The sequence below is a fragment of the Rhamphochromis sp. 'chilingali' genome (genome assembly GCF_963969265.1).
Source record: "Rhamphochromis sp. 'chilingali' genome assembly, chromosome: 13".
Taxonomy (NCBI): Eukaryota; Metazoa; Chordata; class Actinopteri; order Cichliformes; family Cichlidae; genus Rhamphochromis; species Rhamphochromis sp. 'chilingali'.
Genome location: NC_137940.1, coordinates 23,555,588 through 23,699,766, shown reverse-complemented (window position 1 = coordinate 23,699,766; position 144,179 = coordinate 23,555,588). Strand labels below are relative to the sequence as shown.

The 144,179-nt window shown below is 42.0% G+C and overlaps 2 protein-coding genes across 8 annotated transcripts; both read right to left on the bottom strand.

The window, feature by feature from the left end:
* Window positions 1-33,933: 33,933 nt before the first annotated feature.
* LOC308408878 (transcription factor COE1) lies at window positions 33,934-89,654 on the bottom strand. Of its 5 annotated transcripts, none has more exons than XM_080901312.1 (17): window positions 89,523-89,654; window positions 87,654-87,810; window positions 86,375-86,438; window positions 85,613-85,668; window positions 84,202-84,275; window positions 82,679-82,747; window positions 59,915-59,996; window positions 57,883-58,024; window positions 55,384-55,514; window positions 53,291-53,417; window positions 46,139-46,227; window positions 42,717-42,782; window positions 41,983-42,145; window positions 40,247-40,426; window positions 38,459-38,656; window positions 38,148-38,216; window positions 33,934-36,957 (listed from the first exon to the last, which is right to left on the bottom strand). In XM_080901312.1, the coding sequence occupies exons 3-16, from the start codon at window positions 86,433-86,435 to the stop codon at window positions 38,149-38,151; spliced, it is 1,506 nt and encodes a 501-aa protein (XP_080757438.1). In that variant the 5' UTR covers window positions 86,436-86,438; window positions 87,654-87,810; window positions 89,523-89,654; the 3' UTR covers window positions 33,934-36,957; window position 38,148. The 5 variants fall into 5 exon arrangements, with proteins under 5 accessions (XP_080757438.1, XP_080757435.1, XP_080757434.1 ...); XM_080901309.1 differs by having other exon boundaries at window positions 33,934-36,960; window positions 88,733-89,645; XM_080901308.1 differs by having other exon boundaries at window positions 88,733-89,645.
* A 6,702-nt stretch (window positions 89,655-96,356) lies between these two features.
* il12ba (interleukin 12Ba) lies at window positions 96,357-99,674 on the bottom strand. 3 transcript variants are annotated; one of them, XM_080901461.1, is made up of 9 exons: window positions 99,652-99,674; window positions 98,913-98,996; window positions 98,333-98,417; window positions 97,956-98,243; window positions 97,763-97,865; window positions 97,261-97,490; window positions 97,011-97,174; window positions 96,741-96,862; window positions 96,357-96,497 (listed from the first exon to the last, which is right to left on the bottom strand). In XM_080901461.1, the coding sequence occupies exons 3-9, from the start codon at window positions 98,415-98,417 to the stop codon at window positions 96,446-96,448; spliced, it is 1,044 nt and encodes a 347-aa protein (XP_080757587.1). In that variant the 5' UTR covers window positions 98,913-98,996; window positions 99,652-99,674; the 3' UTR covers window positions 96,357-96,445. The 3 variants fall into 3 exon arrangements, 2 of the variants coding, with proteins under 2 accessions (XP_080757587.1, XP_080757586.1); XR_013973886.1 differs by lacking the exon at window positions 99,652-99,674 and having other exon boundaries at window positions 96,741-96,840; window positions 98,913-99,195; XM_080901460.1 differs by lacking the exon at window positions 99,652-99,674 and having other exon boundaries at window positions 98,913-99,195.
* Window positions 99,675-144,179: the final 44,505 nt, after the last annotated feature.

Here is a 144,179-nt window from a genome sequence, read left to right as displayed (position 1 = left end):
TGTGGTGAGATGTAAATAAAGATGACTCTGAACGTGGTCCCGCCGTGTCTTATTCACGCCACAATATTATTTATATTTTATTTTGTATCCATCAAGGGCTTCAGATGACCTGCAGAATCATCCTTTTCCCAGGGTGGAGACAGTTACCTTTTCACACACTGTCCTTGGCTGAACAATGACACAGCCTTAATATACCTTATTTATTTTATTAAAATATTTTCGTGTGAATTATTTGCTTTATATTCATTTTATACATGCTGGGCATGGTCATCATGCCAACTGTGTTTCATTGTTAATATCACTTTACAGGTTGTTATCCTTGCTAGTATTAATTTCAAATACTCTAAAGATAATTTCTACTGTAACTTTCCCTTTGTTCATCTTTATTTCGTACTTTTTATATTTATATCTACTCAGTGGGGTCTGTTTTCAACCCTTTTAAACTACTACAAAACTACTGTGATCTCTAGTTTTCACTTAATAAGGGATTATTATGTTCTTCCTGATATGGGTGTTGCTGCAGATGCGGCTGCAGGAGTGAGTGATGGTTTACTAAAAGGATTGTGGGAACTGCACAGTGTCTCGTCTTCTGGTTTTACTAAACTGGCAGTTGAGTTCTGTTCTTCTGACTGTTTATATTTTGTTTTCTTAAATCTCTCAGTTTACAGACACTGTTTTTGTCCGGCGTCTGGACTTTTCTTTTCTCACCACTGCTCGTCAGCAGGAGTGAGTTTTAATTTCACTTGCTTGATTACCCATCTTATTTATGTATTTACTTATTTTTGTTTAAGTAATATATACACAATACAGCTGCTATCACCTTCGCTGGTATTAGAGACGAGAGTGGTTGCTCACACGCCCTTCTACTTTCGGACTATTTCCAAAAGCGGTGTGAACTTTACGAGACGGAACTCGACCGTTCTCTCAACTCACCAGCACGTCAGTGAATAGCAGTAAAAGAAAAACACAGTAGGAGCAGCTCAGTCTCTTATTGGACCGTGAAAATTCAGCTTGCTCCATTAATTAAAACAATACACACACACACACATTCACAGCTTCGACGCGCGCGCGACCAGAACCCTTATGATAAGGGGAGCTCCCAGAGCTACTTACTCCCTAGACCCAGTCTAGACCCAGTCTAGACCCAGCTGGGGGAGCTACCCAGAGCTCCAAAGCTACCAGTCGACGAGCTCCCAGAGCTACCAGTCGACGAGCTACGCTACCAGTCGACGAGCTCCCAGAGCTACCAGTCGACGAGCTACTTCCGCTATTTTAAATTCCCTGAATTCAAAATGCGCTTTTACGCAAGATTGTGTCAGTGTGTCTGTATCTACCTGGTCAGTGTCGCCGGGTCTGGTCCACCTCGATCGGGTCCCACCACCGTGGGTCGCTTTCTAAGACGTTGGCCAAGACCCGAATTTAAACGCTCTTGGACTTTTATCACACACCTGGTGTGTGAGCTGTCGACAGACGAACAACGTGGACTGGTCACGGAGATGGGACACGATGGAGGCGATCCGGCTCGAAGGACCAAGAAATGTTGGGGGAAAACTCTGTAAAAGACCCAGGAGAAATAAAGACACAATGAGACAAGATCACTTTTTATGCTTTAACGTGCACACGGGTAAGCTGTTCAGAACAACTCACAACGTGTACAGAGGCTGGGCACTTTTTATAGGAAAGACAGTGAGAACAGGATAAGAAAATACAAAACAGATAAAATAAACAACTCCATATGTGGCGCTAGTCTCGTCAGCAGAGAGCTGGGAGAAAGCTGTGAGAGATAAAACAATCTAAAACAATATGTCCCAAAACAGTATGTCTTTGCTGAGAAAGTCTAAAAAGATAATTCTAAACTAATCTAACCATAGACAAAAGGGCATGCTTGCACATTTAAAAGAAGGTAAAGAAACATAGAATCATTTTTCCTGTAACAAAGATAAAACTGGATGTAAGAGATCTTTGAATATATTGTTCAGCATTAGATATTTTATGCTATCACACATCTCCAAAATACAATGTTATACTGTCTAGAGTTACCATTTCTACAACACGTTTTCCTCAGTTTGTTATTTCATAGCAAAATTCTTTGGCTTTGACTTCACACAGCTTCCTGCACTATTGGAATGGGTGCTCTTCTTTGTCCAGATGAACTCCAGCTTCCCCCAAACTATGGGCTGCATCACAGACAGCGGGTCACCACCCCATGTGTTCACCATCCCTCCTCATCTGGCATTCAGGCATGCTACAGTGACCCAGTGATGCTGTGTGACAGGCCAGGCAGGGCACTGGCTGTTTGTGTCAATCCAGATCAATCACTCCCTCTTCTGGACGGACAACGTCATCAACGTGCAGAAAGGTCACGGAGTGTACTCAAACCAGGCCTTATGTGGAGTGCAGGGAGGTCAGCATAGCAAGTGAACACCCTTGAAAGACTGTGTATTATATTTAATAGACACGGTTGGCTCATGAGTTACCCATATATGTATTCCAGAGGGTCATTTTTATTTGGGATGAATTAAATGATTGGCAGTAGTCATTTTATCTGAAACATCTTTTTTTTTCTTGATTCTCCAGTGACTGGGCGTGTGCAAAAAGTGTTAAGCCTCTTTGTCGTATTGATTGATATTCCACGGGGCAAGATAAACCCACTCATGCCCCGCAATCGACAGGGCTTCTATTCTCTAATGATACATGTAAATATGGCCCACTGCTTACACTTCTATAGGAAAGCAGAAAGAAACAACACAATAGCCAAAATACAACCCATTTGAGAAAAAAAAACAAGAAACAGCACTTAACGGCCCAGAATGCACTGCACCCAAGGGAAAAACCTCAATTACTGTTACACGTCCGAAAAAGGAGAACTCTAGGAGAAGTGATTGCTGAGATGGAAATGGCTGTGTGTATGTTTGTGCATGTGTTGAGTGTGTTTTTGTTTGTGTGTGTGTGACTGCGTGTAGGGTGTGGTGGGAAAGGGATGGCTAGAAAGGCACTCAGTAAAAAGATCTTTCAGAAACACTTTGCCTTGGTGACGTTGACACGAGCTGTTGATTGACGTGCACTTCTCGACAGAAACCAGGGCTATCAAACTATCTGGCTCGCATTAGGAATGGCACGGTCCTCGGGGAGGGGCCTAAGTGGTAAATGATGTTGCTCGAGACATTCTCTGTCAACAACTGGTGTGTATTTGCGTTTGTGCGAGTGCTGAGGATGGCAAAGTATTCAATCAAAGCTTTGATTGAAAAAGCCCTGTGTCCTTAAAGATCAGAATCCCGTATGAAGGGGTGAATGTGAGTGTTTGAGAATTTTGTTGTGAAAACAGTGCAATGCTGTGCGGCACAGGGAGGGGAAAAGGTGCTGGCAGAAGACTTAATTGTAAAAGTATAATCTTGAGCATTATTCATGGCTGAGAGGTGATGCCAAAGAAAGCTTTGCACAGTCTCAAAGTTCAAAAAAGAAAGGAAAAAAAAACATATTTTGCAAGAATCTGTGTAGACATTCTTTCTTTGGATATGTTAAAAAAAAAAAGAAAAAAAGAAAAAAGAAAGGAAACCCTTTCTTGATATTTCATATTTTGTAACCATGTCTTCTATTCATCATCTTGCTCCTCAGTTGATCATCAATTTGGTCTACTGAGACCAAGTTGTCACTAACGACTTGTGAGTTTTAGGAGATGAAATACTGGGGAAGACAAACACATGGTAATGGTAAAGCAAGCAGCACTAGGGGGCACTCTGACTTTTCTGGTACTGGAGAATGCTTGTGTGTTGCACACGGGTGAGTGTGCTCAGCGCTGTTCAAGTGTGTGCGTGCATATGTGTGTGTGTCAGTCGGTGCAACCACTGGGAGTCAAGGCTATGTGTTTACATGGCTGAAGTTCCCATGACAAATGTGGTCAGAGCATCATCTTGAACTGGGAATGCGCGCAGAAAAACTTGCACAGCTCTGCCATTATTCTTCCTTCTCAAACATGTGCTTCCAATCTGCCGAAACACTTGGCGCTCTTTTTCTTTTGCTGTTTTACAGTGTCATTATAAAACAATGTTCTTTGTTTTGCACATTAGCAATGAATTAGTGATCCTGCCCATCTCTGTGCCCCGTGGAAGAGTTTCTGATCTGTGGAGTCGCTTGGCTTGGGGCCCGGCTTTCCTCCTGTCACTGCGAGGGTTCTTTTGCTGCTGTTATATTTCAGGCTGTTATTGTTGGCCCTCTTGCAGCCCCGGTAAGATCTTTAGTCCTTTTTCCCAAGCGATATAACCCCCACACACATCACACAGTATCTGACCCCTGTCTGCATGACACATGACAGGTCCACAGTGGTGTTCATGTGTGTGTGTGTGTGTGTGTGTGGGTATGTGAGCAAGGAATGATGGGTATGCGCTTTTATGTGGGTCTTTGCTTTCATGTAAATGTGTTGTAAATATGTGTGCCCTTCATAGATATGTTATGCAAGTGCACAGAGCGTATCTGGCACAGTGTGTAGGTATTGAATATGCTTAAACAATGAGGCCGCTTGTCACATGTTCAAAGTCGTACAGACAACCCGCTGTGATCTCAAGCCACACTCGCAGATGTTCCTAATGGGACGAGAGTAGCATTCGCATTCCTGCGGATAACCAGTCTGTTTATTTTTCTCTCTAAACCGGAGTGGATTGCCACTTTCTCTGGTGAGAAAAAGGATAGAAGATGATAAAAAATAAATAAATACAAGGAGGCTGATGAGAAGGCTCCCACCGCAGTTTAGACCTCCAAAGCCAACTTGTCAGTCCTGCTAAACCAGCATAACCTCAGCAGTGGTGATTTAAGGGTGACAGTAATGCAGGGTGTAATGGAAGTTGATGCCAGTGTGCAATTGTGTGCGAGTTAAAACCGCTGTTGTCTTATTCTCTCTGCAAGAATAAGTGAGCTAGGCGTAATTGTGAGGGGGTTATGTTTATGAGTCAGGGGTGTTAGAGTCGATCGTGTTGCTTTAAACACGGGCAGGAAAGCATTCGCGCACACATACGCACGCAGACACACACAGAGTGAAACCCACACAGGTATGCTCGAGTCCTGAGAGCATCTGCTCCTTTACAGCCAGATTGAATTAGCAATTACAGAGAGTAAAAAACAGAACAAAACATCTGGAGCAGTAAGCAGCAGAGGTTATAAATCTGAGAGGGGAGGTGGGGTGGTGAGGTGTATGAAAATGAGCCAAAGTGAGAGTCTCAAGGACAGTGGCTCTGATTGGGCCATTAACATGCCAGTGGTGTCAAAAAGGACCCGAGGCAATGGGAGAAATGGGACAGAGCAGAGGGCTTTAGAGGGCATAAAGAACACCAGTGAAAGGAGAGGTAGAGCGTGCAGAGGAGAGCAAGAGGCAAGGCCTACTGTAGAGGATTGAGATACAGTAAAGACAGCATATCTGAGGTTGTTTTGCCTCTTGAACCTTTAACCAGGAATCGACTCGGACAAGGAGAGAGGAATCTGTGGAACTGATGGGGGAAGTTGTGGAAAAAACAGACCTAGGGGGAGTTTTGAAAGCTGTGTAAAAGTATAAAAGAATTAAGAAACGGGGGCTGGAGATCACCCCCTTTTTGCCAAACCATAATTAGACATGTTTGGGCAATGAAAATGTTGGGTGGGTGTTCATAAATGTATTTTAACAATTATATGCAGTTTGGTTTAAGTCCATATAAATGTGGGGTTGGAAAACTGCAGTGCCATTACCACATCTGTTTTTGCTATTATTGGCACAATAAATTACGTAGGCAATTTGTTTGCGCTGTTGTTAGAGTAATAGAATCAAATTATCCCATGTTAGGGAAATGATTATGTACGAAGCGGAACCCATCAGGGATTCACAAGGCAATCAGTGAGGTAAGACAGAGCTGAAATGTTGGCGCTCTGCACATCAACTCTTCCAGGTCCAATACGTCATTTGAAAGCCACAGTACCTGTAGTGCTCGCAGTAAATCTCCTGCACAGCATCAGTCCAGCGGAGCTACGCGAATCAGCGAGATAGAAGGCCAAGTCATAATTGAAGGAGCTTGACACACGTGAAACGAGGAGTGTTTGGGATGAAGGACAATATCAAACGAGCCTTATCAATTCATATGCCGCGGGAGCAGTGTTTACATTCCCTCTCGGTTGGTGAAGCACTGGGTGGATGTTTCAAATAGGTCAAGGTTACAGCGAAAACAAAAGTTAGTCGATTAGCAGTCGAGGTGCAACATTCCTAATTTGTATGCTAATCTGGCGGATCATCATATCATGTAGGTACTGCCTGCGATTCTACATCTGCACGGACTCATTTAATTATCCAAACACAATTCACAAAAGTCATTGGAAACAAACCAAACCAAAATAAAATAATTTGCATATATTTAAAAGAGCAGATAAACTCCCTTGGGGTTGGTTAATATTTCAGAGGCATAATAATAATATGCAAAATCATTCACATTTCATCCAGCACCAAAACAAAGTGGCTTTGTCGATGTAATTAGGGTGTTTTAGAGTTGAATCACCCTGGCAAATGACCATGTTTTTCTCTCTGGGAGACCAGTGTGTGAATGTATCTAAGCCCCCCCCCCCCCCCTTCCCAAATATATGTGTTTGTGTGCGAGTGTGCGTTTGCACGTTGTATTGTCAACGCTCCTCTGTGCGCACGCAGTCTTAGAAAAGGATTGATTAAAGAGAGAGTGTCTGTCTCAGAGCAGTTAATGAGGTTTAGTCCCATGAGCTGCGAGGTTTGGGTGTGTTTGAGTGCACGCACATGTGTGTTTGCGTGTGCACATGTAGACCTAGTGGAAGACGTTGTTAATTGGCTAAGACTTACTTTCAGCAGGGGGATAGTCAAGGGCACAGTGCCTCCACCTTTGTGGAGTGCCATTTGTAGAACACAATGATACATTCTCTTTCTATATTCGCTTTTTTTTTTTTTTTTGAGGGAGTGATTAGTCAGGAGCATGAAAAATATGATTACAACGAAACCTGGAATTTTTTATGCTTGTATTTCGTTTAAATTTCCAGATTAAAAAAAATCTCTTTAAAAAAAGTAAAGAAAAGAAACTGACAGAAGAAATGATATTTGCTGTTTGATCTGAAGAAGGAAGAAGGAAATTCATTTACTTTACTCTCTGGGGACATGCAGAAGAAGAAGAAAAAGAAGAGGAGAGGAAGAAGGAGAAGAATAAAAGGAAGAAAAAAGAAGCAGAAGAGGACGAAAAAGAAGAAGGAAGAGGCAAATAAAAAATAAATAAAAAATATATAAAAAAGAAAAAAAAACAGACATGGAGAGAGGTAAAGGAAGAGAGATATTCCACAAAGCACAAGATGGATACAATCTCACCTGCTCTGGTCTCCACGCAGACCTGTCCGTCTACATGTATATACAGGACCTGTATGTTCTTTTGCAGTGCTACACACAGCTCGTCTCAAACAGCAGGAAGCATCTATGCTTTCATGTGGAGCACAGCCCAAAGTAGAGCAAGATCACAATGTGTGTGCATTTCTGTGTATATGTGTGTGCGCATGCATGCATGCACGCATGTGTGTGTGTGTGTGTGAAATCCAGGCTTTTCCCCCCTTGGGACCTGCACAAACACACTTCCCATCTTCCCTTTGAGTTCCACATTCAAAGGTTCCACTCGTTCAACTGTCAATCATTCTCTCAGCCAATCAAGGCCCTCGTTCTCAGTCTGTTTATAGATCAAGGGTGGTTTAAGCGTATGTATGTGATGTGACTGGAATTTTTACCATGACTAATACTAATACTGTAAATATTCATTTTTTTTCTGCACATCACCCGTGGTGTCAATCAAAATCAACGCTATTGTGCCTATACTGTGAGGGCACTGAAAGTCTACAACATTGTTTATGACTGCAAGGTCCTGGACCAGGTGTTGGTGCTAGAGTTAGTTTCGAAAATGCATAATGGGATCTGGACCAAAGAAGGAAAAGGTCCTAAAGTTGGATAAATGTAAGAAAATAAGTTCACTGATAGGTTTAGAAAGAAACAGACATTTCTTTTAAAAGTGTGTGTGCATATGCGTGTATTTGTGTTATCAAAAGAGATTCAGCATCGTATAGATGTGTTATAGGGTTATCGCAACCCAGATATGTCACGCCTAATTAAGTGGCTAAGAGTACAGGAAAAAAAGGGGTGAAAAAAACCTACAAATTGCTGTGAAATGTACATTTAGAATAGATCTGTAAGTGTGAGTAGACTGCATCACACAGCATCTGGTCCTCATGCTATAAGAAACTGAGAAGAAAAGAGGATGAGACAAGCAAACAGACGGAGCATCAGGTGACAGCAGGCGTTATCAGACCTCACCTCTGATTACTGTCTATTATGAGGCAACAATAGTTTCCTGTGGGGCATGCTAACGACCTGAGTGTATCAGCAACGTGGGAAATTAACCCAGAGTCTGCTTTATGTCAGGAGGGAAACGGACAAAAGCGGAGTGTGAGAACAAAGAGTCATTCCCATACCTGTTATTTATTGACAGGCAGCTGCCATATGTCCATCTTCACCTACACTGTGTGTGAATGAATGGTGGTTAGGATTGAGATTAAGCCGCCAACAGAGGGCAGCAGAGGGCTTCAGAGCCAACATATCCCTCAGAGGCCAGGCCAAAGAAGCTCTGCTTCATGGTGAATCAGACTGTTTAGATCTGCATGCCATCTCCAAAATGTCCACTAAACAGTCATTTTACATGAAATGCAAATGATTTAGTTAGTATTTGCATGTAAAGCAACGATAAAACCACCTCAGAGCTGCCACGGTGAGATACTTGTTTGTTTTTGTCAACTTTTTTATTTTTTTCCCCAGCTGAAATAAGGTGGGAGTGAGGTTTGAACTGCGGGGCACTGGTAATGGCGGAGCGAGTGTTCTACAGCACGTCTCAGCGAGAAACTAGCTCGATCTATTCACACTACATGCAGAGCCGTGGCCTCCAGGCTTGAGTTCCTGCTTCGGTAATGACTCTGTTCCCCTGTGGAATGTAGAACATTGTCTTTCCTCAAATGAGGGAAGCACACAGTCTCTTTGCACACATGCGCACACACAAACACGCACACAAGCATGCGCTTCAATATGCATGAAACACAAGCTTGTAAACATATACAGGCAAAACAGTGCACACTTGCATGTAAGTATACATAAAAATGCATACTTGCACCCACACATGGCCCCCACCCGCCTGTCTCCCTGTTTCCAGAAACATTGATTGGACCTCTTCTCTCAGGTTTGCTTGTCTCTTCCATGGTCAATCAGCGGGTTTATACACCACATTGTGTGGCAGCCTGTATTGCTCTTTCTCCCTCTTCGTTACCGATCAGAGAAAATCCCACTCTAAGCAGGCGCAATGCACATTCATACAATTTTAATGACTCTTAAATTAACCATCATATTTTTTTTGCTCCACTCCTTCACTGACTAAATCGCTTAATATGCATCAACGCTGGCCTCACTTGTGGGCTTGGCGTGACATTTTTATAATTCCTTAGCACAGGCATTGTGTTTATTTATGAGTGTGTAGGCTTTTTTGGCTGATAAATGGCACAATTAAACAGTGCTCAGACACTCGAGCAGGCGTTTCAGGCTGCTGACAGATTTTTAGTGTCCTCTTCTTTGGCTAACGATGAAAGTAAATAATGTCTTAACGAGGTTGCTGGAGCAGTTGTTTGAGGATTCATTTTATCTTTTACATTCGCTTTGAGCAGGAGTGGTTGAACACAACACAAAAGCAAGGTTCACAGCCTAGATTTTACGCTTTGAACATGATTTAGTAGCTTGTTAACAAATTCATTTACAATTATTACCAAGGTTACAAATGGGAATTGAAATCATTTTTGGATTTTTTAGGACTGTTTTTGGAGTAAGCAGACTGATGACATTATTCATGCCGTCTTCCAGTGACTACAGACCCAACTACTATTTTTGCTGTATTTTTCAGCTTTAAATATCACTTTTCATTTGCATAAATGATAGGACAGCAGGGTCAAATAAGACATACAACAGCAATGTTAAGCTGCAGTACGCCAGGCGCCATGGAACTTGAATCTTCCGACTTCCTGTATGCATTATTCAAGGGCTTCTATTGGCTGCTGTGGGTTTAGTGATGAAAGCAGCCTGACGCAATAGTCGGCAACAGTGTTTTACAGTATTGTTTTACAAACTATTGTAAGGCAGGGTTAGAACAAGGGAGAATATTAGCCAGGCCCTGGGAGGAGGGAAGCTTTATGAGCCCTCTGAGGCTGGTTGGGGAGCGCCTGGGCTCCTGTGCAGTTAAGCAGTAGGCTACAGCTCTACAAGCTGCCCCTACATTTACAGAATGCCCTTGGACGGAGGATGTGTGCGAAAGGAAAAAAGTGTGGGGCATGCATGCTCATGGGCTAATGAGTGCATGTGTTAATGCCTGTGTGTGTTTGTGTGCACATGTGAATGTGCACGGACGAGATGTTGTTGGGTTGAGTCAGTCTCCAGAGGGAAAGAGAAGGACAAATGCTCCTTAAAAATAGCCCCTGGGCAGCTGGTGTACACAGTCTATCAGCAGTCCGTCCCTGGGGCCAAGGAGGGAGGGAGGGGGAGATGGAGAGAGAGAGAGTGAGAAAAAGAGAGAGAGATGGGATAGATGTAAGAGAGAGAGAAGAAATGTGGAAAATAGGGTTGAATATGAGTGGAATGCAAAAAGAGAAAGAAATATTTTTTTATTATATATATATATAATGGTAAAAAAAATAAACTCTCCACTCAAAAAGGGAAGAAGATAGTAACCCCCCCCCCCCCCCCCCCCCAAAAAAAAAAAACAAAAAACAAAAACAAGAAGTAAAAGTCAAGAAGAAAGAGGAAACACACTGATAGTCAGCAGAAAAGAGAAGGTAAAAGATGAAGAGTGGCTCCCAGTCCTAGTTGTGAATGCTCTAGAGGTCACAGTGGAGGGATAGGGTTTTAGAGAGAGCAGATTTGTCCCCAGACGTCTTTAGTTACTAATATACCAGAGAGTGGTGCGCTAAATCGCTCCCAGTCGGCAGGAATAGAGATCTTTGAGACCCACTGAGACCCTTTATGGAAATAACTCTACCCCATTTGCTCTCAATAACTCGCCGTAGCAGTGTACGTGTGCACGCCGGTAGGTGTGGGTGGTGTGTATTTGAATCGAAGGTGCTCATTGAGCATTTGCGTGCATAATTTTAATGGACATGCACATAATGGATAGATGGTTTTTACAACTGTTCAATCTACTGGGAGCAACAAAGTCATCAAGCCATTAGATATTTATGGCATTGGAATGGATTCTTTTGGCTGCACTGTGTGTGTTTTTTTGTGATCGCAGATATGGCATTAGTGCATACCAGAAAAATTAGATTTAAACCCAGCAATAAGAAAAAGATTCTCAGAAGGAATTTTTGGGAGAATATAGTTTGCAGCATGTAACTGGAAGGGTTCGTGGGTGTATTTTTAACTTTAAATGAGAAATAAAGAGCTGGAAGTCATTCTATAGATGCCTGAAGGATCTCACACTCTCACAGTATCATCAACACACCAATTAGAGCCACAGACTGGGAAAGGATCAATGCGATTCCGAGTGTGTGTGTGTGTGGGTGGGTGGATGGTGTGTGTGTGTGTGCACAGATAGATGTGTTTCGTTAGTTCCTTCACTGAGCTAATTGAGCTGTTTCTCCTCAACAGTTGGGAGCTCTTAGGCTGCGGACAGATGCCCTTGGGCACAAGGTGTGTGTGTGTGTTTGTATGGGTTTGTGTGGATCTGTGTATTTGCCACAGTGAGCATGTGTTCCATCCTGCCATAGTGATTGCAAAAGTTTGTTGCTGCATGCCAAAATGAAAACTTGTGTGTGATATGTGTGTGTGTGGCATGCAGGCTGTTGGTCTGTCAGTGGCGTATTTAGCGGTCTCCAGGCGTCATTAGTACTCTGACTGTCACATCAGCCAGTCTTAGTTGAGCTCTTTATAAACCTTTGTTTGGAATACTCCGGCCACATGTGCGCCACTGCGACTGATGAGCCCTGAGCGGGTGCTGATGGAGGGTGCATGTGTGTGTGCGTGGAAGCGGGGTGGTGATGGAGCAAAGCCGTCCTGACAGAGATGTTACCCAGCAGTGGGATCCTGTGGCCCCCGCCCCCTCTCTTTGTACACATATACACACAGGAATTCTCACACACACTACCATCACCTACTCAAAAAACCTGGCTTCCAATGCCACCATTAGGGTCATGTTTAACTTGAAAGATAAGGATATACTTTGTTTATTCCAGGAAAAGGACAGTTGACCATTCCTCACATACAGGAAATACGGCTAATATGCAATCCGCACGGGGCAGCAATATTCAGGTTATGCCACAGCAGTGCTGGAAAAGTAATTTTATTTATATGTAATGGGCAAATTAATTTGGTATTTTTTCTATGTTTTTCTGAATATAGACATTTCAAGTTGCAGCACACTTTTAAATGCACTTTTAGATATAATCATAAAAGCATTACATTGAGGCTAACAATCTATTTGAAAATGTTAAAATTCACAAGTCAAAAGCCATCAGCTTCTGCAGGTGGTGCCAGATCCAGCAATTTGAACAACTTTCTGAAACAGACGAGCCCACATCCGTTCTCATGTTACGGAGCAATTGACAGGGTATGAGGAGGCATGAAAGTAAAAGCAAGCATAGTATTTCTCTCTCATTCTTATTTTTCACAACTTACTTTTTGTGTGTGTGTGTGTGTGTGTGTGTGTCTGCAACTTCGTAAATTGCAGACACAGAGAGAGAGAGACTTCTTCACATCACCCATAACGAGCCACACAAAGTCCCATCTTTGAATGTGGCTGCACGAAATAGGTACATTTTTGGCTCTGAGTGTTGTTGGAAAATACATTATAGTACATCTGAATTAGTTTCAAGAAAACCACATCGTTATTGTTGGCATTATTTTATATATTTTTTTTCTTTTCCATGAAAAGACTTTAATCTGTCTCTCAATACTTTCCATCACAACTTCTCTGCTTTGCCTATAGTTTTCAAAGCAAATTTCTTTCTTTCTAAGAGTTAAGATATTAATTTTTACTGTCATACAGCTGACTAATATATTTTCTTATAAAGCAAACATGGCCACTGTAGCGTTTGCACGAGTTGTCTAAAATGGAGTTAAACAGTGCATTTGTTGAAGACTATTTTCATCTTTGGATAAGGCATCTTTGATCTTTTGTGTTGAGGTGGCTTCTTCTTTGACATATATGGATATGGATAGAGGTTCTTATCCAGAAATATCACCTTTTATTTGTGCCAAGCAGATCCTCTGTTAGTGTGACCAAAAATCTTTGACCTTTATTCATAAATGTCTGTTCTTAGCCTGGATTCTTCATCTCATGTTCTTTTTCAGACAGTAAAAGTTTTCTCCTGGCTTTTGTGCTATGTAAAATAGATTAGTGTAATCTCTGTCTGACTGTAGCCACCTTCACAGTTGCAAAAGTTATCTCCTGTGGCTCCTGTGATGACATGCAGGCTCATTGGGCTTGAAATCTGTGTAGCTTTTTTCCCCATCATTTGATTGTGTATGCCAACTGCATACACATATGTAATAGAATAAATTTTAAAAATCAGCAGAATTGATTGATTGATTGAATCTTTATTTTGAACATGTTGAAAAAGTATAAAAAAAATAGAATTAAAAGAGACAAATGAACAAAGCAAACAAAAGGAAAACGAGCAACCACAACTCCAAATAACGTCCATGTTCAAAAAGGAGCAGGAAGAAGCATAAGCTTATTTAATCCCACCCCTTTTCCACTATCTAGTATCAATAGACTACAGAAATACCTCCTTGCAATTACATTATATGTTATGTGTAATTTTTTTTTTTTTTTTTAATATATACACATATATGTTTCTATCTATCCATACATACGTATATACACACATACGCACATATACACATTTTCAATAACCCCATTAACACCTCAAGGATACACAGCCTACAATTATATATATATATATATATATATATATATATATATATATATATATATATATATATATATATATATATATATATATATATATATATACTGGAAGAGCATATGGGAGAAGGATGCAACCCATAACGGCAATGCTCAGTGGCTAGAGGATCTGAGGGCAGACCACAGCGACCTCCCTGAACAGGGTCCAGTAACCATCACAGTGGCAGATATCCAAGAAAGGGTCTCCAGTATGAAGAGTTGGACAGCACCAGGGCCCGACATGGTTCACGCCTACTGGCTGAAGAAGCTGACTGCACTCCACGAGCGTCTGGCAGCACAAATGAACCAGCTGCTAGTTAACGAGAGACACCCGGAATGGCTAACCGAAGGTCGGACGGTCCTGATCCCCAAGGACCCCAAGAAGGGACCGGTCCCCTCCAACTACCGACCAATAACCTGCCTCAGTACTACATGGAAGCTCCTGTCAGGCATCATATCGGCTAAGATGAACAGGCACATGGGTCAATACATGAGCGGGACACAGAAAGGAATTGGCAAGAATACCAGAGGCGCAAAACACCAGCTACTGGTAGACAGAACAATCAGCCGAGACTGCAAGACCAGACTGACCAACCTGTGCACTGCCTGGATTGATTACAAGAAGGCCTATGACTCAATGCCCCACAGCTGGATACTGGAATGCCTAGAATTGTACAAGATCAATGGGACCCTAAGAGCCTTCATCAGGAACTCAATGGGGATGTGGCGTACAACACTAGAGGCCAACTCCAAGCCCATAGCACAAGTCACCATCAAGTGCGGGATCTACCAAGGAGATGCTCTGTCCCCACTGCTGTTCTGCATAGGCCTGAACCCCCTCAGTGAGATCATTAACAAGACTGGCTACGGATACCGACTACGGAACGGAGCAGTTGTCAGCCACCTCCTGTACATGGATGACATCAAGCTGTATGCCAAGAGTGAACGAGACATCGATTCACTGATCCACACTACCAGGCTATACAGCAATGACATTGGAATGTCGTTCGGACTGGAGAAGTGTAGCCGGATGGTAACAAAGAGAGGGAAGGTAGTCAGAACTGAGGGGATTGAACTACCAGAAGGCAACATTGCAGACATAGAGGACAGTTACAAGTACATGGGGATCCCGCAGGCGAATGGGAACCATGAAGAGGCCGCTAGAAAAGCTGCAACCACCAAGTACCTGCAGAGGGTCAGGCAAGTCCTGAGGAGTCAGCTGAATGGTAAGAACAAGATCCGGGCCATCAACACGTACGCCCTACCCGTGATCAGGTACCCTGCTGGGGTAATAGGCTGGCCAAAGGAGGAGATAGAAGCCTCTGACATAAAGACAAGAAAGCTCCTTACCATGCATGGAGGGTTTCACCCCAAGTCCAGCACCCTGAGGCTGTACGCTAAGCGGAAGGAAGGGGGCCGGGGACTGGTGAGTGTCAGCACCACAGTCCAGGATGAGACAACGAACATCCAAGAATACATTGGGAAGATGGCCCCAACTGACCGAGTGCTCAGTGAATACCTCAGGCAGCAGAAACCCAAGAAAGAGGAGGGAGACGAGGAACCATCATGGAAGGACAGGCCCCTGCACGGTATGTACCACCGGCAGATAGAGGAGGTGGCTGATATCCAGAAATCCTACCAGTGGCTGGACAAAGCTGGACTGAAAGACAGCACAGAGGCACTAATCATGGCAGCACAAGAACAAGCTCTGAGCACAAGATCCATAGAGGCTGGGGTCTATCACACCAGGCAAGACCCCAGGTGCAGGCTGTGTAAAGATGCCCCAGAGACAATCCAGCACATAACAGCAGGGTGCAAGATGCTAGCAGGCAAGGCATACATGGAACGCCATAACCAAGTGGCCGGCATAGTGTACAGGAACATCTGTGCCGAGTATAACCTGGAAGTCCCGAGGTCAAAATGGGAGATGCCCCCAAGGGTGGTGGAGAATGACCGAGCTAAGATCCTGTGGGACTTCCAGATACAGACGGACAAAATGGTGGTGGCTAACCAACCGGACATAGTGGTGGTAGACAAACAGAAGAAGACGGCTGTAGTGATCGATGTAGCGGTTCCGAATGACAGCAATATCAGGAAGAAGGAACACGAGAAGCTGGAGAAATACCAAGGGCTCAGAGAAGAGCTCGAGAGGATGTGGAGGGTGAAGGTAACGGTGGTCCCCGTGGTAATCGGAGCACTAGGTGCGGTGACTCCCAAGCTAGGCGAGTGGCTCCAGCAGATCCCGGGAATAACATCGGAGATCTCTGTCCAGAAGAGCGCAGTCCTGGGAACAGCTAAGATACTGCGCAGGACCCTCAAGCTCCCAGGCCTCTGGTAGAGGACCCGAGCTTGAAGGATAAACCGCCCGCAGGGGCGTGCTAGGTGTTTATATATACCCATACCAACAAACCCGTGCATGCGCACACACATGAAAATATTAGACAAGAACACCCTATCAAATCTCTACCATTTCCCTGTACCCTGTAAAAACCATATCCTTAAACCGCCTTTTAAACTGCGCCATGCTTGGACATTGCTTCATATCTTTACTTAGTCTGTTCCACAGCTTCACTCCACACACAGAGATGCAAAAACTTTTTAATGTTGTACGGATACGAGGATGTTTTAAATTTAATTCCCCCCTCAAATTGTATACCCGTTCCCTTTTAGAAAACATTTTTAAAATATTGTCAGGAAGCAGGTTATTTATTGCTTTATATATAATTTGTGCTGTGAGAAAATGAACCAGATCTGTGAATTTTAGAATTTTTGATTTTAAGAATAGTGGATTTGTATGATCTCTGTAACCAGTTTTATGGATTATCCTTATGGCCCTTTTTTGTAATATAAAGATTGATGATAGCGAACATTTGTAAGTATTGCCCCAAACCTCTGCACAGTAATTCAAATACGGTGCAATCAGGGAACAATAGAGAATGTGGAGTGATTTGTGGTCCAGAATGTGTTTTACTTTACTCAAGATTGAGACACTTCTTGAAATTTTGTTATGTATATGATTTATATGAGACTTCCAGTTTAATTTATCATCTATAATCACACCAAGAAACTTATGTTCAAGTACTCTTTCAATTTCCACACCATCTACATGAATCTGCACTTGTGCATTTCTAAGGGAATTCCCAAATAAGATAATTTTAGTTTTACTTAGATTTAGCGATAGTTTGTTCCTGTTAAACCATTTTTTAATTTTGCACATTTCTGAAGTAATTGTATCCAGCAGCTCCTTTAGATTCCCCCCAGAACAAAAAATATTTGTGTCATCTGCAAATAATACTAATTTTAATATATCAGATGCCTTACAAATATCATTTATATAAATAATAAATAATTTTGGACCCAGTACAGAGCCTTGTGGAACACCACAAGCAATGTCCAAGCATGATGAGGAATGGACACCCAGCTTCACAAATTGTTTCCGGTCACTTAAATAATTTTTCACCCATTGCAGTACAACCCCCCTAATCCCATACCGTTCCAGTTTATTAATTAATATGTCATGATTGATTGTGTCGAATGCTTTCTTGAGATCCAGAAATACTCCAGCTGCATACTGTTTCTGATCTATAGCATTCGTAATCTCCTCAATTGATTCGATTAATGCCAGAGATGTTGATCTTTTTGATCTGAATCCATATTGACTGTCAGAGAGTAATTTATATTTATCTAAGAATTTGTCTAATCGTTTATTAAACAGGTTTTCTAGGATTTTGGAGAATTGTGGTAGTAAAGAAACAGGCCTGTAATTTGTGAAGTGGCGTCTATCCCCGGTTTTATACAGCGGCACAACTTTAGCTATTTTCATTTTGTTTGGCACTTTTCCCGTCTGAAATGATAAGTTGCAAATATATGTTAGAGGTCCTACAATTCCTTCAATGACCTTCTTGACGATTTTCATGTCAATATCATTACAATCAGTAGATGTTTTATATTTACACATGTGTACAATGTCAATTATTTCTTTTTCCTCCACTGATGTGAGGAACATTGAGTTAGGGTTCCTATCAATCAGGTTTTCACTACATTCTACTGATGGCAGTGACTCAGGAATTTGTTCTGCCAGTTTTGGTCCAATATTTACAAAATAATGATTAAAGCTGTTGACCTTATCAGCAGTGTTTTCCATAATATTGCCATTATCGATAAAGTATTGTGGATAACTTTGTTGTCCAGAATTATTTTTAATGATACCGTTTAAAACATCCCATATTCCTTTCATATTATGTTTATTGTTGTTCAATATTTTACTATAATACTCCTTTCTACATACACGTATAATATTGGTCAACTTATTTTTGTATTTTTTATATTTATTTTCAGCATCTTTTGTTCTTTGTTTTAGGTATTCCCTATAGAGTGTATTTTTCTTTTTACATGCATTTTGTAAACCCTTAGTGAGCCATGGTCTATCTGAATATTTGTGCTTTCTGTTGTATTTTATTGTTGGACAGTTTTTATCGCACAACTCCATGAATATTCTTAAAAATATGCCATATGCAATATCAATATCAGCTTCTTTGTACACATTGTCCCAGTCCTGATTTAATAGATCGTTCTTAAATGCAGTCATAGTTTCTTCCGTCCTTACACGTCTGTATCTCAGTTGTTCTTCATGCTGATTTTTCTTATAATTAGTGTCATAAACTGCAAAAACTGGTAGGTGATCACTGATGTCATTAATTAATAATCCGCTCACAATGTTGTTTTCCATATTGTTAGTGAAAATATTGTCAAGTAAGGTGGCACAATGTGGTGTAATTCTGCTAGGCCTGGTTATTTTAGGATGTAAACTCAAACTGTACATAGTGTTTAGGAATTCGTCGGTCATTTTATGCTTTTTTGGATTCAACAGGTCAATATTAAAATCACCACAGATAAACATAACTTTTTGATTTGTTTTAGAGAATATTTCCTCTATGAAGTCATTAAATACTTGAATACTAGAGCCAGGTGTTCTATATATACAGCTAATTATTACATTTTTTTCTTTTTCCTTATAAATTTCAATTGTTATACATTCTAGTAAATTGTCAATTACAGTTGTCATACTTTCTACCACCTTGTAGTTTAGGTTTTTATCCACATACACAGCTACTCCCCCTCCACTCTTGTTCCTTCTATTTACAAAATTCACTTCATATCCCTCCAGTCCAAAGTCCATTCCTTTCTCCGCATTGATCCATGTTTCAGAAATGGCAATAATTCCACATGGATTTGTCAACTCATTTAGATATTCCTTTATATTGTTGAAGTTGGCATACAGACTTCTGCTATTAAAATGGATTATTGATAATTTATTTTCCGTGTTGATGGTGTGCTTAAACTGTTCATCAGTGAAGTAGCAGCAGTTACAGCTGATGTTGTAGAAGAAATTATTTTCCGGGTCTATATCCTTTTCTAAGTCTAGAACATTATGGTCTGTGTATCGAAATGTTCTCAGTTCCAGATTATCATAAAGAGAATTCCAATGAGTTATGTTGATATTGTTGCCGGATGCAGATGAAGTTCTTTTGGACTGTGCCATGTGTTGTGTTGTGTGTCACGTCACATGTGTATTCATACCTCCAGAGTAAGTTGACCTCAGTATTTGTCCAGCTCTTCCATATTTCTGATGACCAACACTTTGGCTTGTTCCGGTGTTCCATTGAGTTTAATGAATACTTTGCAGTTGGTGGTCCATGTATTTTGAATTTTTCCCTGTTTCTTCAAGTAACGTGCTTTCCTGGCAATGTCCGCATTTCTTTTTATCAGATGTTCGTTCATGAAGACATCGGATCCTTTCAGTTTCTTTCCTTGTTTTAACAGTGCTGTTTTGTGTTTTGTGTTTGCAAATCTCACAATGATGGCTGGTTTGTCACTGTCATTTTTTCGGGGTAGAGGGTGGCAAGCCTCAATGTTGTTATAATCCACTTCCACACCTTTGGACCGTAGAAAGGTAACTACTTGATGCTCCGTGGAGTTGACATCTTCCTCTCCTGGCCCTCCTACATTGTCAGTGGCGACCGCCCGGGCGTATGACCGGGGTTTGATGCGAAGCCCCGTGATGATAACATCGTTCATCCGGGTGTACTGCTCCAAATCCGCCACTCTGTTCTCCAGGTACGCCAGCCGCCGATCCTTCTCGGCGTTCTGGATGCGGAGAGCCTTAACTTCCTCGACCAGGTCCAGGATGGCTTTCTGCTGCAGTTTGACAGTAGAAATCTCCTCTGTCATAAACTCCAGCGACTTCTTAATATCGTCTCCTTCCTCGGCTGACAGAACTTTTTTCGGGCCCATGCTGAGAGACGCTCTTGTAGCTTTGCCGTGACGACCGGCTAGCTAGTTGATGCTAGCGTCCTTCCTCTCACTCACCGCTACGGTTCAAAAACATCAACTTATGAGTTTTCGAGAGGTCGCAAATGACGAGCCACCACAGGTTTAGTGCGCTGATCTTCAAAAAAGTCTCGAAAGTTAGAAAGACGTCCTTTAACCCATTCACCCAGTGAAGCAGTGGGTGAATTTTCGACTTAAATGACACTTTGTACACTTCTTTTGTTCTGACACGAAAACATAGTTCCTTATTTTACCAGTGAAACTGACTAGTCAGAATTAAATCAAAGAAATGTCTGTATTCGTCACAATAAAGAAAAAATGCCACCCAGTCCAACAGTGTGGCCCATTATTGTCTTATTGATCATTTCTGTTTGCGTGGGACAGCGGAATAAACAGTGTTGATTACACAGACCAATACTGTTACTACAGTTCATTGCAATGTGGAATTCAGTAGTGCATCACTTCAGTGTGAAAAGGACTTTAATGAGTGCTTTATTTTTAATACTCAATTGCATTTTGCTGCAACCACTTCTGCACTTTTATCAGCATGCTTTGAAAATGCAGGACTTTAAATTGTGTAGAGCAGAGCATTAAACTGTAGTGCTGCGAGCAATTAAAGGATCTGCCTTCTTGCGATAAAAATGTACGAGACATGTAAGCAGCCGTGGAATCAACAAGTAGCCGATGTTATTTCCACGGAAACTTCTCTGCCGCATAGCTGGTGCTAGTCGTCTCTCCTCACTGCGGCAGCTGCCTGTGATGGTTATCTCTCATTCATTTTTAAACAAACACAAACGCGCACACACGCGCACACACGCGCACACGCCCACACCCAACGCACGTTTGCACGGTTGCACACGTTCGCGCACACGAACGCGATTGTTCTTCTTCTCCCTCTTTCTTTTTTCGAGAACACAACTTCCAGCTTAACTTCCAGCAGAAGTGTGCCACTCCCTAGTCCTTCAGCACAAGTCATCACTTTGAGCTGCTCGGGAATACAGTCTAACTTTCTAGTACAAGACTAGTCGTTGAGTTTTTCTCCAGGGAGCACTGCTATATACCTTATACTCACTTTACAGGACTTCCATATCAGTGGAAGGCATCTCTCTGTGAAAGAACTGAGGTAGGAGTTGGGATAAAGCTATTTGATGTTTTGTAGCAAACGTATCTGAGGTAATGGATACTGTGTGAAAGGGTACGGCTGCGTGAGTGAAGTGACAAAGTTAGTTTGGGCCTTACAGATTTTTTTAAAATCCCCCCGGATCGCTCAAACTGCCCTCTTGTACACTCACCGCTCTACTGATTGTGTGTGTTTATGTGTCAGATGATCGGTACCTGGGCTAACAGAGAGGAGTCCCTCCGGTCCTTCTGTGGAGCTTCTCGGGTCTGGTCAGTTAACCTCCATCTCTCTCTTTGATCACTACGGCTCAGACGACCCTCAGGGAAAACACAGCACACTCAAACCTGGATCAGACTTGTGTTAGCAGAGACGCACACACACACACACACACACACACACATATCCACAGCAGACAAGCAGATTGACAGAAGAAAAACTTGTGCATATGCCAATGCATACACCCCCCCTCAACCAAACACACACACATACACTTTGCCGCACAGTCAGACCAAGGGGTAATGCTATACAGCCAGTGTCAGTGAGAGCAGGGTACTTAAGGTGCTATTACACTCCCATTACCTCTACTCTCATGTGCAATCAGAGAGAGGTGATGGCCTGTATTCTGGCAACACACACCCTGTTTCTCCTTCTGACAGCTGTGTGGACAGAAGCCGGAGGCGCTGGGCTGCAGGATCCTAAGTAAGGTAAAGTGAGAAGATTTAATCTGATGGGTGGGTGTCGAATCTAGTAGGTAGGAGAGAAGGAACGCACCGGGTAGCAGCGGGGCTAAAGTGGATAAAGCTGATACTCCGGTTTGCAGATGATCATGACGGATATGCAGAGTTTCATGTGTTTGTGAGTCTCTTGTAATGAAAGGCATGAAAAGAAAACATCTTCAACCCCACCACCCCCACCCGCCCCCATTTTATACCTGTTTTTTGTGCCCTCTCTCTCTATCTTTCTCACACACACACACACACACACACACACACACACACACACACACACACACACACACACACACACACACACACACACACACACACTCTCTCTCTCTCTCTCTCAGCTGGCCCCAGATAGTTTTGCTCTTCCCCCAACTCCTCTGGGACCTCTTCTCTGTGTCGTTAATCAGAGCTCCTCAGCTCAGCTTCTCTCTCTCTTTCCCTCTCCTTTTTTCTTTCTTTCCAACCAACACACACACTTGTTCGTGCACAGAGACACACACACATACACGCAGCCTTACAGTCTATCCCCCCACCCCTTCCCCCGTGCATCCTCAGCCCCATCCATCATAAAGCAGCAGTGGGAAGGTGGGGTTGTGTGTAAGTGCAAGTGTGTGAAAGTATGCGCTTCAGGTTGTGCGTGCGTGTGTGTTGGCTCATACGTGTGCACACTATAGGCACACATCTCAGCAAAAATGAATTGAGACTTTACAAGAAGAAAAGCAATTAGGCCAGGGCTTTGCCCTATCATTCACTGGCTAATGTATCAGAAGCTGAGTGAATATTATTAACGGACGGGGAGGGTTAGGCTGTGTGGGTTTTACAGCCAGAAGGTAGGACAAGAAAAGACTAATGATTGTGATGAAGTAACCCTGAGTTGAAGGGTTTTAATCACTCGCAGGCTTTGTGGCTTCACAGTTGACATGCTCTTTATGATAACTGCACAGCTCCCAGCTCCCAGTCTCTGCCATCCACCAAACGCTAGTGGGAAAGAATCAAATGAGCCATTATCGAACACGGGCAAGGCATGGCTGAGTACAATGAAACAAGATTACTCATTCATCAGGACGTGTGACTGAGAGCCGTTGAGATGAGGGAGCATAGAGAAAACAATTCATGAGTTGGAAAAATGGCAAAAAGAAAAAAGTACCATGAACAGAGGACAAAGAGACAAGAGGAGGAAGAGGGCACGGGAGACAAAAAGTGCATATGAAGAGAGAGGGGTGAGTGAGGTGGAGCACTGATGGACAGAGTCAAGAAGGAGCAGGCAGAGGAGTGAGAGTAGGTGAAGGAGCAGCGTTGGGTCAATGATGCATAGAGGCAAACCATTTGCACCTCAGCAGCAACTGAGCAGAGTGCTCTTGACTTCTCTCTCTGTGTGTGTGTGTGTGTGTGTGTGTGTGTGTGTGTGTGTGTGTGTGTGACATGGGTCGGGGGAAACTGGGTTCAGATCTAGGATAGGTCATGCTGTAATGGTGCCTTTTTTAACAGCATTTCTGTTTCACATCTCCACCAACGCTCTTAAATGTCATGCATTTTAAAAAGTCGGGTCTCCGCGGGTCACGCTGACATTGATGTGTGTGCTTTCTTCAAACAGGAACCTTCCTCTCTGTGATTTAAAGCAACATCTTGCGCTCTCTAGTTACGTTTGTTGACATCACTCAGCTCTTAACAGCAAATGTGATATGATAACTCAATCAGGCAAGTCGCTAAATATTGAGATAAGCCCATAGTGACCCTGAAGAAAAAATATGAGGCCAATCTGTTCCAGCTTGTTTCTGTGTTACAGTCACAATTACTGGAGATTACAGCCAAATCACTTCCACATGGACTCGATGAAAACTTTACAATCTCTCCCACAATACACGATGAGGTGACTTTGTTTGGACTTAAACCAATAGAGGAAAGCAGAGAAGGGCTGCAGGAAGTAAAGTGGAGAGAGCCTTAGAGCGCTGATGAGAGGGGGGTGGGGGTGGAGATTTGAGGAATAGGTGGAGGACTTTTGCAAAGAGCTTATTTTTGAACCATCATGCAACCATCAGTTTCTCTCCCAAGAATTTCTGTTCCAAAATCTGTCAAATTGGAAACAAATGTTGCGGGTGAGACCACACGAAGATAAAAAACATTCTTGTTGTTTCACAATCCACCACCAGAAAAAGAGCTGGCTCAGAGGATGAATAAAAGAATGAGCAAGCAAAGTAAAAAAAAAAAAAAAAAAAAAATCAAAATCAGCTTCAACATCACAGCAAGCAGAAGAGTGCTCCAAGACATACCCTTTAAAAATATATTTGTATTTAAAAAGAAAACAGAGAGGCACAATGAGGGACTGCACAGAAATTACAGGGGGTCGGATAAGTATCTTTTTGTACTTTGATGGAGACCAAGAGTCATAACTCTAAGGGATGTATGGGATCGTTTTTTTTCTCATTCTACTTACATTTACTGTTTATTTTATCCTTGTCTTGGGAGAGTCTTCAAGAAGATACACATTAAATGGCCCTTGAGTGTATTTAGCCATATGCCATGACTAATCATAATTGTAACAGACATTTTTCATTGCACTCCTAGAACAATATGAGATCCATGATGGTTCAGTATGGAGTGCTAATTGTTTCCAAATATGCAGTGCTCCATATGCTGCATGATCACCATTTTGATTATGTAGCACAAGGGAAGTAGCTGTCAACTAATTTTCAGCCAGTGATGACAAGCAGGGTGCACCCAAATGCACAATTCTACAGACTAGGTTAGAATTTGCAATTTGTATGAAGTAAAAGCACATGGAAAGGGACATGGCTGATCAGTTTCATTTGGCAAGCAAAACCAAAAAGAGCAAGCAGAGGCAAAAACCAGGAGACAAAACAGGGGCAAGTACATGGAAAGATTAGATGATCTCACAGAGGACATGGGGGGAAAAACTTATATACACGGAGAAGACAATTAGATGAAGGTAAAGAACATCAGATGGATGCAAGTACTCCTGGTACTAGAATAAGAGACAAGAATGAGTAACCAAATAAATATAAACAAAATATGCAAGGACAATACACAAAGCAAGCCTTAACTTAAGAATTCTGATGGGTTCTCTCTTATGCCCTTTCCAATAGATACTTACCAGTTTTCAATTTTTTTTGCAGCACTGAGATCAACAAGTTTTTCTACTGCCTGCTTGAGTTTTTCTTTAAAAAAGTTGTAGTTTTGTCTCATCTGACCAGAGGACACAATTCCAGCATCCATAATGATTCTCCGGGTTGTCCTTAGCATACTTCAATCGGCCTGAAAGTGTCTTTTCTGCAAAAGTTAAAATATTTATTAGGGTGCAACCTCTCAGTGCATTGGTGTGCACGCTTCTAGTAATTGCCTTCTTTGAGACAGTTCCCAGCTTGGCTAAGTCATTCACTAGTGCCTTGGCACTTGTTATGGAGTCTTTAGATATATCCTTCACTAGCTTTTGTTCCACAGTCTTTGAAATCTTTCACTTCCTACCTCAGGTTTGAGTGAGGAGTGAGAAGTGAGAAGCCACACAGTACAGAATACTGTGTGGCTTCTAACTCCAGTTCTTGACACTCGCTGCGATAACTTTGTACATCCATCTCCTGCCCTGGAGAGCATCAACAATTCTTTTTCTGAAGTCTAATCTGATTTCTTGCTTTCTCATGTTACAGCTCAAACTCTTGCTGGAATTTTTACACTGTGTGTAAATTGGAAGATAAACCTCTGTTTTAACATGATTTTACAAGGTATGAGCATTACAAAGTTAAAGCACATCACTGCTCATAGTATGTTTAGGAGTGTTATGTTGAAATTCCCTTGTGCTGTTAAAAAAGCATTTGGAAAGATTTTTGACAGAAACTTTAAATTACATAAGGGGTCTAATAATTCTGTCCCTCTCTATACCTACGAAGAATTCAACCACCAACGGTTTAGTGTTTGATTTAGCTGTGTTAAGGCTAGGAACACCTAATTTAAGACATACGTGAAACGATTTTGGTGAAATATTGTGATAGTGACTTTTCCGGTGTGAAAAAGCCCCCCCCCCCCCCCCCCAAAAAAATAAAAATCTACAAGGTGTAATCAAGGGGATCAGTGATGTGTGAAGAGATTTAACTGATAAAGGTACACTACCCAGACAGCAGAGTGATGTAATGCTGAAATATAACTGCTGTGTGGGTAGTGGTAGCCGCTATGAGCAGAAATATGTGCTTACCAATTGAGAAGAGGTCGTTTCTTGTTTGCTTAGCAGTGCTCTATGTTCCAACTGTCTCTGGGTGACCCACACACACAGCGACTCTAGCATTAATGTAGCGTTCTCAGCAGTAAGACATCAGGGTAACGTCACTAATCACTGGTTGTTCTCTGTCTTAATGATCTGACATTAAGTAGCATGAACTTTGTTTTCTCGCTGAAAAGATGTAGCATCGATGTAGCTTACCGCTGCTTTAGCCACGTCCTACTGCACTCCAAGCAATGTTCGTAAGACGCACTTGTATCTCGCCCAAACCGTGGTCTATTGTATGTTTTAAAATGTATCAAGCATTTCTATTTCCTACTAAATAGAATAAAGTGACCCACCAGTGACCACCCGGTCAGCTGGTGGGTAACAGGCATCTCTGAAAACGTTAGAGCACTTATGTGATGTCTTGATGAATCAAGCAGATATTAGAAGTTTACACAGCACCACTCTCGCATGAAAATATCTGAAAAGTTTATTTTATGACCCAGAAAGAGTAATATTTCAAACTCTGCCACTCTGTGTTCCTCCGCCACTGCCTTGTTTGAGTTTTGGACGAAATGGATTCTGGGATATTGCATTTCGTCATTTCGAGCTGATTGGAGACCAAAACAGCCAATCAGATTTTTCAGTCAGTCTGTGATTGGCTGGTTTTGTGGCACAAATATAACGGTATACATAAAGAGTTGAGCGCGCATGGGCAGAAATGTTGAGAGCGCGAGCAACACATTGCGGGCGAGCGCAAATATAAAAACTGAGCGAGAGGGGCTGCTATTGTGTGTGTGTATGGATAATAGCAAACACTGAAAAACATTTTCTGCATGCAGGAATGAATTTTGTTCACTCATATTCAGCTTTTCTTTGCTCAAAATAAATTTCTCCTCAAAATGCAACACTTACACCTGCAAACTTTTTTTTACGCGCGCTCAGAATAGTGGCACAAAAATAACGCCATAGTTTTTGGCATTACGTTATCCACCTACACTACTCATGCCCCAAACAATCTCCAAGCTACCCCATTGCATCCTGGGTGGGGTCAGAAAAGCGGAGGCAAGCAACGCAGCCTTGACTTCTTGCCAACAAGCAAGCTACATTAGCACTACCGAATCTCTCGCTATGTGGGTCACACAAAGAGGTAGAACATAGGCAAAGCTAAATGACCTCTTCCCAGTGAACAAACACACGTCTCCGCTACATAGTGGCTACCTCAACCCACACAGTATATATATACAGCAAGTTGCTGCGCTGTGCTTTATTCTGTAACGCTGACATTATGGTGATGGAGGGTGCAGTCTGGGTAAGTAAAATAAATTTTCTATCTTAAAAAAACAAGTTTTAAAGTTGGTCGTAGTACCTGATACCAGTGCTGTTTGTCCATGTCTCAGGATAACTGTTTGTTTTAATATTTTAGTGGTAGCTGCATTTTTTTCTTTCTTTAAAAAAAGTTTTTATTTTAGAAAACTCTTTCCAACTTTACCAAAGACTGCAACTCCCTGTTTCAAACATTAGACAACTCCATTATTTATTTTGGTGTTTTAAAATCTTGCTCTTTAATCTTTGCTGTCTTTGCTGCAAGGAGAGAAAGTGGTGAAAATAAAAGCTAAGATTGCAAGCTATTTTGTTTTGAATCTAAACGGTCTGTTCATAATAGAGTTTGAGGGGTCATGCAAACTGAGCGAGTTTTCCAGAAGAAAGAGCAAAATGAAAGGGCACTGGGAGATGTTCCCAAAACACGGAAGAAACCAGAGACGACGAGTGAGTGTTAACCGATCTGAATGTAGCCTCAAGGTGCTAGCTAAATCTGGTAAGCAGCCTTCTTTCTACACATCCCCTGATTTTTGATGTTGTCATTTTCACATTTGAGAAGCTTGGGAATTTATCAAAGTTTAAGCAGCTCTGTCAAAAAATACCAAATTATATATATATATATATATATATATATATATATATATATATATATATGTATATATATATATATATATATATATATATATATATATATATTTTTTTTTTTTTTTTTTTTTTTTCCCAACCAATATGTAGAAGTATTCCACAAGACCTCTGAACACACATTAAAAATGGAAAAGCACCATTTTAACTTTTACATATACCTGTTGTAATCATTGCAAATAATGTTGCTATACAATTTCGAGATATTAGAAATAGTTAAGCATTTTTCTCTTACTTGAGAGGAGGATCCAAAAGAAAATTAAAAGTAGCAGCAACAGTGGTGGGCCTGGGCTTTTCACAAAGTGAAACATAAAGATCACCCCTCTCCTGACTCGAGTCGTTTTTGAATTGTCTCAAAGTCAGTGAAAGGAAGGGGGCAATTGTTTAAGTCATTTCTCGTATTCCTCTTTTCCTCCATAACGTGATCTTGTTGAAATGTCCTCTTTGTCCACAGCAGCTCCTTGGTAAAACAATCCACGGTAAAGTCAGAGCGTGTGGTCGTTAACTTCCCCTGGCATAGCAGCCTTGCTTTTATAGGTGGCAAAAGCTACTAATCCTTCAGTCCAGTATTTACTTAGTCCAAGTTATGCTTTCCTGGACCCTAGCTATGCATCTCTCCTGCTCCCTGCTTATATATTCTTGGCCCTTGATGTATTCCTGGCTCAGGAAACAACTTTTAGTGCCCCGCAAGGGCTGAGTGAGAATTGACAGTGTGTGCCAGAGTGAGAGCGAGAGGTAGGGGGCCTGTTTTAGTTCCACTGTGTTTGTAAGGTCACTCAGAGTACATCTGTATGGAGTGGGAACTCACTCGCTTTCACTGTCACAACCACTCACAACAGCCATCTGTAATGCTGTTATGTGGAGCACTGTGTCCCTTTGTCCCTTAAACACGCGCACGCACACACATGCGGCACGCAATCGCGCAAGAGGGCACGCGCGTGTAAGCAGGCACACATTCGAACCCGAGCTCGCACTCTGGCGACGTAGCCTTTCACACGACAACAAATGAACCAGTGCAAACACACATTAACATAATGCTAAGCTGTAATTGCGAGAGCATGTGTTTCTAATGAATAAGTTGTTTTAGGGGTTTTATTCCGCTCAGGCTGTCAAACAATTCGCCCGTGTTTTGAAATATAATTGTGGGGACTGTAAGAGTTTCGAAACCAAACCAAAACATTGCCGCGATCCCGGTTTCTAATGTTTCTAATTTGTTAAAATATGCTGAGTGAATGACAAAAGTAGAAGTCGGACCTGCCAAGAAAAACATATCAGAGGCTGGGCCATGTGGAAATACAGAGACTCTTTTAGAAACATGATCAATGTAACCTTTGTTACAGGAAGGGGAGGGAGAGAGAGAGAGAAGACGTGGAGAGGAGTGTGGGAGGCGAGGAGACAACATACAGAAACAGTAGGTTCACGCTTGTGTACATGTTTATTTATCACCATTGCCACAGTACTGTGCATATAGTTGGGACAAGCTCAGAAATTAAAGTGGACAGTCTCGTTGTGCGTATGTGCCACATACTGATGCGAGCGCTTTCCTGTGGTGAACAGATGATTTTCCGTGTGGACAGGATATGTTAGAAGGTCGTTTTCACAATGCAGAGAGGAAGAAGAGAGAGGAATTTGAGTGTTTACAGATGGAAAGTATATCTTCTACTTCTCATTTATGCTTCTTCAGTTCCAGTCCGAGGAGGAGGAGGGGGAAAGGATGTGTATCCCTCCCTCCTCATCCCACACTTCTTACCCAAAACTAACATACAGCCTGGAAGTGGGCTGAAGAGTGGATGTATAAGTGTGTGTGTTGGTAAAGTGGGGAGAGCAAATTTCATATGGCTGCAGAGCATCTTTTTTTTTCTCTTTTTCCCCCCCTGCTGCTCCCTGCTTCTCTTTCGCTCTCCTCTCCTCCTCACGTATCTGTTCCTCCGAAGAATAACATACAAACCCTCTGTGAAAGGATTCATGGTTTATTAAACCAGAGGTCCTTTTCCTGTTTCAACACTGAGAAGAAAAAATAAATACCACAGTTTGTTTTCTCTCCCTCTAGCTTAGTCCTCTATCTATCTCTCTATCTATTTTCATGCATTTTTCCCCTTCTACCTTCCTGGTTGTGTCCATCAATCTTTAAACTTTGCTTTGAGAATATTTTACCCTGAACTTTCCGTGCTCTGGTGACGTGTCTACTTCTTGTTTCGAGTCTTTTTCATCTCCTGGGCACCAATCAGCCACACGGACCATTAAAGTGGAGTGTGTGACCGCTGAATGGGTCCCACTAGTTTACACCCCGTGTCTGCTCAGTCACTGTGGGTGTGTTACAATGAGGACAGACTAGGATAACTCAGGGTAATGTATTGTCCTGGCCGTGCACCCTGACAGTTCCCCCTGCCAGTGCCTGGTCATTCATTACTGCTAATTTGACATGTTTACGGACCCCCCTCCTAACATTACATACTTAAGGCAATCGACTGACCTTAAATGGAAACACCTACAGCCGCGCGGCGTATCAATACCAGATGAGGATGTTTGTATCTGTGTGCTGGGTGTGTGTGTGTGTGTACCTGTGATGCAGCCAGTGCATCAATACTGAGTTAGCGGTTAATCTCAAGGAGCAGGTAAGTTATGTTTGCAGAGACAGGCTCCAGCATTACCTGAGTAAGTGTCCTTAATGCAGCTAAGAGGTGAACAATTCAGAATAATGCAGGAAGTTTGTGTGTGTTTAAGGTAGGAGGGAAGGGAGGGAGGTGTGTGTTTGAGTGTGTGTGAAGGGAAAGGTGAGAGATTAGACCTCTAAGAGGCCATATCTGTTTTGATTTCAATCACACTCTCTCTAATTTCCCCTCTCTGTTTGTGTTTTTTTACACATTCAGCACTTAAATACAGTGTTTTGTCATTAAACGGCCAATCTTGCGTTCGTCTCTCACTGATACACAACATTAATCACCAATTAGCTTGTCCTGTGACTGGCCACCTCTCTCATTACAATATGATAGAATATAATGGTACTTAATGATGCTTAGGAAACATAATTAAATGAGTGAGCTGTAGAACATGTGGAAGAACCGCGGTGCATCAATCAAAGACGACCCTGTCAATCCAGCGCTCGCCGAATGTGTGCGCCTGGAAAAACAGAGGGGTGTGTGCGGCGTGCCGAAACCGCTGGCCTCTATCATGACCTCATTAGGGAGAAATGAAGGGTGGACGTGTCCCCATCACAAGATACCATTGGTGCTTCAAAGTGTGAATGACATTAACGTGTGACTGTCTATGCGTGTGGGTGAATGTCAGCTGGTCTATCTATCTGACTGCACCGGAACAGATGAGGGGGGTGTACAAAAAAAAAAGGGCCATCTCTCTGAGGTATCTGTTTCTAGCTCTAATTAGCATGTGAATAAATGGAATAAATAATCTATATTATTTATGGATTTGCTTTTATCATTAATCAACATAACAAAAAGCTCGTCTAATGCGCTCGCTGTAGTCGCCACTGTACTGTCAGCTGGAGGGGGGAGAAAGAGGGAGAGGGAAAGCAGGAGGAGGAGGGTGGTGGTGGTGTTGGAGGGGCAAATAGCTTATCTTTTGTTTTGGTTTTTTTTTTTTTTTTTTTTTTTCATTTTAGTAGAACAATAAAGATAAGTGTTCTACATGCTTGCTTAACACACACAGTTCCCCTCTTCCCTCTCTGTGTGCCGCCAGTGGTGAAATCCATCTCTCTATCTCTATCTCTCTAACATCCATTACATACCCCAGCCCCTCATCTCCCTACTCATTAGGCCAACGCACAGTAAATTAGCAGCAGCAATTACAGGGAATATAAAGCACGGGCTCTGCTGGGCTCCCTCTGACAGGTACCACACAGATCATAGACAGACACCCACAGTCATCGGGATAATTACTGTGGGAAACGACCACACACCCTCGCAAGCGGGCGCGCAAAACCCGACTGTGAGTACACACTTGTTCGAGGTGTGCTCAAATATGGCAGGCGTGTTCGTGCGCATGCAGGAAGGTGCGCACACGCTCAGTAAGTAAGGCCGGGGATGGCTCTCGCTTCCCGTTGCCTCTCTGCGTCTTTCAATGATGTCCATTGTGACTATTTTCCAACACAGAATATTATTAATATTCATCCCTCCTCTCCTTGTGTTTTGTTCGCTGTCTAAGCCTCGCCTCCATTCTGAATATCCCCCTACACACACACTCACATCCTCTCTCCTTTCCATTTCTTTCCTTTCCTCTTCTTTATCCGAGATCCCCATGGGGACTCCTGTTTTTCTTTCAAATACATCTCTCCGCTCTTCCTCCCTTCATGTGTCCATGCAGGGAGGAGAATGAGAAAAAAGAAGGAGGTGGAGTAGGAGAGCGAGGAATGTGTGCATTAATATATTTCATTAGGGTACTAGTAGCACAGAAGCTCCTGAACAGCACCTCTCTTGATGTGCGAGGGCTCTGCCGGCTCTATCCAGTGGAGTAGTTCTCCAGGAATAGCGTCTTTAATGTTACGTCTCCAGAGGGCTGAGGTCTGCTGGCTCCACGCTGCCCTCGGCCTCCCACTCCTATTGTCCTCCTCCCACACTGACCAGTCTATCTGGGGCCTGAAAAGCAGCTGGAAATAAAGAGCAAAATGCGTTCACCTTTTGTCTATGTGTATTTATGATTTATGAGTGTGTGCGTGTTTCAGTGTGTGTAGGTGTGTATATGTGCTGCACTGGAAGCTACATTTAGGGGAAGCCGAATCCCTCGGTGCAACGCGGCATTGGTGCTCGGCTTGCTAATCAAAAACATTAGGCTCCAGGATTCATTTTCCTCGGGACTAAGTGTGCAACCTCCATAATTCAATATCCCACCTCTTACTGCTAAATCATGCACGCCGCCACCCACTTTACTGTTTGTCAGCAAACTATCAACTCTGTTATTAGACTTAGTAGAGAGAGGAAAAAAAGACTGTGTGTTGTTATGAACCTTTAGGCAATTAGGGAGGCAAACACACACAAGCGCACGCAGTGTTTACGAGCCCTTATTTCATCAGTACTTCCAGGTCGTCTTGCTTTCCCCCCTCACCGCCCCTTGGTGTTGCGGAAGCCTCCAGTTACCGAGGAGACCCTGGAATACTTTGAGGTCAGCAGAATCCTGGGATCCGCTGTTTTCACGAGCTAATCCAATCGCAGCCTTCTAAATTAGATATGCAAAAAATAAAAAAGAAATTAATTTTCTGCTGATGACCGGGTATGCAAATGATGACTCAATTATGGTGGGCTGGTGCCTTTGCAATTAATAACCTTGGAATCATCATTAACTAATATGTTTAGGAGGAAACTTGTCAGGCTAACCATGTTCACCATGCCATCAGTAATGCATTAATGAATTAGATTCATTAGAGAAAGGAGCCGAGCAGGGGAAAGGATGCAGGCCTGTTTCTGACCTGTGGAATAAGCCGTAGCCGTTCCTCCTCTATTCTTAGTCAGCTGCCTGTCAGCTAATTGGAGAAGGCATTTTCAGTGAAAAAAAAAAAGCCCAGAGAAAACCGGTAACATAAAATAAATCAGGAATGAGGCATATTTTGAAATAAAAGGACACCTGACAAAGTCACAGACAAGAGGTAACTTTAATTCAACATTGTGAGATTCCAAAAGTTATCTTACAGCTCAATTTTCATCAAAAACAATAACAATCTATACAGTAGATTTTTTTTCTTCCCTTATATCATAGAGCTGTTCAGTGTATTTGCAGTCAAAGACAAACAGAGGAAAAAATAGACACCAGCTATTTGGTTTGCATCTTCTTCTTTTTTTGTTGTTTGTTACCTAAATACAAAAACTTTGTCACCCATTACTGATACTCATATTTGGGATGGAACTTTTGCTTACAAAGATGCCATTGTATGACAACAGACCTCTGTAGTTCATTTGAAACAGATATGCTGCGGCCCCTCCCGCCCTGGCCCAGACCGGCACAGGCACACAAGTGCCTGAAAAACACTCGTCTGTCAGCAGGCGCCTCTGTTAAAACGGTCCTTTCTACCCCCTTAACAAAACCAGGCTCTAGAAAAGAAAAAGCAGAGAGAGAAAAAGCCCTATTCTCTGTCCAGCAACAGCTTGAAGACACACGGCAGACACGAAAAAAAAGAAAAAAAAAAGACTACAGAAATGTCTGATGGGCCAAGGAGCTCCCTTTTGTGGTTCATCACATGTTCTTTTTAGTCTTGTTTAGCTTGAAATGAAGCTGTATTGTCCAAAGGCCAATACAGACGGTGAAGGACTGGGGGCTGGGTTGACTGTCGGATACTGGAGTCAGACCTACGACTCTGTGTAGAGATTAAAATTGTGCTGTGGCAGCGCTTGTCTTCACTGTGCGCCCCTCTGTACTACAATAAAAACAGCCATGTGTTGTCGTACTGTTGTGATCCTGTGGTTGATGAGAAATGTCACTATCATGCTGCCAAAATCATTAAAAAAAAGCTACATAATTGCTACAAAAAGTGTTTCTCCGAACGTGCAGGAAGCACAGCTGAGAAAGGCCGCTCCGACTTGTCCTTCAAAGCGTGCCATTGCTGCAGTATTATAGTACATCGGGGTGTGTGTGTGATTGTTGAATTATGGCTCTTTGTATTCTAGTCTGGCTTTACCACCAAACAGAGTGGGTTTGTGCTTTGTCCCCAAGTTCTCATGAATTCCTCTGTGGCAACAGACAATTGTGGTGAGGGTAGAAAAACTGTACACATGATTGAATGAAGAATGGGTTTGCATTGTTAAGGCATCTAGACTGCTGGTAAAGATTACAGTGACAGAAATAAAAGAAAGAGTATATAGATACAGTATGTAAGCAGGCATAAATAACATAGGGAAGAACAGAGGAGGAGGAGGAAGAGGAGGGAGGCAAAAAAGAGGAACACAAAGAAAGAAAAACAGAGCAATTTGTTTGTTCTCTTGGTTTTCCACACACATAAAGAAAGAGTCACTCAAGAGAAGAACCCATGCATATTATCAGTTCAAGAACAGTATCAATCTGAAAGCCTCAGAGTTCAAACAAAAAGATATAGATTTACAGTATATATTAATGTGTGTTTATATTCTTAAAAAATCTACTTCAACGAAATACTCTGAATAGGATGCTACTTTTTTTGCCGTACAATAAACATTTTCATAAGGAAAAAAAAAAGATTTTTTTATTAACTTACAAATAATACAAAAATAGACAATGGCATGTTTTGAATCAACAAACAGAAGCATGGCATACTGATGCAAAACAACATACAAAAAACAAAAAGGAACAAAGATTTTAAAAAAAAGTCACATTTAAATAGTGAGAGACAACAGCAAATAATGAAACGAAACACTGCGAAAAGTGTTCACTTACTGTATTAAACTTACACAACACAACTAAACGAGGGTGAGAGTCAATGTACAAATACAAGGGATAAATACATTATTTATAGGGTATTTTACAGGGATCCCCTTTTTGTATCCAAACCCATGTTTCTCATGTTTAGCAAATGAGATATTGACAAGACGCAGTAAATCTATCTTCTGTACTGAGAAGCTGCCTTAAGACATTTAATGTTTACATTTCAAACTAGAGCTATCGCAAAAAAAAGAGTAAAGAAGTGAAAAAAACCCCAAAATGAACATTTTTTTTATATATACAAAAATATATCACATATATCACGCATTTATTCTAATTTGATATTTGCTAGGCTCCTTCAGTTACAGTGCTGGCTGGACGCACACACATCCTCTGGCTTTTCAAGTCTTCACTAAAAACCTCGTCAGTTTTGGCTAAATTCTCATCGTCACCTTGTCTTCACATGTCAAGCAGAAAAAGCATATTGCAAACAGCTCTATCCTCACAGTTTTATTAAAATTCAAACAAACCAACCAAAATGAGAGAGAGAGAGATTTAAAAAAATAAAATAAAATAAAAGCAAGGCGTGATGTTTAAACAGCTTGGGGCAGTTTTGCTAGACAATTTTTAAGATTTATTGGAAAATTAGCAGCAAAATCAATGGTTGATTTTCTATTTTTTTCTGTGTTGCTGAACTTTTTTTTTCCTTCTCCATTTGGCCACTGTGTCGCTCTGCGGTTTTAGAGAGGCGGAAACGGTAAGGAAAGCTCCTTTGTTTGTGACTGAAGTTATTGTAAACTTCATGGCCAAACCAACACTTCGCTGTTGTTTGTGCGAGTTATGGATTGCAAGGCGGCGTGGGGGCCTCCAGTAATCAAACCCAAACCTTACAGGCATAAACACAAAGATAAATAAATGCTCTTTTCATGAGGTCAGTGTCACACTGTGGGCAAACTATCAGTCTCTATACACTCCATCCAACATGGTGTCAGAGAAGCTACACTATTTCAACCAAGAGGGAAATAACATCACAAAAGGTTCATATTGTCCCCTTTTTCTTTCTCTCCTATCGCCTTCAGATGAAATCCCAATGGAAAGGCCTGAGTTTAACAGAGTCCTGCGTCTTTATCTTGACTTCCTTCACTTTAGCTCTGCAGCATAACAGAGACTCACCAGACTCCGCTACTGTCTTTTTTTCCCTCTCAACATTCCCAAATCTCCAGCTATCCCAGATCCTCTACATGGGTGGAACGATCATCCCGGGAATCGCTGCTTTGTGGGAAAAGAGGGGGAGGTAGAAGGAGTGAATGGGAGATTGAGGGGTAAAGAAAGAGAGAGAAAGGTCAGTCATGTGATTGCTGGGTTTCATCTGTCATCACAACAGTCACATAACAGCAATGTGCTCCAGCATCTGGCGAACAAAGACGACTCTCCCTCATTATCTCTTCATTCCGAGGCCCCAGGAATCAAAACATTTCCCTCCGCCGCTGCCTTGGCCGCGCATCGACAACATTGTTCAGCTTCTCACAGGCCTCCTAAACAGCTTCATGCAAGAGCTGCCGCTGTTAATTGTTAACAGCTACATGGTGCAAGCCTATTATGTGCATTATGGAGAATGACTCAAACGAGAGGGTGGGGAGAGTATGAACTGATGTGGAATGACAGAGGTGATGAAAATTAGGCTCAAACATGGAAATGAAATCCATGAGATATACTCACATCTTTACCTCCGTATAGCACCAACTATTGCACCTCCGCCTCCCCACAAGCCACCTCCCCCCATCACTCCTTCCCTCTATCCTGTTTTTTTTTCTTACACAGAAACCATCACAGATATAAATTTTTCATATAACATATTGGCTCCTTATTGATTTCCCCCACTCTTCAATCCACTAATTCCCAGGTTATTTCCTAAGTGTCTCCCACTTGTTGGGATTAACAGAATGGTGTGTGCATGTGTGTGTGTGTGTGTGTGCGCGTGTCAGTGTGATCAGAGCATAGTGGCCATTGGCCCTTAGGTCACAGTGGTCAGAGCTCATCAACGCCGACGAAGGAAGTGAGGAAGTGCTTAGCTTGGGGCTCTGATAAAGATTCCCATCCATCATTTCTCTCTCTCAGGATCTCAGCACCATACAACATCCTGCCCAGACGAACAGACCCCGTGCCGCATTCGATGGAAATGAGAGAACAGAGTGACCCGTGGTGGCATAACGACCTCCCTTCACACCCTCCCCCCGCAGACGCACCAACTAGAGGACGGGCAGGAAGCAGGAAGTGAAAACAGGAAATATAACACATATGGGGTAGCATGATGACTATCTGACAAGTCAAGAGTGACAAATAAAAACAGAAACGAGAAGGAAGGGCAGGGCAGGATGGTGCAAATGAGCGGTCTGGGATAGCGTGGAGTGGAAAGCCAAAACAGAGAAAGAGAAAAATGAAAGCGAGGAGTAACATACTTCAGGAGAAGGCCAGGCCCTGCAGAGAGCTGGCTGATGAGTACTTGCTAGAGTCCACAAAAGACTGATCTACAGTGAGGAAGGAGAGTGGAGGGAGGGCCAAGAAAGGGGGGGAAAAAAGGAGTGGAGGAAGAAAAAGGAAAATCGAAGGAGTAAAAGTGAGACGTTATCATAGGAGGTGAGGAAAAGCAGGATTAAAGCTTGAGGGTGAACAATTCCTAGCAAATATTTTTACTAAAACTTTTTACTGTGCTCATACTGCAAATTTCAAATTCATCAGCAAGTTAGCGTGAGGCTACTTAGCGGCTTACCTTGCAGGCTGTTAGCATTAGCGCTGGTGCACGTGGGAGGAGGGGAATTCTGGGGTCGGACAACGGGGGCAAATGCGCTCTTCTGCTTGACGGCTGCAGACACCATGTTAGCTGGAGAGAAGGAGAAGATGCCAGAGGAGCTGCTGCAGTTGGAGGGCAGGCTGGTCGACGACGCCATCGTCGGGCTGGACGGGACGACTGAGGGAAAGAGAGAGAGACGGGCAGGAGAGGGTGTTTTAGGAAGGGGCGTCATAGGTGTATGTCAGGGAAGAAGGACAGGAAGGGACGACGATGGCAGAAAGGGGGTTAGAGAGAGGGCCGAGGGCAGAGGACAGGCAGATGGGACGAACAGAAGGGGACTGGTCAATGGATGATGGCAGGAGGGGTGACATGTTGTTTTCAGATCAACTGGCTCAGACTTGTTTTGCTACCTGTTGTGCTGTTAAGCAATTATTTGGCAAAGAGATTTTCCATATCTTACACAAAAATGTGTTTAGTTGGAAAATGCTGAAAATGGCCTGAGGTCGTTTTTTCCCCCTTCTGATCAATCTGTTTTGATGACTCATCCTGTGCTCAGGGGATGATAAACATCTCCTCAGCAACTTTAGGTACTGTAACCTGTAATTTGTTTTCAGGGCAACTTACAAACAAAGCTCCCACACATCTACTTTATCACAGATATTTATGCTAGAGGTTTTAACCAACAAGGTTTAAAAAATTAGAATACATAAGCAATATGCTTGCCCACTGGCTCTTTGCATTTTAACTGCACATTAGGCATCATTCACCACCTTAAAAGCACTCTAAACAGTTGTTAACCATATGTCATGTAATTTAAGGGCTAGATGTGGATTTGTACTTTTGGGACATCCCCTCTGGAACGGTGGATTGAAGATTTCAAATGCAAGATAGAGAAACTTTTTGAACATATTCATATCTAAAAGAGCTTCTCAGTGCTTCTGAAATGAAATCAAAAGCTTTGTACAAGATAGCCGTTAGCTGGATTTACTGTGGCCACTGTAATTCACCCTCATGAGAGGCACACACAGCCAAATGACCCAACTCTTCACAATCCAAATCATGTCCTCTGACATCATCCCATCCATCCACTTCTCTCGGGTTTGTCTTTTGTCTGCTAATACACTAAGAGCATTTCCCCCTTCAGTGATTTTACAATCAGCTGAGCCGTATTTCACCTGCCCTGTGATATCTGCCTCTGCCTTTATTGTTGTTATTATCCAACACTTAGCTTTTATGGCTCTTCCTGACAAATCCTTGCAATAAAGTCATAATCCATTTATGAAGGGGCCTAACTAATCAATTAATGAAAATTGGACCTACAAAGGCAGGCCGAGGGGCCATTGATTGAAAGTGTCTGTGTGGGGCCGATGAGCCTGTTAAAATACTTGTTAACACCCAGGAATCAAAGAGCTGAAATGGAATTGCTTCTCTAGCAATTAGTTTATTGATTTAATCAAGAGTCTTTAATGTAGAGGGTGAGTGTGTGTGAGCAGAGGTGGTGTGTGTGTGTGTGTGTGCACGTGTGTGTCGAGGAGGTGTTGGGACGTGCTAGGTGATCTCCTCCCCTGGCCAATAAAGCGGGGATTTGTGTTTGACTCTGCTCTTAAAGAAACAGATGAGCCAGCTGAACTGAAATACTTTCTCCTGTCGTGTCGATTCTTGTTTCCTGCCGTGCTTCTCAGTTCCTCTCAGAGATGTCTTCTGTCATTTACAAAATGCTGATCCCCACCCAAACTTTCAGCTCTAGTATGCACTGTATTTACTCACTAGCATAGGGCGAGTTGCCTGCAGATCCATTGAGGAAGTTGGGTGAGGTGCCCAAGGTTGCCATGCCAGAGTTAGCGTAGCCATTCATGCTAGTGGAGACAGAGCTGTAGCTACTCTGCTGGGGAGTAGAGCTGGGGACATAACCATGAGGGGACACACTGCTTGTACTCCTACTGAAACCTAAAGACAGAGAAAGAAAGGGGGATGGAGAGTGTTAGAGGTATAGCAGATGGCAGGCATACCAAAACAAGAAAGCCTACATGCAGCTGCTGCCAAATGCTCCTTTTTTCATACTAATGGACATAGCATTACAAGCCAGAAGAAATGTTTTGCTTTTTCTTAGAAAAATCTTAGACAGCATATGGGAGAGAAAAAAAGCAATGAACAGAGTGGAGGAAGAATGATATGAGAGGGATATAGCCGCACCCCCCCTCCAACGCCTGAAACAAGAGGACTATCACTCTGCTGGCTCCTCTTCAGAATTAGATATATTGATAAGGCAATTAACGGTAAAAGGCCTTGGCGGCTCTCTTGTAATTTACAAAGAATGAAGCTAGTATTTCTGACAGGACCTTTCATGCTTTACAGGGGCAGTGAACAGAAGGAGAACAATGTAAAATGGAAGACTATAAATACACACTGATCAGCTACAACACTAAAACCGCTGACGGGCAAAGTGAAAATCATTGTTTCACTGCAGTGTTTTGCTGTGAAGCCTCGGGTACTGCCATTCATGTGACGTGGTAACGCCCACCTGCACATTGCCCTGCACGACGGTGTGCCCTGCCTGCACATGAATGGTGCCCAATCTGTTCACCCGGCCTTCAAACTCTACAGGATTCAGGAACATCCCTCATACACGGATGCATCACTCCACATCACAAACTGCCAACATCCCAGTACCAGACACTACAGGGCACCCATGGGTCAGAGCTGCTTTGAAGACACAAAGTGAGCCTACACAATATCTATACAATATACAACATGATAACATAGGTGGGGGAAAAATGGCTGGAACTGAACATCTGAAATTTCCACTCTCTAGTGTGGGGATGTCAAAACGGATTTTACTGAGGTGATTCTGGCTCCCGGGCTTTATGTTTGACACCCCTGCTCTAGTGTAACAAAGGCTACTCATCACAAGTATTGTCTCACTTCTTCATCACTCTGCTCCTCCCTGATTAAGTTTACATTTTCATCTAATATGAGGGTGAAACAAACGATAGGTTAAAAATGTTTCCGGATGAAAATGAAGGGCAGAGGAAGCTCATTGGAATTATTGAGATGCATCCAGAGGCTGGTCCATCCACTCTCCTCTGGTTCCCCCGATACATGTGATGAATCACCACTGACTGCACCCACATCTCTCTCTGTCAGACAGGGGCCGACCCCAGTCTAATATACACACCCCTAGGACCCACTCATATTTCTCCATCGTACTCCATCCACGGCTTTCTTTTTCTCCATTCTTCACTCTCTCACCATCTTTCTTTCAAGTTTTCCCCGTTTCTTACTGTCACCTCTCCTCCTCCTGTCCTCCTTTTTCACACTTTCTTATTTGCTCCATGCTCTTAAATCACTATCTCTAAATTTCCCACATGAAAAATAAAATGCCAGTTGCCCCCCCCCCCCCCCCCCCCACCCTGCTGTCATCCCTAAATGGACAACAGCAAATAAACATTTTTTCCTTTTCCCATGACAATAGGCCAGAATTGTTTCCTGGTGTGTTTGCTCACCCTGATTGGCTGTTTGTGCCACCTCTGACCCGGTGAAAGAGTTTACTGCCATCATGCCAGCATGAACAGAGCTGCTGCCAAGACTGGCTAGCTGGTTGTGCCCTCTTGGGACTGTTGTATAGAGGGCCTCCGCGATATCCGCTGCTCGTTTCAGAATCATCTCCTGACGATGAGGAAGGAACAAAAAAAAAAAAAAAGAGTGGTGGTCAGTAACAGAGAAGAAAAGAGAAGAGAAGAGGGAAAATATACCCTTGATGTTGGCTTTGTAGCCTGATAAGAATGCTAGATCTCCACTCAAGATACTGCACATGTAAATCTAGCAGAGCTGAGTGGTTTTTATCAGTTGTCGCTGGGAGTGGTGGGATTGGTTCAGTAAATGGAGGAAAGGCTCATTAAACAGACACATCAGATCTTTAGCCTGCCTCTTCCTCCCTGTTTTGGGTTTCCATTCTTCCTCCTTCAGACTCAAGCCTTAATGCCACTCCTCCTCTTCAACTGCCTTCTGCATTCCCTCTAATCTCATCTCCACCCCAAAAAGCTCTAACATAGTCTAGCGTGCATGTTTGTGGGTCCCAGATCTTGCGCGAACACGGCAGGGTGCTACATCGCCAGCAGAGATAAGCGCCTTTGATGCTGCCACTTGGCCCGAACCACAAACAAATAATAATGTCTAATAAGAGATATTGCTGTTTGTGTTTTTGTCTGTGTGTGTGTGTGTGTAAGAGAGAGTTTACCTGGTTATTGTGAGGCATCCCGTACAAGGCCTCCACCAGATCTGCCGCTCTCTTTAAAATCACCTCCTGCAATCAAGCGCAGACAGAGGAAGGGGGATTGATCACAAGTGTGGCGGCTCAAAGAGTTCAGTCACTTTTATTACATTTCACTCCTTGCATTATGCTGTGAATGCAGAACAGAGAGAGTGTGAGGGAGAGGAAAGGGGTAGACAGAGGAAGGGAGAGGAAGAGAAATGGGCCCATCCCAGCACTTTGTTACTAGCTGGGCAGTTTGGGAGAGCAGAGGGAAGATACTGTTATCTGTGAATAAAACATGAGCCTATATCTCTCTATCAGTCAACTATCTTCCACATCTTCTCACTCTCTCTCTCTCCTCTGTCGCTGATGGATCACGAACCCGCCGCACATGATCACGCATCAATCTCATTTAACACAACATATCATCAGGTTGACGGCTATACAACTCTCCTCGTCAGCCGGGACACACCCGTCTCCTGCCCTGTATTAACCCTGGTAATGATCCGAGTGAATAGCCCTGTATCCACTTTGTGTGATAAATGTAGAACATCATTGCTCAGGTGAAAACCGCCGAGTGGAATTTCCCACATCAAACATTTATCCTAACGCAGCTTCTCCGCACTCATTTTCCACCGCTTACAACCCTTTCCCTCCTCTCTCTGTCTCTATTCTTTTTTCCTCCCTGAGTGTGTGAGTGTGTGACTCCAGGCAGTCTTTATATATATATGTGTGTGTGTGTGTGTGTGTGTGTGTGTGTGTGTGTGTGTGTGTGTGTGTGTGTGTGATGTCGACACCTACAGTCCTACAAAACCCTTTTTAAAAGTTAATGTGCCGGGGCCAGGATATATGCTGGAGGCGCGACAACCAGAAAATTGCAGCCCCCTTCCCTCCAACCTTCTCCTCGTTTCTTTCTCTTCCACTCGCGCACACTCACGCTGTGCGTTATACTCTCCTGAGTGTATCCCTCGCTGTGAACAAGCCCCGGAGCATGTGTGCTCTCTGTTCCGTGACACGCCGCCTTTCAATCAGACCTCATATTGCACACACACGCAAACACACACGAGTGTAACCGCACACGCAGCCATGCACATGTGGAGGCTGTCGAGCACGCCCAGGACATGACGAGAGGGTCAGCAAAGCAATAAAGATTGTAGAGCGCTGTCCGAGGTGCTAAATTCACTCAATAATGGGAGCGCTGCCTCTGTGTTAACCTCCCATTACTAGCACTATCTGGGGGAGGCAGAAAAGGAGGCGAGGGGAGGAGGAGGGTGAGAGCTGGGAAGAGGGGAGACCAGAAAGGAGGCCTGTTTGAGGTGATTGAGAGATGTAGAGGCCTAGGAAGGTAAGTGGTTCTTTAGTATGTATGCACTGCTCCTCGCTTCCTTCTCTCTGCTTTTCCTCGACGCCCCATGCCTCCCAGGGATTGCTAGATAGTTAGATGGATGGATGAAGGAAAAAGAGAGGAGGAGGAGGAAAGAAAGCGGGGAGGAGGGGAAATGAAGGAAGTGCGAGGCATTAGGACATGAACAGATCTGCAGTTGGAGTGTAACGGTGTTCCGGGAGCACTCGTGCAACATCAGTCTCTTTATTTAATTTTTTTTTTGCCCCTCTCTGCACCAGCCATTCTGCTCGTTCTCCTTAGGTCTATTATGTGCGTGCATCTCCTCATTTATAATTCACTCTCCCCTCACCTGAGCCTCCGAACTACTTTCACTTGCCCCCCCCCTTTAATCACTCTCTCATGCTCCTGTGCCCTGTCTGTACCTATCAGTCTCTCGTTAGCGAAGGGATCTGTCCAGTAGCTAAACGCGATTAGGCAGCGCTCCAGAGTCATTCTGATAAACAGATAAATGTGGTTAGCGCCATGCTGCCTCCCTAGCCCTGCTGCTGTAAGGGGAGACCATTTCCTGGGCGCAGGGTCTCTTCCCGTAAAGTCAGGCCCACAGAGACGTCAACAGGAAGGGGAACCTGATCCAGAGCAGAGCCTGGCCTCGTCTGGCAGGGCGGTCACTCATTAGCCAGCCCCAGACCCCCAGCCACACCGCAGCCTTAGCTAAACACCCTGCAGTCTGGCTACCCAGCAGTCCCCGCTCAGTCTGACTGCCTGACTATTCTACAGCACAGTATGGGGCTGTTTTCAGCTGGATCACTGGATCATTATCGCAACATACAGAGATAGAACAGGGGTTGGTATATATCCTGCCTATTCTCTGCACGCTGTATGTGTATTGGGGGTGGGGCGGGTTCGTCAAAGTGCCAATATATTGGAATATATTATAGTCCCAGTCAGTTGAATCTAGTTTAAAGACCCACCAAAGAACAGCCACACAGAGGCTTGTGCCAAGGTAGCTTTGAATGGACATTTGTAGCTCAAGAAGTTGCCAGCATATGCCCCTCTCCTGCCCCTCTCTAATGATTGAGGCCAACAGTTGAGAGAGAAGCGTGGTCAACAAACTGTTATTACCTCAATAAAGGCACAAATCAATAGAGCTGAAATGAACAACCAGGCCTGCCAGCTACCGCTGTTCATTTAGAAGTGAAAGAGACACCGCCAAGCGAGGGAGAAAGAGGAGGAGAGGAAAAGAGATGGATGGATACAAAGATATTTGGAGAGATACGGGGGGTTGATAGGCTAAAGACCAGAACTCACCGGGACAACTCTTGTACCCACCAGACATGACACACAGTGAGGACAAGTGATTTCTCTATCTTCCTTCTGCATCTACCTGTGCTCTCCATCTCTGCCTGGTGGTGACTTCCCTCCACTGAGTGTGTGTGTGCGTGCACATGAAGGCATAGAGAAGTCTGTGTGCATTTCTGTGTGTGTGTGTGTGCTGCATTGTGGATAAGTGTGTGTGTTGGAAGTAATAAAGTCCACCCGGGGTTGACTTCGATCCACTGACCCAGCAGGAGGTAAGACTGGACAGCTATGATGGATCACCTAACCTGCTTCTGCCTCTCTCTTCCTCTCTCTCTCCCCTCAACCTCCTTTCCTCTCTCTCTCTCTCTCTCCCTCTCTTTTCCTCTCTCCATCTATCCCCTTTCCTCTTCCCACTTTGCCAGTCCAAATGACCTTATACTCAGTGGAAGGATGAATAGAGTCGCTTGTGCATTCATTGCACAAATAAAGTGTTTGTTTGAACAGAAAATGACCATGAACATGTGGTTAAATGTTTATGTGCATAGTGCATAGTGTCATGTATGGCCTACTGTCTATAGCGCATGGTTTGTTCCTCTGTCTAAGAGGTCATGCTGTCCTTGTGCCATGTATATCCTACGTACTATGAAACTCAAGAGGTTTTCAATACATCTTTGTACCAGTGTTACCAAGACAGATTCTTGTGAATTTATTGTGCTTGGCAACTAGTGTGAGCAGACACATGAGAGGAGCAGAGGCACTGTACCTTAGGTAATCTCTCTTGATCTCCAGGGTGTCTGGGAATGACCTTCTGTAACCTCTGGAAGCCGTAGTCTATGGTTGGCTCGTTCAGCGCTGAGCAGGAAGTGGAGGGAAGCAGGCAGAGAGAGAAAAAAAACATTTACAGCTTGATCCTTAATGATGAAAACACCTAATGTTCAAAAGCACCAGAGAAGGTACGGCGGGAGAAGCAAGTGACAGCAGACATAACTGAATCCATGAATATTTCAACATTAAACTAACCACGCTGAAAAATGTGGGTTTTCTCTATTAGGTCTGGTGTGTGTCTTTGTTTGCCTGTGATGTAATGAATCTCTCTCTGTCGCCCGCTTTGGTGGTTAATAAAAAGACTGTCAGGAATCAGGGAAAGTGAATGTGTGTGTGTGTCCTGTGGTCTTGCGTTGATCAGCGACTAATATAAGCAATTACAGAGCTTGGTTCCAATATAACAAAGGCTTGATCGCTCCAGGGAACAAGCTAAACACACACATGCGCGCACGCACACACACACACACACACACACACACACACACACACACACACACACACACACACACACACACACACACACACACACACACACACACACACACACAGTCAGATCATCCAGGCAGCAGGGAGAAAGCACTCTCTGCATGCTGTGGTCGTGCTTCGGTAATTGAATATGAGAAGGTTTACCATGAATATTTAAACATTAGAATAAATACAATGAAGATCTGAGGCTTATAGTACAAACACTTCAGAGGAGGATTGTTGGATAAGTGCTCTCTCCACATAATTCATTCCTAATGTACTGTCTCTCCCTCTCCTGTCTTTGCGGGCTGCCTCGGGGAGTCAGGGCACAGTCTTGACAACTTTCCTGCGCTACAGCCTTTAAGACGCTGCTTCCGGACAGAGTTTGAAACAGTAAATGTGCGCTTGTATGGAAGAAAAAGAAAAGGCGCCATTGCACGTGAGAATCGCCTGTATGCGTCTGTGCCGTCCGTCTGTTTCCCCTGTGGGTCGCAGCTTGGACGTTTCCTGGGGGCTGATGCCCTGCTCGCCTCACATCTGAGCAGCCAGGCTGACTAGGCGGCCCCCAGAAAAAAGGCCCCTAGAGGCTATGAGTACAAGCTGTCCTGCTGGACCTCCAGTGACTTCACCACGGCTCCTCCTGAGCCCGCCCGCTCAAACACACGGACCGAAAAAAACAGCGTGCGGGAGCGAGAATGGGTGATGCTCTGTTTTGGCAACACAAATGTATTTGGACAGCTCTCCCAGTGGAGTGTTCCAGCGATCCATAAGAGTGAATGAAAGGAAAGGTGAATAGCTAGAAGCAAAGACAGCAAAGAGATGGAAAAGTCGAAGTAGAGATGCCAGAGGCTGGCTCAGCTTACAGAGAATGACACACATTACAGGGCCAGCTGGTTTGCTGATAAAATAAGCCAAAACAATGAGGCGATCACATGCAACAAATAAAGTATGAATTATTTCCGAGGACAAATATTTGACATTACTTCCCTATTCTCTGATCTCTCTAAAGCTTTAAGGAGGATTTGCCCTGGATTAGGCCTTCAGTCTGAGGAAGGGATTGTTCCGACAACATCCTCTCTTTCGTCTCAGAGGCTTTTGTTTTTATGATGAATTTTTTATCAGTTCCCCACAATGTGCCAAATGAGCCTCGAGTGAACAATAGCATAAAAACCCAAGACATACATAGATACCCCTATTACAAATAAAGAGACAATTTTGGTAATTGAGAGAGGAAGTGATATTGTCTCTGCTCGTTTTCAAGGACCATAAACCAGAAGACGAGTATGTGGGGGACAAAGCACATCACTAACTATCTGCCTGTGCCTCTTTGGGGATTGTCTTATTTTTTTTATGCCCTTATATCCATGCTCAATATCTCACATTTTACACCAAGAATTAATGCTAGAAGAAGAAAAAAAAAGAAAAAACAACTTTCCAAGTTGGAAAGAGGAGTGGTGCGCTGCTGCCCTCCAGGATTCCAAGCACACTCTCCTATTCAGGTATATTTATAATCCTTAGCTGTCGCTCTCCAGAAGAGCAAATCAAAGCCAGTAAAACATAACTGCCATAAATAAATGAATAGATGAGCAACAGCTCTGGACTGGAGGGATTCACCTAGCAATCACCCACATCAGATCAGATCAATGCTCATGGAAATTTCATGAAGCCTAGAATCCACATCGCTTCATATTTCACTATAATAACCCACAGAGCCGCAGGGGGAGTGTGTACGAAGGGGTGGGTGGGTGGGGGTTTCGGATGGATGTTTGGGGTGCAAAGAGTAGAAGGTCGAGTGGGGAGGGGGGGGGGGATCAGGGATAATTGAGAGGTCAGAAGAGTGGAGTTGTCCTGGAAACACAGAGCAGGAGGAGGGGAGAACAACAGCCAGTGTCCAGTTGCCCTGTCTTCTTCTCCTTCTGTGTCACAACACTGTGAGTGTGAGGAGGTGAGTGGGTAGTGTACTTGCAGGGTTAGGTAATTGGCTCTGAGGCTTGATGTTAACACCTTAACAGGCCCTCAGACAGCGGGTAAGGAGCTGATCATATCACAACCTTCTGTTTCTCTCTCTCTCCTCCTCGCTCCTTACTCCTTCGTCTCCCCCTTCCCTCGTCTCCCCCCACCCCTGCCCGCACAGCTCCCCCCCGTCCTTCCCTCCCCTCTGCAGTCTCCAGTGCTCAGGTGTGATCTCATAACCGCTGCCTGGCGATCGATGCCGCCAGTGGCAGGGGGTTCAATAGCCCTGAATTACGGCTTCATTTCTGCTCACCCCCACCACGCCCCACCCTCTTCACACACACACACACACACACACACATGAGAGCTCCCCGTCCCCCCACCTCCAACACCACCTCTCTCACACATACACGCACAGCACCCCCACCAACTACTCACAATCCAGATCAATACCTTACAATCTAATTTTTATCCATTTTTCCATAAACCCTGAGATTGCGTTTATTTGCAGAATCCGACAAGCTAAATAAAGCAACGCTTGAACATGTCAGGGAGACTAATGCATGGCTGGAAATTCATACACAGAAAACAGATGAGTAGAGCTTTTTGCTCCTAAAGGAGAGGAGAGGCTGAGCCTGAGAGAGGGCTGGAAGGAGGGAAAGAATGTGTGTTTGTGTGTGTGTGTGTGTGCAGAGAGATTCTACAAATCAATGGAGGTGTGGATACTACTACAACCTAAGCTCTAATTATCTGTTGCAAAAAAAAAAAAGAAGTGCATGTCGACAGTTAACAATACCTGACAGCATGGCTTCTCGCTGGGAGAATGCAAATTCTGAAAAATCCAGATGAAAAGTGTGCGCTTGAATTAAGATATAAGAAAACACGAGAAATCATTTCCTCCGGTGAGCGCCGCTCATTTCGGCGGGGAACAAAATAATCTACATTCGAAATTCATTTACATCATCATCATGGAGCAGATGCTCCCGTAATAAGAACGGAGCATGCTAAAGAGGCAAGACAAGCCACATGGTGCAGAAAATTAATCTCAATCTCAAATAGAGGTGTGAATTTCCTCGCAGTTAAGACTGCGTGCCGTAAACGGGAATGTATGCAGCTATCTCAGCTGGCCTTGTCTCCAGCTGTAGACCAGCCGTTTTAATCAACAGCAGGCATCCCGCCCAGGCTCAATAAAAGACAGCATTCACAAACAGGAGCAAGACAAGTAATTGACCAGCTCGTGGCTGCACCCCACTTTTATTGCCAGATGACTTCGTGTCACATTCGTGCATCTGTGTGATGTGCGAACGTGCTCATGCGTGCGGCGATCCACGTGTGTATATGAATGTAGACTACGTCTGTCTATGTTAATGTTAAGTTTGTTTATGCAGCAACATGTGCGGGAGATTTTCCCGCTGATTATCATGCACGCGTCTCCAAAATTATGATATCAACACAACCAGGATCACATATACTTAGGAATTTAAAGCACTCTGGTGATTTGTAATTAAAGCAGTGCTTCTCAGTGTGCATCACCAGCAGATTTCACCACAGTTCGGGACAGTTTAATTAGAGCTAGCACTAACTTTAAACTGCAGACTCTTGTTTGCAGCACTTACCTGTGTCACACTTTTACAATACAGTGTCTGCACTGTATAAAATGAGAGACAACTGACAGTCCTAAAACTAATTTGGAACACACAGGCAGGCGTGCAGAGACGGAGAGAGATGTCAGCAGCAGCTGGTTTAAATTCTGCTCTTGACTTTTGTCTTTTCTCCCCCCCTCACTGTTCCCGCGCCTCTTTGCCGCAACTGAGTGATGTTTCCTACACACCTAATCTGCACTGAGCGCTGAAAAACTACCCCTAATGTTTGTGCGTGCGCGGATGCGTGTCACCGTGCGCGGTGCCAGCCTTAATGTGAGCCAGCAGAGCCTTTTAATATCAGCAGAAGCTGTAGTGGAAGCACTAAGCAGACAAGGCTGCATACTGAGGAGGGAGGGATTGCCTTTTGAACGACAAGGGTGATTCATCAACTCCCCCAATCTATGGCCGGCATCCTTGTGTCGCACAAACACACACACATGAGTACAGGTACACACACATAGGCCGCACTGGTTGGGTATTATCATTTTATGTTGCATGGCAAAAAGAAAAGAGAGAGCTTCCTTGATGAATGTTACAAAGACAGCAATCTAGTAAAAGGTGATACACAACCAAACATGGAGATGCATTTGTACAGGGGGGGTGGGGGGGTTGACCTGATAATGAGAGAGAGGGAGAGAGAGCAGAGGAAAGTGAGGGAGATTAGGGAAAGCTCTCAGCCCCAAAGGTGGGTAAGGCAGAGGGCAGAGAGAGGAACAGAAGGGGGATAAGGGGATAAAAAGACAGAGGAAGAGCAGGGAATTAAAAAAAACATTCTTCTATTCTTATCAGTGGATAGCTTAATTGCCTTTGATGAGTCTAATTGGAGCTTTCTGAAGTCTAATGGCACAGGAGTCCTTAGAGACGGCAGAGGACACATTACTGTAATAGCTTCTCTTCGAATTTTCTCTGCACCAAAAGTTCTCGTCTCTTCTTTTTTTTTCATTTTGGTGGTGGCTGGTTCTAGAGTATCGATAATGATGCAGAGAAGGGCGGAGGGGATAAACCTATAGGTAGGGCTATGTGGGTAGGTTTGTGTGTGTGTGTCGGGTATGTTTGCAAAGCAGCAGTAGCAGCAGTATCGGGTATGTGTTGACTTAATTAGGTCTGTGAGCTGCTCGCTTTCCTCTCCTCAGCAGAAGTTGATTAGCAATGCCAGCTGTCCCCAATGTAATTCAGAGCGTGCATGTGTGTGTGATCGCGCATGCACATGTAATATAGGAGTATATGCATGTCTGTGAGTGTGGGGATGTGTTGATGTGTGTGTATGTGCCGGCTGCCAGCTGCCACGCAGCGCTGCCAATCCTCCATGATTAGTACCCACTGGCAACTGGGCTCAAACTGGTGCCAAACAGACCCAGGAGGGCAACATGGCCCATGGTAATCCTCCATCCCTCGCTCCCATCTTTCTCCTCTCTCCTCTTTCTCATCCACCTCTCTCTCTCTCCACTCACATCGATTGCTTTTCTGCTCCAAATGCCCTGCTCATCCTCCCCTTCTTTTTTTTTCTTTTTTCCCGCCGCTAAATGTGAGCAGGTTTCCTCCTCACTGGGAGAAAGTAAAATGACAAAAACCTATATTTGAGACGTACAATTGCCCACGGGGGTGGCTGGAATGAAGTGTGTGAAAAGTAGAACTGGGGTCTGTGCCTCGACACACTTGACTCTGTCACCGCCAGCTCTTGGCACGCGGCACCGTGGCGCATGCGCTCGGCACCCAGCGGATGACCTCTTGCTACCTCTCACCTGTTGAGATTCTTCTATGCGCCTCCACGGAAGCCGAGCATGGAGGGACAGAAAGCGGGGAAAGAATGAATTTGTTCAAAGAAGCCGAGTTTTGAATAAGTGAATGTGACAAGGTGAAAGATTGGAGGACTAGGAAGCGATAGGGCGTTTATGCAAGCGGTTGCCACATGTCTGGCACATTAAAAGGCTGCGTATACACATATGCACACCTACACACACTTATACAAACACACACACGCATAGCTCTATGGGTTTGGCAGAGTGTGGGCTGTTGGACAGCTCTGGCATGGCAAAGGCTGCCCACCCATCTGCCCTGTGTCTTAGTAATGCAGTTACTTGTCAGCGTGCATGTGTGCGCTTGGACTATGTTCACACTTACGTGCAAACAAACACAGGCATCCTATTGCAGTCTTCCCCACAAGAACACAAAACACAGTCATAGCTGTGACGCATAGGAACACACAAGATGCAGGAAACGCTAGCAATGTGACGCACGCGCGCTTTCTCTCAATTGTGATTTTGTCAAATGTTGGTAATTCCAGCCGGGGCTTACGGCCTAAGTCTATCAGTGGTTGAGATTACAGACAGATTTATGTGATTCACAGTCTCCCAGAGGACCTGTGGCCTTGCATTGGTTAATCACAGCTTCACATTCACTCTCTCTGTGCCGCTCTTCTCGCGGCGCCTTTTTCACTCTGCACCAGCGTGCTCTGATGTAACACTCGAGCTATTCATGCCCCTGTGCTGACCATCAAAAAAATAAAGTAAATAAATAAATAAATATCACACACTCCACACGGACCTCTTCCTTTCTGAATCGCGTCTTCGACAGGGTCAATTCTCAATAATCCCACCAATCAAAAGGTTAATCCTCCTCCTGACCTTCACCTGCTTCATAAAAGAGGGCAAATGCTTTTCCTCCTCTGATCAGCAGGCTTTTTCCACTGAATTATTGAGTTCTGTTATTGAATTTTAAGTTGCTTAGCATGCACATTTTTCACCAGAAACAAAACTTTAGGAATACAGATATATATATATATATATATATATATATATATATATATATATATATATATATATATATATATATATATATATATATATATATATATATATATATATATATATATATATAACAATAAAGTGAGATTTTTATAAAACTTAAAGTCAGCGTGTGAAGATTTTGATGTGCTTATAGCTGTCAATTTCTTCTACATGAGTTGTATGTAGAATTGAGAGAAACTGGGAGAAAAGCCAGCAGATTGGTAAATGTTAGTGTAAAGGTACCTGTGTAGATGAAGCGTCCAGGTGTGCCTTTGCAGAACTGTTTGGATTTGTAGGAGAGTGTGACTTCCACCACCCCGGGGATGTGTCTGGGTGGAGTCTGGACGCGGATGGCATGGGGGGTGATGAGCTACAGGAAAAGTAGAAAGGCCAGGCAGATTAATGTGATGATACTTCATATCTAAACATGTGCACCGGTGGGGGTGGGGGTATTCTCGGCTCATCTCGGACCTTTCCTCTGCAGCTTTGACTTTTTTTCTTTGTATAATCGGCCTGAAAATGATGCGCTTGGCTACGAGCCCTCAGGTGGCCTCGTAGCCTAAGGCAATGTCACTGTGAGGCTTGGGATGGTTATCGGTGCTGACATGGACTCTGTAAGAGGGGTTCAAAAGCAGTTATCTGTTTATGAATAAAACACACTTTTCCTCTGCGTACGCCTATTGAACAATGCGAGTTAATGTATAATGCGCCTGCCCCTGTCTCCGTGTCTGTCAGCTGAAGCTGCCGTTAGTCACATTAAAGCACAATTGTGTCTTAAACAGGCTCACTTAGTGCAGCTGATGAGCCCGCTCGCCACGCACGTGTGTTCACGCTGAAGGGTCTTTGAAGGAAAACGGTAACAAGACAAAACACAGATGAGACCTCGCTGAGTGCTTGTTTCCTGCACGCTGTAGTGAACGAGCACTCAAAACTAGCAGTGCTCAAAAGCTATCACTGCTGCTGCCAGCGCTTTGTGTATGTGCGCATGTATGTGTGCATCTGTGTGTGTGTTGTTCTAGCTGTCCTTTTCATTGCTCACTTAGCTAGGCTTTCATTCTAGCATTGTTTGGCCCCACTCACCTCTCAGCGAGATAATATAGGAGCTTTTTATAGAATTATTCCTTTACTAAAGAGAAAGCTGTTTAGCTGCACTGCTCACTGACCTTCAATTTCACACATAGACTCCATTTACATTTTAGTCATGTAGCAGATGCTCCTTACAAAGGGATTCATACTGTACGATGTGAATATATTTCAAGACGGAAGATAGCAACGTATTAAAAGACAGGAAGAGAGGTGAATAGCAATATGACAGAAGTGAGAGCTGACAGAGAGAAATGCAACAATAGGCTTCTATTGAGATTGTTAAGTATTTCTAATATGCATTTATAGCCCTGCAAACAGTTATTTCTTATAGTATCATTTATTAATCATGACTGCGATTTCAATTAAAAAGCATTTCCAAAAATGCTGGTACTTTGTGTGAAATGCAAACAAAAACAGAATGCTGTGCTTTCCCATTCATTTAAACCCTATAATAATGTAGGAATTGCATAAACATGTGATATGATTTGTTGGAACTAAAAGGATTTACTTTGCTTTGTTGAAAAAAAATCTCAAATTTTAGATTTTTTTAACACCAGCAACACGTTTTAGAAAAGTTGGGATAGGGACATGTTTACCAATGTGTTGCATCACCTTTTCTTTTAACAACACGATGCAAGTGTTTGGGAACCGAGTAGTTGTGAAAGCCAAATGTTGTCCTGTTCTCGCTTGATGCAGGACTTCAGATGATCAGCACTGCTGAACATGACTCAACAACGACATATGCTTTGTTCTGTTCAAATAAAGGAAAATCGTTTTTTAAGGGTTCTGGTTTTTATCCGACAACAGCGTCACACACTGATCCATGTTTTCCTCCAGGTGATTTTTATTTATGTATTTGCCCAGCTTTTCCATATGCTGGAAACAACTTAACATGCCTCATTTTCAACATTTGATGTAGTTTTGGTGGAATTTAAATAAGGCTATTTGCAGATGGTTGCTCTCTGTTTAGTAATAGTGATTTCATGCAGTGTGGGTAACAAGGGTTTATCTGATTATATTATTTGTCCATAAAATAATTACAACATTATCAAAAGTGTGATGCTACAGTGTTACAAGTTTTTTTTGGCACTTTTAAATCACAATTATGTATTTAATCTAATGTAAAAATAATGGTTCCCAAATGAAGCATTTAAAAGACTGTTTGCCCACACTGGCTATATAAGAAGTGTACCAAGCCAATAAAAATAAAACAAACAAAACAACACAAATATGACTAAATTGTGACTAACCTCACTCCAGACCAGCATTGTCCCAAAGATGACCTGTAGGCCGTCAAAGAAGTTGTCCCCGATGATGATGACTGTTGCGCCCCCTGTGGTCCAGCCTTCACTAGGGCTGATGGCTTTGATGCTGGGGGTTGCTGGAAAAAAAAGAAAAAATATATATAACAGATTAACTGCTATCCTAATGAAAGCCTAGAAGGTCTTTTGCTATTGGCAGCATGCATAGTCCTCTCTACTTTCCATCTCTCCCTCTCTTTAACACACATGCGCACACACATACACATATATCACCTATCGGCTCTCTCCCAGGGGTCGGGGGGCGAGTGAGGAATACTAATCAGAGTGATTATATTCGCCCTGTTATTAAACATCACCCCTGCCCCGCGTGTGAGGGTAGCGGCAGTGCACTTGTTTTATGACACGTGGCAAAGCGTGCGGGCGTGTAAATGTCAGGTGTGCTCAGTGTCTGATCAAAGGCCATGCGACCGGGGAACACAGCAGAGCCAACAGTAGCTCTGCCCTCTGAATACACTGCCTTCATTAGCCAAACACTTAGCTCTTGCTCAGCTGCCTGTTTCATATATCTGTGTAGTAGCCAGTGTCTCAGAGCACGACCACATGGACTCCTTCCAGCTTCTGCCCGGTACATTTGTAATGGGTTTTTCTAAGCTCCCAGTGTTTTCCTTCTAAGCATATTCTTCGCATCTTATGGGACAAAGTACGTGGGACCACAACAATAAACAGCATTTTCAATAACTGCCATTCAGTGTGCTTTTTGACCTTATCTCTTGGTGTTATGATTGCTGGGTGTGATTGAAGAAAAGAACAGCATTGGGAAAATACATGTTTATACAAGCTAAATCTCCTCTCCTTAACAGATATGCAGCTTGTCAGACATGCTGTAATTCTGTAAAGCGGCATAATCCACTTTAGACTAGGCTGACTTTTTTCCCTGCAGCCTAGCCTTTGCTCTTTGCCTGACTCCCTGTTCTGTTGATCCTCCCCAACAAGCTGGAATGATATTTAGCCCCCCGATACGCCTGCAGAGATCAGCGTTCACCAAGCAGCAATCTGTGGCCGTAATCATGGCCTAAGATGCCTCCTTTTCACAGCCGCTGATATTATGTGCGCTCGATGTGCATGTGTGTGTTTATGTGTGTATCTGTGTGTGTGTGGATTAACCAGATGGTGGAACGTGAATCCATGTGATAGGATTATACTTTGGGGTGTTCCTCGGTGCCATCTGTTCAACTCTATGCACTGCTCATCTATTACCGCCTGAAATGGGCCCCAAAGTTGCGCATCCTGCACACAAACTGAACCCACACCAGAAAGGGGGTGGGGGGGTGGGGGGAATGGGAAACTACTGTCCTCTTTTTAATGAAAAAAATTATTTCTCTATTCTTTACACTGTTGGGCACTTTCCCCCCATTCTTTCATCACATTTACATTTCTCCCTGTAACCTGTTCTGTTCCTTTTACTCCTCTTGTTCCTCCTTTTTAACTCCCATCACCGGGAAAACTGAAAATCAGAGGGGAAGAAATTCCCAAACAAATCTCTATAACACGAGAAACATCTGTTGGTGTCCTGTGTGGACTCTTCTTTATGTGCAAGATCCAAGCCTCGCTGACGTCTCCAATATGTCTCATCTTTGTGAACTTTTCTAATCATCTGTGAGACCAGTCGCAGGGACAAGTGGTCCACCTTGCCTCTGGAGAATAGTCATTAGAAAGACTTAACCATAACATTCAATCTTAATGCAATCTACTATAGGCCATCATGTAAATCCCCGCTTATTTTTTTGTCATTATCATCCCTGAGGTTGACTTTCCTCAAAGAAAAAAAAATATGTTTCTCTTATTCAATGTCTGGGAAATCGAAATGAGAAAATAACTGGATTAGGGACTTGGGAATCAGTGCAGGCTCCTAAATCATGTGCACATGTCATTATGAAGTATTAAAGGTTTGGGTTTGACTGTGCATGCGGGGGTGTGTATGTATGTGTGTGCAAGGGGCTTTTCAGTATGTGTATGGGTGTGTTTGAAAACCTGAGGGATGGGGAGTGATGGAGGGCTGGAGGATAAAAGCAGGTCTCCGAGGAAATAAAGCCAGTGTTGGCTTTAAGCAGAACAGACCTCATAAGACACATAGTGCTTATGCGAGGCAGAGTAGAAGGCCCAGAGGCAGAGACCTGAGGGGAGCAAGCCACAAGGGAGAGACAAGAGACTCACTAGCTACCACTCACTCCTCTCTTAGCTCGAGTTAGAAACCCTACAAGAGAGGAAAGTGAGAATCCAGGAGGAAACAGGAGAGAGATAAGAAAGAAAGGAGGTTGGAGGGGAGTGGAGTGGGAGACAGAGGAAGGGTTGAGTGTGGAGCCAGACAGGGGGGAAGGGGTTGAGAGAGGGAGGGAGAGGAGTGGAGTCATAGAGAGAGAAATAAAGTGAAGGAGACAAAGAAAGATGGGGAAGAGAGCCGAGGTGTTTTGTTCTCGCTTTAAATACCGTGTTCCAGGTAGGATGGCGTTCCTTCTGACGGGTCCAGCCTCCGAGCTCGGCGCCCGTGTTTTGAGTTATTGTGCACAAACATGTTGTCGGAGACGGCCAGAACGTGACCCTCCACGCTCACCGTAGTCGACACAACCACCTGAGAAAAAGGAAAACCAAAAGAAAGTGAGAAACAAGGTGTTAAAAACAACAACCAGCACCCTGTTGTGGCTGCTTACAAATCTTCAGTAATTGAACGCTGTCGTGATTACGCCGGACAAGCATTAGGAGTTCTTGCAAAATGCTATGTGGATTAACTTACTTTCACACTGAAGTAAACATGTTTATACTTCTTTTGTTATATCTACAATTTACCAAACACTTCATGAAGACTGGTTGATATATTTTCTAGGAATAAATGGGTTTTAACATATGAATCACTATTTTTGTAAAGTATATACATTTATTTTAAACATGTAAAAGAATAAAGCACAACTGACATGTATGAATATTAAAAAACCCAAATATATTAATCATCTGTATATAAGTAAGTCAAGTTTTATGCTTGAACGTGAGTAGGAAGAAGTATAAACTTATATGACCCTACTGCTCCTTCCTGTCTAATGAATGACAGCAATATCTTACTTTCACATGACCTGCCAGTCACCTGCGCTATACATACGTGTACCCTGAGATTCACTCCCACCCACACGCACACACGCTTACACACATTACATAATCTTTAACCTACGTTTAACAAATACTCCTATTTACATTATAATATTTATTCGTATAGTCTCACACGTTCATGGCTTTTAGGACTTGTTTTTTTTATGAACAGTATGTTTTACACTTTTTAAGTTTTACTTCTATTATTTGTTGTCCCAGAGGGGTTAATTTGACATTATTTTGCTTGCTTTACCATATCTGTGGTGCTTGTTTAGTAAAAAAAAAAACCCACTTTGGTCACTTAAGAAAATAGCTGGGAACACACAGTATGTGTTGGTGATGTATTAGCAAACCATAGCCTACATTTGCCTACTTACACATCCTGTAGATGTGGAGCACTCTCCTTTTAGCTATGGTTTGGTCTCCACCAACCTCTGAGAGAAATGGCGTGCTCTTTAGCTGCTAAATACCTCTCTACCTTTGCCAGCAGCTCTCTGCACTGGACACATGACACCAATGATCCGTAATAGAAATTCATAGGAGAATTCCTTGAATGCATATATGGGGGTTGTTCACATCTGGACATCTATTAGCCAGTTTAGATGCACAAATGCACGTGCAAAGTATTTTGTATTTTTATTATAACATGAAGAGTTAAAGTGTAACTTGTTAGGAAAACTTTTAAAAATCGATTCTGATTCACTGGTGATTCTACACATGCAACACTTATGTCCCTTTGCAATTAAAGTTATTGCTATTTCCTCATTCACTTAGAGAGGGGCTTCAAAATAACCACCAAATTTGTTGCCAAGATGGCTGCCAGTGGCGAGCCTTTCTTCCAGAAGGAACAGGAAGTGTGTGCACAGTGGATTCTCAGAGCTTTTTCCCTTAAAGGAGCCAGTGGCTGCCACCAAAAACAAAGCTGTGAGAGCAGTAGGAGTCATCCAAACCTGTAGAGTTGTCAAAGCAAAGAGCAGAAAGATGCTTTGAAGAGCTTTCAAATAGAAAGCTGGGTTTATCATTCCTAACGGGTTCACATCTACTTATCGTTTCATGAGGCATTTTGCAGCTTTGTTTGTGGCGTTTTCATATGTGGGTTTAGAACTGAACGTTCTTTTGTTGTGATGCTTTTCTCTGAGTCCTCAGGACATTTGTTTATTAATTCTTTTGTAACTTTCGAACATTTATGCTCTGTGGCTTCTGGACATTTTTACTAGAAAGAGATCTTTTGAATTCTTTCTGTTATTCTTTGAAGGGAAGGAGATTCTGCTGTGGTTGTGTGTGTAGCCTTAAAAGAAAGAAGAAGAAGAAGAAACAGACAGAAGTGTTACTCCTGTCCACTATAAACACTGAGCTAGGCATTCAGACAGTTATGTATCACCTGAAAACGCCTCATGTCTCGAGGGTTCCCTGCATTCTTCAGGCAGTTCTGGTTACACTTCAGGAAGAACTTGAGGAAGAACCTGCACGTGCAAGAGAAACAAACAGCAAGAGAACCGAATGAGCTGTTGCAACAGCACCTGTGAGTCACTGAAACAGTGCGAGCTCCCTTCAATAAAACACACAACACAAATAAAACAAATAAAAGAGCAGTGGCAGACAAGGCTCATACACTATCCCACCATCATCCATCAGTTGTTTATGACAAAGGCACTTTTCTATGTAAAAACAGCTCCGGGATATTGAGTAAGATGCTACCTTGTATATCCATCTCTTGGAGCTGCTGTCACAGCTTGCCATAAACTCACCAGGGCAGACGCAGAACCCCCCCCCCCCCCCCCCCCCCCCCACAGCTGCACAGCTGTGTGACGGAGGTTGTGCTGTAGCTACTCTGCAGCATAGTGTTGTCATTCCTGCCTCTCTCAATCTCAGTGTGAGAGACCACATCAACAGCACCTGCCATGCATTATTAATAGGCTGAGATGGCAAGTATGGCTACCCGCATCAATACTTAATGAAGGAGGGAGGGAGGGGAAGGAGAACGGGGGAGAGAGGGAGGGTCGGAGGAGTAAAGGGGAGAGTTGTGGGGGTGGGCTGAAAAGCAGGAAGGGGGATGGCTGACAATTTATTCCCTAGCCCCACCTCAAGGCTCGAAGCCTGACAACTTCTTCTTTAACTGAACCTACACCACTGTACGTCTCGTCACTCTCCCTTCTGCGCTGTCTGTCTGTCTTAAAAAACAACAACAACAACGAAAACACACAAAAAACACCAAAATCAAATGAGCCGCGAAAATAAACAGCGCCGTGTACAAATAAACAGGAACCCTCAAAAGGGGAAAAATGAAACTACAACACACGCCACCACCACCACCGACCCCCCCCCCCCCCCCCCGCCCCCAATCCCCCCCCCCACTTCCCTTTGAGGTAGCTCAAAGAAGTGCTGACAGCTGAAACTGCTTACAATACAGATCTCGACCAGCCAGTGAGAGAATCACTCCTTTGCTCAGCTTTTCTTTCATATGTCTTATTTTCTCCCCTCTGTTCATTTGTTATGGCTAGGATTCTGCACTGGGCAGCGCGTTTGGAGCCAACCGCCTCAGATATAATCATGCACTAGTGAGCGCATCACACACACACGTGCGGGCACACACAGACACACATACAGAAACATGTCAAGAGAAACACTGTAAGTAGCAGCGTGCCTTGGACAATTGCTTCATCTAGGGATACGAAAAAAAAAGAGAGAGAGAAAGGAGCAAAGAAGATAAATGGACAAGCTGGAGTTATGTCTCATTCCAAGGGCCAGCCTACTGCTGTGTGCATTATAAGCATCTGATGTAACACAAGAACTCGTGAATTTATCCCTGACAACTTTTAAATGCGTGACAGCTGGTTAGTGGTAGATGCTCCTCTTGAAGCAAAAGAAGAAGAAGAAAAAAAGACTCTTATATGCTCTCAATAACAAACTGTCTTTCTCTGATGCTCTGTTTTATTCTTTGGCTTTGTTTGTGCTCTGATTTACAGTCTCGCTGGCTCGAGCGGCCAAATCGAAATGAGAAGGGGATGGGAGAAAAAGAGGGGAAAAAACAGAGGAGGCAGAAAGTGAGAGGAGAAACTGATAGAAACATAGACAGAGAGACGAGTAGACAGTATGTGAAATCTGAAAGGAGAGACAGACCACCCTCCTGTATATTTTAGAAGCTGTAGGCCAATATCTCAATAATTCATGAAGCAGAGAGATGGAGTCCCCCCCCCCCTTTTTTTTTACAGTGGCTGTTAGACCCCACAGACTGAGGGTCTCCCAACTTTCTTGTCTCCTCGAGGTCAGGGAGCAGCCTCACAGACAGCTGTGGCCTACCTCCACTTGTCCAACATACTCCACCTTCCTAGCTGCGCCTCCTGTTTAATTCATCGATTCTACGCTTTCTTCAACTGCCCTCCTCCTCCTCCTCTTGCTCCGCTATTCATGACAGATAGATGATGGATAAGTGGAAGGAGAAAAGTTAGGGTCAGCCGAGTCAGAGGTGACCAAATCAGAGGGTTAAATATTAGAGTTTGGAGGAGGGGGTTGGGTTGCTCCTGAAACACAGCGAGAGAAAGTCAGCACGCCTCATATGCTGCTCTATATGTCAGCATGCGGATCTCCCACAACCGCGCATCATCTGATTCATTATTTACATGACTTAAGGTGTCTCGAGTCAGCCGTGTGGAAACATTACAAAACTGCAGCGAGCTGGTTCCTCTGTGCTCCATCTCGTCTCCCAGGGAGAGCCGAGGGGACTGGAATCACCACTGGCACACATTTACATGGATCAACAGAGTGTGGGTGTGTGCTGTAGGAGTGGGGGGTGGATATGCATTAGCAAGGAGATTACCATACGGATTTATGGATAATCTGATTGACAGCTGACCGGTAAATATGGACAGATAGCCTGTAATTCTCTCATTTGCTCGATTCAGCTCCCTATTATACTGTTTTCTTTGCTTTTGATCAATAGGGGACCCATTTGATGTTTAACAATTGTTGCTTCTCACTCTCTCCATGCACATGGCGGCGTGTGAGAGTAGTTTGGTCCAAGAAAATGGGAACACCAAGCAAAATAATCATGGTCACATTACATCTTATCAGGCTCAGGACCTACAGAGTCAGTCCTACCAAAGTCAGTATCTTTAATTCTTTACTTTTTTTTACTATAGGGAGACGTAGGGGAATGTAGTTGTATAAGATTTATAGAAAATAATGAAACGAATAAGCTGAACGCCGAAAAGCACTTGGATAACCTGACAACTTATTTGTGTGTGTGTTTGGGGATTTTGCCTCCTTACTTCTGTATTTATATTCCTCAGGCCAGCATATGATGTTTTTTAAGTCTTACACATAGTAAATGTAAAAATAAAACAGCATCTTCTCTGAAGACATCAATTTTCAGTTGCTTTACACGCACCCTTGTCTCCCGCGCACGGTCGTGCTTCGATTACAGCCTCCCTCTACCTTGTTTGTATTTGAAACTCTTGTGGTTTTCAGCTGTTTTACTGTGCAGACTCCACAGCTACAAATATTACCAGTGCAAATTGCTGCGCCGGCTGGATTAAATGAAATAAAACCATTTTGCTTTCATGTAATTACCCCCCCTCCAAATCTAGAAATGGCTGTGGAAGTGAATTTGTGAAAATAACTGCTTGGCCTCTTGAAGCCTCATGGCATAAATTTGTAAAAGCAGAAAAAAAAAACCCTGAACGAATAAACACACGCAGCCAGTCGGCGTAGTAATTTAATGATCTCACACTTTCATCATATCATAAGGGGCATTATTTGTCACTTTGGAGCAATTAAACACAAACTCACCCTCTGCCCATAAAAAACAAAACAAGGAAAAGCAATTATAACACAACTTTTAAGTAATCCCTGTAGCATCTAAATATTATTACTGTGGTGATAAAGATTGTCTAAGTGATTAGCTAACAGCAATGAAGCCTCCGAGGGACAATGCTGTTATATTTTCTAATAATTTTGCCACATTAGCCACAAATGAGGTAAAGAGTTGTTTTCCTTGTCAAATCTAACACAGATAACTTTGGAACTCTGGGTTTTTTATCTTCCTCCGCAGCTTTGGTTTATTTATCTTTTCCACCTTTTGTTGGACATCTCTCTGCCATTTCTTTCTCCCTCACCCCTCCTCATGCTGCTCTCTCGCTCTCTCTCTCTGTTTTGTTCTGATGCTGATGCGCTGTAAAAATGGCTGCGGGTGATACCATAACTCAGCCCTCTCCTCTCCCTCCATCCATTTCTGCTGTACAGATCATCTCCAGAAGAAAAGCCCCTGTGTCTGGCTCCTAATATGCTTCATGAGGTGTGTAATTCACTGTGCTCCGGAGGGGAGCCATTTGTCTCCGGGGTTAACTAAGTGACACAACAGCACTTCCCCATGCCTGTTACCACCGTGGGACATGTTGAACTAATCTAGGCAGGTAGAAGGATGGAAGTTCCTGCACTTCAGCAATTAAGCATTAAGATTTGCTCAGGAAATCAATCCTAATGAAGTCAGAGGCAGATTCAAATTAAGTGTAAATATTTGTAAGCAAATATAATGTTACAGCACAAAAAAACAAGAAAAAAATATTAAAGGAGCAATAAATAGGCGACCAAACTAAAAGCGAAGTCCGGCGCTCTCACGGAATCAAATATCTTCTTCAACTCCTGTTTTGTATATTTTCTTTTCCTCCCCTCGTGTTTCATTTCTCATTTTCTTTCTTTCCTCTGCAACTCTTTCTTGCACTCTTTCCGCCATGCATCACTGACACTTCAACCGAGAGCCTGACTGGCTTGTTTTTGTGGTGACCTGTCTCCCTGCCTGCAGTATATGTTTAAGCATGGAGGCACACACACGCACGCGCGTGCACACATACACACACTAATTTAGGGAGATTTATGAGGGGGGCCTTGCACCAGGAGCCATGCAGGCTGACCCCAGGGGTGTAGTGCAGAGGAAGGGGGGGTGGCACTGGGTGGAAGAGGCGGCCTGGCTCCACGGGGTTGGGGGGACATTAATAATCCAGAACCAGGTCTGTCTCTGGGCCTGGCCCTCAGTCTCGGACACCAGCCTGTAATAGTCTGCAATGGCCCACTTTAGATAGACAGTGACAGAAACACCTGGTGCAAGATAAAGTGATGTGACTTGACTAAAAAGAGAAAATATTTAACTAAATATGTAAAAAAAATAATACTGAACACAAAAACTTTGAAGTAAATGGACAAAGAGAGGCCATTTTTCTCTGTCTCGTTCCCAAACACGCACACGCACTTCATTCCTTTGGAGTGCTACTCCTCAAAGTAGTGGTGGGCACCTCTATACTGCCCTCATGTCTATCTTAAGTGTCATGATTTATTCAAATAGAACATCTCACTGCGCTGAAAAATTCATTTCGAGCTCACTCCACGCATCGTCCCATCCTCCTCTTTATCTGCTCGATGTGTGTGCACGTCATGCCGGTTGAATTTGCCCTGTCGTTAAATATTTCTCAGAACAAATGGACCCAGGAGGAGGGAGACGACGGGTCAGGGAGCGTGGGGGGATCCACGCTGTGCCTTTGCCGCTTGGGGAGAGGCTCTGCTTGGGGAAAGATCTCTCCTCGCTTCCCCCTGGATCCGGAGCTCAAGTCCCAGCTTGGGGACAGAAGTCCCAGAGACACTTAACCAATTGTGTTTCATCCATTTCATCCGAAAAAGATCATTCAAAATTCAGCTGAGAAGTTGTGCGCCGAGCGCTTTGACACAAGGAAATGAGAGCCTTCCTGATGACGGAGAAAAGAGCGCCCGGTTCGACAACTTGTAGCCGGATAAGATCGCTACCTGTGGGCTGGCTTTACGCCACAACCACCCACAGAAAAATGCAACCAAATAAACATCTGTGCATGTGTGTGTGTATGTGCGTCTGTGTATCAAAGCCATGATGAATAGCAGGCTGTCTAGGTGATGGACAATCTTGGCAGGCGGCACTGATTGAAACACTTCCTCTGTCGGGCCTGGCCCATTAATCTGATGGCGACAGAGACAAAGAGAGAAAGAGAGGCTCCAGGCCCCCAACCACGGGAGTAATGAAGGGTCCTGGTCCCTCTCACCTCACCGCTGTCCTGCCATGCTGGGACGCGTTGCTACGCTGTCCAGCCCAAACCTTGCCCTCGTGGGACTGACCAGTGAATAATGGCCCTGTCATCAGCCTGGGTTGACACCGCCACACAGCCGAAGGGTGTGTGTGACCGCATGCATGCATGCGCGCACGTGTGTGTGTGTGCGTGTGTGTGAGACCGGGCCCTTCAGCCTGCTTTGTGTACCTCCCCGTGCAGTCATTTACCTTAACTGTTCTCCCCTCTGCCTTACTTAAAGACTGATGCATTCATATTGAATACTGTTGATTTAAGCACATGTTAAACTTAATGCATAATGCATCGACTATATATAGCTTGATAAAGAGCACTGTGTCAACCCTGGACCGGCCCCATACATTGTGGGGATGAATGTGCCGCTCGCAAAAGTTCTTTCTTTTTGTTCCATTTAAACACCACATTAAATCATAACTGTGACTGTGACTGTACACAGGCTCAAGGTTATGTTTCTAAATGCAGCAGGATCAGAAATCAGAAACATAATTAGTGTGCCGTGTTTGTTCTCGGGTGAAAAGTTGTTTCCTCCAATGGGTCTTGAGGGAGGAATGTGGAAACAGGGAGCGGGGTGAGACCGAGAAAATGCAAGACAGAGAAAGAGTGTGTGACGGAGGGAGACTGATACTGAACACAGATGTGTGTGTGTGTGTGTGTGTGTGTGTGTGTGTGTGTGTGTGTGTGTGTGTGTGTGTGTGTGTGTGTGTGTGTGTGTGTGCAAATACGTGTGCACGTGTATGTTTTGGCCTTGCATCCTTCTGTGTTTATCAAACATATTACAGCTCCTTCTAGACTCCTCACCTGCACACCCCCAGCCTGCTACATATGGCCCACCAATCACAAAATAAGGAATCATGCATACATTAGCATAGCTAATCGCCTACCCTCTCCATTTAATATGCAAATTTCCTGAAACATTACTGAATGCCGTCTGTTCTAAATGAATAAATTTGAATTGCAATTAGAATAATCCTTTATAATTAATGAAAACTGTCAATTTTGGTTCATAAGTAATTTGATTAAAGTGGTGATGGGACACTTATGAAGTTCACCGGGCTGCAAGGGGTGCGAGCATACATTCACACGTGCGCTCAAACACACGTACATACACACATGCGAAGTATAAGATGACCAATGTTAGGGCTGTGTTATTGATGAAGATGATTAATAAAGTTTTAAGAAGGTGGATGCCACACACAAACACACACACTGAAAGAAGAGCAACTTCTTTCTTTTATCATGGTGGTGATGAAACAACAGATCAATCACGTCTTTCTGCTGCCTGACAGAGAAGGAAAAGTGAGGGAGTGATTGAAGAGGTTTCCTGGCCTTGTGGTGCTGTGTCAGTGGCCTGTCTGTCCGGTGGGAGACACTGATGGACTGTCGAAGCAGAGAGAGAGAGAGAGAGCTGCACACACACTCTCTCTCACACACACATACATGCCAAGTCATTACAGAGGGCTGAAAAGCTTTCCTTATGTTTCTAACAGTAGGATGGGCTTTTGCCAGTATCAGTACCATGTACGAAGACCATATAGCTAACGATGAGGGCAATGTGCATGTTTGTGTGTGTGTGTGTGTGTGTGTCTGTCTTCATCAAACCATTCTTCAGCTGAAACTCTTTCATGCTGTCCCGCAAGCAAATAATGATGCCACTTAAATTAGTCTCGACTGTGCTTCCAGTTGTAAGGTACATGGTGAGTACGCTCGTGTTTGTGCACCAACTTGAACGCGGGCGTGCACGCGAGTGTGCTTGCATGGCTTCAGCCCAATAATAATGGTCCAGATAGTGTAGAGCCTCGCAGACTAATTAGCCAAATCACTGAGAAAATAGCAGCCTGCTAATTAATGGGTATTATGGCATTTCAGAAGTCACTACTCTAATTGGGAGGGGAACTGAGCCTCAGATTTCCATACTGCAGTAATACCGACTTTATCCATCGATCTATCTGTCCGTCTGTCTACCTACTTGGCATGCTTGCTTTTAAACACAATCCTCCACGTGCATACAGGAAAAATAATTATCCTGCACGGGCTCAGATTTTCAGATGTACATGTGCACATCATGTGTGTGCACACAGTTGAGTTTTTTCAGTTCTGCTATAACATCAAGGAGGCGATGATGACTACATGGCCCATTTGTGTGACCTCTGACCTTTTTACCTTTTGAATTTATTCTATTAAATATCTGTATATCACTTTGAGAGCAGACGGGGGATTGCTTGATGCAGGCAAAATGGTCAGTAATATAATCCATCTGAATAATTCTCTTTTTTATATTGTGCATGTGAATGTCTCCAGCCGGCCCTCTGATACACATGCACGCATGCATATCCCCTATAGATTCCTTTTAACCCTATCAGACGGTGAGACAATCAAAATAGATTTGCATTCAAATGCCACATGCTCGGTATCAAATATCAAATCAAGCTTGAGTCACTGAGACAGGCAGACAGTCACCTCCTCCCTGCTGCCTCCGCCCTCCCTCCAGCACCTGCTCCTTTCTCCTCTCGGGGTCCCAGGGACTCCCATTCTCCCCCGGATGAGCTCTATCGAGGAGTGACAAGCTGTGGCTAGGGCTTGATTGACAGTCTGTTGATGCTTCTTTTTTTTTCCATCACACACCCTTCTTTCTCTACACACACACACACACACACACACACACACACACACACACACACACACACACACACACACACACACACACACACAATCTCGATTCGCCTCCATCACCTCCCCCTGCTGGTGTACTGGTCTGGGTGTCTGTGATAGCCCCTGGGCTAGTGCCCTGCAGGCTGCACACCACTATACATACAAATCACAGCATGTCAGCCTTGTGAATGGGCCCATTTTGACTTTGTCCTTGTAAAGTCAGGCCCCCCTTGAAGCAGGCTGTATCTGTATCCTGCCTCTTTCTTTACTTTCTCTCTCACTCTTACACGCACACAGGCAGATGCATGATGGAAGTTGCACAAAAAGGAGCGAGCGGGAGCTTAGTGCATGCACGCATAAGCACAGGCATGCACAGAAATGCGCACAGAGTCGGGGAAAGGCACATCTAAATGCGGTGGTAATGGGCGGCACCGCACAGGAGTAGGATATAAATACATCAACAACAACACAACCTCACAGACAGGCCAACACTCCATAACAGCCAAGTCCCGGGGCCTAATCTCACACACTCAGCTAGTACACCTGGTTAATGTTAAGAGGGCAGTTATAGTCAATTACATTCCCATATAATGCATAAACCTCCACCCTGCCAGTGCCAGGAGAATAATTGAAAACAGGCGCAGAATGCAACTGGGCCCAGTCAAAAAGTCAACTTCCCACCCCCCTGACTTTGCTGACTTTGACTAGTGCTATATGTGCTGTCTTCCTATGCCATATTTTGGGGTCCTAGGGGGGCAAATAAGGGGAATAAAGGGGTGGGGTTGCCATTTGGATATGTACAATGAAAGACCAAGAGGATATGGAGTCATATGAGGTAGTGGAGAAGAGGACAAAAGGAGCAGGAAAAGGAAGATGGTGAGGGCTTTGTACCCCAGGTGAGGTCCAGGGAAGGGGCAGTTAGGGTCGCAGTGAGAAGGTGGTGTACGGGTGGTGAAGTTCCATGCGGATGGAGTGGGGGGAGAGTTGAGGAGGGGTGGGGGACAGCGGTTGTAAGTAGGAGTTTGAGACTGACAGGTGACATTACCCTGCGTCATGGCTGGACGGACAGAGGGACAGAGGGCGCGATGGTTATCCAAGCAGAGAAATGTCACTGTCCAGACACCGCTGTGACACGCAGACACACACACACATACACACACACACGAGCACACAAAGATCCAGGACAAAGCAGTCTGGAGTCTTTGAGAGTGAAAAAAAGGCTGGCTACAGTGGGCAAAGATGAAGAGATTACATCCTCTCCATTTAAAAAAGGAGATTAGAAAAAAAAGAGACAAAACGGGAGAAAAGGCTAAGAGTTACTGACTATAATATTACAACGATCATGCATTTATTCCAGTTGTTTGCTTTCTAACACAAACTTCCCTTCCTTTTGTGAAGCTGGTTCTTCACATTTTTTTGTCCCTTTTCAATCTGTTCTCTCTTGTTTTTCATTAAAGCCTAACCTAATTTTTTGGCAAAGCTTATAAAGTGTCCATATTGCTGCTCATTCGACCTCATTGATTTAGTGTTTGGTTAAATATTCACGACTGTGGATGCAATTAACATGCTGTTAATGAATAATTGATCGCATCTTAAGCGGCCATAAAACTCATGCATATTAATTATTGAAACAGGAAATATGGAAAAAAAACAGCCTTTCTTGTTTTGCCTCAATCAAGCTTCTTTCATTTTTTTTTAAAGTCAGGAAGGCGTATTGAGAGTGTTTGTGGTAGAGAAGTGCCTCTTAGGAGTGTGTGCTTGCGCCTGTGTGTGTATGGGAAACAGAACGCGCTGTGAACACTATGCAAATGCCTCCCATAAACACAGCTTTAACAGCCCTTATATGCATTTAAGCTGCCTCTGAGTACATCTATTTCGCTCATACATACAGTACATCTCGCATGCATGTGTGTGTGTGTATCTGTATGCTGTGCAGCTCAGTGTGATGTGGATTACGGTGCAGGTTGAATGTTGTGTTGACAGCCTCGGTGTGACAGAGGCAGTAGCTGCCTGTTACAAGAGGTGAGTGTTTACCACGAGCAAACAGAACAAAAAAACCCCCAATAAAACAAATCTAGTGAACATGTGAGGCCTTGTCAATGAAACGCCGGAGATCAGTCGACCAGCAGTGAGCTTCCCGCACCCTCAATGTCTCTGATAGTTTGCCATTACAGCCTGATGTTACTCCTGGCGCCTCCCCTTGGATCCCGGTGGGTGGAGAACAGTTGTGTGGAGAGGAAGACGTGGGTGGCAATCAGCCGCCTGGTACGTGGCTCACCTGTGGTCAGGTAAATGGTTGACTCCCTTCCCAGTGAGCATGTGCGCATGAGAGCGAAACTGTGCATTTGTGTGAATTTACACTCAGTTTCGGGGGGTTAAATTCATTAGTTGTACATGCTGCGCTCCGAAACCACTCTAAAATGCCTCGACATGAAAAATACACAGCCGCACACTACAGGAAACACCAATTTACATCAGTGGTTGTTATTTATTTAGCACACAAAAAGCTCTTGGAGGTGTATATGTGAGTGTATGTGTGTGTTACCCCCTCTCTATCTTACGCTCTCTAACTAACTACTTGGCGATGTTGGTGCCTGGGAGCTAAAAAGTGACAAGCCATCAATTGTGTTCCAATATTAACCCCCCTCTCAATGTCTTTATGCCCATCTCCTTCTCTGTGATGTCGGCTTGATCAAAGCAGCAGCACTTTGGTAAAAATAACTGGGGAGAGTGAGATGGAGGACACCACACTGCTCGCAGACTGATGAACGACGGCCAGTCTTGCAGCAAAACAATGTCACGTCCTCTTTTTCTTTGTCTCTCCTCCCCAGTCTACCTCATTATCCCATTCGCTCTCTGTTTCTGTAAGACAAACATGAGGCTCTTCAGTCCCCCTCTTTATGCAGCTGAGCGGCTTGGCGGTATTTCGCGTGTTGTGGAGAGGGTGAAGCGCATGATAAAGCTTTTTATATGACGAGGAACGGGCGGCAGTCACTGACGTTCTTGCTATTCGAAAAGAGAGATTGAAAGACGGGTTGGGTGCAGGATACAAGAAAGAGGCAGACCACCGGTGAGACAGAATGTGATCGAAAGATGCTCCGCGTCTGCGTTTCATCTCATCTTAGCAGGTTCAGCTAGCGGTGAGATTCCTCAAACGTACCTTCACTCATCAGCAATGGGGAATGGGGGAGGGGGTGGAGGGGAGGGGAGGGGTGGGGTGGGGTTGGTAGGGAAAGGGACGGAGACAGAAAGAAGAAGAAAAGGGAAAAAGTATAAGCATACACACACACATGCATACAAAGAGAGAGAGAGTGAGTGAGAAGGAGAAATACGAGGTGGATCTCTGTGTGGCTAATTCTCTGGGTGTGGGAAAGCAGAGCACCTAACACAGGTTGGCCTGGTTTCAGTAATGAGTTTGATTCTTCTCTCTGCCTCCTCAGTCTCACTAGGGACCAAGACTGCATAATAACATCCTTCACACACACACTCACACACACACACACACACAGACTCCCTCCCTCTCTCTCTCACTCTCTCTCTCTCTCTCTCACACACACACGCAGCCACAAACAGGTCTATGGGGAGCTAATTATTCTCACCTGTGTTAATTATTGCTGTAAGCCAATCAGTGGACTCTGTGCTAATTAGGCAGTGTTAGGTCTGATTAGTGTTTTGCAGAAGGCCCACTCAAACTGTTATCTACCACACTAGTCCCCTCAGGCGAGACAGGGGAGAGGAGAACAGGTGGATGCTTGCCCTATGTGTATACGAGAGTGTGTGTGTGTCTGTGTGTGCTCATCCTTAATGATAAATAACTGAAGGACATCTTAAATTCACAATAAAAGAAAGTCTTATCAGTTTCTTTTCTTTTTCAAAACCAAACTTCTGTTAAACAAAACAAGGCGTGCCATCAATTCAACTAGTCTCAGCATTCTCGGTTAATTGGCCTTGGTTTGGGTGGGGGTGTCATTTCTTTTATCTGGACAAACAGTTTGCGTACCCTTTTAGTTAATGAGGGCTGATCCAGGATCAGTTCTCTCACTAATGGCTCAGTTTTAGCTAGGTTAACCTCTTGAATTGATCCGTATGTCACACATGCATGACACGGGGAGTGCTGTGTATGAGCGTGTGGTAGAAAAACAGTCTCCAAAAAAAAAAAAAAAAAGTGAGAGAGAAAAAAGGGTGTGATAAAGGTATAAATGGAGCAGTGGGTGGATGACCTCTCAGATGAGGAGAATGAAAAGGAGAAAAAGGGAGAAAAGAGGAGAAAGGATGAGAAGAGGAGAGAGAAAAAAGAGGAGGAGGGAAGAAAGAGGGAGAAGGAGGCTGGAGGAAACCTTCCTCTTATGACACGATTGATTTTCTTTCAGAGGCTTGAGCCTGTCACTACTGAACACTTGGTCCCCCAGTCCTCCATGCACACACACACACACACACACACACACACACACACACACACACACACACACACACACACACACACACACACACACACACACAGACATGCACTTATGCACAAACTCTGTGCCCTGACCTCCACGTGTGCCTGCTGGTCCATACTGGGTCTAATGACACCGTGGCCTCCCACAGATCAATAGTAAGCTGTCACTCAGCTGGCAAGCACACACATACACGCACACACATGCACGCACACACAACGACGCACACACCTATACACACACACAAAAGCAGCCGGACAGATGCAGACGCACATACACTCATGCAGCTTGGGGTGTGCGTTTGCACATTTGTGTATGCTGGAAGCCATGTTTTCTACAACCTCAGCAAATGCCCTCCTTCCCCCCTTTACCAACACCCCCAAGCCCACCATACACACACACACACACACACACACACACACACACACACACACTGGACCAAAGCCATATTCTCTCTCCTCAGCTGTTTTCTCACCCTCCTACTCCCTAACACAGAGAGTCTGAGTCCTGATGTAATATTGATGAATGAGTATGGAGGCTGTATAAAAACTGATAGTCCCTGTGATTGTTAAATTATAAATTGTCATCGATTTCCCGTCCCTGCCCACATATGCACACATGCATATGTGTCCACGCAAAAACACACGTATTAAAACAGTCACACAATTGCATTTGCCCATGCAGGGAGGGAAGAAAGAAAGTGCCCCCCACCTCCTCTTGACTTACTACACGTCATTCAACACGATCTCTTCCTGTTTCTTTTCTCCATTCCACCCCCTCCACCACCCCCCTTCATTCTCTCTCTCTTCTCCTCCTCAACAATCTCAAGCACCCATCCGCCTCTCTCCATACACATCTCAAGTGCCACTTAGAAAACCAGACTGGGGTTTGAGCCAAACTCTCCTCTTGGTGGTTCAGTGTTTGTATGGCTCTGTGTGTGCGCATGTATGTGTGTGTGTGTGTGTGAGACTTTTAGTGTCTTGGAGTCAAGAGGAGCGCAGAATAAAGACCTTCATTTCCCTTTAATTTCGGCACAAACTCGATAATTTATGCCTGACTAAAAATCTGTTAAAGCTGCGACGAACTCTGGTTAAAAAACATTTGTTTGTCTCTGTTAAATCACTAATTATAGCCTGGCACAACACGGGGCAGATGCGGGCTAATTCACCATTAGGCCGTTTGGTGTTTATTAAACTTTTATAATGTGATCACTCTGATAACGGCACAATTGTTTCCCTGGGCGTGTGTGATTATAGTGTACCCCTCTGTCCCCTTGTAATGTCTCCCATTGAGCGTGCGTGTGTCCGTGTATATGTGTGAATGAGTGTGTGTGTGTGTACGTGTCTTGGAGCTCGCGGAGCGGTGTTTTCCATTTCTCATTAGAGTGGCACAGACTCCTGCTGCAGGGTCAATGGAGAGGGGGGAGAGAATGGTGTGTGGATGTGTGTGTGTGTATCTGTTTGAAGGGGAGTGGGGTGGTAATGAGTGCAGGAACATAATACTACGGCGTCCATTAATGCTCTGAGGCAGTGACATTAGGCATACTTAACTAATAGAGCCAGTCTCTGCAATTACCCACTGTTATCTCTGCAGCTTTAGAGGGGAACCGGCTTTAATAAATGTTTGTAGTAATGTGATAAATGCCAGGTTTGCTCATTTGTAATCTACACTGCGGGACAAGGGGAAGCGGGTGGATCTAATTGTTTTCCTCCAGATTTGAGAATGAGGTTGAGTTCAGAGAAGTCCTCTGCAGTGGAAGAAGAAGAAGAAGAAAAGTCTTCCCTTTTTCAGAATATATTTCTCCAGGTATACGCCTCCCTCTCTGTTGTCTGTCTATCTGTCTCACTCTCAGCCTCTCAGTGGGGTACTATTACAACCGTCCTCCTGTCAAACAGAGAAAAGCATCCCATACCTGACGCTCACCGTCGCGTCCCTGCCTCTTCTTTTCTCTCTCCTCTTATCTCTCTTTGATCCGGGCCCACATCAGAGGTGCTGGCGTGATCGTGTGTGTAAACATCTTGTCATGCTAACATGGGCGTCATGACAGAAGAGAGATGCGCTTCATTAACGGCACGCTTGTAAGTTTGTCTTTGTGTTTGAACGTGCCTGTGTAGGCTATACGTCTCTTCATAGGTGTGTGCGTGTGAGGGAGCGTGTGTCATATTTACTCAGGTCAATGGAGGAAATACAGACGAATCTGATAAAGTGCTTTTATTTTATCTTTTTCTTTCTTTTTGTAAAAACGTGACCTAATTTAAGTCCTCTTCAGCTCTACAAAACTAAACTTGGCGCCTTATCTGTTTCTCTCGAAGGCTCCTCCAAACTCCTCTCTGAAAAGCTACCTCGACAGAATAACTGTAAATTAACAAGCAAGTAATTGCCTGCTAAGACAAAAAAATATAAAAAATTTTTGCCAGTCACACCTCACACACCCCTTCATTCTTTTGGCAGTAAATCTTGTCTGTTTGTGCGAAGACAATAGCCAGAGGAAGAGGGAGGCAGGGAGGGAGCGGTGTCGCGCGAGGGGAAAAAAGAGAAGGTACGGCAAAGAGAGAGAGAGAGGCAGAAGAGAAAGCGGCACTGTTAATTGTTTTCCAGAGAAAAAGGTTGCAAAGGTCTGTGTGTTTGAACTGAATGTCACCTCATGTAAATCACAGCTCCTGTGTTTGGGGAAGCCAATAACTGGGGGGATAATTAGCGCGCAGTCTCTCCTGCAGCCGAGGAGCAGATCGAGGAGGAACGCGTTTGCCGAGGAAGAAGCGTTCAAAAAGCGAGGAAAATTCCAAGTGTGATTAACCGAAAAGCTTCCAGAGTTAAATCTGGAGTTCTGAGTGGGAGGACCAAAGAGAAAAAGACACATAGGCAGAGGGGCAGACAGACAGGGAGAGAGATGGAAGATAGGGGAGACACATGGATGGAGAAGAGCAGAGGGAGCAACACAGATTGCAGAAGGAGACGCAGAAGCAAAGGAAACAAGTGAACATTTCTCCGAGTGAGGTCAAGCCACTCAGTAAACAAGCAAACAACGATAGAGGCGCGCACATAAGAGAGGGGGGGTGAAGGCGGTGTAAAACAACAAAGTGCCTCAGTCGATTGCCTACGCCTTACTTTGTCTCCCCACATGAGTTACATAAACACAAACAAAGGCCTTTAAATCCAGCTCTGCTTTTTGAGGTGGAACAGTGACATGTGCTTAGGTCTCATTTGTTGTTGATTAATGCAAAGTTAAAAAGAAAAGAATATATTAGGAATGTAAGAATATATCATCCCTTTGATCGAACTGAGCTGTTGACCATAATTGTCTGCACACTGACGTCCACTGCTTTACATTTAATTATGGCAGAGATGCTACTTTGAAGATTTCCTTTTGTCTCTTAACATCGCAGCTCAAATTAGTCAAGCTCAGTGTCACAGAACTCATATATAAGAGCAGATATGAAGAGGTTTAACTGGGAGAGGATGACATAGTAACTAAATAGCCTTTGGTTGCTTTTTCTTCTTCTTCTTTTTATGGTTTTGAAAACGCTGGACCTAAAAGCAAATCTTGCGCAGAATAATCAGAAGATGACTTTTAATATTGTAACTTTGTCGCAGGATCCCAAGGCCGATATCACAGAGCACATCTCCCCCCACCCCCCAATCTCCCACATGGCGTGCAGGTTTTCCTTCCATTGTGACATGTGAAACTGAGAGCACCGCTCGCAGCGCCTGGCCAGCGATCCATTCTTCCTGGACAGATTGATGGAAAACAATCAACAGAATATACATCTTGCTCGGGCACAGCGTGTCACAAGCGCTCATCCTGGACACCTGGACTTACATCCTGGGCAACGGCGCTGAGGTAAAACACCAGAGGAGGGACTACTGGCTGATAGGAAGTGAAACATCAGGAGGGTTGGGGAGGTGTATGGAGCTGGCATGAGACATACTGTCTGTGTCCTCACTTAGCATAAACAATCAGTAAACAATGAATCATCAGTGAGGGCTGCGATCGGGGCAGCTTGAAGCTACACTGCTTGATGACACACTGGCTCAGCCTGCTACGAAAGGATGCCCGAGTATCCTTCACTGAGAGGAGCTGGTGTGTCTATTCAATTAAGAGCAGCAACACGGGCAGCTGTGTATCACATTGGCTGTGAGAGAGCACTTAGTGGGTTGCGCACATCAGAGCACGGGGAAAACAAAGCCTCTCACACATTAACACACACAGCTTTGCACGTCCAAATGTATAGCATCACACTTGGAGGGGCACGCGCACACACATGCTCTTCACGCCTCATTTGAAAAGCAAATTGAGCGCATCTTCTAGGGCGAATCATGGACTAAATCCTGGAAAACGTTACTCTTTCCTCACTTGCAGTACACCACACACACACTCGCACATGAGGTCCTTTGCATGTGCAAATATATCTTCCTTCTATTTCACTCCCGTTCTATCCCTATCTCTCTAACCTGCAATTTCCAACACCAAAAAATGTCTTAAATAGCTCTCAGAGAAGTAGGACGCTACTCATTTGGGTCAGTTCTGGCCAGCCAAACCCCTCCATTCTGGGACAGAACAAACACTGACACAAAGGCAGAGGGAACAGCCAAGGAGAGCAGCCAGGTCAAGCGGGGAATGTCAAGCAGTAATGACAAAGCAGTTTGGAGAGAAAATAGAGCTTACAACGGTGCTATGTGGCTCCGGCCAAAAATCAAACAAAAAAATCCCAAAACCCTGGTGTTGTGAAACTATGAACTTTTCACTGTTATGACATTTGTAAATTATGTTTTATATGGACTAATAAACTGGCTGTTACCTTCATTCAGCAGGGGGGAGAGAATCAGCTTAAATACCTATAAAGTGGGATTGCAGCTCAGTTTTAGTTTATTGGGGGAAAGAATTAAGCAAACAAAAACACACAAACACACACATGCCCACAAAAAGCATTAATAAAATAATGTGTTCAACATGTACCTAATTGTTTCCTTTCCACAAAACGAACTTATCCAGGGTTAATTTGATACGAAGTAACTCACCCCCCCAGAACAATTCCCAGGCATAAACTCTGAGAATTGCGTGGTAATTTATCGCAAATAAAAGTGAGACAGCTTTTGGGGGGAGGTTGTAGGTTTGTATGAGAGAGAAAGTGGCAGCGCTGTTTTAGAGGCTCCTCGACCTCCAAACTCCCTGCTGTCAATCAGCGTAGCTGCCCGTACCCTGGGGACATGCTTTCCTCCAATGCAAGGGGGGGGGGGGGGAAGAACACAAGCAAACAGATGCAAAAAGCTGCAGGTCAGTGTACATCTGTGCATGCTATATTTCTGAACGCCTGTGGATTCCTTGCAACTGGGCATGCGCATGCCTGCATGTGCACTTGGGCTGGAGGCAGCTCAGGCAGCTCTGCAAGGCCGTTAGCACCTGAGGTAGGGGAGTTCTGCTTGCATATCGATGAGCCGGCAACTTCGCCTCTTTGCCCCCGAGCCCCGTTCAAACAACCAGATCCAGCTAAGGGCCAGTACTTTTCAAAGCCTCCCATAGCATCCTGCTTAAGACTGCACAAAAAAGAAAATGCACATTACCCCCCCCCCAAAAAAAAATAAAAAAAAATAAAGAAAGGCAACAAATCAAGCCAAGGCGAGATCATAAAAGTTATGACGGAAACAAAAAAAGTCGCTGGGGAGACAGTGCAAGACAACTTGAACGTGCAAGTGTCACTCCCAGGGTGTTTCTAGTTTCTCTTTCCCTCCTAGAGAAATGCCAAACTACTGATAGGTGGTCAGATGGACAACAGAAAACCAGCTGTGAGAAAAAAAAGGGAAAGAAAAAAAGAATCACAATCTTGCATAAAATAAAACTGACCCAAGATGTGGAAAAGAAAAGCAAATGATAAAGACCTTCAGGTGTCAGCGTGTACAGTGAGAGGATCACTGCGGTGCAAGTGTGAGCCTTCACCTTCTCACTAACACAGTCATGGATATGAAAATGAAACTAAGCTACGGGGACGGAAGGCACTGCCAGTAAACCGCATTAGCATCAAATGCAAATGAGAAGGGGGCTAATGGCTGGACAGGTGCAGACTGGGCCTCTAAATGACACACACACACACACACACACACACACACACACACACACACACACACACACACACACACACACACACACACATATTTGCAGGCACACGCACACACACACACACAAATGAGATGGATGAATTAAACATGGGTGGGCTCTGCTTGGGGGGCTGGCAGGGCTGACATAAAGTCAATGACATACATTATTCACTAGTGCACGTTAGCCCAGCCAAGGCAACACATGACCTCTCACCCCAGGAAGTGCATCCAAACATAACAACCAAAACAATAAGGGGGTTCCCTGCTTGCAAGAGAGGGACCTGAGATAAACTAGCCATACATGAGCCTGGAAAAATGATGTGTTTAAAAAAACGCTGACCCGATGTTTATTTGTGTTTTATTTTAAGCAAAGGTGTAGACCCGACACAGCTGATAGGTGAACCAAAACCTGGTTCACAAGTGCTAACTACCCACCGTGAAGCTGAGGAGTCAGCCTGTTCCACTGGCTCAGAGAACAGGAAGCTGTCGGCCATGACATCACCCTCCCCGGGAGGAGCACTTCCTGCCCGACATTCTTCACTCAAGACACACACACACTTGTCAGGAAATGGCCTCTATCAAAACACACACTTGCTCCTGGGGAAATAACCAACACTGATGCGGATACACAAGCACAGACACGCATGCGAGGAAATGGGCCACATCAACAGCGGGCTGCAGGAGTGTGTGCAAAGGCAAACACACCAACACACCCTCAAAAAAAGAAAAGAAAAAACAGCAATAAACCTGAAATAACATTGTCTGTACATGTAAACTTGACACCGCTTTGTGCCCGTCCTGGCATTGCAAACGGAAGAGGGATTGCGGGCTACGCATGATAACCAGTGGATTCTTATCGCTGGTCACAGAGTGTTTCTATCCCACCCCTCCAGAGAGGCTCTCCCAGCCTCGGGGACACCCTGCAGCAGGCCTATGGGAGCTGGATGAGCAGGAAAGGGCTACAGGACACAGGTGGTAAGAGGCAGGAGAGGACACATGGTGCTGGAGGGATTGCCATACCCCCTCCACTGCAAATAGGGCTGACACATTTGTCCACAATTATACCAAGTGCATATACTAAAATAGTTCAGTGAGAAGACAAACATAAGACTCAGAGAGAGGGAGGGAGAGAAAAAAAGCTTTACATGGGTGAGAGGGAAATGTGTTTGTGATTTGGGGCCCATCAGGGCACGTGATAGAGCGATCATACACTGTGGCTGAATAAGATTAACCCCATGCTAACCGAGAGTGATGGGGAGAAGTGGAAGTGGAGGTTTAGGGGTTAAGGGCTCCCCCTCATATTATCCTGCTTCTGTAAGAGGCTAAAGTGGACCACACATGTTTCCCTGGGGAGCAGAAGCACAGGAGCATCACACCTTTCAGATGCTTCTCCTGCCCAGTGTCAAGCACAGACTCAATGTGTCATGTCAAGGTCTGACTGAATTTCCAAGAACTCGCTGCTACTGAGGTTAAATACATAAAATATGGCACGAGTTGCTTTCTTCTTCTTCTTCTTCTCCTTCCTCAGCGCTGATCCACATCAGACAGCAGAGAGAGAGATGACAACGCGAGCCACGATAGTCCTAAATCAAAACAGCCAAGAAAGCGGTACAGATTGGCGTCGCGTTAAAGCGACTCCTGCCTAAACAAATACGCTTCTTAACAAAGCATCTGAAGCATATTGCTCCTCGTAGATGCTTTAAAGCCCAAACAAATTCTCTTTTCAACAGAGGGGGTGGGTGGGGATGAGATAAAGAAAGGGCTGAGACTCTCCCGGTGAGCGAGTACAGTACCCAAAAGCGTTGCCAATCCACACTGTACCAGATTTGTTCTCCTAACAATCAAATAAGTTTCTCATTAGCTGACTTTATTTTTCCTCATTCCCGTGGTTTTGCTGCAGTGGCCTGTTTCTCCAATCTTAACGAGAGAGAGCTAATTAGGCAATCAGACCCATTACTCTTCCAGAAGAGTTAGAGCTAGCCCAGCTAATTAGGGCTGTAAAATCTAATCATCTCTGAGAAACAGCAGAGGGCTAACGAGCCCTTATTTAACGAACTAAATAACTTCAAGGGTGGAGAGGGGCTGCTGATGGTATTTCTTTATGAATTTGAAGGAGGGGAGCTCATGGTAATTGAGTCAGTTTCAGCCTCACAGTTGTTTGTTTGTTTATGAATCCCTGATTATTACAATTGCCAAGAATATATTGGTACTAAATGAGCAAACGTATAAACCCTCCTCTGCTTAATCCCCTTTGCCCCCCCCCCCCTCTTTTAAAAACTAGCTACCCCCCCAACCTTTCCTAACTGCTCTCCTCTCACCTGACCTATTTTGCTGTCCAGAAAGAGTGCTCGCTGGAGAGGAAAACAGAGATATTGCTGTTGTTTTCTCTCCCCCTGTTCTAATTTGTTGTTCGTTAATGCTGCCCTCACACCTGAGCCATCAGGCGTCGGGGGAATACCGCCAGCGAGCGACCACAACACATGCTCAGTGTTGGAAAAGCTGTTGGCGGGAGGATCAGGCCGCTTCACTTAAGGCTGGTCGTGCTCAAACCGCGGCAAACCCAAAGAAAAAGTTTTCACATGGCGTCCGTGAAGACGGAGCAACGGAGCGTGCAGATGAGAAATTCAACAAGTATGCACACATGAAAAACAAAAATCAGAAATATGGCACAGAGTGATGGGCAGGCGTGTTGTCTGAGGCCACGTGGTGGGGTGCAGCTGTCTCAGGGAGCGCTGAGGTGAGGCCTTCTGCTTCAGTGGAGCGGAACAAGGGTGGCGCATGCACACACACAAACTTGAACACACATAAATATATATATTTATATATATATATATATATATGTACACACACACTCGCACAGGTAAAAAAGTAGCTTTCCACAGAGCAGCAGTGAGAACGGGACAGCTGTGTTCATCAGATAGCACAGGTCACTGCCTCATTAACACTCACACAAATACACTCAAATGTGACAAATTCAAATTAGACATCAGATAGACTACAATCTGCCTCATTTTACCCAATGACGCAGTGGCTAGGACATAGTTGAATATCAGAAAATACATTCCAAATTCCTTCATGGAAAGTCTCTTCAGCTCTCTTTAAGTCCTGATCAGAACCGCCTTAAATCTGCACGAACGAGAACAGCTCGAGTACGAGCAAAATACCTTCCCTCGTCCTCCCGCGTGCCACACGCACACACATGGCAGAGGCCGGACAGTAAATCTCTCTGACTATAAATCCTGCAAGCTGCTGCATCAGTCAGAGGTAGTTTATGACAGCAGAAGAAAGGCAAAAGACTGTGAGTGTGTAAAAAAACAACCCAGCTAACAATAGCCATCCACGAGTGAGATTTATACACAGAAATACACACACCAGAGCGTAGTAGCTGTAACCCTAACTGCTCATCAGCTAAGTCATCAGCACGACCACACAAACGCTGTTTGACCACACTTGAAGCAGAGCTCGACTGCTCCGTGATTGCTCCTCCACTTCACGCACGCAAACACACTAACACAAACATACAGCTGGAATATAATTTACTGCCGTTTCACACTTTCTGCTTACACAGAAAATTATGGCTGCTCAAAAAACCCCAGAAAACAACCTGTGGCTGCTTTATTAGGCCTGCAGGTTGCAATTTCTCAGCCAAATCACATGTCAAAGACTCCTTCCAACTGCTTTCTTTCGCTAAAAATTGAAATGGCTTCTCGTCATGCTTTGTATGTTCTGCCATTATTTACTGCTCCTGTACTTGGCCCACAGCGCTTGTTTCACACACCCCTCCACAGTTATACCTGCTGCACTTGTGTTTGCGGTGACAGCGCATCATCGTGCCGGGGTCAAAGGGCAAAGTTTGCTTACCTGTCGATGATGACAGGGTCTGATGGGGTCTCGTTCCTGTTGCCACAACTCTTCTTATCGCAGCATCGACTGCAGGGGATGGGGATGAGACAAAAAAAAGGATGGGGGGTTAGTCACCTGGATGCAAACAGCAGCGAGAGCAAGATAAGGTGCAGCATTAAGGGGAGAAGAAAGCAGATGAGCATATAGGAGAGGGATGTGGGAGTAAAGGGGGCGTGAGACTTTTGTGGAGTTCAAGAGGAAGCATGGGTTGGATTTCTGTTTAGCTTGTCAAGGTAAGACTGGGGCTTTTGCACTACAGTAGGCGAGATCAGCCGGGCGATTTTTAGGCAAAGTTTGGAGGAGAACGGGAAAAGCGGCGAGCTTGAATGGGACTGGATAAAAACTTGAATTAGCCTCCAGGGCTCAGGTTAGCTCCATTTCTGTCAGACATCACAAAACCAGACATCTTATGTTCTCTATTTTTCCTCAGTGCTCGTCCCCTCCCTCTATCCCGCCTCTCTCCCTCTCTCTCTCGCTTGTTCTTTCTCTCTCTCAGAAGTGGGTCACAGAGTGGTCCCACTGGACCTGGAGAGTAGTGCATGCCGGGTAGAAGGGGGTTGCATACTGATGTGACGAGTCCTTTCTGAATCATTTGACTGCACCGCTATGTAACAGCGTGTTGTGTGTCGTCGACACCCCCCCTTCTGTATTCCCCCCCAAAAAGTATCATTGCGTCTACCTTTCTCTCTCTTGTCTGCTCACCTGAGCCTTTGCATGTCTGTGTGTACCTGTGTCTGACTACATGTGTGCATCTACTGTATCTGTGTGTGTGTGTGGGAGGAGATGAAGAAAGACATCGAAGCAAGTGAGAGAAGGCTGGAGAGAGACTGACCCTCCCCCTGCTTTCTCAAGTCCCCCAGGACAAGAGGACTGGAGAGCCAGATCAGATTTCTGATCTCGACCGTTTCCTGCAGCATATGAAAACAAGTGGTCTAAATTGCCTTGTGTGATAACCAGGAAGTGTCTACACTTTGCCACTAGCCATTTTTCTCCATGCAACTCTTACATGTTCTTCTAGATGGCTGGTTTTGTAAGAGACAATCGCACGCTGTGTGATGCCTTTATTGATTGTGAATGCATGCAACGAGACTGTGAGAGTCCTCCCAGCTTACTACTTTTGACTGAGTGTGTGTGTGTCTTTATTTTATGTGTAATTTGAGTCTGTCTCCCTCTGCACATAGCTCACTGTCAGGACACAGCAAACTGCATGTATTACACAAACTGAGGAGGATGGGTTTGAGTAATGAGCTTTTCCTTGTCCTAATTAGCTGAACATGAGAGGGATGCACACGCGCACATACACACCGACACATACACGCACAACAGAAATAGGCCAGGGCCCGTCTCCCCAACCCACTTTGAGGAAAATGATAAGATTTCTATTGCAATTTAGCAGCGCTCCTCATGTCCTTGCCCCCTCTTTACACCAACAAAGACATCTTCGGAGTGAGAAATGTGGTATAAAATGCTTTGCGTTTTACCTGCACATGATCTCATGGGTCAGCAGCACCCGACACATCTCTGGATTTTTGTCCTGGCCCTCATAAACAATGGCCTAAAGAAAGGGGAGGGGGAAAGATAACAGAAAGTTAAAATGATTGTAGTTTACATTTTTTCAGTGGTGTATTAAGAGAAAAAAAAAAGTCAAACTACGATGCAGGGGGCAAGTAAAAAACAGAAAGATGTGTGTGCATGTGTGTGTGTCTTTCATCTGGGAGTAGTGTTTGTCTATCTGGCAAATCTGTGTATCGTGGGAATCCAGTCCTCCTGAACAGGAACTCTCTGTTCTGACAGAGACAGTAAGAGCAAAATTGTTGGTGTGTGTGTACTACTGCTCGTGCATATGTGTTTGTGCATGCACGTATGTTTATACGTGGTGTACAGTGAGCAGTTGGACTGCCAGACTGGAGTATAGTGCACCATCTGGTCCATACAGCACAGCGTCCAAAAATCTAGTCTGGTTACCCCTCCAACCCCACTCAACATGCTCTCCAGGGCTGTGATCGCCCTGCACACACACACACAAACACAATCTCACACACACTCACACACGCGTGCGGGCGCCGATAAACATGCAAACACACACGCTCTCGCACAAACAACATCTCCTCCTACTCTTTTCAATCTCAGACAAACTCTCTTCAAGCCTAATGGCACCAGAGGAAGAATTGGCAAAACAAAAGACCTGATATCAAAACAGCGCTGAAGAGGCTCACTTTCTTCGTTGTCTAATTCATCCGAGCGGTGAAATCCCTCAGTAGTGCGCCAGCCCACATGAGCTGCTCTGTATTTCTTTGTGCGATTGAATTGGCAATAACACACTCTGGGATAGTTTGTTCTGTTTCACATTGAGGAAATGAGGGTCAAGGTCCTCAAAGAGTGAGCTGGCATGCATCACTGTCTCTCTCAAACACTAACACATCGCCACGACCGAGAGATTCACACACTCACAATCACACACACACACACACACACACACACACATTCATGTGAACACACACTTATATATTGCCTGTTAAAAACACACACACACACACACACACACACACACACACACACACACACACACACACACACACACACACACACACTAGCTGCTGTGCAGAGGTAGAATATGAGGACACATGTCCTCTACTTTTCTGGGCCTCTGTAAATGTATTCCACAGGTAAGACAGGTCGTTTATCAAGCAGGCTGTGCTGTGCTGAAGTTGAGGGTCCCAGACACAGGCATGCATTGGGGGGGGGGGGGGGGGGGGGGGGGGGGGGCAAGAGGAGGGGGTTGGTGGCTGGGTTTGGGTGGCTGGGTGGGGGCAACAGTCAGATCAACAGAGCCAGCAAACCATTGTAGAGTTCATTTTTTGTTGTTTTTTAGTCTAAGGAAGCACGTCTTACCTGTTTAGTCATAGAGTCAATGAGACGAACATACAAGTCCTGCTCCGTCCTGATCCCTGCACACACACACGTTAAAAAGTCAAAGCGTTTACGGGCTGGGGAATCTCTCTGAGCACAAAATGTATTCTTTCTGGTTTCCCCTGCGAGCCACTTCATGGAAACGATGAGTCTAAACTGTTAATAATGACTTTCAGTATTTGTTGCACGCTGTCAGTTTGGTTGGAACTTGAAAATTCAATTTGCTGTCTTTACTGTGTTGATTTTATCTGCATAAATATTTAGTATCAACTTAAGACTGAAAATAAGCACAGCAGGAGTCTACTAAAACATAATCAATACAACTTAATTGTTCAACGAAGGAAGGAAGACTTTTAAAAAAAAAAAGTTTAAAAGGAAGACGTTTTATTTTGCAGCTTGGAGTTTTTTACTCCTAAAGAGAAATACACTGCGTTTATTGGTAGAAGCAAATGAAACAGCAATAAATAAATACATAAATAATACAAATAATAATTAAAAAACATGCTTTTGTTTTTTCATTTATGAGTAATAATGCAATAATTTAAAAATATCTGAAGTTATCATCTTTCATGTTGCCTGAAAGCTAATAAATCCATAGAAGAAAACTATAAAACCTCTAAACCGAAGCTCAACCAAGTGACCACCTAAAACATTTATTTCCAGAGTTTTCTCACTTGCGTTTGACGTTTCATTGACACGCTGCTTCTGTTATTGCTCCATAAAAATTATGGAAACCAAACTCACCGTTACTGTAGAGGAGCTGAAGTCTATAATGGATCCCATTGTTGGTCTTTTCCCCCGTCATTTCCTATGAAAATTAAACCAGACCCGGTAAAAGCAAGCAGACAAGCGAGCCACCTCGTCCTGGTACTTCGACTGCATGTCTACAACTTGATATATATATATATATATATATATATATATATATATATATATATATATATATATATATATATATATATATATAACTTCATATCTACAGTGAAATTAAGTTTTCATTTCTCTCTCACCTCTTCGTATCGAGTTTGCAGAGAAGAGTTAGAAGAAAAAAAAAAGGAATCCGTAACTTTTAATGAGGCTATTTGACAAAGAATAAGAGACCCAACTTCTTCATAATTAATTGTTTTTTTGTTTTTTGTTTTTTTAAAACACTGTTTTTTAAATTTGTTTTTAAGCTTTGTAACCTAAACTATTCTACCGTTCTCCCACAGCTTTATTTTATTTTATTTCCTATTTTTAAAATGATACAACTTCCTACACATTTATTATCTCCCCCCAACACGACAACGCGCAATGTGTAACGTCTTCTTATTGGGCAGCACAAAAACATTTGACTATAATTAATTATAAAGAAGTCGTTGTTAAATGCTAATAAATGCAGCACTTATTAATAAGTAAAACATTTTCCTATATCGATGTGACTTCAAAGACTAATATTGAAAGTTCCCTTTTTAAAGAAAATTTAAAAAAACATGTGAAAATGAAGAAGCTTGTCAGGAGAGCACCTGCAGGAATGGGCTGCATGCTGTGCTGAGCTGTCACAGAATATAAAAGTCAATATGGTTCTCGGTAGATGAGCGCAAAAGTTGCTGTAAATATGTGTAATATTCATTATTTTGCAGCTATGAAGAAAGTCAGAGTAATGACAAATATAATCAGAAGTCTGAAAGTATTATATTTTTTTAGGAACCCACGTCTAAAAATCACATCAGGAAAGCCTTCGGGAGTAATAATCCCTGCTGTGTGCGTTTGGTAATTTATCACTTTGACTATATTGTCAGGCGTCAGTCGATGCTTCGCTGCAATTTAAACATTGTACTCTTTCCTTTGAATATTTTATTACAGGCAGTGAGACGATGAAAATAAATAATAAGGCATATATATATATATATATATATATATATATATATATATATATATATATATATATATATATATATATATATATATATATATGTATATGTGTGTGTGTGTGTGTGTGTGTGTGTGTGTGTGTGTTTGTATATTTAATTTGCAAACTCACCTTTTCCTTCTCTACAAAGTCGACGAAAGTGGTTCTCTCTATTTCCACAGGCTGACCCTGTCTGTCGTACAAAGCCAGGACGAAGTGGAAGAAGTTGGACTTGCGGAGGTTGGAGGGCGGCTGTTTCTCGAAGTGTGCCCGAGCGAGACCCACTCCGCTGCGGACACAAGCACAGACCAACTAGCATCCAAAACGACGGGCATTGAAAAAATATATATACATAAAAATAAAAAAAAAGAATAAAATGAAGAAAATAGAATCACAGCACGACAGAAACCTGCCCTCAGATTCAACCTCATCGCTGGCAAAATTCGTCTCTGTGCAGTTGAATAAAACAGCTGCAGTTTCATCAACAATAATTACAGAAATATGGCTAAATGTTAAAGCGTAAAGTTAAATTGCTTCGACGTACTATTTAATATTAACGTCATAATTTGGACACATCAGTTGCTCTCTCGATGGTAGGCCTGTCGTCCATGTTAGCGTCATTACTTTCTACTGCAGCTTTAATGAAATCAAATTCACTTTCTTTTATTTTGTGGGAAAACTGCGAAATTGTAGACCTGAAAAATATAATTCTATATGCACATAAGCTACTCGGTTTTATCACAACAAAATCACAACTACTACTAATAATATGAATAATAAAGGAGGAGTAAACAACAAAGTGAGCTGAAAAGTCTAAGCAAAACTCAGCGCTCACTTTTTCAAACTAAAGTTATGCTGAGGGAACATTTAAACCCCGCTCGCCCTGGAGTTTTAGTCACTGTTACAGCCCCTTCTTCCTGAAATCCGTTAAATAAAAAACTTCGAGGCACATACAATATTTTAGTAAGTCGGACTTTGAGCTAAAAAAAAGAAAAAAGAAAGAGAAAAATGAGGGGAAAAGGGCTTGAAATGCCTGGAGGGGGAGCGGTGATTATCCCACAACTGCGTCCTCTGGGGACTCGTGCTGCCCCAAGTGATGCAGCCGCTCTCCCGTCTTTAACACCGCAGATCTGAGCGGCTTTTCTCCCCCCCCATATCCCCGGTCTCCACGCCCCGCAGTCAGCGCACCGCCAAGGCCGCCTTGGGCTCACCTCTGGGCGGCTGTGTTGGCGTCCAGCACCCCGGCGCCCTGCATCCATGTCCGAACCGCGTTCATCCCGGCCACCATGGGCTCTTCTTTCATACTACTCCCACTCCTCTGGATGCTCTCGTGGATGCCAAACATCAAAACGCACCTTCACACTGTCTCTATCTCTCACTCACTCTCTCCCCCCTCTCTCTCTCCTCCTCTCCTCGGCTCCCTCCTTTCACTCTCTCTCTTCTTCTTCTTCTTTTCCCCTCCTGCCTCCCCCCCCTCTTGCTTGTCTGTTTGATCGCGCTGTCAGAACGAGCAAAGTAGCGTGGTCTGTTTCACTCGGCGTTTAGTTGCGGCGTGTTTCTCAAAGTAAACAAAAGATGCGACATGTGGAAGGGAAAAAAAGAAAGAAAGAATAAAGGGAGGCCGGGAGCTGTCAGCATCCGAGGTTAGCTGCACCTCGTGTCAGCGACTCCAGAAGGAAAACGGAGTGGGGAAGCAGCAGCTGTGTGAAGATGAACAGCGTGAGAAACGATGAAAGAGGGGGGAAGCGCAGGATGAGAGGCTGCACTGAGTTGGCGACAGTCCCCGGGATCAAGGTGCAGCTGACATAAACGCGAGCAAAAATGTCAGTTTCCCCCTCTTTCTCTCTCTTTTCTTTTTTTTCTTTGCAAACAAACAGTCCAAAGAGAAAACGAAAAACGAGGAGATGAAATCGCGTTTCGCTTTCCTTAGCTCCGTTTCCTTATTTACAAAGTCTTCCCCTCCTCTCTCTCTCAGCTCAGATGAATGAAACGGAAGATTACGCGCAATTAAGCGGCAGTCCCGGGCAGCAGCGGCTCAACTCCTCCTCATCTCCCGCTCGGGTGATTTGCGCTCTTTTTCCTTCCCTGAGGAATCACTTTGGACCATCTCTGGGATGCCAAACAGGAGAGAGGACTAGTAGGTGAAGGAGGCGTGGTCTGCACGCAAAGGGGAGGACTAGTAGGTGAAGGAGGCGTGGTCTGCACGCCTCAAACATAGTTAATAACGCGGACAATCATCTGTCCACCAACCCGACCACCACGTTGCCCGCCCGCCTGCCTTCTGTCCCCGCCTCGCTCCGCGCACTGTCCCGCCCCAGCCACTTAGCCTGAAGCTTTGCGCGCGCTCTCCCTCTCTCTCTGTGCGTGCGTGATGTGTGCGTGTTAAATCTTTTTTGTGTTTAGTGTTTAGAGCTGACAGTTAATATGTTCATGGCAATCAAACACCAGCTCCAGGGAGGAAGTTAGTTTGATCCATATAGTTTTCAGTCTGTGAGCAAAGAGAAGAGCAAGAGAAACTGCACGCCACGAAATATCCCCGCATCCATCTGCAAAAAGCCCAAACAGATTCTGATTAAATGTTCTAATGAGGATCATATACAAACATTTTTTTCGTTTTTGTCTCGTTATTATGTGACAAAGCATGCACTAGTGGAGTGAAACAATCCGAGAAGCACTCACCATCTGCGCGCAGATTTATGCGTATATGTCTCAGATTAATTCAACATCAAACAACCAAAAAACCAATATTTTAATTGTCCACATTCTGCACGCGTGTGCTGTGGAGAAAAAGGACTTTATTCAAACATTTATTTGTTTTTGTTTTTTTAACTGAAGCTCCGTCTTGTTGTTTTCACACGAGATTCGGAATCAACTGCACGGAGAAGTCCAAGTGTTCATTCAGAGTATCAACTCCGGCAGATTATGGGCTTAACAAAGTTTCAGCGCACCAAAGGAAAAAAAGAAAAAAGAAAAAACAGAGCCTGGCAGCCGCTGCGCACAATTTTGTGTTACAGCCCGGTGGTTTGAAATTAGCTTTGATTAGATGCATTACATAAATCTTGCGGGGACTAAATGCTGAATCCAACATAAATATGAGGATTACAGCTAAACTGTTCTGCGTCCTGCTGCCCAAAAAGAAATTTGCAGTCACTCAAAAGCAACTGCTCACAAACAATAACAGCACAAAAAAAGAGATGAAGAAAAAAAGTGTGACAAAAAATTTGCATGGTTGCTCACGGAGCCATGAAACTGCGCGGTGAGCCCACATGCATGAAGACCGGACGAACAAATCCAGCAGCTCTAGCAGGAAATGAGGATGCTGCTGCAGCTCTCCCCACTTTGCTCGCCAGTCCTGGTTTTCCTCCGATCATTAGAGTCATTTCTAAATTATCAAATTGAATTGTCCGGGGGAGGCATCTGCTCACTAAGTACTGTTTGCTTAATTATAATGAAATGGAAAGGATGAAAGAGTCGTTTGGTTTTGTTGTTTTTATCAGGAGGCTATATCTGAAAATTAAGATTTTATCAAAAAACGGCTCAAATGAAAGAGTCTGACACGTTGATGCTGGCGGTTGCGGGCTCAGGGAAAAAAGCTCACGTATAATTAAAACAAAATACAGACTATTTGGAATTATGAGGTTATATATTTTGGCACTCTAATAACCCCAAACAAGTTTTACTTTGTTTTTAACTATTACTTTTTGAGTGACCTTTCGGCATAATAAGCGACCAGCAAACCGCCGAGAAATGCCATAAACGGTCAAGGTTAGACACCAAACCCGCGGCAATCATCTCATCATTTTCTGTAGCTGTTTATTTATGTCTCCTGCTGTGGGAGGAGAAATATGAGCACCCTACCACGTGAGTACACGACACAATAAATAGTAATAAAAAGTCTCTCACGATTTTTTTTTTTTTTTGCGCACACACACACACACACACACACACACACACACACACACACACACACACACACACACACACACACACACACACACACACACACACACACAAGTTCATATCTATCCTTCAGCACATTTGTTTGATTGTGGCTCCCTCAAAGTGATCTGTCTGCCTTGGTCGGCATGCAGGCCCGCGCGAACACCGGAGGCCTCCGGGGTGGCGTATATTTATATCCCCAAACACCAACGCACACGGTTACCCCAAATATCACTGTCCCAGTATCCAAAAACAGGCATGTCAGTCTGGGCCCCGATCTCCCAGCCATGCTAATACCGCGATTTACTAACTCCTTGGCACCCGGACGTAAGGTTTGCAAAATATCTCAGGTCCTTACTCGCAAACAGGAATGCGCACGCCATTTAAATGATGTAAAGGTGCGTCTGCATATGTGTGTGCGTATAGGACACTTGACGAGGACTCATGTTCAAGTGTCCACATATGGGAAGGCTATTAAAATTCCCTGCGTGATTTAGACGTTTTGAAGTAACTGATGAGAAAGGAGTTGTAGGCGCTGCAGTCCGTCTCTTGTACAGCCAGATGTTCCTGTAAATCAAAAAGGTTGGGCTGATGATAATAATGGCCTGATTGAACGGAAGACTCGTAAAAATCACTAGTTGTAAAATCAGGGCATATGCTTATGAGAGCGGAGCGTATGTCTTACAATATGCTCTCCAGTCGACATAAAGTGGACAAATATAGGTGTTTGCCTTTTAAAACGTGTCAAGGCACCAGTAGACTCGATCCATTTTAATATCAGCATAAAACATGAAAGGAAAAAACAAGTATAATTGTTGTTCCTAAAGTGCTTTTATAGCGTCAGCAAATATTGACTAGAAATTTAATAAACTGCTGTGATGAAAAATGAGTGCTGTACATTTTTCAGTCCTTTAGGCTACATATCTCTAGCAATCCCCAGTCTCGTTTCATTTCAGGTCAAGACCTATGAAAAGCACACGTATCAGGTGCAATGTTGCCATCTAGTGGGGTAAAAAAGACATCACACGACGCAAGAGGGCCATCAAGTCTCAGCAGCACTTGCATAGCATGTCCATGTGGCTGCATTTCTGTACCATGATTGTCATAGTCAGGAAATGAGTGGATAAGGTCAGTAAGACGGCAGCGATGAATGAAAGCAATTCTAATCTAATCTAATCCCGTTGTGTATTTAAACCAAGTGTTTAAAAGTTAAACTGTTCAAAATATAGAAAGAAACAATATTTTTATGTGCACACAATATACACTCAGTGTACCAAAACATGACCTTGGCCTTGAAATATCACCCCCCCCCCCCCCCCCCCCCCCCCAATTGCTATTGATGGGCTCAGTAAGGATGACCTTGTCTTATAGAAGTCATAATCATTCCTCATTTTGCTTATAGAAACCCATTTCCGTGGATATGTTGGCCACAGTGTAAACCCCACAGAGACAATTTAAGCAATTTTTAATTTTTTTTAAAGACTAGGCGTAAGTGACACATCACATCACACATCACATGTATACACATAAATACATGTATATAAAAATGTCAAAAGTAGAACTAAGTGGAAGCAAAGAACAGTGACTCTGTAGTGGGTATCAGGCTGTGCCCTTCATGTTTTCCGACAGGTGAGACAATTATTTAAACTGCATATAAATCAAACTCTACCAGCTCTGCACAAGAATCCATCCATACACTGAAACTGAGACAGAAACTATCTTTACTTGGTTTAGAAGAAACTGTAAGAAACTGACTATGTCAGAACCAAGTATTCTATTTGTCTTTAGTCACAACCAACAGTATTGTATTTACTGTACTGACAGCTGTGAAACATACAAATTGATGTCATTCATGCCCTTTGACCTACATTAATCAGAGACACACTGTATGCTGTTCCAGTCAGACCACGTGGCTAATGTAACACGTGATGCATTCAGCATTGTGGTTAGATTGGAGCTGAGGTCATGTTCGCTGCAAATGTTATAATTCCTCACAGACGTCTCCTTTAAATTACACCTACTATAAACTAAAGCTGAAAACACAAGATTGTTTCGATGATATATTGAAGTCCAGTGTGCAGATTTGATATTTTGTTCTTTATGCAAGTCAATTAAAATCTTTGGTTTGTGGTCTGACTAGATTAGAAAGATGTCAGTGGTAAGATGTCAGCGTTAGCGTGGGTAAATCACAATTAGCCTTTGTTTTTAATAATTTTCTGATGGTTTACATCAATCAAAGAATAACTAATGGATTAACTGCCAGTAAAAGTGTTATTGCAACCAGTGAGGATCTAATTTAATCACTTATCAAAAGATCATGTCATAGCATTCATAAAGTCTCATTTGACCTCAGAGGCCTATCTACTATAACCCTAAGATACCGATTTAGTGTTTTTAATAAAGAAGCTTTTTAAAGAAGATTTCCACTTTTAAAAATGAAAAATTTAAGATAAATCATAGTATTCTTTTACTTTTTCATAAGCATAAAAGTTGAAACATTTCTCAAAAATGTAACAAATACTCTCTGTCACATGCAGACAACTAAAACGTAGATCAGGACTGTCATATCTTTTTTTTTTGTTTGGTATTTCGCCCCGAAAGTCATTATGTCACTTAACCTCTTCTGCTTTTTTAAGATGGGGGAAGTGAACAGAGCAGCCACCACAGCTTCGCGACAGCTACCATGGCCTCGCGACAAACAACCATAACCTACAGACCAATGCACACAAGAGTCGCTTATGATTCACTAGGTCTGATGTTGTTTATTTGGACTTTTCTTGCATGTGACATGGAAATTTGGTCCTAAATAATACTTCATTAACAATTAGACTGGAGTTTCAGGTTGTTAGGACCCTTTACACACACACACACACACACACACACACACACACACACACACACACACACACACACACACACACACACACACACACACACACACACACACACACACCAGTAAACATTAATTTAGTGAACTGCTGAACTGAACTTTTTAGAGCCACAAGACACTAAAGTGTGTTTGCGTGCCCTTTTCATTGTATAACGGGGATTAAATAAGCTAAAAGCTATTTTTTTAACATCAACATTTGACATACAAACATATTTAAATAGTGTTTGAGAATAATATTTTTTATCAATATATTTGCCAAGAAAGTCCTAGTGGGCATCAGTGACTGGGTACTGGTATTGCAAACTATTATAACTGCATAAGATAGTTTCATAGGAGAGGTTATAACTACAGGTGAACATTACACAGTATTAAACACAGAATTCTTTATAGCTATATTGCTTTGGAAAAGTCTTGAACCATCTCTCATTTCTTTCTATTTTGCTTGGAAAATGGGAAGTAGTTTCAACAATTTATTCAGACATTTGGACACATAAATGGAAACACAGCATATCGGGCAATAATATATTTTGTGGAATTCTAACGAGCTTGATATTTGGTATGGACACCTTTATTCTTCAACACAGCCTGAACTCTCTTAGGCAACCTTTTATGTCATTGAAGTAGTTTTTAGGAAGAGTTCTCCATGCTTCTTGAAGGACATTCAAAGATCTTTATTGGATGTTGGCTGCCTTTTATGCTGTTTGTCCAGTTTATCTTACACTGTTTCAATAAATTTGAGATCCAGGCTCTGAGGAGGCCAATCCATGACTGATAGTGCGCCACTGCATGCTTTTCAGTTCAATACTTGTGTAATTTGGCATACCTCAGCCTTTTACTCCTTGTTTCTCTTCATTAAGAATGACTTTTTGGCAGTCACCCTTCCACTGAGACCATTTCCGATGAGTCTCATTTGAAACTTAAGGACCACATGCATGTCCCCCCCCCCCCCTTTTCTTAAGGACATGGCTTTCAGATACTGCTCATCTACTGTGGATTATTCTTTTTTCAGGCCTGGCACTGTTTTTGTCCTCAACTATATAAAAAAAGTGTGTAGGGTAAACATTACTGCCACCAGCGCTAGGCTGTTAACCAGTCATGCTTGTAGCGATGTGCCAATGTCACTGTGAAGAAGAGTTACTGGCAAAGGAAAATGCCAGATTGTGTTGACTAATAGTTTTAATCACATTGACAATTCCTTTGTTTAAAGGTCACTGCCGAGCTGTTTGACTAAGCTTACATTATCACATGTGCGCTTCCTCTTATAGGGGTGTTCGAAACCAAGCATGCTGAGGAACTCTGAGCTCAGTTTTGATATTACTGTATTTAGCTAAGGGAAAATGCTGCTCTACTAATATATCAATACTGGCAGAAATTGTTTATATATTGACCTTACAGAAAAGTATTGTCCTTTAGAGAATCCCATGGAAAAGTCAGAGCTGCCAGCTAGTTCAGTATAAAGCAGATGCGTGATGATTTAATCTGAAATTATAATTTTGTAATATAACCATGGAGAAGGCAATTGATAGAAAAAAAAAAAAAAAAAAAGAAAGCAAACATGACACACAAAAAAAAAAAAAATAGTGTCCTTGCAAGAAGCACATATAGGAAACCACAGGTGCCAGATCTTGACTAATAACAATTGTTTTAATGAAACTTCTGTTTTTTGTCCCAGAGCAAAGAGGAGTTTCTACCGAAAACTACACTCTCACCTAACTGGTTAGGGAAAAGACAGAAATTCTGTGCACCTGATTTCCATCTACATGTGTTATTCAAACATTGTTCTCTGCAAAATGGGGTTTAATATTACATCACTGACCTTTCTGAAAGCTGATAGGAAAACAATGCTACAGTCATTTCTTGAATGACTTCTATAGTGTCTCCTGATTATGTCTGAAATCTGGGTGATGTGTTAATTTGATTGGTAGCTTATATTTGGTTTCACCAATATTATGCAACAGACAGGTGACAAAAAGTCCAAGCTTAGCAAAACTCAACTTTATTTACTTGCACAATTAGAAATTACAAAAAAAAAATAAATAAATAAAAAAAAATTATTCTGTAAAATAAATATATAAAGCGCCACGATTCTCCTCTTTTATATTCGTTTGTTCAGGTGCTTGTTCCTCTTCTTCCTGTGGTTCCTCAGCCTGTAAACAGAAAAGAAATAAAAGAATCATTTGGCACTGTGACAGACTGAAGTTTAAGGCTCAAAAACACACCACAGCCATCGGTGAGTTATGTAAAAAGTGGAAATGACAAGGCCAAGAGACAACACGCAGTCGGCACTCTGACATGTGATCACAACCTATGGGGAAAAACGTGTGGCTTGCAAGATTTACAGAAGAAACGGATGCCGAGTGTCCCATGTTACAGTACTGAGTGGCACCAACCTTTTATGGCTCCACTCGCTCCATTGTGAGAAAGAGAAAGCATCTTTTGCTCTGACGCACACAGCCTTAGCCCTTTGCTTCACTTTGAACTGAAAAGTGTCTGTAGAGTGGAGTGTCAAAGCCTGAAATTAAAAAAAACAAACAAAAAAAACCCCAACGCATTTATACATGTACCCTTCATGCACTGTATCATATCAATTAACACATATGGTGTATCATTATATTCATTTCTTCCTCTGGAAATATTTACAGTCTGTAAATGGCACTTACTTGATAGTTGTTGCAAGGGTTGTCACAGCTCTCACAACCATCCTTGAGCTGTGCAATCTGGAAGGTGAGAGGGAAGTAGGAGTAGGGGCTGCTCCAGGAGCTCGGGTAACTCCACTGTATCACTGTGGTGTTGACTTGAGCAATCTCCACCTTGTCAGGTTTCACTGTTTAAGACGGAAGCAAAACACCAGAGTAAGACCAAAACAATGAAAAGCCATAAAAGAGGAAGCTTCCTCCAAAGAATTCTCACCAATCTCTGACAAGTAAAAGCGCTGAAAATATTCCTCCAACAGAAAGTGCTGGCTCAACACGAACACAGTGACGCAGATCTGCTTGCTCTCCTCGGCGTAAGGGCAATGCTGTTTGTCCAGGCAGGAGATCCTGTTGTCGCTCAAGGTACAGCTGAAGTTGCCGTAACCTGAGGAGCACGTCCACTGGCCGCTGGTATCGACAGAGCACTTTGCGTTGCTGTCAGGAACACTGTAGAAATGCATGTTTTTTTTACTTTTCTAGTCAAGTGGTTGTACAAGATTCTCATGGACAAACATTTGCAGCTGTATTATTATTATCATATCTTTTTTAAACATGGAATACGGTTCCCTGTACATGACCTTTAAAAATCACAAACATGTTTCCTTTCATAACTGGGCGTTTATGGATGTCTTTCTGCAATCTCAGCTCCTACATGATGACTTATTGTTGTTATTGGTGAGCAGAACCGAAAGTGTTTCAGCAGTACAACGTGCGCTTACCGATGAGCTTTGATAAATGCTACTCTGCCACTGCGGCTGCTGTGCCAGGTCCAGGAGCAGTAGAACTCGCCGCTGTAATTTTGAGCCGTGCACTTGAGATAATCTAACAAGACGATTCAGAGAGCACAAGACAAATACTTTAAAATGTATCCAGTTTTCTCAGCTGTATAATTTGTGTCAAATTTGCACACACCTTCGTCAGTTTTCACTAGTATCTTCCGCCTTTTGCTCTTATCTTCTTTGATGAGAACAATAGTATGATTGAGAAGAGATCCATCCTCACTGTGGCAGGTGTAGTTGCCCCCCCCTAAGCTTTCCTCTAGCTGCACTCGATATGAGTTTCCCCTCTGAGCTTGATCTATTCCATTCTTCTTCCAAAAGATTTCTTGGCTCTGGTTGGCACTCCCAATGAGCTCCTCTGGCGACTCCATACACAACAGGTTCTGCTCAGCCAAAGTGCCATCCACCTCCAAAACCAGAACTATCGGGAGACAGATTCACATTCAAGGGATTGAAAAGAATCAATCATTTAAACTTAGGGTGACAGATTCTCCCAACTATCAAACTTACTGTTGGGCAACAGAGTCCAGTGCTTTGGATTCTGGTAACTGATTTGGAAAACTGCACAGATGATGCTGAAAGCAAACCACTTCATCTGAGTGAAAAAAAAGACAGAACAGGGAGGTAATCATGAAAAATCAATAAAAATTGGAAGAAGAGGGCACAAAGGAAGTCAGTAAAAATGCAATAAAAGTAGTACAGGCTCTTGGATGCACATGCTTAAAGACATTACACCTGTATTTACAAATGGCAGTAAAGCTGCACTTGTAATAACCCACTGCAATAGCAGAAATGCACTGCCATCAACTCTGATCAGTGTCCAACTGCCTGAATAAATAAATAATAAGATTAGATAAATAAAGTCATAACACACTCTGTGGAAAGAGAAGTTGATATTAACGGCAGCATTTGTGATGCTAAAAGGAATCAGTCAACTCAAAGAGCTTAAATATTAAACAAGCCACACCTACTTCTATAATACTTGTGCAATTTATAACCGCTCTTATTTTGTATTATTACGTCATTATTTAACATTAACCTTTTTTGTTTTTAAGATATATATCAACAGATTTGTAAAGAACAACCTTACCTTGTCAGTACCTTCCACGCTTAACGAAGATCCTGTTATTTTGGGTGCCTTTTATCGCTGATGGCCAAATTTCCCCTCGTCGTGCTGATGGAGGGGAAAAAGTCCAGAGGAAATTCGCTTTCCCTGCGTCCAAATAAACAAACCTATATACCCATTCATTACTCACTCCCAGTCGTGTCTCATTGAACAAAGCAGTAACAGGTACGATGCACCTTAAACATCAATCAGTGTGAATGTGTCGGTAGTTGTAAGCGTGTGTAACCTTTATTTATTATCATCTTGTCTTTGCTGGCACCGTTAATCGTAGCTCCTGCTCGTTTGCTGCTCGCGAAAGTTTCACTTTCAGTTTTGGCGCCTCATCTGCGGCATTAAAACACTTCCCAGCACCCCCCGCTTGACCTTTTTTTTTTTTTTTATAATAAAACCAAATTTGAACCCTAACTTTTTCACTTTTTAAAAACAAAACAAAAAAAACCCCTCCTTAGTCACATACAAATACACAATTGTAATATTTTCCCTCAAAAAAACCGAAGTTTTATTAGCTAATCTATGAATTAACGCAAGCAGAAGTACATAAGCTGCATGATGACAAAATGTCATTGTCACAGGGAGCCTGTGATCGCCAATCATCCCGCAGTGCCTTTAATCTAACTGCTGTATATTTCGCAAACAGACTATTTTAAAATCCATGGAAAAAGTTGCATAGTATTTTAAGATTTGTGTCGACTTTGTTTCTCACCTCCCCTCCAGACTACACCTGACCTCCAGCTAGCAAAAGCCATTTCTGGCCTCCTTTTATGGTAAAGTTCCTGGGAGGGAATGTGCCAAGTGTAGGATGAAGGAGGGGTGGCATTTGGTGAGGTTAAAGAATCTGTTGGTTTTAAACATTTGCAGAATTGAGGCATTTTCTAAAAATATTTTTGCTAATGTTCCAACTGTTAACTTATCATCATTATATTTGAATGACAGATTGAGCGTTATTAATTTATTTAATCCTTAAGTGGTATTTAACTGCTATTTCAACGAGTGGGAGGCCACTCTCTTGGAGGGGCAGTATGGTAGGTCATGATGTAGGTGGCCCATAGTGTCAGAGGCCCTTGTTAAAGGGGGTTTGCCCATGAAGTACAATGCTGTTTCAATTTTGTTAGGATGATCTTTAAATGGAAATGTTATCTTTTTCCTTTAAACTTTTCTAATTTATTTTTGCTTTAGTTGGCTGCACTGTATATATAACAATGTGAAAGAACTAATAAAAAGACCTCATTATCAACCTTCTGAACAACTTTTTTCTGCCTCCACCCTAACAGTCGTCTTATGTCACCTTGACGACAAATACAAAAGTTAGGTTTATAGGGGGAAGAAAAAGCTGCTCTCATGTCTGACAAATACTCATCCTAAAGTGGGCTTCTGTTCTCCCTCATGTTTGTGTCCTCCCTTGCAGTCTGTTCTTGTGTCAAAGATGTGATTTTCCTGGGTTTGTTATTCATGTTATTTTTGTGCTTTAGTTTACTTTAATAAAACCACCTAATAGTTTATTCCTCGTGTTTTGGGTCCTGCATTTGCAAGACACACAGCCACTGTGACACTATGCCAGTTTTAAAGAAATGCATTGAAAGTATTATTATTTTAAATATTGAAGCTGTGATAAGGGAAAAAGACTGAATGAACTCAAATGTGGGACTTAGAATATAAGTTAAGTTTATTTACAAGCAGGAAATGTGCAAAACTCTTTGTTTAGTGCAAGCTTAGCTCCACAAAACAACAATCTAATGAAGATAATTGCTGTCACCAAACTCTCTCCCAAAGTACACCAGGATTTCTTGTACAGGAGTTGGAAGATGGACAAAAACAAAGCCAAATGTTCAGACAGGAGCTGATTATGGGGTGTTAGTTCAGCAATCATGTCCTGAATGAAAGTCTTCCCTCCTTTTGAGCAGAGGCAGTGTAATTTGAAGATGACGCACAAGTGTGCTTAGTAATGCCATACAAATGGTGGGAATCCCAAAATGACTGGAGTCCTCTCCCATGTCTCCTGACATCCATGATCCTTCTTACAATAGACAGGCCCACTTTCAATGAGGTCAGAAGGCAACAGGAACTCAATCTCCTATGTAAGAGAAGCAAAATCAGAGGATGAAAACTGACAGGTCTGGTCTTATATTCTAGGATCAGGATCTGTAAGTGATAACTAAGTTAAAAAGGGTAAAGAACAGAGTCCACCCAGTTTGCCAGACATTGAGGTGTTTGGCTGCTTTGAGGTAGGTGAGGTTTTTATGATCTGTCCAAAGAATGAAAGGATGCTCAGTGCCCACCAACCTGTGTATCCACTTTTCCAGGGCCAGTTCAGTTTCCCGATAAAGAGCTGTTGGTCACAGACATCACAGTTATGTTCTGCTGGGGAGAAACAATGAGAAAAGGAAATTTGGATGAGGTGATGAGGTGAAACGAGTGTAAGGAAGGTGATAAAAGTTAGCAAAACTTATTGGAGCTGTTTCTGGGTGGACTGATCGGGCCAGTCGACTACTGCCTGCACCTTGGCCAGGTCAGTGTTGATTCAATGATGTCAATGATGTGGCGTAGGAAAGAAACGGGATAAACATAAAATTCACATTTCTTTCCCTTAATAAAGAATTTGTTCTGAAGGATTTTTGGTGGACCTAACAGAGCTATTGTAAACAAAACAATTTAAGTAGAATTGGAAGACTGTAGGTGTGTTATTGAGGCCACATGGCATTACTGGAAACTTGAAACTGAGCTAGGTGAATGTCGAAAGCAGCCTTCCAGTTCACTCTTTGATTGGGACAAAGTGATAGGTGTTGTACAGGTCAGGTTTTAGTGAACACGGTAGCAACAGGTTGAAAGGAAGGACAATATAGGGTGTGGGGGTGAGATGGGTTAGGCCAAGTTGCATGGGTTGGCCTCATTCATTGTCTTATTTGCGGCATAGCATAGTTTGCTTCTCTGTGGAAACTCCACCAGAGCTGGGAACTCTCCAATGCAATGCTCCCTGAGAATTGTGACCCATGGGCACCAATACTCCCATATGTGATCATCAATCGTGATACACATCAAAATAAGTAATTCCAAAGAGGCAGAGAGTTCTTATGATGCAAACTCAGTCCCCATATTGTGTCATAAACCATGCAAAAATCCAATCTGAAAGGATTTTCCTCACATCTGAGGTAAGGCTGCTATTTAACATGGTTAAACATCCTGCTTCAACTGCAAGAATCTAAAAATCAGTGGATCAATCTGCAAAACTTCTCTTATCTTGGTGAAGTGAAAACAGTCTATGCCTTGTTGAAAAACTTCTGAACTTGGAAAGAAAATCCACATATGACAGGTCAGGGTGAGAATTTAGGACCACCTGTGCCCACTGCAGCATGCGTTCTTGTAATAGTTCTACAAGAAAATGCGAGCTTAGCACTGTCAGATGAATAGGCATGGCTCTGCTACCTAAATGCCAGAAAACACTGAGTGAAGACGCCACCACTTTTCTCCAACTCACCAGAGAAGACTTGTCGTAAGCTGAGGTGGAGAAACAGTAGCAACAGAGGAAGAACTGGGATTTGATTGGGGTGAAACTGGGTTAGACATTGGTGAACTCGGCCTTTGGAGCATGGCATCCTGTTATCCAGAGATGTGTTGCAGTATTTGTTCATGTCTTTCCAATTGAGCTTCATGTTGAACAAAAGAACGTTGGACAACTGAATCCATTTCTGTGGCCCGATCGTTCTGTCAGGGGCATGGACTCTTAGAGAAAAGTTCAGTTTACTTACAAGCAGGAAATGTGCAACAATATCTGCGTTTAGTGCTTGCTTGGGTCTACAAAAAAACAACAGTCATGCAAACAGGTCTTCCCTCTGTTTAAGTAGAGTCAGAGGAAACAGACATAATGTTTCTCTTGATCACACTGTGATGTCTTGCACTTAGATGTGCTTATGAAGTGTTTTCATATTATAAAAAGACTAAGAGCTCAGTCACCAGTTATCTAGAATATAGGTGACTAGAACAGCCATCAGTGCCATTGGTTTAAATGACAGGTACCTGGTTTGTTACAGTGAGCCTTTGAGAATTCTTCCTGGGAAGTGTGGTTTCAATGTAAGTGAATAGGGCTAAAATTCAAAGCACTTTTTCTGTGCAATAAAGCATCAGAGCTTCCACAGTGGTCCCCTTACATTCATATACAGGACCGTAATACACTAAGGAGCATTTTTATTAAGTTATCAAAGTTGGCCTATCCAGGATTAATTTTAAGTATAGTTTGGAACATGTCATGGCTCAGAACAGATTTCCTCTATCATGTCTAAGGTTACAGTAGAAACATATAAAGAAGGAACCTCTTTCTGTCATGTGAACTTATATTGGCCAATACTGGTTCTTTTTGGATAAAAAAATTCAAAACAGTACAAGAAGTGAACAATAAGGGAATCTGGTTACATTCTTCCTCTGCAAAACAATAATGAACATTAAACATATTTTGAATGGCTGTTGCTACTGCCAGGCTAATTCCTGCAATTTACAGCCTCATCATCAGTACTTCCAAATTCCCCTTCCTTTGGCCACACTATTTCCTCATACCAAGTGAATCGAACTGCAACTTTGTATTCTCTGCTGTTAACGTGTCTGTACCCTCTTGTCTTTAAATTTGTCAGATAATTGTACTGTATTATTAATGTGGCTAAACAGCTAAAACTTAATCTACATTAAACCTAGCTGAAGTAAATGGTAAGAAAAATAGAACCAGCAATTTTGAACCACTAAGCAAATAGTTTTTAAATAGCTTCTTCATATAGTAAACTGCATGCCAAAAATCAGATGCACTAATCCTTTTAACCTTGTGTAACCACAGTCCAATTCAGCAAGCAATATTAGGGTTATTTATTTATTTATTGCAGTAATCAAAGATAAGTAACTTATTTTAGATTTGATTTCTATGTTCTGAAATAACTGTGCATGCTGACGTTTTTCTGAAACCAGCAGCATGCATGTTTTAGCACACTGAGACCAAGCTACAAAAACGATCCACTTGCCTGAACCTGATGGCGTCATAGTTTTAGCACAGGATGGAGCATAGGTCATCATTTTGGAGGCCCAAGCAAACCATGGCACACCTGGATCACAAAATGATTTTCAACGGTCCACAAGCCTTCTTACTCAAATCACTTTGATTTCTATTTCCTTGGAAACAAGGAATAATTTGGATCCATTTCCCCCTTGAGATGTAATTTTTCAATGATGGTCCATATATGGATAGGCGTTGGTGCTTCTTGGCACTTTCAGGCATCAGGGGAGGCATCTACTGTACTCACATTTCTTCCCAAGGCCTCAGACAAAAATACTTAGGTAGCCTCAAGCACTGTGTCGCTGACATTCATATTATTAAACCCAGTCCTTGCACATTCCCATTGAAGACATGATTCGTCATTTGCTCTCAGCTGTAGTTGTTTTGGATCATACTTGTAGCTGGAATATTTTTGACATGACAGGCTGCTCTGCTATGTGCATGTATGTCAGGTGACAAAACATTTGATGTTTGTGCATTCCGATGGTGAAAGAGTTGAACCACAGCAACTTTTCAGTAAGAAGCAATTGTGTATGTAGATTTATTTTTTAACAAATGTAATGCAACAAAAGCGAAATACACTAAATCTGGAGAACCTATTCATTAGTATTTCCAGGACCAAACACTACATTAGCTCACCATTTATTGTTATGTCACTGTGATGTCATGACTTGCTAACCTGTTGGGCATGCCCAACCTGTTTTCCTAATAGGTTAGGTATCCCACTTCTATGCGAGGCTTATTTGTGGTACAGAAATTTCTCTCAGACGTCACAGAGAGCAGTCAAGTAATGACATAATATCTACTGTAACAAAATCTTCAAATGGAAACTGAAACAAATTAAAAGACACTTCCTGGTTTCAGGGGGAAACCAGGGAGTCAGAATGAAACCGGGTAGCTGGGGATTAAAAAAGAGGAGAACAAAAAAATGAACAGCCCCCAACACACATGCACACACATGCACATTCACTCACACACACATACACACACACAGTATTAGTTTTAAAACAACTACCTTCTTTCTTTAGCAATTGAGAAGTTGGACTTGTCCAAATTGTGATTTACCCATCTCTTGGTCTGTGACCTGTGTAAATCAGGTCCTGAAGAATAACAGTTTTATTGTACTTGATGGGGTTTCAATAGCTCTCCCTGTACTTTCCTGTGGAGAATCTGTACATTCTTGCTTTGTTTACATTCATCATAGCCATCATGATTTGTTTAGTCTAAGGGACCCAGCCGCTGACTGACTTGACAAAACGAAACCCCAATCAGAGAAAATAGGCAGCAACCTAATTCAAACATTTCTATGGAAACAAGTCTACAGTTTCAGTAGCTGTAACTGCAGACATTGTATGATGGCATTATTAAGATGTTCTGTTCACATAGTGTATGGCTGTAAGACATGTTGGCTTAGTGAGATTTCATTACAGCTAAATCAGGAAAAAATGCCGCCTGATCATTTCCTAATCTGGAACAATGGGAGCTTGACAGCTTTATGATGTTGTAAATGTTTCCTGAAGACAGCATTTACAACATCTTTACAATATTCACTTCTCTAACCCATTCATCTAACTCGTAAACAGCCAACACAACAATCACAGCATGAATGTGATGACAAGGGTTAGTGACGTATGTTATTGGGCAGGGAAGGCCTGCGTGACTGAAAATTCAGTGGTTTCAATGGTTTGGCAGACAGAATAGCCCAGGTTGAACAGCCTCATCTTTGTGTAACCTTCTGTTTAGTGTCAGGGAGAAACGTGCAGACAATAACTGTTGGTGGTTGAATTTACTTTAAAAAGTTCTCTTTTGTGTATGATATACAAAGAATTCTGAAATCAAACCGACAGGGTTAAAAAAAAATCATCTCGGTCAATGAAATTTTTTTTGTGTGTGTAGTTTAGTGAGAAAATCTGCCAAAGAAAATCTGCCAGAGAATAATCTGCGATGGGTGTGATTCATATAGAGAAACTGCATTAAACTATTTTTTTTACTGTGGCTTCTATTCTTCTGTAAATGTTAAAAGAGGAATCTGGTTATAAACTTACCATAAAAATAACCCTTTTTGTGTACTATTTATTTGCAACCACTAGATGTCCCCAGAGGGCCACAGGCGTTCAGCCTCCAAATTTAAACTTGTTTAAGAAGTTAAAGCAACCTAACATTCAGAAAGGCCACATATTAAATCTCTGTGGTTTGATCAGTTATGCCCTCAATACAATGCAAGCAACATTAGTCCATCACTAATACTGTGGCTCAACGTTTTTCCACCATGGATTGGGATTTAATTGAGTAAGACTGGTGTTCTTGCTCAAATCTCATAACTTGCGCTGCAGCTGTTAAGAATTACACATCTGGGAGAGACTCTCTGTATAAGCCTGTGATCTGTGGCTGTGTGCTGGAATGTGGCCTCAGCCCATAACAGCTGGAATGAAATCAGTGCAATGATCTCATTTGCGAGGGATGGAAAGTAGGAAAACAAAGGGGGAAAGGAGAAGACCGTAATGACCTAATCTGTGTGGTAGAGAAACGCGAGGAACAGAGTGGACAGACGTATAGAGAAGCCACCTTATTTAAACCGCTTTCTTTTTGCCCAGAGTTCTTTGTATTTCTGAGTACAAACAACTGCCTTGGTGGCGATCAATTCGTTTAGGTACGTTTTCTGGAAATGAAAGCAAATTTTCTATTTTTCTATTAGTAGGAAGATGGATCCGTGCACACATTCATGGGGTCAAGGAGCTCAGTGACTGAAAATGTCAAGTTGCTCTTTAAAACAGAAAAACACTCATTACCAAAATTGTAGCAGTTAGAAAAGGTCAAACTTTAAAATGAAGACATTCCAACACGGAGATAGTATTAAAGTGATTAAAGACAGCAAGCTTACTTTAATCTCTCAAACTGTACCGTACTTGACTCTTTGCATCCTGTTCACTCCTACTGTTGTTTGATCCTGAGGATATACAAAAGGTCAAATTTTTTTAACGTGTCAAGTATCTACATAACCTTTAGTGGGCCATTACGCTGTACCAGAGGTATGTCGTCATGTATTTGGATTGTCCATCATCTGCATGAACAGTGAGGCCAAAGAAAAACTACCTTTAGATTACGGAAAAAAGTGAAGTGTGAATGGAGCATGTGCTGATGTTTCTGACGATGTATCCAGGCTACCTTGTACCAGTAGTAATTGGTATAACTGGGATTGATGGACTGTTCAAACACCCCTTTATTAAGATTTTTGTAGTTTTACCCCACTCTTTGTGACATTGTGATCCTCCTTCATAGATCTTCTCAGATCTGTTATCATCCACTGCTTGCGGTAAAAATCATTTCCGCTTCTGTTTTAATATCCGTGTTGACAAAACTCCCACTCATTTGCCACAGAGTTTCTAAACATATTTAATTAATCTGTTTTACAACACCACATGTTCTTCAGTCTACACTTAATCACAGGCATATTTTGGACCAAGCATTTACCAAGGGCATGTGTATTGGCCTCATAAATTTTGTTGACTTCTGCATATCTGATCACTGTTTTTATTTGATAGTAATTTCCAAAGGGTAAACAAGGGTTTCAAAATATGCTTGCGCTTTTGAAAGCATGGAAGTGGGTTGAAATTTTAACCTAATTTTGGTAGCAACAGCATACTAAGTGTTTTCAGCTTAGTTTCTGCATCCACTTTAGATTCGGTTGCACATTTTAAAGTGTAGGATACTCTGGGCACTCTGGATCAATTATGACATTTGCACTCATAGAAAAGAATGACGAGTGAAACTGAGGTGGGGGAAGATTAGGCTTTAGGCACATTATTAATGTCAATTTGTTTGTTTTTTTTATATAATAAGTGCTGTGAAACTTCAGCTTCATACATCATAGTAGTTTTCAAGATATATATTCTTTGAAAACTGATCTGTTGACCTAGTTTCATTTTCATTGAAAACTGAGGCAATGTTTGAACATGAATATCCTGAAGACTATTAAAGATAAACGCCTGAAATCTTCACTGGTTTTTCTTATCATAAAAAAAAGTTCAACAGTCATGTAAATGACCATAATTGAGCAATGTTAATAAAAAACAACTACAGATAATTTCTGAATGGTATAAAGTTGATTTATAAAATGAAGATGGTACCTAATTATAACCTAGAAAATAATTTTGTTTAATATGTGAATATTTTTCCTTTTCGAAACCTACGTAACTCCATCTAAAACAATTTGCATTTTTGATAACTTTTGATGTATCCATTCCAAATTACAGAATCTGGTTCGGTTTGATGATATAAAAAAAGACCAGGGAAATTTTCAGGCTTTTATCTTTAATAATCTCTGAGAACATTCAATGTGCCAAACTAAGGGACTGAAAGTGCCATTGATGGACCAGTTAAAAAAAACATCTTTATGTTCTGACATACAATTTTTATGCAACTTGGAGATGGTCAAGCAGAAAGTTTGGTTAATTTGACATGAAATGACCCAAGTGAGAAGTGCAAACTTCAGTGCATGCTTCATCCCTGTTTTAATTCAGACTTATTAACACAGTTTTGCACTCTTTTGTTTTTACACTAAAGTCTTTCAAATCGTTCATGTTTCAATCAGTGTAAGCTATCTGTTGAGGAATATTCAAAATATTTTTTAATATATTGAGTTTTAAACCAGTCTCCTTAAATGAGCCCAAACACCCCTTAAGCCCTGTGAAGGCTTGCCATATTTTTGTGTGAAGTAATGGATAATTAACGGTTCTTTATCCTTTGGCTGTGTCCCAAGATTTTTCAAGACTGTGTAATCACTCATTCAAGAAACTGGCCTCGAGCCATCTGAATGTAACAACTCATAGTTATAAAACTTTTTTTTATCAGACTTTAGTCATGTTATAGACAGCAGCTGCAAAGTGTTTTTGTCCTTATATGACAATATAAAAGTTGTGTTTTTTTCCACTCATGAGTCCACGCTACCTCTCACTGATTTCTGGAGTTCCTCAGGGTTTATGGTAAGGACTCATTTTATTTTAACCCTATATGGCACCACTTTACACTTTATACCACCAAATTACATTAAACCGACAGGTAAAAGTTATATTTATATCTATAATAATGCATCTTCTTATGTTATTATTGTCAAAAAATGACAATGAATATGTGCCCCCTAGTATTTCTTTCCCTGCCCCTTATTATTTGATGTTAATCAAAGAAAAAAACACTAAGAAGGTTGCCATGTCATGTTGCTACCATGTCTCCAACCTCATATCCAAACAATGTGTTTTAGTGACACATAACTTTCATTCTTGCTTTTATTTCTTCATTGCTGGGCTGTTATAATAGCTATTATTTCATTTCTGTTTTTTAGAATCCCTATTGTAGCAAAAAAACATCAACCAAGAAAAGTGAATATCAAATTTCAGTTTTTGCTAGAGGTTTCTTCCTGTTAATAGGGAGTTTTTCCTTCCCACTGTCACCAAGTGCTTGCTCATAGCTGGGTCATCTCTCTGTATTATTGGGGTCTTTACCCTAATACTAGGGTAAAAAGGCAGGGTATTTACCTTATAATATAAAGGGCCTTGAGGCAATCGCTGTTGTGATTTTGCGCTGTATAAATAAAACTGGACAGAATTTAATTGAATGGCCCTAGACCTGCTCAAGATTCATTTCAGTCCTGATTTAAATATTAGACTAAAACAATTAAAGCCATAGGATCTTTAACAAATGTGCTGTTATTTTTCTATGAGTGTACAGTCCCAGATCATCAGGCAGGAATCTGTTGAAGGTCCTCAACTTACCAGGGGTGTCGAACTCCAGGCCTCGAGGGCCGGTGTCCTGCAGGTTTTAGATCTCACCCTGGGTCAACACACCTGAATCAAATGGTTAGTTCATTAGCAGGCATCTGGAGAACTTCAAGACATGTTGAGGAGGTAATTTAGCCATTTGAATCAGCTGTGTTGGATCAAGGACACATCTAAAACCTGCAGGACACTGGCCCTCGAGGCCTGGAGTTCGACACCTGTGACTTAGACTAAAAGACTGCAAAAAGATGCACACCCTGATTTCACAAATTGGTTCACTGACAAAAAACATTCTCTGAATCCACAATGCAATCAGAAAACTTTTGACTCAATAAGTTTTACTTATTTTAAAGGGGAATAAACGCCAACACCCCTCCCTTCACCACAGTTAATAAAAGTTCAGAGAGTTCATCTTTTGGTACAGATGAAACTGTATTAATGAAACGAACGTTCCACGGTCGTACAATCTCTATAGTCCTCTCTCAGGAAAATGGGTTGTGCTGCACCGTTTATCACCTTCTCTCAGAAGAACACAGTCAGTGAGGGGTAGCCTGCTGGAGAGCAGGGGTAGGTGGGGGATTTTCTCGACATTGTATCACCTTTTGCCAGACTGCATATAAACCATCTCTTTAAACACAACAGTAAGTCACTTTATTAAAGTTTTGGATGGATTTTGACATAAAAAACTTGTTAGAGAATAAAATGTCTATCAAATAGCTCTATGGTTTGGTTTTACAAAGAGGCCTTTTGTGTGTTTTCTTTTCTTTTTTTCTTTTTTAGTCCTAAGATTCAAGCAATGATTATCTCAACAGACAAGAGAGGAGGAAGGGGACAATCAATTTGAAGAATACAGTAATTCCACAAAATGTTTGGGACATTGATTTTTTTCCCCATTGTGTATTTTTTGAAGCAAGACATAATTATGGGGAACATCACATTGACATCTTTGTCACAAAGGCAGGAGGAAGAGGTGTTCATTATCCCAAGATTGATATCTTATAAAATACTTAATTGATATTTCTGAATTGCCACGAGGAACCGGCCAGGAAATGAAATGGCTCCTTCCTCCCGTTTCACACAATAGTGTTAATTCAAATTTGGAGGATTTTAATATTTCTAGAAAATCATATGTCGGGTTGAAACAATTAGAGCTGCATTCTGAAATGGTGACACTTGGATTATTCCAATACTGCCAAGACTTTATAGGCAGTTTCTACAAAGACTCCCTATACTGGAACATACAGGATTAATTTAAGTGTATCACGCAAGGCTATTTAATTTCAACTTTAAATGTCTTTTATTCCCAGGGAGGATGGCTTTTCCTTTCTAAGAGCTCATGGTGTGTGGGACAGAGCTTTGGCCTTTTTTTGCCTGAATCTGTGGGTGGTACTGTAGGATTAAAAGGAGCTGCTGGCTCACGCACAAGATGTTGTTGTTTTTGTCTGACAACTTTATCAGGCTGTCTCATGAGGTCATTTACTGTCTGTGTTTGTGTGTTCGCATAAAGTGCGCACTCTTAAAATCAGCTAGGATAAATAAGTGTAATCACTTCCCCTTTCTGTGTGTTTTCCAGTATCTGCCCGTATCAGAGACATCATCTGCACAAAAGGACTTGCCAAATCTGCTCCGAATGATTCAACCTTTGACCCAGCAAAGAATGAATATCTCTTTTTCATTTTTCCCCCAATTCATATTTCTTGTAATGAATCTAATTCTTTCTATCTTGGCATCCTAATAGTGGCACAGGACAAACGTCTGAACTCTTCTCGGGGATCCTGGCATTCTGCCTGGGAGCGTTTCTAGTCAGAAGTAAAGCCAAAGAAATCGGAGACAAAAAGGGCTAAGTCGTCCGGCTGTGTGTACTGTAGAACCTCCCAACCATAGCAACGTCAAATGTTTTTTTGCCTGTCCGGTCATGCTAATGAAAGGATGACAAAGAGACAAAGGGAGCTTGAATGACCTGTCATTTCTTTAGTGGCCCCAACACTTAAGAGATTTCCATTTGAAGCCTATGACAAGGGTGATGTTACTATAGAGATAACCTTTTCTGCAGCTTCACTTTTATTTGTTTACGAATCCATAAGCATTTATATAGACATGGGGAAAAATACATTTTCTTCAAATATTTTTAAACCTGCAAAATACTAAACATGGCTTTAATTGCATGCCCAAACAAAGTTCTTCCTGTTACTGGCCACCACAGTGCATCATCCATTTCCAGCTCTTCCTGTCCTCTGCATCTTCCTCTGCCACACCTACCATCTGCATGTGCTCTCTCACCACATCCATAAACCACCTCTTTGAGCTTCTTCCTAAGAGGGAACAAGGGAAGGCCATCTTCAACGACCTGCCTCTGTGCTCTTCTTCACTTCTCTTCCACATGCCCTGATTGGCTTGGATAGTTGACCCCAAGTATTTAAAAACCCATCCGCCTTGGCCATCCTAACTATTCCACTGTCCTCCCTCTCATCCATGCTGAGATCACTATGCCATTTGCAGACATCATAGTCCAAGGAGTTGTTCGCCTGATCTCATCTGTTGTCTGATCAAGTAAGAATAATATACATAAATGGAAGAGTTTAGAAATGTTTTGAGTGAAAACATAGTGCATGTTGCATTCAGCTGCCATTTTTGGTTGAAGGACTACAGAAGGAAGACAGAAAAGTGCTGACATATTGTTGGGCCTTGTTGAGCCTTACAAATTTAGCTTTGTATTTATTTTTGACCAAAAAAAGCTCTGGCTGATGTATATTTGTGTCTATGATTGTAATTGGGTTTGAAAGAAGGTGTGCTAGTTAAACATCAACCTTCAGAAATATAAACAGGAATGACTCTTCCGTGAAATGTTGTGTGTTATTCCTGTCATTCAGAGGTGTTGAGTGATACTGAGCAGCTTCCTTGTACAGGCAGTTGTGTATGACAGACAGAAAGTACTCGTACATTCTCTGGTCTGAGGCATTTGTTTGTCTGTACATTTGATTAAAGGTGGTACGTCATATCTCAGAAGCATTAAAGGGTAATTTTGGATCAAAGAGGGTGATTCACAATTAGTGGTAGTGCAGCTAACAGCGGTCCAATGTAATGGTCTATTTTGGTCTGGTTACATTGTATTATCTGGGCTGCACAAGCTGATATGTGGAGAAGTAGACCTGTGATGCTGTGCCAGTGGAATGTCAAATGTCCAACAAGGCAGCCTCTTCAAGCGCAGTCATGCCAAAACTTTGCTTTCTCTTTCGTCACTCAATGAACAGCTTGAGCAAGTGTGAGAAAGACGTTCAGGAAATGGAGAAGCTGGTGGATCACGTCCAACCGTCAAACTGCCTTCCAGGAACGTAAGAAAATAATAACATAGTTACTTCAGTGACTAACTGCACCTGACATGTTTACATGTATAGTTTACTCGTCTGATTTGCAATGTACTCTAGAAAAAATACTTAGATAAAGTACAGATCAGAATCAGAATCAGAATCGTGTTTATTGGCCAAGTATATGTGCAGACACATACAGGGAATTTGGTTCCGGTAGATGGTGGCTCTCAAGCACAGCAATGTAAATCACACACACACACACACACACCACACACACATCTCTATATATACACATTACACATACATACACAAAGCTGTGTAAACCAACTATAAATAACGAATCTAAACTTATATACATAAAATACAGAAATGAATGAGGTGGAATGAATACTACAAAATCTACATAAGGTGCAGTTGCAGTCTGGCAGTGGGAGCAGTGTGACAGGTCAACTGTTAAGAAGGGAGATGGCGAGGGGAAAGAAACTGTTCCTATGTCGGGTGGTCCTGGTCTGCAGGCTTCTGTACCGTCTGCCAGAGGGCAGCAGATTAAAAAGTCTGTGTGCAGGGTGTGAGGGGTCTGTGATGATTTTCCCTGCCCGTTTCCTGGTTCTTGAGAGGTACAGATCCTGGATGGAGGGCAGGGGGGTGCCGATGATCCTTTCTGCTGCCTGTACAGTCCGCTGCAGTCTGCTCCTGTCCTGTTTAGTGGCTGCTCCATACCAGACTGTGATGGAGGAGCACAGGACAGACTCAATGACCGCAGTGTAGAACTGGATCAGCAGCTCCTGTGGGAGACTGTACTTCCCCAGTTGTCTCAGGAAGTACATCCTCTGGTGGGTCTTTTTGAGGATGGAGTTGATGTTGGTCTCCCACTTCAGGTCCTGGGAGATGGTTGTACCCAGGAACTTGAAGGTCTTCACAGTTGACACAGGGCTGTCTGATATGGTGAGGGGGAGCAGAGTTGAGGGATGTCTCCTGAAGTCCACTGTCATCTCTACAGTCTTAAGAGTGTTCAGCTCCAGATTGTGCTGACTGCACCAGAGTACCAGCCGCTCAACTTCTTGCCGGTATGCAGACTCATCACCATCTTGAATGAGGCCAATGACAGTGGTGTCATCTGCAAACTTTAGGAGTTTGACAGCCGAGTTCTTGGAGGTGCAGTCGTTAGTGTAGAGGGAGAACAGTAGTGGTGAGAGGACACATCCTTGAGGGGCACCAATACTGAGGGACCGGGTTTCAGAGGTGATCTCCCCCAGCTTCACTTGTTGCTTTCTGTCTGTCAGGAAGCTGGTGATCCACTGACAGGTAGCTGGTGACACGCTGAGCTGGGAGAGTTTGGAGGAAAGAAGTTCAGGCACAATGGTGTTAAAAGCCGAACTAAAGTCCACAAACAGGACCCTGGCATAAGTTCCCGGGCGGTCAAGGTGTTGCAGGATGTAATGCAGCCCCATGTTCACTGCATCATCCACCGACCTGTTTGCCCGGTAGGCAAACTGCAGAGGGTCCAGCTGGTGGCTGGACTAGAATAGATCTAGGAATAGATCAATAGTGGAGATAAAAATGCAAAAACTTGGTGCATGTTTAAAAAAAAAAAAACTACAAACAACATGCAACAAGAGATCAGCTCAATAGTCAAGTAAGCATTTCTGATTTGTATATGCTTACATTCTCAAACCAAAGATTACAGGCTATAGTATCACATGTAATTCCACAATAGGTACAAGTGAGAAACAAACAAAAAAGTTTGTGATTATTGGGGTTTATGTCAGCACTATGCCAGTGGATACAGAGGTTTCTTGTGTGATGTCACGCACATGATGCTCAAGAGTTGTCTACCATATTGGATTTGATACAACCACCAGTTAAAAGGCAAAAATGGAAAAAAATGTTGGGTGTCGCTAAGAGGTGCTGCACCATCAGCTACTATCATAGCAGACTGCCACAGTCAACTGTAATTTTCATGGAATGCACCAACTTGTATGCAAACTCTCACCAACAACCTTCTAGGCATTAGTGAAACTGTGCCCCATAAACCGGAAACTGAGAACATCTGCCTTCAAAGTTAAAGTTAAGCTCAAAAGGCACAACGTTTACTTTGAAGACAAGATTTCTCAGTATCTGGTTTATGTGCCACATGTCTGCTATTGTGGATCTGTGGCAATATAAGAGGCAGCACGTTGGCAGCACTTTTACTACAACCAGACACATTGGTGTCTTACATGAAAACTACAGGTGACCATGACAGCTACACACCGACGCAATCACAAACTGGTTTTTGGTGTAGCACCCATTAGCAACAGCTAGCAATTTTTTCCCCTGCAACCGATGTTTGTATCACATCCAATATGGCGGATAACTCACAAGCAACGTGTGCACATGTGTGTACACATCTGTACCAATGGCATGGCACTGAGAGGAACATTAGAACTAAGTACACAGGGTTGGATGGAACTCAAGAACATAGCAGAACTTAGCACAATTATGAAAGATAAGGGAGAATGTCCATTTGATATACTCTGTGGCTGAATATAATGAAAACATTAAAAAAAGAAGGAAAAAAAAACTACATGACAAGTGTGTGTGTGTGTGTGTTTGTTTACTTGACCTGGTTATAGATAGAAGAAGATTTGTCATAAATAAACATTAAGTTAATGACCTTTTTAACTCAACTGGAATGCACAAGATGTGGATAATCTAGTAGCCTTCATAATACAGCAACATTGTGGAATTAGATTAAGTACATTTTGTGCGTGCAAACACACGCACAAAACTCATCTGAATTTGGGAATAATGTGGAGGGTGAAAAAGTAAATATTTCATTGTAATGAGATGTTTTTCCCCGCAATTAGGACGTTTAAGTCAAGTGAAAACAAAGAAAAAATGTTCCCATGGTCATAACTCATGCAAGTTCTGGTGAACTTATTTTCTTCCCTTACGTAACTCTGCTGTTTGCTGTTTCAGTCGATTTCCATGTCATTTCTTTCTTTCTTTTTTCTTACCGCTTCCCTGTCCTTTTTAAACTTTTTTTTTTCAATTTACCACCATTCATCGGTGCAAGTAACTTCACACAGAGCTAGAATATCTTGGGAAACTTGTAACACACACTCTGGTGACTGGTAGAATTCTGCAGTGGGTTCTAATGATGTTTTGTCTCAGCTCAATGCACTCATCGGCATTCCCTAGAGAAAGAACAGCTGCACTTATACCCTTAAGTACACACATGCTACGAGTGTGTAGTGGTGGCTACAACGCAGCATCAGAGGTACAAATGTGTCTCTGTGTGATTAATTCCAGATGAGCAATCATTTTTAAATGTATGTAAGACTAAACTGGTTTCTAGTGTTCTATAAGCTACACAGCCACATTGTCTTCGCAAACACATGACCTAGTTTTGTTTTTGGATCTGTATCAAAACCTGTTTGGGAGCACAACTGGTCCGCAGGTGTTTACATCCAGGTTCTGGGAATTTAATGGACAGGGTGTGAGACAGTCTGGATAATTAAATGCTTAAATATCAGCTCACGGTTCGGAAAGAGTTACATACCAGGTCTGGCAGAGCGCTTGCTGGTATGGTGTAGTGTTTTATGTCAAAGTCACAGTTTCTACACCTGCACAGTGACAAGGGACTATGCTTAGATGTTGCCATCTGCGCTTGACAGCTAATGTCCTTGCAGACCAGCAGCCCATGATCTATAGCAGTGCTGACAGCACATATTTAATGGGTAATGAACTGTGGATTTATGTACTGTATTATGTAGCCTCAGCCCTATTCCTGTTGTGTAGTCCTACACACTGTAGCTGTTGCTGTTTTACAGGTTAATGTCAAGCTCAAACCAACCATCCAATCTTCTTGCCATTAAAAAGGTGTCACAGTGCTCTCTAGTGTGAGAGGTATGCTATAAAGGAAATTCAACACAACCAGGTTTCTTTGCGTTTTTCTTGCTTTTTCTTTACAAAATCTAAAACCCCAGCCAGTGATAATGGGTATCATGACAGTTGTTATCTGCTTGCTGTTAAACCAGTCTTCCTGCTTTGGGCTCTGTGCATGCTCACGTAAAAAAAGGAGTCATGTGGCTCTTCTGACAGCACTGTCAGTGAATATAAAATGGTAATAAAAACCTATAAAGAAGAACATAAAAGCAGTTGAAATTCCAGGAATGTAAAAGAGAATTTGCAGCCGATTAGAATCAAGAATAAAAACATATTTATATATTTTCACCATCAGCAACTGAACACATGCAATTTACAGCTGCAATGTCACATACTGCTTGCACTCACGTGACTTCTTTGGGTGGTTTTGCTTAACAAATTGCATGAATAATATTTATTTGTGGAGCAGAATCTGTATTGCACTTAAAACCATGTGCAATACAGATTCAATAAAGGAACCAGAGAAAAATGCTACTTTCTTTCTAATTTTAAACTAAAACTCTGAACAAAACCTGGTTTTGATGAGCTGTGTGCTCAGCATAAGTAACCACGAAGCTTTTTTTCCCTGACACAACTAAACTGACTTTTAGCTCGTTATGGCTCAGTAATCCATTAATCTGGCGTTGTAGTACGCCCCCGTGATCTAGTGCCTTCACCCACCGATGTTTTCATTCTAGGATGTAAAGCTTCACTTATTATGTGGGTGTTGATTCTTATTTTACATTATTTTCTTCTCATTCCTACCACTCTTACCTTTCAGTAGTTTTCATATGTGTTTTACTGGAACAGAGTTTCTTCAGTTCCCTCAGCTGTTCCCTTGCCACTGTTTTCATGTTAGTGAGAAGTCTTTTCTCTTCTGTAGGCCAGTTTCTTTTATCTCCTGTATTAGTTTTACTTCCTGTCTGCTTTCCTTTGATTCCCTGACTCTTTTCACCTGTTGTTACTTTCACCTGCGTCTCATCTCCGAGCCGTTTGTCCTCCCTTGGAGTCAGCCCTTAGTGTTTGTAGCTTGTCTCTCCTCTCCTGCTTTGTCAAGATGTCTGTTCATGTTCCCTGATGTGTAGCCCCGATTTCTCTTTGTGCCCTTGTTTTGCCTGGCTTCTCTTGTGGATTTTAGTTTTACTTTGCATTTTTGGACATATTTGTGGACTTTTTGTACCAGCCTAAATAAAGCTCTGTTTTTCCATTTCATTCCATTATTTCTGTGTCTTGCATTTGAGGCCTCAGCTCAGCAAAATCAAAATGCATCCTAAAGAAAAACCTATGACTCAAGCATCCTAAATCTATCAGTGGAGGATGTTATTATTATTTATTTTTATTTTTTGCAATGTCTCGAACACACTAAAAAGGCCTTTTATTACTTGTTCAAACCTATTCCGGGTGCTTGGACATGGCATTTTTGGTCATAATCATTCAATTTATCTTTTTTACCTTTAAGAACAGTGTCAACCTGACCAATCTCATGGGGATAGAAATGTTTTATTTTGATTACCGAGAACAACATTGTAACATTTTGCATTTGATTTATAACCATTACCTCTATGGAGACAAGTGGACCAAGTCATAAAAAAGCCCTCCACAGCAAAACAGAGCAACCACTTGCAACCACTAGAGTTGTGCTTTCTTTCAATTTGATGCTAATCTGTACACAGCAAAATCCTCACAAAGAAAAAATGTGAAAATTTACATAATAAAATGATTAAAAATATGTTTTTTTTAAAAATTGGGACTCAGAATGAATACTTGTTGCTTGTTTTGATGTTTTTCCCGTTTTCATTTGCTTCCTATTACTGGAAGGATTATCGCTGCTGTGCTCCCTGACTATTGTCTGGCGAGAGGACACAAAACAGCCTTTTTTCCCAACCAGGACTTAAAATGCAGGTGAAAATAAGTTTTCATCATCCTTTTGTGTGCATGTCACATTTTTAAGATGACAAAACCACATCTTTTGATGTGAGAATTAACTGTGGTCTACAGAGGCTGTTCATTCATTATATTTTCTTCACCCAGCACACAATCTAAACCAGCTTGAACAAGGCCCACAACATTAACAAGACCTACACAGAACAGCCACAAACATTAAAGCAGCCTTCCAGTCATTGTGTGTAACTGATAGATGGAGGTTAAACATCCATTCTTTTGACACTGATTTCACAAAGAAAGAAAATTGTATAAAAGTCTATCAGAAAATGATTCTACTCCAACCATGAATTTTGACCTCGGAAGATTCGCTTTAATGAACTTCAAGTCTTATTTCAGCCAATGTGTTTGTTTTGTATATTATTGACATCATTAGTGTCCAAAAGGAGGATAAAGCAGGTTGTGCTTTACGGCTAACCTGTCGTTCTGTAGTGTTTTCAGGCTGTGCCAAAGTATCGGGATCCTTCTTGTGTTCCTCCAAAGCACTTCTTGTAGCTTAGCAGGCCACATTGCTATGGAGGGTGGTACAAAACCATAACATCAACATAAATAAAAACCATTGCAGTGCATTGTAACAAGATGATCAATGCTATTCTTCTGATTGTAAAATGTGTATAGGTTTTAGTCACGCACCAGATGTCCTACAACTGGTATCACCACCAAGTCGAGTAAGAGTAAGGGTCTGTTTTTAAGAATCCTTGATGTTACACAGTCTGCTTTCATTTCTGTTTAGTTTGCCTGGTTTTATAGGGGTTTTTGCGAGTTTTAGTTTTCTTATATACAAAACGTTCTAAGTGGGTACATCTGCAATCTTGCTGCTATAGCAACCGCTGTCAGGAAGAGGCCAACATCCTGTATAATCTGTGTTTAAAAAAACACAATAAAACATCAGACAAACTCTGGAGTAATTTACCATAATATTTGCAGCAGCCCCACCTCGCACACAGTTTCTTATCTCTGTGTGCCGTAAGTCACAAAGAATATTAGTAGCAAAAGCATCATCCAAAGCCAGAAATACTGGACTTAACATTTGGCTTCTTCTTCTTTTTTTTTCTTTTTTTAAAAAAAAGGTTCAAAACCTGTTAAGAATGAACATCTTCCAGTTCATTGGTTATAATTAGATGGTTTGTGGGAATAAAAAAGATGAAGAAAAAAGAAGAAAAAAGGAGGTCCTGGAACATCCTGCCTCTTTGTTCTTGTTCTCACTCACAGGTTCTTTGGGATTCAGTTCTGCTCTTGCTAAATATTCCCATTTATATGCAGGTGAGTGATCAGGTGCATGCCAGTCTATTATGCCTTTGATTCGTATTTCGTAAACAACACGTCAGAGATGATGGCGAAGATGGAGCGCAATCAGATTCTATAATTATATCCACTCTCCTCCGGAACACAACACTAATATAAGAGATTGTGCTAATGCATCTTTTAGTTAAATTCTGAATTAAAAAGATACATTATTCATCACTCCCAATCTTGGAACAGAACCTGGGTAGAAAACCCAAAGCCTATCATGCATTGGTTAATAGCAGCCATTTGTCTGTGCTTCAGATAAACTGATAACTCAGTGCCCCTCTTTTATATGTATAACCGGAAAATTAAAAGGAAAAAAAAAACAGCAACAAAAAAACAAAGCAAAAATCATTTTGGAGACAAATAAACCAGGTCTCTGAATTGTTAGACGATAAATAGTGCGCCTTCAAAACAACTTTCCCAGTTTAAAACTAGCACTGAAGATAAGCAAGTGCTCTTAAAAAATTTCCAGGCATAATCTTAGGAACAATTATGTGTAAAACAACACAAGTAAAGTTATCTAAACTATACAGTGCAATCACTGATGTTAAAAAGTTGTGTGCAAGCTGAATAACGACACAAATGGCAAGTTAATTACAGGGTTTAGAGTAAAGAGGGCAGATGTCATTAGCTAAGCTAGCACGATGGGCACATGGAATGAAGGCACATACAAAAAGAACCTCTGTTATGAAAGACATGTTTAGTTATTCTCTGTCTGCCCATTTAATCAGGGGTGATGTTTTAGTATAAACAGTGTACATGGGCAAGCTTAAAATATTTATTCCTTACCGCCTTTGGTGAAGTATTTAGCTCTTAACTGATGCAGTATAATAAATGTGTATTTGCATATGTAATAAATCCAAGATTTGTGTTTATTAACTGGCATCAAATATGAGAAAACCCATTAGTGAACAGTGTAAGTGAGCTTAGACTGGAAAAGTGAGGCTTCTTTCTGAAACCTTTTGTCAAAACGAGTGTGGAATGTGGAAAAGTTTCTAATTTTGTTCAAGTCCCAGCTTTGATATAAACTTTGATGGGGTTAACATCAAATAAACAGTTTATTTAGCCGTGTTAGTGTCATGGCACAAGTAGAGTACTGTACTTTTGAGAGGTTTAAAATGTTTCCATCGGCATGCCGATACTTTCTCTACTTCAAACTAACACATATTTTCTCTATTATACTCTCTGCTTTACAACACAAAGCACCTTGATGTGACCGGCTCCTGTCGCATTCTACTGTCTCCCTCATCCACGTACGCTTATGTCTCATAGAAGTACACTATGGCCAGTCATGCTAATTTTACTATGTCGTTGCTACAAAACAAGTTCAAGAGCAAAGCCAAATGATTTTATGATTTAACAACTTTTGCCCTGATGATCTTGAGTCATAATCTGTTAATGAATAGGCTGGAATCTGCTGGTAAAGTTAACACTGCATGTCCTGTCCTCAAGCAAGACTGGAAAGTTCATCAAAGTGATCCTCGTTTCGGTCCACTGTTATCACAGCTGGCTTTATTTAAAATTACAGACAGGCACAAAGTGCATGTAAGGGCTTCGATTGCTATCTACTGTATTATATGTGGACAATAAGAGTAACACTTCATAATTATAATATATATATATAAACGCCAGTGACTAAACATTTAACTTTCCAAAAGCTGCAAATCCTCTCAGCAACATTTCCTGTCTTCATTTTATCCATTTTCCTAGTGTGTGCTGTCTGACTTTGGTTTATATCACAAGAAATGTAAGTGTTTGTTTTATTATTATAGTTGCAGCAGCGTCTGTATTCTTACAAGACACTCTGGTTTTTCTGTTGGATTTTTTTTCGGTATTACTTCTCAAATACAACAGGGCTCTAAAGGAGTGTGAATACTATTCCTCAAGAAAAAATGTTCTTTAATTTGTTGTTTTGATTATGGTGTTAGAAAGTATTAGCTAGCACAGTGGTTCCCAAAGTGGGTGGGGGGGGGGGGGCGCCCCAGAGCCATTGCGAGGGGGCAATAAAAGAAAGGAAAGCCAAATATGTTTCCAAACCAACTTCTTTCCAAGCGAAAGACTACAAAATGTGATGAAACATATCTTCCCTTTGGCTTCACCTGCACAAGTGCCAAGGTAGGTATCCCCAGGAGAATTTGTTTTCCCTGCGTGGGGAGCACGCGCTGGGCTGTGCAAATTACGGACAAATAGTATCCCACATTCTTGATTTTACTTCACAAACACTGAAATTTTGGCGATGTTACCTCTTTATGCAGTCAAGTTACAGTGAGATACAAATAATAACTGTTTGGGAAACAAACAGTATCCCACAGGTTTTTTTTTATGTTTTTGAACCCATTTTGCACAGAGAGGCATTTTTTGAAAAATATATTGATAGCGATGTTGAATATTATTACACAGGAAAAAGACAACTACAGTACACGTAAAATTATTACACTGACGCCTCTGCCTTTCTAAATGGAGAGACAGTAACTACGTGTGAATATGTAAGCGTGTAAAACCTGCAGATAGTAAATTTAACAGCAGGAGTATTTTGTCTTCAAAATACTTTGTTTTCAAAAATCTCCACCCCAGCAGGAGTTTTTAAAATCCCCGTTTTCGGTTATCCAAAACGCCATTTATTGTGGACGAAAGGTCCAAACGCATAGAAAACGCTGGGTTTTCAAAAATACTCATGTACGTAAAAGAGTTAGTGGTTTATTTTGTTGCTACCTGTAATTTATTGCAGTTTACTTTTATTTGTTTAATTATTCACTAAATGTTTGAGGAGTGAAATAAACTGCAATAGAGTTTGAAAACAAAGAATGGTGAAGATTTTCTTGTAAAACAAAGGGGGGCCTAGCGAAAAAAGTTTGGGAACCACTGAGCTAGCATGTCTAAAATATACCAGGTTGAGATGTGTCGACTATGAAGGCTATAGCATATGATCCACATTGTTTTCATGCTCTAGCCATTCAGTGACCAATCAATGTAAGCGTAACAGAGAAGAGACAATGTCTGTGATGCTGTATAAACTAAAAACATCTGTCAGGAAATTATACACCAAGTCTAGTCAGTACATTTGTTCTTAGTGTTGTGGAAATACAAAAAAAATAAAACAGTGTTAGTTTCAAAATGTCAGAGGTTGTGCTAACTTTGTTTTTTTTAACCACTGACTGGGAATGCAACCTAATGATCTCAATAATTTGTTTTTTTCCTCCTCTCACTTCCAACTGGTCACAGCAGATCGCTGAGACTGGTTCTGCTGGAGATTACTTCCTTTTAAAAGGGAGCTTTTCCTTCCCACTGTTGCCAAGTGTTTGCTCATTGTTGGGGATTTCTCTATTACTGTAGGTTCTGTACCTTACGAAATAAATCATGCTGAGGTGACTGCTTTTGTGATTTTCTATTATATGAATAATTGTTGAATAGAATAAATGTTTAAAGATGTAGCCCAGACATTGTTTATTTTAATTAAAAAAATAAAACAACAACAGAGGAACTTCTTGATTTAGAAAGATGCAATTCTGAATTATTTAGACACTAGTAATGCCTGCCATTTTGTGTTTCTTTACATAAATATATAAATAACATAACAGCTGTTACAAGCTATTTTGGACGTGCTACCTCTTTATAGTACATATAAAGAGAGCAATAATAAATAATAGCACAGCATACATTATAGTAACACAGTTACAGTACATCACCATCTGTACTTACTTTCAATGCAGTCAAACACTGGAGGCTGCTGCTTTAATTCTGACATATTGTGGTTCAGATGTGGTGGCTATCAAGGCTATGACATATAATCCACATTGTTTTCATGCTCTAACCTTTCAGTGACCAATCAATAAAAGCGTAACAGAGAACAGAAAATGTCTGTGATACTATATAAACTAAAAACACATGTTTGGTAATTATACACCAAATCTAGGCACTACAGTTGCTCTTAGATTTTTGGAAATATGAAAAAAGGTTTCTTCCTGTTGAAAATGATTCCCCCCCCCCCCCCCCCCCCCCCCCCCCCCCCCTTGCCAAGAGCTTGCACATAGGGAGTCATCTGATTATAAAGTAAGGAACCTAAAAAATGGAAAGAAAACTCCAACAATATAACACAACTTGAGGCGTAAATAAAAGACACAACATAAAGAGAACATAGTCTATTTGGTAGCACCATTTGAGTACATCACCGGCTATACTTACTATGAACTTATTTAGGTAAATGTCATTGTTAAAGGATTAGTACTTTGATAATATGATCATGCACTGAAAAAAACCCTATTAACAAGTGGTTTATAACTGACTTTAAAAGGTTACACTGGGCTAATATACACGATAATAAGCCCCTATTTAATGCTGCATGTATTATAATATAAATATCTTGTAAAAATGCAAAAGAAGAAGCCAGTGCTTATCACAAAAAATAAATACGTAAATAAAGCAAAAGCAAATTTACACTAAAAATATATCAGCATTAAAAGAAGGGTAAAATAACCATTGTTCAGTATTATTTTACTTTTGTGTGGAGTTCTTACTTTATTCTTTTATATAATTTTTGAAAAATTGAATTAAGTTATTCACACTCTTATTGTTTGCCATTTTGTATTTCTTTAAATACCCATCTAAATAACATTATTTGCTTAATAAGATATTTCAAATGTGCTATCTCTTTATAGCACATATAAACAGAAGCACACAATAAAATATATTTCATAATAGTCAGACAGCTCAAGTACATCACCTCCTGTACTATCAATGCACAGTCAGGCACAGGTTATTGAGGTAAAAGCTATACTTAAACGATTAGTACTATAAAAATATGATGATGCAGAAAAAACATTAATTAGTGGTTTATAATGACCTTAAACGGGCCAAATGGTGCAATAAAGCACTGGTTAATGGTTAATATCTGTGCTGTAATTCTAAGTATGTCAGTGATAGCTATCTTTTTATGTATATGTTGTTGTTTCTAAAAGAAGGCTGATGCTACTCTTCACAGAATTTGTTTTATGGTGTTACTCTCTGATTAAAAAAAAAAGAAATAGTACAATAAAATAAATAATTTACTGTGAAAATATACAAATATTGAAAGAAGAACATCTAAAATTAACTCTAAGACATATTTTCTAACTTCTGTGAAGAGTTCTTACTTCAACTGGAGTCAAATGTTATGTTGATTTTATGGTTTGTGAAGTTTTGTTTAAAGGGGGAAAAAGTCACTGACTGATGATTTTAACCACTCATTTAGAAACTCAGTAGGTGTTTCCGTCTTTGGGTCAAAAGGGATTATATTAAAGATTTTGTATCGAAAATAACAAAAAGCGCGTTCCCAGTTGATATAATGTGTCAGTGTGAGCACTAAGTCTCAGGATCTGAGTTCTCTGTCAGAAACATATTTTGGCAGCATATCAAAGCTGGGGAAAACTGCATGACTTAAAGACAGAAAACAAGGTCTTTAACTATATTCTTACTTTAGGCCAATTATCCAACCAGTTTCGGCACCACTGCTAAACTGCCCCTCACAGGCAGCTCCTTCACGCAAAGCCGGCTGCCACACGAAACCTCCAGACAGCAGCTCCTGTCTCACCAGGTTGCGGAAGCTCCATCAAACAGCCACAGCAGGTTGTGGTTGTTTGATTGTTGCTACAGTTTGATCTCGCTGTTTTCAGTATTGACAAACGGTTAATATGATTGAAGTTAGTTTTTCGCTTCCATCGACATACCTGCAGCATCAAACAACAAAACCCACCTATGGCTCTTATAAAGAAAGGGTTGGATGAAATGTTATAGGACACCAATTAATAACCATCCATCCATCCATTCGCTTCCGCTTATCCTTTTCAGGGTCGCTGGAGCCTATCCCAGCTGTCATATGGCAAGAGGCGGGGTACACCCTGGACAGGTCGCCAGTCTGTCGCAGGGCCCAATTAATAACTTCTAATAAATTATGTTCCACATTGAAAAATGACTGATTGGGATGTAAAAGCAAATGAACAGACAGGTGAGCTGTTCCTAAGGTGCAGATTAAAAATTCACTGATTAAAGTGTATGGATACATTTCCATGGTGCAGTAAGCAGCTTCTATAAAAATCAAAATATAAGATAAGATAAGATAAGATAACCTTTATTAGTCCCACACGTGGGAAATTTGTTTTGTCACAGCAGGAGTGGACAGTGCAAAAGTTATGAGGCAAAAATTAGAATACAATAAGAATAAATACAGTACACAACTGTACAGAATAGAATAAAATAAAATACTATATACAGTAGAATAAAATAAAATAAATATACAATAAGATAAAAATAGAATACAAATACAAATACTATATACAACTGAGTAAAAATACAACGATGACAGAAAGGATTATTGCACTTAGTATTATTGCATATGTATGGATGTGTGTGCTTGATCAGTTAAAGTCTTTATTATGGAGTCTGACAGCAGTGGGGAGGAAAGACCTGCGAAATCTCTCCGTCCCACACCGTGGGTGCCGCAGTCTCCCACTGAAGGAGCTGCTCAGTGCTGTCACAGTCTGCTGCATGGGGTGGGAGATGTTGTCCATCAGGGATGACAGCTTAGCCGCCGTTCTCCTGTCACTCACCACCTCCACTGGGTCCAGAGGGCATCCTAGAACAGAGCTGGCCCTTCGGATCACCCTGTTCAGTCTCTTCCTGTCCCCAGCAGAGATGCTGCCGCCCCAGCAGACCACGCCATAAAAGATAGCAGAAGCCACAACAGAGTCATAGAAGGTCTTCAGGAGTGGGCCCTCCACTCCAAACGACCTGAGTCTCCGCAGCAGGTACAGCCTTTGTGCCTTATAGCTGCCAAATGAAAAAAACTCTAACCTCACGCATTAGATGTCAGTTGATGTAATGTCAAATCTTGAACACAGTACAAGGAATTCTGTTCCTAAGCTTGTTTTTTTTTTTTGTAAAATGTCAAGGTTAGATACTGTAGGCCAACTGCAATCCTTTACTTATTGCAGTGCCACTATCTGTTTGCCTTATATGATGACATTAAAAAAATACAAAAAAATATAGTCTGCACTTATAACATCAATACATGTTACTGTCATTATTTTAACCTGTGTAACTCAACTGACAGATGGAAGACTTCAGGGCAGAACGACCCAGTTTAAAGCCCTGATCAGAATGAGCCAAACAGAGGCCTGTACCAGAAAGCAAGTTCAGCATATCCTGGGTTTGAAGCTACTTTGTGGGAAATATAAGAAAAGGTTAAGCACATAAAACAGACTGAAAGAGAGGTAAAGCACTGTAGAGTAATATAGCATGAAGCGTCAGCTTTAAGTGCTTTGGTCAGTAAAACTGGAAAAGTGCGGCTACATTAATGAAGTTTAGCCGGTTGGAAGCCAGGAAAGAACGCTGGTGTTGGACCAAAAAGTGATCATCTGCCAAAAAGTGATTGCTGGTATTTAAACTGTTGTAAATGACTTGTTGACCTATAATCTGCCAAACACATCTCTCATGCATGATATGAAGCCATTTGGAAACCAGAAAGAACATTTCCATCACAAGGTAGAATCTGCAATCAGCTTTTGGCAGAGGGATTTTTTAGATCCGTGTAAAATGTCCCATTGAGATTAAAAATCTCCTTATAACACAGACCAGGCCAAAAAAGGAGCAGACATTGCAACAAACACAAAATACCAGCTGTATAAATATATTTGAAGTGGCAAAGAAGGGCAAGATCGATAATAATGTAGAGTAGAGAGTGGGGACAATAAAGCAGTCATAAGATAGCTGACAAAACAGATCATTTCTGCATTTTATGTATAAATGCTGTTGACTACAACTTATTAAGAAAACAGGGCTATAAGCATAAAGATCATTGATGTGATCCAATACTTTGGTACTATATCTTCATGGAGCTGTTTTTATAGTGTATATAATATTTATTATTGCTACTACTACTCTGACACAGTGTCAGTGTTACTTTTAATGTTTTTTAACTTAATTTTTACTTTTCTTTGTTTATTACTGTTGTATATATGTTTTTTTTTCTCTTTGATCTCATAGTACAAAGCCCTTACTAGACACTGCTGGCACTTTTTATTGTGTTTTTGCTGTTTATTGTACACAGTACTATTTTTAAAATTGATCATGTTTGTGGGATCAACAAAGTATTGATCTATCTACAGTATCTCGGACACTGAAAATACATTCAGGAACATCAAGAATAACCTTTTGGCAGATGATCACTTATCAATTTTGAAACTGGAAAAGGAAAGAAAACATGAAGTCTCAAGGAAATCACTCAATGCAGGGCAAGAGAGGGCATGAGGAGGAACACAAAGGCCTGATTAGCCAGCCTGAGACAGGTTGCACAGCCCCCCAAAAAAATCAGTGCAGGTGAAGACTTTTAGGGTGGGGCTGACAAGAATAAAGGTGGGGAAAACAGAAAGCAAAACCAAAGCAAGAAACAACAGAAAACTAACCTTCAAAGTGAAACAGGAAGTAACCAAAAGACAAAGACATAAAAATATGATAAACAAGACTCCAAAAATCAGAGATACAAAAGCCTAGGACCCTGGAGTATATGGGATACACATAGAAATCCTGAGTAGTATAATTACAAGGAAACAAACATTCTTTTCTTCTTGCACACCTGTAAGACATTTAGTGGATTTCAGTTTGTTTGCAGGAGGAGGAAAATGGTGGAGTGGTCTACAGCCTTTAAGGAGTAAATATATAGGGACACTTTACTCTTATTTTTACTGCACATAATGACAAGAGCATGACAGTAAAGTGTAAACTCAAGGACAGAAACAATCACATTATACTGCTAACACAACTTCAGCTCTTTGCAATCATGTGCACAGAAACCATGCTAACACAAAACTAACCAAGAACACACAGTGATGATAAACCTGTGTCAGCCCCAGCCCAGTACTCAGACCTGTAACAAAGGCAGTGATGAGCAATCATGCTTGCAGCCTCCATTTCTACCTGTTCACAGTCGCTGTGAAGTCTTTAGTGTGGTTTCATCATTGTGTTGTGCTGTCAGCTTAGTGATTTGTCTTAGTGTGTGGAAATGTAGCCTGAGGTTGATATTGTTAACTGGTAAGCATGAGAAAATGTGATTCAGTTCATTTATTGGAGTAATGAGGTGGTAATGTAATGATTAGTGTATCACATTACTTTCAAATAATTAGGTAAAGTGCTGTGTTACTTTTAAGGACATTAACGAGTATTTGTTAATACTGAGTAATGACCCCAACACTGGTTAAAAGAAGAAATCTTTATTTCACATTTTAGCATAAAGAAAGAATAAAAAAGTAGACATGTTTGATCAATAAGGGCCTGTGAGAGATAGCCAAAGATTAGCTTATAAATGCTACACAAACTGTAACTCAGAGGTTTTAAATGTGTTTAGCAGTGATGACACAGTGAGATACGAGATCAGTAGATTTTTATCTCCTCTAGTCGAGTGAGGTAGTGATGTGTTTTGATGTGGAACTCTTTCAAGTCGCACCCCACACCAAGTTCTTGGCCTTAATCTCCGCATGGGTCTGATTGGCTTGAGTTGGAGGACCGAGGCTGCGTATGTACTCACAAGGTAGCCAATGTTCTGTGTCTGCTCCCAAAATAGGGCATCTGCTAATTGCCACTCTACTGGGATATGACTTGAAAATGAAAATCATTATTGCCTTTGATTACAGTTTGGGTAGAAAAAAGAAGTCCACTAACTGGTTGTGCAGCTTACAGAGTGGTGTTTCAATAATAATAATAAACATCAAAACATTTCAGAAGCAGTTAGCAACCAGGAAGATGAGATATATTGTGCTCCTAATGGCACCATTTAAAAAAAAAAAATTCCTTATTTTTAAGAAATGCTATGTTCTTTTCAAGCCTTTCACTGAGTGTCTTCTCTGCCCGGGAAGCCTTTAATTGTGGCTCTTTTGTCGTTTTGCTTTTAGGTTTTCTACTAAGTAAAGGATGACAAGGCCAGATCGTGTCTTTTCCTAACCCTTTGCTCTCTGTGTGCATTTATGTGGGCATAGCAACCAGGCAGAACAGCAATAAAGGTGAGTGAAAAAGAGCGGAGTGAGTCATCCTCATCCACAACTGAATTCACAAATCAATTGAAAGGGGGGAAAAAGGGGATGTAGGGGATGCTTTTTACTACCAAATCAAGCTAAATCCCAAACCGGTCCAAACACACTCATTTAGGACACTTTCCATATGTAATGAGCGGATATAGTGCTTCTAATGTGCACGTGAGAGAATGCAAATGTACTGTAAGCAAGCGTTGATATGATGTTTGCACTGTGGCAATAATGATGCCTTCAGGAAAAATAGAATTGCAAAAGGCTGGTTGCCATCATTAAAGATTAAAGTTAAGACTTTATGACTCATATCTGTACAAATGAACACATCTATTAGTGTAACTTGCTCTAAGTTTTAATGTCGATGCTGTTCTCATTTGGCGAACTCCTTGGCTCAGGTTGTTAGTGAAAGAGAAGTTGTATAATAGAAATGTGAGCAATTTAAGGCTGCCTTGACACCTGCAGGAAGAAAGAGTATGTGGTAAAAGAGCATCTCGGTAACACAATTACCAGAGCACTCTCCAGTTAAAGAGTGTTGCTCAGGCACATGTTCACTTGGCTTCGTTACATTCAGCTTTCCAGTGCAACCTTACCTTTAAATTCAGAGTTGTAAGTTAGAGCTGCAGCTGCCTCTTTTCCTTTTGAATGTTTAAAGTAATTTAAATTTCCCCGGGTTTCAGAAATGATATACACTGTGCATGCTAAGCCCCAACACATGGCCTACATACGGCTGCCACGTGCGCAGATAGTAGAATTTTTTGGAGGTGTCAGGTATGGAAATCTGTGTTGTACTACTTCACAGATTGGTTTCCGACTACAGGAGCCACTCAGCAGACCAGCCAGACCTGTTGACACCTTTCTATTGGTTCCTGTTGGCTCGTGCTAGGTCATAAATACTGGAAGAGGTGGTGACTGACAGATATATTTTTGCCAGTTTAAACACTGATAAAACTGCTAAAGACAGGGTACTTTTGTTGTGGAAAAGCACATTAAAAAACTCCATATGCTTGAGAAAACTGAGTAAAATAGCACCTCGAAGAAAAATGAGCAGTAAAAATGTGATATTGACATGCTGAAGAGACAAACAAACTAGGCCCTGTGACATTGCTTTGCCACACACTGCTAAACTTTGCTTTTCCTTTTTTCCCCTCCAGGACTTTTCGATTTTTTATTCCATAGCTTTCCTTTTTTCTTTTTTTTTTGCTTTTGTTGTCAGTTGATGAATAAGACCCTTGAGTGAGTGAATAGCTTTTAGAAATCTCTAGCAGACGGCCTAGCTCTTAACTCCTTTTTTTTCACCATTATTCTAAACCTGACGTGGTCAACCTGAAATGCACCAACACTAGCATAAATGTTACATTTTACAACAACTTTTGCTTTTATTTATAGGAAAAGTACAACATTAAACGTTTTTAATGCAAAGTATTGTAAAACAAGATCTCCATAACCTGAGTATCGTATGCCCACACTTAAAACTAAGTGATTGTAATTTCTCAAGTTCTGCCATGTGATAAGAAATAGCTTATGGTATAAATAGTCTCCCTCTGGCCCAGAATAATTTTGGCCCCGTGCTGTCCTGGTCTGAACTGCCAGCTATCAGGAACACTCAGGCGTACACGGTTTCATTTGGTGGAAATGCATATGGTGTCTGCTTGTAACTAAGAGGTATCATGTGCCCTATGGAACAGGGAGATAAAGTGCTATACGCGGCACAAATGCAGGCATAAGACACAGAGATGCCGACACCTGACCAGGACCCAAGTACACCTTCATGCGCACACCTGTATGTTGTGACCCCCCCAAAAAAACCAAAACAACTGTGACACAGTTCAGTCAGCGCCTTAAATGCAGCACCTTGCATCACATGTGAAATCCTCCCCTGAGCACCGCCATCTATCAGAAAAATATAAATTTTTGTTTGATGCAGTTCTTGGAAGGATCCACGATTAAGTCATGTGGCAACAGCGTAGGTCATGGTTGCAAACAAGCTTCCACTGACTTTATACAGAGAGAAAGCTAACCAAGACGTCAAGTGTTCTATCATATTTGATGTTTGATTTTTTAAATTTTTATTTTTTATTTTTGCATGACCTTAATTCGCCTGTAAAATTTGCAACTCCTGAAGCATCAGTCAACAGTTAGCATTGAAACACCGCCTGTGCTGTATCTGGTCATTAACTGTTTTGCGTCAGCTGGCCTTGTACTAGGAAAGAACTGAGCTAAATCCACACAAATTCCTGCACACAAGGAATTCCCCTTCCTTTTTAAATAGTCAGTAGGACACATCACATCCAATCTGCTTGTAGGGAATGAACAAACTGCATTTGCCCCCTGCATCTCTGTTCCTCACTCATTCTTTCACTTAACAGTGTTTCTTTCTGTTCACAGCTTGAGAACTTTCTGAGACCAAAGAGGTCTGTTCATTGCTCAGTCAGACTCACTATCCATGAATTCCCTGAACAAAGCTTATTTAAAAGCCCTGGGACCAGAAGGAAGATTCAAACTTCCCATCCGTTTGACTGCATCTTTTTAAATGCTTGTCATGCCTCACACTAGCTGCTTGGCACATAGTTGTCATCAGTAGTTCATCCCCTGGTTAGGCTGCAGCAGCAGTGTAACTTTTTAGCTGTATTTAGACTTTTATGTCAGTCTCTCACTCTCTGCATTCAGCATAGAAACACCAGTGTGATTCTGAGCCACAGCAGTAAATCAGCATAACCAAACTGAACTAGGAGAGCAGAGTTATTCAGTACTTTGATCAGACTCTAATCAGTTGCAGACCTTGTACTTTTGGCATCATGTAGGCTGACAGATATGACCTGTGCTCACTTACTGTGCATTTATGACTGGGAGCCATGTTTCTTTTCATTCCTGTTCAAGGTTTCTGTGTTCCTGTAATGATGAGCGACCACTGGAAACCAGTGTCACAGAGGGACCTGGCAAGGTATTGAGCGGCCAGTTGAACACTTCCACTAACAGCCAAGGCGGCTGTGATAATTATATCTCCTGCGGGGCAATCTGGAAAGGTCATTTCCATCTGCTGAAAGGCTTGTGGGTGGGCTTCCTCTTGGCCCTTGTGGAAAAATGGTTTGGGGAGAGAGTGGCAGACATTAACCCTTTAAGACCTACCATAGAACCAAGTTCGCCAGAGCTTATATTATATTTTTACATGCTGTGGAGCCATTTTTGGGAGCATTTCAAGTTGCTATACATCAATACAACCATTATAGCCCAAACTTTAATAATATGTCTGCATTAGGTGCATAGTAATTACATAAATTGCAAAAAAGTGCAATAAACTACAAAAAAATTGAAAATCGTTTTTGTTTTTTTAACATATATTTCTAGTTAGAGAAATTTAAGAGGCTTATCCCTCAAAACTGTAAATACAAAAAAGTTACACAAACTAGTTTCCCACCACAGGAAATTTATTTTGAGTGTCTTCATAGTTTTATTTTTGAAATACACCAATTTTTATATACTGCAGGAAAAACGAAAATAAATATTATAGTGCAAATTTGCAAAATAACAGCATATGCATCAAAATAAACTATTTCCAGCAGTGCAATATGAGTCTTAAGCATCCCAGAAACGACACAGAAAGTCATAAAGTCAAACATAACTTTTTAAAACACATAACAAGTAAAACACAAGCTCATAAGGCCCCGATCGTAAAAAACTACATTTCCGCAAAATGACGTCACTTCCGGTTTCGGGCAGGTCATGCGGTCATGTGATAGTTCGCGCTGATGGACGTAGGAAGTGTTACAAACAGCTGATGGATCGGCGAAGCGTGTTTCTGGAATATCATGTTTTTGTTGCTGCAAGTGATTTTTATGCAGTTTTTGCAAAGCTATATGTGGAAGGAAACTGTGACCTAGGACAAGCTGATGGCATAAGATGTAAGTACAACTCCTCCAGTTTCATATGCAAAAAAAATTATTGCGCTAGCTTACTTGGTTGCAGAGCTACCGGGATTTAAAAATAGTTACGCAAAACAGAGCGTGCCCGCTCCGATCGGCTGTAAAGGGTTAAGGAAAGACTCTGATGTACACCTAATATTTCTACACTGAGTAATCAGCTATAGTGAGATTGGGGTATTTAAGGCATTTCTGGAGATCTGTTATTACACAATAGGCTTTTAGATTTATTCAGTTGACTTAAGGAACCTGTTAGGCTCATTTTCATCTGGTAATCCACTAGAATGCCTTTACTTGAATCAAAGAACAACAGACAGTGAATGTCTTAAAAACAAACTGTTTCAGCTTATGTCTATTTAGAGTTCCCTTGTTAAATGCTCAGTTACTTCTGATTGGTTAAACTTGGCTGATTGATTGTAAGGACCACCTCCTCTACCTCCTGCCACTGCGGGAGATCCAAAGGAAAAACCTGTTAAACTGAAAGTACTATAAGTGAAAAGTCTCTTCTTAAAAAGTCTTCCTTTGATGCACACATGTCATTCCTGTATCTGTTAGCAATCCATCTGTTTATATATGTTTATTCCACTGGATCGATCAGTGAAATAAATGTCTACATTACATGTCACACAAGCTTATGTAATGCCTTTAGCCTACTGTTACGGCATAATATTTTTTACCTATATAACAACAGGTAAAAGTTACAATTATATAAAACAAACCACAAGCGTTCCACTCTGGTTGCATTTTGTGACCTTAGTCATTTGAAAATATTATCCTATGTTGTCATAAAAACAAAATACAAAGTTATGAAGTCCTTACCAAAAGCTGTGTTCCATTTTGATGCGATGTAGTAAGAGCTGCTAAAATCAGGGAACTGAAAAACCTGTTTTTGTGTACATGTTTTAAATCAATACCCACATAACTACTGTTTCTAGTAATTGTCAGAGTATCACTATAATAGTAGGACAGATTTGGTGTCATTCTACAATACATCAAGACTGAAACAGCTGCTGTAAGGAAATGGGTCTTTGTCAAGGGTGAGTTGATAACGCCCACAGCACAGAGTGAATGCACTGTGTATGTAACCATGTAACTGCAGTAGTAACACTGCAAGCTTTTAATTGCAGTTTTGCCCTGTTATTCAAACTTCACTATCACTTTACTGATAATGAGGTTTAAATCACTGATAGTGACTTAAACAATAAACTTTATGTAATAATTAGTAGATATTGAAACTAATACGCCCAATAGGATGAGTACGTTATGCAACACATCCTGTTCTGTCATGGCTAACAGGCCAAATATAAGAAAATGTCACCTGATGAATCTGTAAGAATCCATTTCATAACAATTAAGAAATTTACCACGAAACAAGCCACACCTTGTTTAAACATCTTAAAATGCTTTAACTTAAATAATAATTGATTGTTTTGTGTTTGGTTTTTGGTTTTAAACATAACATAATAATACTAGGTATACACTTCATAACTGCACATTTCCAACCCCAAAATTGTTAGTGTCACTGCACACTTTTTACAACTTTTCTAAGGGCAATAATAAACCCTTATATGTTGACTGTCCTATGGAGGAAGGTTCAGGTGCTATTAATCTTCACGTGTATTGACCAAGCGTTTCCTGCATCATTGTGAATCTCTGTGCTGTGCCATTTGGTGTTCAACTAGTGAAAAGGTTAACGATATATAAAACTAATTGTACTGTACTTGAGGAGGCTATGGCATTTGATCGGCTGTTTTTCTGATCCCCCAACACAATTAGTATTTTTGATTCATAAAGTTGACTTGAAAATACCAAGAATGACTTATATGGGCAGATAATGAAATGTCAGGATATGCTGAAAATCCTTGAGCACCGCAGCCACACCTACATGACACCCTCTAACCTTAGATGTTCGACACAACACCTTACCATGTATTTCTCATTCACCCATATGAACACACACACCAATGGTAGCAGAGCTACCATGCAAGGTACTTGCTTAACATCAGGGGTAATAGCTCCTTGAGGCAACTCTTGCTGTGAATCTGTGCTATATATATATATAAAATTAAATTGGAATTGAATTAACTTGGGTATCAGTGTCTTGCCTGAGAACACGTAGACATGGGGAGGGGCTGAGCATCTTGACAACTAATGTGGAAATTAGTGCACAGCTTTGACTTCAGCCACAGCCAGCACAGGGAGATGCTCATTACATAAAAAAAACGTGTGTTGCCTGTTTTTGCGTTAAAAAAAGAAAACTGATTATGTCCTCCACTTGAATTAATCATGTTTACTGGCAGTTTAATTTTCTTCCTCCAGCGTTGTTCTCTTACTTGCTTCCTCTCAAGTGTGACATTGTCTACACAATAGCTCCTCTTGTAATTAAATATATCCGACGCAATGCTACGCAGAGTGGATAATTGATTATAATCAGCTGTTTTAGGTTTCCAATGAACTAGGAAGAGCTTTGTTTGCCTCGGTACATCTTGGAATTCTAATCATTCAGTCAGGGACTATAAAACCTGTAGGAGCAACACAACTTCTGACCCTTGCCGTCAAGGAAATAGGGTCATGAAAAAGTTATGAGAAAATGGTGGCGCTATCAACAGGGTGAACACATTACAAGTTCACAATAGCACATTGTATTCTTGCCCTTTGAATTTCTGACCCTGGGAGATTTAAACGTTATCACTGATACATGTTCCCCCTTTGGCCGAAGCATACCATATGGGTTGAGTTTTTTGTACTTTTGCAAAAAATAAACCACTTAACAAATGTAAAAAAAAAGAAGAAGCTGAAATGCAAAAATGAACAAATACAAATATATCACAAATGATAAGTCTATTGTTGGTTGCAGGCACATGCAGCCCACACACAAAGTGAAATTGTCAGGAACAAACGCTTTACAAAATGATGTGATAGCTTGAAATGTCACTTTGTAACACATGTTGGATACCACTTTTTCATAATCACTCCATGTTTATGAAGTAGTGGTTCTATTAGTTGACTCCCACCTTAGGAAGGTGTGGTTCAGGCCTTCCAGTCACCATTATGCTGGTATCTGGAATATGGTTTATGTTATGACATCCGGCTGTTTTTCACATATGTTCATGCATTTATATGGATATGGTTACTGTTGACCATATAGTCATAAAACTCATTTAACACTTTCACAAACACTTTCATTCAGTGGTGAAGGAGAGCATATGTCGTATTTTACCTTCCTGATAATATTGTATACAAATTGAGGTTACAGTGAATGTGCAAAATACACAGCATAATTTACAAATGATGTACACATTCATATTTCTACTGCCTGATGTGTCATGAGTTTGGGCTGGAGGTAAAAAGCTTGACCAGAAAGATAAAGCCTAACAGGATGAGAATCCCTCTGAAGTTTGGTCAGGAGAGCAGCAGTGATGGCAAATTCTTGAAAATTTGCCATCACCACATGCTTTACATTGAAAGGTAGACCCTATAAGAATACATGCAGAGAAAAGCCTAACAGTTGTGACTCCATATGAGCAAGCACTTTGATGACAGTGGGATGGAAAAACTCCCTTTTAGCAGGAAGAAACCTCCAGCAGAACCAGGCTCAGGGAGTGGTGGCCATCTGCTGCAACCGGTTGGGGTGAGGAGAGGAAGACAGTACAAGAACATGTTGTGGAAGAGAGCCAGAGAATAATAACAGGTAATCATTCAATGCAGAGAGGTCTATTAACACGTAATGAGTGAGAAAGATAACTGAAGAAGAAATACTCACTGCATCATGGGAATCCCCCTGAAGTCTACATCTATTGCAGCATAACCAAGGGAGGATTCAGGGTCACCTGGTCCAATTATTAATTCATGTACTAACCAAGACTTGGAAGAAAGAGACCAAATGTTTATTAATCCACATTTCACTGTGTTACTCTTGGGTGCAGATGTAGATGCTGTAGAACTATTGTTCTTTTTATGTGTTTTTTTTTTTTTGTTTTTTGTTTTTTGCACAGAGGCATGTAAGACTGCAACTCTGCTTCCTGGTCCCAACTCTTGATAGTCATGTTTTGGGTGGGTTTAATAAATTGGGCCAGTTTTCTAGAAATGAGAGCTGTTCCATCCAAAGTGGGATGGATGCCTTCTCTCCTAACAAGACCAGGTTTCTGCCATAAAGGTGACCAAAGTTGATCTGTTATCTATAAAGCCCACATTGTTTTTTTAGACACCACTCAGACAGCCTGCAATTTAAGGAGAACATGAGGCTTAACATGTCACTCCTGGTCCATTTGGGAGGGGACCAGAGAAAACTTTCAGACAGACAAAAGACAGGACAGAAACATTCCCGAAGGAAGATGAGGGATGAATAGAAGGCAGAAAATCAAAGCAGCTGGACTCCAACTGAATCAAGTGAGGAGCCATTAAACAACTCTGATATCTTGTCAACTTACTCAGGAAAAGGTGAACAGCCTATGTAAAGAGTCAGGAATATAGGCATATGGGTGCCATCGGTAGACACAGATTAAGTTAGCATTGTGTCTGTAAACTGAAACTAAAATACTGTAGACTCACTACAGTCTTACAGTTGGCCAATAGAGAAAGAAGGTTGGGCTTGCTGACCACCACAGGTGCAGAGTGGTGTCAAAGTCCCAAGCTAATGTGGATACTGGAGCATGATTGTGAGAGACAAGGGTGTCAATTTCCACCTCCCTCTGGCAAAAACATGCTGTCTAACTCCTCACAAAGGTGTTTTCACTGAAATCAAAGTCCCTGAAATAAAAAGGCAAACTGACCAGGAATTTGCCAATTGGGCCTTTGCTGTACTGTTAGAAATTAGGGTAAAGTTTAAAAAATTGACCCACATGCTGATACAAAAGAGACAATCGGGCTGGAAAAGTAATAAAACTGAGGACACAAGAAAATCCAAAAGAAATGATCCAACTAAGAGAATCCAAAAACGTAAACATAATGAAGTCCAAAAAGGTAATGAACTAAAAACCATAACTCAGGGAAGACAGGCAGACTGTGAGACATGAGAAAGTCTCACAGTCTTCAAAAATAGAGAACAGGACATGGACGACTTGACAAACTGACAAAGGGATAAAACACACAAATTAAATACTCACATGGAAGAGTGGGGTAACAAGGAAGAAGTAAACACAATCAGGCCGGAGCAGGCAATAACAAGGGCAGGAAAAGCAAAAACACGCATGAAGTAAAAACACATGTCAAGCAAAGTAAATAACCTTCAGATTACGAAAGGAAGCAAGTAAAAGACAGACATGGAACACACACATACACAGGAAGATGTGGAATAGGAGGCACAAAAGGCATTGAGAGAAGGCAAAAAAGAAGTCTTTCATTACTTTCCTTCCTTTTTCTCAAATTCTCATGTGTGAGGATAATTGTTTTAGCGTTTACGGTAACTTACACAAACACATCTGACTGTTATTGTTCATAAATCTTAAAGAATACCTGCTCATTTGTAAAACAGCTCTTGCAGTCATCTAATGTTTGATTAACGGCAACGCTATAACCAATGAGCGAAAAGGCTCAACTATCGCAGGCAGTTTTTGTAATGAGGAGAGATGAGTTTTGTAACAGAAGAAGGGAGGACAAAATGCCAAGCCATCACAAGCACATATTTGTATTAAAGCTGTGTCTCATAGAGCAGCATTGATCACGTCAACACGGTGTGACCATAAGGCTTCTCTATTCCTCACAAGACCAGGCTGAACTTTAGTCCTGATCTCTTCAAACCAAGGTCAGACAGATCAAACAATGTGTAAAACAAGTCAAAACAGAGCAATGTGTAATTAGTTTCTCAGTTTGTTTGGCCTTGCCCATAGTAACTGCACATTTATCTTCATGCAAATTAGTTTCTCATTGTAATACCAAAATATAGAGGGCACACATCTCCCCTGGCAACAGTAGTGGTTACTTGAAGAGCCGGGATTTGAAGCCCAAGTAGAACACGTTGCCTTTAAATAAAAGTGCTGTAGCAATTGCATAACTCTTATAGTGCACATACATTCCAGTACATGTGGCTGAACAGCCTTTAAGCAATCTCTCCTGACGCTTCTCCAACAGAACTGGTTTACCTTTTGTCCTTTATCTATCTGTCCCTTTATGAGTGGGTTTGCAACACTACAAATGCCTCAGAGAAGAAACTACATGAAAGTGCGCACCATTACCATCAAATTGCCTATCTCGTCCAGAAGAGCTGGCTTTTCAACTCAACTTTGAGTGCCTTGGAACACGCTCCAGGACAGTTATAAAACCAGTTACCTTTCATCATCATTAGAAAGTATCGTGATTAGTCATTCTTTTGGGGACAAATAAACCTAAGGCACCTAAGGCCAAGTTGCATACACACATTACAGTGTGTGCCTGTCGTTCATTAGGCAGTACATTTTATGAGTCCTGTTTGTTAGGTATTTTTCCACTGTCATCTCACACTATTGCAAATAATTGGGTGTTATTTAGGACAAGATTGGCTGTGACATGATGTAAAGGACTATTGATATTTTCATGTGATATATTTCCAGGAAATTAGTCTCATGCAAACAAACCCATGCACCAAAACTGAAATGGTTGAGGGTTTTGATGTAGAACTTTTACAAAAGAAGAAATTACCTCATTTTAAATCACCTCTCAAACACGACCCTGCATGAGGTCCAGTAGTAATAATTCAACCACTGTAGAAAATTATATCTGTTGGGCACATTGCATCTGGAATGAAGTAAACATGCACACCAGTTTTGCTGCCTTCTTTACTCTTCATGAGCATGGTCAACAAGACCACAGCTCTTTTTGCTTGATATATACACGAAGACATTTTAAAACCCTGTCTAAGGTTCTTATAAATGCATTGCTCCAATGCCATTCTCCTCACCAGAGCTAACATTAGTAGCTAACTGTGATCCTTGGGGAGGATTTACAACATTTGTCTTGGCAGATGCATGCCCATGTGTTAATATTTACAACTCCTAGCCACGTGACTGTTGTGCATCACTTTCCAGCTAAATGAGGTTTCCAATTACCAAGGATACTGGCTACAGTTAGAGTTTGCCTCTGAGTGTACTCTGTCTCTCCCCAAACAAGGAAAATGCTGTGGTCACTGGGCAAGAAGATGAGATTCTATGACAGAGGGGGAAAAATCTGAATAAAATCAAATCAATAAAACGATTAAATAAGATCTGAAGTGGTACGACAGTTCTTCAGCTCTTTCTCCAAAGAATAATGAACAAACATCGCTTTGTCTGTCTGCTCATACCTAACATGAGGATTAAGTCTCTTCAATCATCTCTCCCCATCTGTCTCTGTATTTTTGACATGCACAAATGTGGCACCACCCCGGAGTCCAAATCCACCTCAGTTCCAAGATCTTCATTTCTGTTTTCTAATGCCAGGGCACATCAGACTGACTAGTTTCCTGTTCAGAGAGTAAACAGTCAGGGAAAATTGTAAGGTTGGAGAGATAAATAACTGAGACTTATACAAAGGAATCGATGACACAGTTTATCAATACTGAAGTGGCGATGTTCTCCCTCCAAAAGAAGACACTGAAGAAATGATTCTGACGATAATAAAGCATGAACTTTTTATTCCATTCTCGTTTTTGAGGACTTGTTTCCTCCAACTTGTGGGAAAGCTATAAATTTCTGCAAATTGTGGGATGTATGCTCAGACACATTTTTGTTTTGAATACAGAATCAGCCTTGTTAACATGTGCATTTATAAGGCCCTGTGTCCATTTAGTTTTGCCAGATGTCCTTGTGTAACACTTTAAATTATCATCAGCCATGCAGACCCAGTTCTCTCTTTGACTGGGGTTGTGACAGTGAAAGTCACATAATGAGTATAATAATAAGCGTGACAGGTATAACAAGTGAGTGTTTTAAATGCTACATGAGTATGGTATTAAATATTGTTGACCTTGCTGCAATTTATTACACATTCAATGAGCTCATTAATGACTTAAACACATTAATGAATTAAGCATGGCTCAGTTTAATAATGACTATCTGGATGATGTCTGGGGAATGCTCTTTGTTCCCAATAAAAATCTCATCAAAAAACTCATACACACTGTGTTATTTATGACAGAACCAACTTTTGAATTTCGATTCACAATGTTCAGCAAAACATGTCTGACTGACACCAGCCGAGATATACCAGCAAGTCACTGGCCTCATTCGTTTCTCTTCATTGGTTACGCAACTTAAATTTGCTTCTTCCTCTGATAAGTGTTGAGCGCTGTGTTTTCTGGCAGCAGAAAAGAGGAACCAGAAGTGAAGGTAATACAGAAAGGACACCTCCCTCTGGTATGGTTTACCAAGCTAAGATTAGCAGTCAATACTTCCTTTCTTACCCTTTAGAAAGAAGAAATGTTCAAGTACTGTTTTCTTTTTGGGAGAAAAGAAATCAATACTACAGTCTCCTTTACCAGGCATAATAAAAAAAAATAAATAGTGAACATAGTGTCATAGGTAAGATCACACTGTACACTACACTGAACTTTGATATGAGGTGTTATGTATTTAGTAAAAGCAATATGTTGTTTAGTGGTACTACTTTGAGTTGTAAAGTAGAGAACACCAAGTGTGGTGAATGTGCGCATTGATATGCATGTGTCCTTCCACAACATCTTTAATAATGTAAGTTACTTTCCACAAAAAGGTGTTGTTGCTTAAGTGGCTAAGTTATAAGAGAGAACATAACATGAGGGTTAAAGAAAAAAATAAAGGATTGCAGGACTGCAAATGATGACTATCAAAGCAGCAGCTCAACACACCATGTTTTGGCATGAGTGGCTGTACTTACAAGCATGAACACTACTTGTCTGCTTAAAGAAGAAGCTCCGTTTTTTGCAAATTGCATTGCATTTGATCTAGTTTACATTTTCATGAACTGTAAGCCTGCATGGTGAGTCTGTGGGTGATCTTTGCACTAGCTGTAATGTTTCAGCTATCTTATAAAATGCAAAGTGTTCTGTATCCACAGGGTTAAATTTTAAACGACTTTGGTTTATGATACCAGCACGCCAGATACGAATGGTGTAACTGAAAAGATTAAGGACATTTCCACCATTCTGAGCTAATGCTAATTATCTCATTTCTATCTGTACTAGCAGACACTCTGGCCACACTACCGCTCATTATCACAAATTATCATTGGTCTTATCAGCCAATTATATTGAAGTAACTCAGTGCATTCACACAGGCAGAAATGGTCAAAAGGACCTGCTGAATTTCACATCAAGGATCAGAATGGGGAAGAAAAGGAGATTTAGGTGACTTTAAACGTGACATTGTTTTTGGTGCCAGATGTGCTTGTCTGACTATTAAAAACACACAACCATCTCTAGGTTTTACAGAGTGTGGTCTGAAAAAGAGAACATATCCAGTGAGTGGCAGTTCTCTGGGCAAAAATGCTTTTTTGATGTCAGAGATCAGAGAAGAATGATCAGCCTGGTTCTAACTTATAAGAGGGCAACAGTAACTCAAGTAAAGAACGGTTACAAACAAGGTATACAGAAGACTATCTCTGAATACATCGCTTGTCAACTTTTGAAGCAGCACACCACAGTAAATGCCACAGCCTACCTGAGCATTGTTGCTGACTGTGGTCATCCCTTTTTGACCAAGTGTACTCATCTTCTGATGGCTGTGCCAGTGACACCTTGAAAAAAAAAACCATCCCTGGATCTCAAACCAACAGAGCACCTTTGGGATATGGTGGAGCTGATATAAATGTAGCAACTGAATGATACTGTCATGTTAACATGGACCAGCATCTCTGAGCAAGGTTTCCAACATGTTGTTGAATCTGCGCCATGGAGAATTAAGGAAGTTCTGAGAGGAAAAAACAGATTCCAATGCAATACTATCAACGTGTACCTGATGAACTTGTCGGTGAGCGAATGTTTACACTGAGTGTGTCGGCATGGTAACATTAATGTTTACTGTAAATACTGGTTATCTGTTTGCAACACTTTATAACAATAATCATTAAAAACGTGATAGTTTATTAAAC

Bases quoted from the DNA above. Each gene is read 5' to 3' on its own strand.
- LOC308408878 (XM_080901309.1), bottom strand. From the start codon at position 88,866: ATGTTTGGCATCCACGAGAGCATCCAGAGGAGTGGGAGTAGTATGAAA. The intron at 87,811-88,732 runs GTGAGCCCAAGG...TTGTGTCCGCAG, and splicing joins GCCAACACAGCCGCCCAGAG to CGGAGTGGGTCTCGCTCGGG. The intron at 82,748-84,201 runs GTAAAACGCAAA...CATCCCCTGCAG, and splicing joins ACCCATGAGATCATGTGCAG to TCGATGCTGCGATAAGAAGA.
- il12ba (XM_080901461.1), bottom strand. From the start codon at position 98,417: ATGAAGTGGTTTGCTTTCAGCATCATCTGTGCAGTTTTCCAAATCAGT. The intron at 97,866-97,955 runs GTGTGTGCAAAT...TCGTCTTGTTAG, and splicing joins ACTAGTGAAAACTGACGAAG to ATTATCTCAAGTGCACGGCT. The intron at 97,491-97,762 runs GTAAGCGCACGT...GCATTTCTACAG, and splicing joins GCATTTATCAAAGCTCATCG to TGTTCCTGACAGCAACGCAA.